The sequence below is a fragment of the Oncorhynchus gorbuscha genome, linkage group LG22 (assembly GCF_021184085.1).
Source record: "Oncorhynchus gorbuscha isolate QuinsamMale2020 ecotype Even-year linkage group LG22, OgorEven_v1.0, whole genome shotgun sequence".
NCBI classification, from domain to species: Eukaryota; Metazoa; Chordata; class Actinopteri; order Salmoniformes; family Salmonidae; genus Oncorhynchus; species Oncorhynchus gorbuscha.
The window spans coordinates 28,649,296-28,793,474 of record NC_060194.1 but is presented as its reverse complement, the minus strand read 5'-3'; the positions used below and the strand labels follow the sequence as shown (position 1 = coordinate 28,793,474).

Genomic DNA, 144,179 nt, shown 5'->3' with positions numbered 1-144,179 from the left:
TCTGGGCTATTCGGTCCCTTTTAACGGTTTAATTAATCGAACGGTTTTCTTTGTCTGCTCTGTCAAAAGCATACAATGGGCTCGGCTTCGGCAAGGCGCCCGGGTCCACTACCGACTAAATGTGTTGTTTCTGCGTTGAAATGAAATCGCGTTGATTCCTCTTTGGTCCAAGTGGTCCCTGCCCAGCGCCCACCTCCGCATTTTGTAACGTCACATATCACGTAAATGTACTTGAGGTGGGGGAGGGAGTAATTCGATTGGATGATTATGTGGAGGAAGAATAAAGCAGTGCTCATCATTTTAATGACCTAGCCTATCTGACAGTTATGCAACCAAATAATTTGGATGATAAGAGAAAATAATTACTCAGATACGTTTTATGTAGGTTACTTTATTGACGTATTCCCTTTTACCCCCTCCCCAATAGGAGACACACGGTCAGTCGCTCTGGTGTGTGTCCTCTCTTATGGTTTACCTAAAAAGCAACATTGAGGGGAGAGCTATGTGTCTCTTCAACATCCTTCATCATGTCATCATGTTCAGGGAAATCTTTTCAGCTTTATACCAAACAATCAACACTATATTGACCTATTCAATGTACAACCGAATGTGACATTTAGCCAATTTCTGCTTTCATACATTGAATTCAGACTATTCTCTGAGGGGGACCCCTTCCTCTGATTCTTATCCTCTGATTCGTTTCCTTCTATAAGTTAATGTGTGCAGTGTTTGAGTTAAAAAGCCGACAGAGCACCATTCAGCCAATTAGGTTGAAAAGTAGCCTTTTAAAATACATCATGGCCGATCTTCAAATAGACATTAATATTATGTAGAAGACATAACTTCTGAATGCATCAACCAAATGTAAATATCACTTCTCAAACAAGTAACGTAAATGTAATGCATTTCTCAACATAACCAGAGATAAGCCATCACCATGGTAGGATAGTGAGGCATTAGTTATCCTTAATTAGAAGGTACTCCAAGTGAAGAGAAGAAGCCATCTACTGGTCTGGCTGTACAACAGCCCTTCTGCAGTGGTGTGGTGTGAGAGTCTGGATACAAAATCATTCAGACTAATGTGACTAGAGGAGATTCCAGACAAACACTAAAATAACCCCTTGTGGGAAAACAGAGACATTTGTATTCAGCATCACATTGCATGTTTTGTAGAATGAGCTCTGATGAAAAAACCTTTTCTGCAAATAAAGTACATAGGCTCATCCTTCTGGGTTATACTTGGCATTAGTAACGCTGAAATTACTAGTCGCAACACAATGGTATAGAGAATGTTGCTACATTGCCATCATTGCAGTCCCAGTTTCAACATAGTTTAATTAGATGAGATTCATAAAATGTTATGTAATGAAATAATGCGTCTACCCCTCTGGTAGATGTGCAATACAGGAATGAAATAGTCTGCATGCAGTACATACGAAAGGATTCAGACCCCTTGACTTTTTCCACATTTTGTTACATGAAAGCCTCATTCTAAAACGTATTAAATCATTTTTTTACCTTCATAAATCTACAGATAAATAATAATAATAATAATAATAATTTTAAACTAGGTAAGTCATTTAAGAACACATTCTTATTTACAATGACAGCCTACCCCAGCCAAAACCGGTCTACGCTGGGCCAAATGTGCACTGCCTTATTTGACTCTCAATCACAGCCGGATGTGATGCAGCCTGGATTCAGCCTGAACCAGAGACTGCAGTGACACCTCTTGTACTGAGATAATGTAGTGCCTTAGACTGCTGCACCACTCTGGAGCCCCATAATGACAATACCCCATAATGACAAAGCAAAAACAGGTTTTCTGAAAAATTTGCACAAAAAAAACAACTGAAATATTTACATAAGTATTCAGACCTTTTACTCAGTACTTTGTTGAAAAACTTTTGGGTATGATGCTACAAACTTGGCACACCTGTATTTGGGGAGTTTCTCCCATTCTTCTCTGCAGATCCTCTCAAGCTCTGTCAGGTTGGATGGGGAGCGTTGCTTCACAGCTATTTTAAGGTCTCTCCAGAGATGTTCAATCAGGTTCAAGACCGGGCTCTGGCTGGGCCACTCAAGGGGATTCGGAGACTTGTCCCGAAGCCACTCCTGTGTTGTCTTGGCTGTGTGCTTAGGGTCATTGTCCTGTTGGAAGGTGAACCTTTGACCCAGTCTGAGGTCCTGAACATGATGCTGCCACCACCATGCTTCACCATAGGGATGGTGCCAGGTTTCCCCCAGACGTGAAGCTTGGCATTCAGCAATCAATTGAATTTACCACAGGTGGACTCCAATGAAGTTGTAGAAACATCAAGGATGGAAACAGTGGAATGGAATGGAAACAGGATGCACATGAGCTCAATTTCAAATCTTATAGTAAAGGGTCTGAATAGTTAGGTAAATAAAGTATTTCAGATTTTTATTTGAAAACATTTCTAAAAACCTGTTTTTGCTTTGTCATTATGCAGTATTTTTTTATTTTATTTAATCCATTTTAAAATAAGGCTGTAATATAACAAAATGTGGAAAAAGGGAAGGGATCTGAATACTTTCCGAATGTACTGTACATTAATAGTGAATAATGTGTACTGAAACATTGGTATTTCATCTTGGCTTGCCACTCTGAAGAATACAAATTTGAGCCGGGTGTTTTATAAATGTTGCATTGCCTCAAGAGTGAATTTCAATGGCACTGAGCATTCAGATGATCAAGGCAACTTTTTCACTTCTATCCCCAAGAGAAGTACATTCTTGCTTTAGAAACAGAATAGAAAGAGCTATTAAAAAAGGGCTGATTTGTAGTAAATGGTACCTATATCTATAGAATGTGCATATGCCCCTCTAATATATATTGGTAGGCTATCCTACACTCAGAAAAAAAATATTCTAAAAGGGTTATTTGCAAAAGTGTATGATAATTTTTTTAAAACCTTCTTGCCTTCCAAAGAATCATAAAATATATTTTAGTTTTCAAAGTAGCCACCCTTTGCCTTGATGACAGCTTAGCACAATCTTGGCAATCTCTCAACCAGCTTCATGAGAAATGCTTCTCCAACAGTCTTGAAGGAGTTCCCACATATGCTGAGCACCTGTTGGCTGCTTTTCCTTCAGTCTGCGGTCCAACTCATCCCAAACCATCTCAATTGGGTTGAGGTCGGGTGATTGTGGATGCCGGGTCATCTGATGCAACATTCCATCACGCTCCTTCTTGGTCAAATAGCCCTTACATAGCCTGGAGGTGCGTTGGGTCATTGTCCTGTTGAAAAACAAATGATAGTGGGAATAAGTGCAAACCAGATGGGATGGCATAATCGCTGCAGAATGCTGTGGTAGCCATGCCTGTTAAGTGTGCCTCGAATTCTAACAGACAGTGTCACCAACAAAGCACCCCCACAGCATCACACCTCCTCCTCCATGCTTCACGGTGGGAACCACACATGCGGAGATCATCCGTTCACCTACTCTGCGTCTCACAAAGACACGGCGGTTGGAACCAAAAATTTACAATTTGGACTCATCAGACCATAGGACAGATTTCCACCGGTCTAATGTCCATTGCTCGTTTATCTTGGCACAAGTAAGTCTCTTCTTATTATTGGTGTTCTTTAGTAGTGGTTTCTTTGCAGAAATTTGACCATGAAGGCCTGATTCACGCAGTCTCCTCTGAACAGTTGATGTCGAGATGTGTCTGTTACTTGAACTCCGTGAAGCATTTTTATGGGCTGCAATTTCTGAGGCTGGTAAACTCTAATGAACTTATCCTCTGCAGCAGAGGTAACTCTGGGTCTGTCTTTCCTGTGGCGATCCTCATAAGAGCCAGTTTCATCATAGTGCTTGATGGTTTTTGCGACTGCACTTGAAGAAACTTTCAAAGTACTTGAAATGTTCCATATTGACTGACCTTCATGTCTTAATGTAATGATAGACTGTTGTTTCTCTTTGCTTATTTGAGCTGTTCTTGCCATAATATGGACTTGGTCTTTTACCACATAGGGCTATCTTCTGTATACCACCTCTGCCTTGTCACAACACAACTGATTGGCTCATAGGCATTAAGAAGGAAAGAAATTCCACAAACTAACTTAACAAGGCACACCTGTTAATTGAAATGCATTCCAGGTAACTACCTCATGAAGCTGGTCGAGAGAATGCCAAAAGTGTGCAAAGATGTCATCAAGGCAAAGGGTGGCTACTTTGAAGAATCTCAAATATATTTTGATTTGTTTAATACTTTTTTGGTTACTATATTATTCCATATGTGGTATTTCATAGTTTATGTCTTCACTATTATTCTGCAATGTAGAAAATAGTCAAAGTAAATAAAAACCCTTGAATGAGTAGGTGTGTCCAAACTTTTGACTGGTGCAGTGGCTATCACAAAAGCACAACATTTTATTGCTAAAGTGCAGTGTATTGTACAATATATACAGTACAGTGATTTGACTACTCATCCTGGTACAACACATTTAGTTTACATCCAATAAATAGAAGAAAAACAATCAGTCTAGATGTAATTTGAGATCCTCATTTCTGCAGAGCTCAAATCCCTGAGTTCAATATTCATCCATTACAGAATAATGCTGATGATGCGGCCACTGATTACACAGAAGGACTTTCAGATTATGCAAATGAGCATAATTCTCTCATTTTATTTAAGAACATTGCACTCTTGCTTCTCAGCATTTTCCATCACCAGTTGTACTAAAATAAAAAGAGCTGTGGTTTGGAGAAATGTCTCTGAATTCCATTGTTTATAAAAAAACATTTAGATAGAGGCCCTCTGACTGGACCATAGGCTATTCAATCAAACCCAGATACCAGGTTTCCTGGAATATTAAAATGATTATGCTTACACTGAAAGCATAGTTAAAGGCCCAGTGCAGTCAAAACAAATGTGTTAGAGAATGTAAATAATATTTTCAAACAGCTCTTACAAATTAAAAAGTACCTGCCTATTTTGGTTGGATGGAGTTTTTCCCTGCCTGGTGACATCAACAGGTGGTAAATTCGTCAATAGACCAATAAGAAAGACCGTTCCAAACCGCTCTAATTTTCAGTTTTCCCCTCCCCACTCAGACCACTTCCAGACAGTCCTTGTAACATTCTTGCTTGAGAAATGTGTATTCACCTTTAAGCAATTTTTGTTTATTTTTGCAAATTTTATTTGAAAACAATCACAGTAAGGTACTTAATTTTACCCAGAAATTATTTGATAAAAATGGCTGCATTGGATCCTTAAGATTTTAGGTTAAAGTGTGTATAAATGCACATTCATTATTGATTTTTGTTCGGAGACCTGGTTTCTAAGCATGATGGTGCAAAACCCATTATAGCCGTAGGAGAGCCAAAAGAAGAGCCAAACTGTGTGGTATTCACTGCCTTCTGCCCCCATCTGGTGGCCAAATCTGGAACACTTCAACCACATTCTTATCCAAACTCATCATTATGCTCACAAGCCATGATTGGGAAACCATAGTGTTGTCAGTATTTCTGATCTGACTGGTTCTGAGGTACATTTGTTATGAGGATGGAAGAGAAGGGGATTCCTTAATTGTAGAGCATATGAGTGTATATATACAGATTTTTAAAATATAATTTTTAACCCCATATTCAAGCAAAATACTCTCAAAAGTGAAATAACACATTATGCAGTACATCTGATCTATAAACTGACATGCCTGATTAAGATTAATCCGTTAATCGGCACATCCCTAATCAGCATGTTTTTGTACATATCACACATAAACCATGCAGCCCTTTCCTCTTGTACCCATTTATAGCCTGAGGACAGATGGCTTTATTGGCACCACTATTATGGAGCGTGATCTATTCCAACAAATGAGGGATGAGTACACAGTCTGCAGGGTTTTCCTTTCTGGTGTTGGCCAACAACCATAACCAGCTTTCAGGATAACAACAGTCCAAACTTCCTTCCTTCCACCACCCGCTCTCTGATTGGGGCGTGATCTGGTAACATGGTGTCTATGAATGCTATGTATGCATATTACAATGCATCATATTCCATTATCTCCGATTTTATATTTAGGCCACGTATTAAGAGATTTTGCTGATAATTACTCTCAGAATCCTATGGTTAAGCCAGTGTTAAGCGTTTTGTGTTGGTATGTGCTTGGCATTTTCACGGCAGTAAACAAACACACATGCACACACACAGTACATTTTAATATTTATAGATGGAGTTTGTTTCCAATTTCACCTACCTTGGTCTTAATGGTCTTTATGGCCTCAGTAGATGAAGTGTCTCTCTACTCCACTGATTGCTTCTTCCTCTTCCTCCCAGTGCTGAGGGGAGCCTATGGAAGCATGCTCCAGGACACGGAGTTGACGTGAATACAGGATGATCAGCAAAGTGTGGAAAAAGTACACAATTGTCATACTTGAGTAAAAGTTAAGATACCTTAATAGAAAGTTACTCAAGTAAAAGTCACCCATTAAAATATTACTTGAGTAAAAGTCTAAAAGTATTTTGTTTTAAATATATTGAAGTATGAAAAGAAAGGGCCTCCTGAATGGCGCAGTGGTCTAAAGCACTGCATCGCAGTGCTTGAGGCGTCACTACAGACCCGAGTTCGATCCCAGGCTGTGTCACAGCTGGCTGTGACCGGGAGACCCATAAGTCTGCCATATATTGGCCCAGCGTCATCCAGGTTAGGGGAGGGTTTGGCTGGCTGGAATTTCCTTGTCCCATCGTACTCTAGTGACTCCTTGTGGTGGGCCGGGCGCCTGCAAGCTGACGACGGTCGTCAGCTGGATGGTGTTTCCTCCGACACATTGGTGCTGCTGGCTTTTGGGTTAAGCGAACAGTGTGTCAAGAAGCTCTCGAACTTCGCTTCACCAGAGTCGGGGAGTTGCAGTGAAGACTGTAACTACCAATTGGATATCACGAAAAAAAGGGTAAAAAGTCTAATCCTTTCAAATTGCTTACATGAACCATAATTAAGCTAAGCATTCTAAATGTACTGAGTTGTTTTGGGCATCAGGATAAATGTATAGAGTAAAAGGTACATTATTTTCTTTAGGAATGTAGTGAAGTAAAAGTAAAAGTTGTGAAAAAATAAATAGTAATTTTCAGATACACCAAACACTACTTAAGTAGTACTTTAAAGTATTTTTACTAAAGTACTTTACACAACTGAGCAGGGGTTCATGGGAGCAGAACAGAAAGCCTGGAGGGGCAATACATATGAAATCTCCCTGAATGATTGATCTTCATTGTTCCCCCTGTAGGAATGGAGACTAATTCTTCATCTTCAACATTTCTTTAGTCACTGTTTAAAAGATCTTCCAAACTTGGGTGTTAAATGTTTAATGTTCTCCGGTCTCCCAGCCATTAATATGGAGTATGAATTGCAACCTTTTATTGATTCAGTGGGGAACTCTAATTTCGGTCTACACCCATAAAGCCTCCAGGAGCACCATACTGTACCCCAGTTGAATGGAATAGAATGGGTGGGGAGAAGTTCCCAACTGACTTCTATGAATTTGCATGAGGCGATGGTGCAACATACATAGACCAGGGTCCAATATTTTGGTTCGAACATCTAGTAATTACATACATAGGTAAAATATAATTAACAGTATTTTTTGGTGTAAATGTTTTGACATATCTGCTGGATATTCTGAAAATTACACCAAGCTCTGAGAAGCTATTGTAGAATTAGGCTAATAAATCACATATACATACACATATATATATATATATACATATACACATACATACATACACATATACATATATATATACATATACATATATATATATACATATACATATACATATACATATACATATATATACATATACATATATATATACATATACATATACATATATATACATACATATATATATATATACATATATATATATACATATACATATACATATACATATACATATACATATACATATACATATATACATATACATATATACATATACATATATATATATACATATACATATACATATACATACATATACATACATACATACATACATACATACATACATACATACATACATACATACATACATACATACATACATACATACATACATACATACATACATACATACATACATACATACATACATACATAGTATATTCACACATACACAAATGTATGTGGACATCCCTTCAAATTAGTGGATTCTGCTATTTCGGCCACACCCGTTTCTGACAGGTGTACAGAATTGAGCACACAGCCATGTAATCTCTATAAACAAAAACATTGGTCAGTAGAATGGTCTTACTGAAGAGCTCAGTGACTTTCAATTGGGCACCGTCATAGGATGCCACCTTTCCAACAAGTCAGTACGTCCTAGTCAACTGTAAGTGCTGTTATTGTGAAGTGGAAAGTCATGAAGCAACAACGGTTCAGCCGTGAAGTGGTAGGCAACACAAGCTCACAGAACGGGACCGCCGAGTGCTGAAGCGGTGTAGCACCTAAAAATGGTCTGTCCTCGGTTGCAGTCACCACAAGAACTGTTCGTCAGGAGCTTCGTGAAATGCGTTTCCATGGCTGAGCAGCCGCAAACAGCAGCCTAAGATCACCACGCGCAATGCCAAGCGCCAGCTAGAGTAATGTAAAGCTTGGTGCCATTAGAGCATCGGAAACGCTTTCTCTAGTGATGAATCACACTTCACTATCTGGCAGTCCGACTGACAAATCTGGGTTTGGTGGATGCCAGGAGAACGCTACCTGTCTGAATACATAGTGCCACTTGTATAGTTTGGTTGAGGAGGAATAATGGAATGGGGTTGTTTTTCATGGTACGGGCTAGGCCCCTTAGTTCCAGTAAAGGGAAATCTTAACACTGCAGCATACAATGACATTCTAGATGATTCTGTGCTTCCAACTCCATATTATTACCCACGATTTTGGAATGAGATGTCCGACGAGCAGGTGTCTACATACTTTTGGTAATGTAATGTAAATCAGACAGTGATACCAGCTTTCTGATAAATAGTCTGAAATAAAGCACTGCAAAGACTTGGAAAGATTGCTTACAAGCCAGAATGTTGAATAAAGACAAAGCAGTGACAAAATATACACAGGAAATATTAGTTATCCAACTTATATTGGATATTATCCAACTTATATAATATTAGTTATCCTCAGTAAATCACCTGGCAAATGCGCAAAACCATGTAAACTCCTACAAGAATTTGGTTAGTATGCATGCATCGCGTGCATGTATACTGAACAAAAATATAAACGTAACATGTGTTGCTCCCATTTTTCAAGAGCTGAAATAAAAGATTCCAGAAATGTTCCATATGCACAAAAAGCTTATTTCTCCTTTACCAAGATAATCCATCCACCTAACAGATGTGGCATATCAAGGAGCTGATTAAACAGCATGATCATTACACAGGTGCCCCTTGTTCTGGGGACTATAAAAGGCCACTCTAAAATGTGCAGTTATGTCACACAACGCAATGCCACAGATGTCTCAAGTTGAGGGAGTGTGCATTTGGCATGCTGTCTGCAGGAATGTCCAACAGAGCTGTTGCCAAAGAATTTAATGTTAGTTTCTCTACCATAAGCCTCCTCCAATTTCATTTTAAAGAATTTGGCAGTACAGCCAATCGGCCTTACACTAGAAGACCACATGTAAACACGCCAGCCCAGGACCGCTTCTTCACCTGCAGGATCGTCTAATGAGGGGGAGGGGTGCTGAGTAGTATTTCTGTCTGTAATAAAGTCCTTTTGTGAGGAAAAACTCATTCTGATTGGCTGGGCCTGGCTTCCCAGTCAGTGGACCTGGCTCCCAAGTGGGTGGGCCTATGTCCTCCCAGGCCCACCCATGGCTACGCCCCTTCCCAGTCATGTGAAATCAACAGATTAGGGCCTAATGAATTTATTTCAATTGACTGATTTCCTTCTTTGAACTGTAACTCCGTAAAATCTTTTAATTGGTTGCATTTATATTTTTGTTCAATCTTGTGCACGTGCCTTAGGTGATGAGCAAACAAATCGTGACACACACAGAGACACACGTTTTGAAGTCGGTTTAATGAAACTTTCCTGTGAATATTTTTCAAAAATTTCCACCAGCATAAGGACGAAATCAATGGACAACAGGTAAAGTTCAAATGAAGTTTATTCAACATTCTGACCTATAAAAGGACAGTTTGGATTTTTTTAAATCTAAAAGTTAGAGAGAGATGAGTGGACCAGTCTACACCCGGATTCGTAGAAGCTATTGTAGAATAAATATTGCTTAGCCTACAATAGACTACTATTGTGTAACTGATTCAATATTGTGACATTTATTGTTACTAACCCCAGGTTCTATGCCCATTTATAGGGAAACAGTGAAGTCGATATAAAATAACAAGCAACGTTTATTAAAGGATTGGGGTTTAAGTTTGCTTGTAGTGAATAGGTAACTGTATAAACTGTGGACAAGCAGGAGTGGTGTAGGCTACTCAAGATGTTCTCAGTTCTACTTCTGCTGGAGTGTTTAATCACAGCATAGTCACAAAGTGTGGAGATGCCTTCAATCGTGTAGGCAACACCTAGCACATTTACATAGAAAAAAATGTAAATGTTGAATAAAATTATATTTTAACTTACTCTGCCGATTGTCCGTGGGGTTGGTCCTTCAGTTGGTCGAAATTTGAGACAAAATATCCACAGGAAAGTATTGTTCAACCAACTTCAAAACATGGGTCTATGCGTGTGGCAATCAAGATGTGTGTAACGTCTGCTTCCAGCTCACACTCAAACACATGGATTCCCTGAATGCAGCTCACTCTCCAGATCCCAATCACCTGAATTCTGATCACCTGTATGCCATTTACACACACTATTTAGTTCAGTTCTTTGCACCCCCATCATTGTGAGGTATTGTTTGTTTTTATACACATTTCTATTTGGCGCGCTGGGTTCCCTCCCCTCAACCTCTTGCCTGATCTCCTGGACTATGTCATTAGCCTTCTCCCTTCCTGTACTGTTGCCTTTTTGGACACCTGTGTATGAACTTCTGCCTGCCCCTGGACCAAGCTACCTGCCTCCTCCTGTGGTCCTTTATAAATAAACACCTGCTGCGCACACAAGACGGAAGTACATGCACATGATGCATGCATACTAACAGGCTAACATGTTTTTGCGCATGTGACAGGTGATAGAAATGTTAACTTCAGTACAGGCACTATAAAAAGTCAGGTTAACAATACTGTCCTGTGGCTATTTTTGTCTCATTTCGAGGAGCTGAAGGACCAACTGCAAACAACCAGTAGAGTAAATTCAAAATAAATTTTATTCAACATTCTAGCTCATAAGGAAAATGTTCACGATTTTGTAGTGCTTTGTTTGACTGTATACCAAGAAAAGTCTGACTTGTTAGGCAACTCACTAGCTATAAATTAAACAGGATATGTGATGCTCCATACCCGTTGCATATTGGCTAATGGAAAGCCTTGCAAGGAATTTCACACCTAACCTGTTCTTGGTATTACTTTGTTCTCAATTCGGTAAAGAAGTGTATCTTCTAAATGTCTGTCCAGTTGCAGGTAGATCTCCAAAAAACAGAGAATATTTACAAAGATATTAAATGCATGTTTTGTATCGACTGACCCAGTACACAAATAAACCAAACAAAATCTCAGATATTGAATTGGAATGAATTGAAATAGGTATACAAAATTAAAAACAATCACCTTAGGTCACTGGAGGACAGGTTCCTTAGGCCTTGCATAAACTGCAACAAAAAAATACATTGCAGTAGCATAACTTTCAAACAAACATCTTGAATGATTGTATAACTTAAATTAAGAAACACTAAATAAATTCGACCACACCCCAAACATTTATTAAAAAGACTGCATGGCCCTAAAAATGGTCAAAAAGACACCACCCAGTCTGGACACACCTTCAGGTACAAAAGCTCTCATCAGAACTGCTGTAATGCTGCATTCATAACCAAGTGGGAAGGTGGTATATACCACATAAGACCTGGAAAAATTAACTTGGAAACTCTGCTATCATCCCTGAGCGCTGACTTCTCTCCGATGCTGACGTCAGCTACTACAGAAACAACCTTGATAAGAGTATTTTCGGCAGTTAAATGTAACAAAACATAATTTATAAAAATGTATGAATATATTTTTGCATATAATTTGTTTACAAGTGTGATAGCTGTACTTTTAGTTCATGGTTGACGGAGCTTGTTGCCATTAGCCAATCTGTGTTTCTCAATGAGTTCAAAGCACAAGAATGCATCCAATTGGTATTTACGACATCACAACTGGTAATTTCCACCTTCTTCCTTGGTTATGAACACAGCATAAGCATTGAGCTGTAAAAGAGGCTGTAAGGGGCATGCTTTTATACTTAGCTGTTCCACGCTAATTAGTCTCATCAGAAATAGTGACAAAAACAAAGGTTCCCATCCTTTCATATTTAAGCAATTGAATGTGTCATTATATTGAATTACTACAGTACATCTCCAAATAGTATACAAAGAGATTAAAACCAGATACAAGTTAATCCACAATACATTCAATCAATCATCAACAGTTGTCAGTGTTTATACAGAAACCCAGCCTAAAACCCCACAGAACAAGCAATGTAGAAGCATGGTGGCTATGAAAAACTCCCTAGAAAGGCAGGAACCTAGGAAGAAATCCAGATCGTTCTTCAAGATGTTCAAATCTTCATAGACGCAGGGTCAAATAATAATCATGGTAGTTATAGAGGGTGCAACAGGTCAGCACCATAGCTGAGCATTCAGAGGTCGAGAGAGTGGGTTGAAACAGCAGGTCTGGGACAAGACAAGGTAGCACGACCAGTGAACAGTTTGGGGTTCCATAGCCACAGGCAGAACAGCACAAACTGGATCAGCAGTACGACCAGGTGGACTGGGAACGAGACAACTAAGAGTTGTCAGGCCAGGTATTCCTGAAGCAAGACTGGAGAATTACACCAGATCGACCAGACTGACCCTAGCCCCATGGCACATAGACTATTGTCCGGGGGTATCATCGGATGGGGCCACAGTGTCTGCTGACCCCTCCTGTCTCAGCCTCCAGTATTTATGCTGCAGTAGTTTATGTGTCGGGGGGCTAGGGTCAGTTTGTTATCTGGAGTACTTCTCCTGTCTTATCCGGTGACCTGTGTGAATTTAAGTATGCTCTCTCTAATCATCTCTTTCTCTCTCTTTCTCTCTCGGAGGACCTGAGCCCTAGGACCATGCCTCAGGACTACCTGGCATGATGACTCCTTGATGTCCCCAGTCCACCTGGCCGTGCTGCTGCTCCAGTTTCAACTGTTCTGCCAGCGGCTATGGAATCCTGACCTGTTCACCGGATGTGCTACCTGTCCCAGACCTGCTGTTTTCAACTCTATAGAGGCAGCAGGAGTGGTAGAGATACTCTTAATGATCGGCTATGAAAAGCCAACTGACATTTACTCCTGAGGTGCTGTCTTGCTGCACCCTCGACAACTACTGTGATTATTATTATTTGACCATGCTGGTCATTTATGAACATTTGAACATCTTGGCCATGTTCTGTTATAATCTCCACCTGGCACAGCCAGAAGAGGACTGGCCACCCCTCATAGCCTGGTTCCTCTCTAGGTTTCTTCCTAGGTTTTGGCCTTTCTAGGGAGTTTTTCCTAGCCACCGTGCTTCTACACCTGCATTGCTTGCTGTTTGGGGTTTTAGGCTGGGTTTCCGTACAGCACTTTGAGATATCAGCTGATGTACGAAGGGCTATATCAATACATTTGATTTGATTTTGATTTGACTATTGCAGAATAGATACTGGAGACAGACGAGGGGGGGGTTAGGGACACTGGCCCCGTCCAAAGTTATCCCCCAGACAGGGTCAACCAGGCAGGACATAACCTCACCTACTTTGCCAAAGAAAAGTCCCCCCACCACCAAAGGGATAAACAGACCACTAACTTACTTCCCTGAGACAAGGCAAAGTATAGCCCACGGAGATCTCCCCCACCGCTCAAGCAAAAGGGGGCACACTCAATCTACTCAAGCATATAGCGAAAAAAGCAAAAAAGCAATAGGGTAAGACAGAGAATCCCAGTGGAGAGAGGGGAGCCTGGCGGGCAGAGACAGCAAGGGTGGTTCATCACTCCAGTGCCTTACCGTTCATCTTCACACCCCTGGGTCAGACTACACTCAATCATAGGACTTACTGAAGACTTAAAAGTTGAGACTGAGTATGTCTCTCACATGGATCGGCAGACCATTCCATAAAAATGGGACTCTGTAGGAGAAAGCCCTGCCTCCAGCTGTTTGCTTAGAAATTCTAGGATCAATAAGGATAGCTGCATCTTGTGACCATAGAGACGTGTAGGTATGTACGGACCAAATCGGAGTGATAGATAGGAACAAGTCCGTGTAATGCATTTTAGGATAGCAGTAAAAACCTTTAAATCAACCATAGCCTTAACAGGAAGCCAGAGGCTTGCACTGGAGTAACATGCTAAAATGTTGGGGTTCTCGTCAAGATTCTAGCAGCCGAATTTAGCACTAGCTGAAGTTTTATTTAGTGCTTTATCCGGTTAACCGAAGAGTAGCCATTGCAGTAGTCTAATCTTGAAGTGACAAACGCATTCGTTTTTCTGCATAATTTTGTGATAACCATTTCAGATTTTTTTGCAATGTTACAAAGATAGAAAGAAAAGCTGCTCTTGAAATATTTTTTATATGTTTGTTAAAAGAGAGATCAGGGTCCAAAGTCCTCAACTGGCAGCTTCATTAAATAGTACCTACAAAATACCAGTTTCAACGTCAACATTGAAGAGGTGACCCATGGGATGCTGGCCTTCCAGGCAGAGTTGCAAAGAAAAAAACATATCTCAAACTGGCCAATAAAAATAAAAGATTAAGATGGGCAAAAGAACAGACACTGGACAGGGAGATGGCTTTTTCTTTGCAACTCTGCCTAGAAGGCCAGCATCCCAGAGTCGCCTCTTCACTGTTGATGTTGAGACTGGTGTTTTGCGGGTACTAATGAATTAAGCTGCCAGTTGAGGACTTGTGAGGCGTCTTTCTCAAACTAGACACTAATGTACTTGTCCTCTTACTCAGTTGTGCACTGGGGCCTCCCACTCGTCTTTCTATTCAGTTAGAGACAGTTTGCGCTGTTTTGTGAAGGGAGTAGTACACAGCGTTATACGAGATCTTCAGTTTCTTGGCAATTTCTCACATGGAATAGCCTTCATTTCTCAGAACAAAAATAGAATGATGAGTTTCAGAAGAAAGTTATTTGTTTCTGGCTAGTTTGAGCCTGTAATCGAACCCACAAATGCTCATGCTCCAAGTACTCAACTAGTCTAATGAAGGCCAGTTTTATTGCTTCTTTAATCACCACAACAGTATTCAGCTGTGCTAACATAATTGCAAAAGGGTTTTATAATGATCAATTAGCCTTTTAAAATGATAAACTTGGATTAGCTAACACAACGTGCCATTGGAACACAGGAGTGATGGTTGCTGATAATGGGCCTCTGTACACCTATGTAGATATCCCATAAAAAAATCTGCTGTTTCCAGCTACAATAGTCATTTACAACATTAACGATGTCTACACTGTATTTTTGATCAATTTGATGTTATTTTAATGGACAAAAAAATATGCTTTTCTTTCAGAAACAAGAACATTTCTAAGTGACCTCAACATTTTGAACAGTAGTGTACATACCTACTTAAAATACCTCATACCCCTGCACATTTATCTGGTACTGGTACTCCCAGTATATAGCTCCATATATAGTATTTTATTTCTCTCGTTACGATTTTTTATTTTATAACTCTGCATGATTGGGAAGGGCTCGTAAGCAAGCATTTCACGGTAAAGTCGACACCCAATTTATTCGGCGCTTGTGACAAATATTATAATTTTTAAAATTAAACCCACCCCCTCCTCCCCCACACATCTGGGGGACAAAACTATTATTATTACGTGTTTTATTTATTAGTCTTAATGTCTGTTTCCGTATTCTTTTTGTTGTTGCAAGTAGATGTCTTTTCTTTGTATTTCAGGGGGGGGGGGTTATTATCCTTGTCTTTAATCCTCCCAAAAAAATCAGTCGTAGGCAAGTAATACCATTGACAGCCATTACGAATAACCTTCACACCGTAGGGAAGTGGGAGCTAAAGTTTCATGGTCCCCCAGAATTCCCGTCACACCCCACCCAGCCCACTACCTCTACCTCGATGTGGTGGACACAAGCAATAACTTAACAAAATAAGAAAGGATATAAATAGGGATTACATACAAAAAAAATGAACAACCACAATAAATACAACTCAACAAACAAAAACAAACAATAACTAGAATTGTCGTGTTACTGGCGATCTGGAGCACCTTTCCTTTGTATATGAATGTATATATCAGTAAAAATGTTAGACCTCCCACTTTCTTTTGCAATCCATGATTTTAGTGTATAATAGTGTTGACAGTTATTTTGAAAGAATCCAATACTAGCATATTACCTTTCTGAGTTTTAAAAATGAAAACCTTTCCCAGCAGAATCAAGAGATTGTATATCGTGTTGCGTCTGTCCCTTAAAGGTCACCCATTTGAAATGTTTGTGGAGAGATAACAAAATCGGGTAAAACAGGAAGTAACCTGTACATTTGCCCAAAAGGGACAATAACTGAAAATATTTAACAAATCCTCCACTTCCACACAACAAAAATGTCACAAAGGCGATTCGTTGATGCCCTGTAGCTGTAACATATTTTTAGTTGCCAGAAATGTGTACAATATCTTCAACTGAAACATTTGGATTGTGGAGTCTATTGTTTAATAAATCAAACCAAAAACTTGTTTCCAAGGGATGGGGGAGTATTAAACTGTTCTTCCCAGTAAAAGTGGATTTTGAGTGGCATGGCAACCAATTGGTTGTTTTCCAAATGAAAATGGTACATAATTATTTATTTTATCTCTAGTTAACCATCTGTGAGATTTAATGTGAGGTCTACAAACAAACCATTTCTCCTTTCTTTCCCTTAACTTTTTCTACTATTCTGTTGGAATTTCTGCCAGTAAGTGATTGTAATTATGATTTATACATACTGTATGTTCCCATACCTTGTGCACAGTGTTTCAAACCAAATAAAATTCCCATTGCTATCAATGATATCAATCTAATTTGATTTGAAGCCACTTTATAATGACATCAAATGGCTGAAAGGCAAATGTAATACATTCAAATGTTCTCTCACAGTTTGCCAACAGTAGCAACACCTGTGCTTTTCGAGTCTCTGACATCACCATCAATCCACAGCTGTCTGCACCACAGAACTGACTACATTAGTTTTCCCCAACTGTTTACAAACTAAAACTGGCCCATGAGGCACAATGACCCAGACCTGTAACTCATTTAGCAGAAGCTGTCATGTTTTGTCATTTATTATCACGTCTTGTCCCTGTGCTTCCCATTCTATTCGTTTCCCTCTGCTGGTCTTATTAGGTTCTTTCCCTCTTTCTATCCCTCTCTCTCCCCCTCCCTCTCTCACTCTCTCGCTCTCTCTTCTCTCTATCGTTCCGTTCCTGCTCCCAGCTGTTCCTATTCCCCTAATCATCATTTAGCCTTCCCACACCTGTTCCCGATCCTTTTCCCTGATTAGAGTCCCTATTTCTCTCCTTGTTTCCCGTGCCTGCCCTGTCGGATCCTCATTTATATTCACCGTGCTGTGTCTATGTTTTGCCCTGTCGTGTCGTGTTTCCCTCAGATGCTGCGTGGTGAGCAGGTGTCTGAGTCTGCTAGGTTCAAGTGCCTTCCCGAGGCAACCTGCAGTTCTCGATCAAGTCTCCAGTCTGTTCTCGTCTTTACGTGTAGTATTATGCTTTTTGTTTTGTAATGTTTATTCTGGATTAAATACTCTGTTTTCGCCAAGTCGCTTTTGGGTCCTCATTCATCAGCATGACAGAAGGATCCGACCAAGGAATGGACCCAGCGACTACAGACGCTCGTAACACTGCCGTCGAGATCCAAGGAGCCATGCTCGGCAGACACGAGCAGGAATTGTCTGCTGCTCGCCATGCCGTGGAGAGCCTGGCCGCTCAGGTTTCCGACCTCTCTGGACAGTTCCAGAGTCTTCGTCTCGTGCCACCTGTTACTTCCTGGCCTGCCGAGCCTCCAGAACCTAGGGTTAATAACCCACCTTGCTACTCCGGGCAGCCCACTGAGTGCCGCTCCTTTCTCACCCAGTGTGAGATTGTGTTCTCTCTCCAACCCAACACATACTCTAGAGAGAGAGCTCGGGTTGCTTACGTCATTTCACTCCTTACTGGCCGGGCCCGAGAGTGGGGCACAGCTATCTGGGAGGCAAGGGCTGATTGTTCTAACAATTACCAGAACTTTAAAGAGGAGATGATTCGGGTTTTTGACCGTTCAGTTTTTGGTGGGGAGGCTTCTAGGGTCCTGGCTTCCCTATGCCAAGGTGATCGATCCATAACGGATTACTCTATAGAGTTTCGTACTCTTGCTGCCTCTAGTGACTGGAACGAGCCGGCGCTGCTCGCTCGTTTTTTGGAGGGACTCCACACAGTGGTCAAAGATGAGATTCTCTCTCGGGAGGTTCCTTCCAGTGTGGACTCTTTGATTGCTCTCGCCATCCGCATAGAACGACGGGTAGATCTTCGTCACCAGGCTCATGGAAGAGAGCTCGCATCAACGGTGTTTCCCTGCTCCGCATCGCAACCATCTCCCTCCTCTGGCTCTGAGACTGAGCCCATGCAGCTGGGAGGGATTCGCATCTCGACTAAGGAGAGGGAACGGAGGATCACCAACCGCCTGTGCCTCTATTGCGGATTTGATGGACATTTTGTTAATTCATGTCCAGTAAGAGGCCAGAGCCCATCAGTAAGCGGAGGGCTACTGGTGAGCGCTACTACTCAGGTCTCTTCATCTAGATCTTGTACTACTATGTCGGTCCATCTACGCTGGACCGGTTCGGGTGCTACATGCAGTGCCTTGATTGACTCTGGGGCTGAGGGTTGTTTCATGGACGAAGCATGGGTTCGGAAACATAACATTCCTTTCAGACAGTTAGACAAGCCTACGCCCATGTTTGCCTTAGATGGTAGTCATCTTCCCAGTATCAGATTTGAGACACTACCTTTAACTCTCACAGTATCTGGTAACCACAGTGAGACTATTTCTTTTTTGATTTTTCGTTCACCTTTCACACCTGTTGTTTTGGGTCATCCCTGGCTAGTATGTCATAATCCTTCTATTAATTGGTCTTGTAATTCTATCCTATCCTGGAACGTATCTTGTCATGTGAAGTGCTTAATGTCTGCCATCCCTCCCATTTCTTCTGTCCCCACTTCTCAGGAGGAACCTGGCGATTTGACAGGAGTGCCGGAGGAATATCATGATCTGCGCACGGTCTTCAGTCGGTCCCGAGCCAACTCCCTTCCTCCTCACCGGTCGTATGATTGTAGTATTGATCTCCTTCCGGGGACCACTCCTCCTCGGGGTAGACTATACTCTCTGTCGGCTCCCGAACGTAAGGCTCTCGAGGATTATTTATCTGTGTCTCTTGACGCCGGTACCATAGTGCCTTCTTCCTCTCCGGCCGGGGCGGGGTTCTTTTTGTTAAGAAGAAGGACGGTACTCTGCGCCCCTGCGTGGATTATCGAGGGCTGAATGACATAACGGTTAAGAATCGTTATCCGCTTCCCCTTATGTCATCAGCCTTCGAGATTCTGCAGGGAGCCAGGTGCTTTACTAAGTTGGACCTTCGTAACGCTTACCATCTCGTGCGCATCAGAGAGGGGGACGAGTGGAAAACGGCGTTTAACACTCCGTTAGGGCATTTTGAGTACCGGGTTCTGCCGTTTGGTCTCGCCAATGCGCCAGCTGTTTTTCAGGCATTAGTTAATGATGTTCTGAGAGACATGCTGAACATCTTTGTTTTTGTCTATCTTGACGATATCCTGATTTTTTCACCGTCACTCGAGATTCATGTTCAGCACGTTCGACGTGTTCTACAGCGCCTTTTAGAGAATTGTCTCTACGTAAAGGCTGAGAAGTGCTCTTTTCATGTCTCCTCCGTTACTTTTCTCGGTTCCATTATTTCCGCTGAAGGCATTCAGATGGATTCCGCTAAGGTCCAAGCTGTCAGTGATTGGCCCGTTCCAAGGTCACGTGTCGAGTTGCAGCGCTTTTAGGTTTCGCTAATTTCTATCGGCGTTTCATTCGTAATTTCGGTCAAGTTGCTGCCCCTCTCACAGCTCTTACTTCTGTTAAGACGTGTTTTAAGTGGTCCGGTTCCGCCCAGGAGCTTTTGATCTTCTAAAAGAACGTTTTACGTCCGCTCCTATCCTCGTTACTCCTGACGTCACTAGACAATTCATTGTCGAGGTTGGCGCTTCAGAGGTAGGCGTGGGAGCCATTCTATCCCAGCGCTTCCAGTCTGACGATAAGGTTCATCCTTGCGCTTATTTTTCTCATCGCCTGTCGCCATCTGAGCGCAACTATGATGTGGGTAACCGTGAACTGCTCGCCATCCGCTTAGCCCTAGGCGAATGGCGACAGTGGTTGGAGGGGGCGACCGTTCCTTTTGTCGTTTGGACAGACCATAAGAACCTTGAGTACATCCGTTCTGCCAAACGACTTAATGCCCGTCAAGCTCGTTGGGCGTTGTTTTTCGCTCGTTTCGAGTTTGTGATTTCTTACCGTCCGGGTAGCAAGAACACCAAGCCTGATGCCTTATCCCGTCTGTTTAGTTCTTCTGTGGCTTCTACTGATCCCGAGGGGATTCTTCCTTATGGGCGTGTTGTCGGGTTGACAGTCTGGGGAATTGAAAGACAGGTTAAGCAAGCACTCACGCACACTGCGTCGCGCGCGCTTGTCCTAGTAACCTCCTTTTCGTTCCTGTTTCCACTCGTCTGGCTGTTCTTCAGTGGGCTCACTCTGCCAAGTTAGCTGGTCATCCCGGTGTTCGAGGCACTCTTGCGTCTATTCGCCAGCGATTTTGGTGGCCGACTCAGGAGCGTGACACGCGCCGTTTCGTGGCTGCTTGTTCGGACTGCGCGCAGACTAAGTCGGGTAACTCTCCTCCTGCCGGTCGTCTCAGACCGCTCCCCATTCCTTCTCGACCATGGTCTCACATCGCCCTAGACTTCATTACCGGTCTGCCTTTGTCTGCGGGGAAGACTGTGATTCTTACGGTTGTCGATAGGTTCTCTAAGGCGGCACATTTCATTCCCCTCGCTAAACTTCCTTCCGCTAAGGAGACGGCACAAATCATTATCGAGAATGTGTTCAGAATTCATGGCCTCCCGTTAGACGCCGTTTCAGACAGAGGCCCGCAATTCACGTCACAGTTTTGGAGGGAGTTCTGTCGTTTGATTGGTGCGTCCATCAGTCTCTCTTCCGGGTTTCATCCCCAGTCTAACGGTCAAGCAGAGAGGGCCAATCAGACGATTGGTCGCATACTACGCAGCCTTTCTTTCAGAAACCCTGCGTCTTGGGCAGAACAGCTCCCCTGGGCAGAATACGCTCACAACTCGCTTCCTTCGTCTGCTACCGGGTTATCTCCGTTTCAGAGTAGTCTGGGTTACCAGCCTCCTCTATTCTCTTCCCAGCTTGCCGAGTCCAGCGTTCCCTCCGTTCAAGCGTTTGTCCAACGTTGTGAGCGCACCTGGAGGAGGGTGAGGTCTGCACTTTGCCGCTACAGGGCACAGACTGTGAGAGCCGCCAATAAACGCAGGATTAAGAGTCCTAGGTATTGTTGCGGCCAGAGAGTGTGGCTTTCCACTCGCAACCTTCCTCTTACGACAGCTTCTCGTAAGTTGACTCCGCGGTTCATTGGTCCGTTCCGTGTCTCCCAGGTCGTCAATCCTGTCGCTGTGCGACTGCTTCTTCCGCGACATCTTCGTCGCGTCCATCCTGTCTTCCATGTCTCCTGTGTTAAGCCCTTTCTTCGCACCCCGTTCGTCTTCCCTCCCCCTCCCGTCCTTGTCGAGAGCGCACCTATTTACAAGGTACATAAGATCATGGACATGCGTTCTCGGGGACGGGGTCACCAATACTTAGTGGATTGGGAGGGTTACGGTCCTGAGGAGAGGAGTTGGGTTCCGTCTCGGGACGTGCTGGACCGTTCACTCATTGATGATTTCCTCCGTTGCCGCCAGGATTCCTCCTCGAGTGCGCCAGGAGGCGCTCGGTGAGTGGGGGGTACTGTCATGTTTTGTCATTTATTATCACGTCTTGTCCCTGTGCTTCCCATTCTATTCGTTTCCCTCTGCTGGTCTTATTAGGTTCTTTCCCTCTTTCTATCCCTCTCTCTCCCCCTCCCTCTCTCACTCTCTCGCTCTCTCTTCTCTCTATCGTTCCGTTCCTGCTCCCAGCTGTTCCTATTCCCCTAATCATCATTTAGCCTTCCCACACCTGTTCCCGATCCTTTTCCCTGATTAGAGTCCCTATTTCTCTCCTTGTTTCCCGTACCTGCCCTGTCGGATCCTCATTTATATTCACCGTGCTGTGTCTATGTTTTGCCCTGTCGTGTCGTGTTTCCCTCAGATGCTGCGTGGTGAGCAGGTGTCTGAGTCTGCTAGGTTCAAGTGCCTTCCCGAGGCAACCTGCAGTTCTCGATCAAGTCTCCAGTCTGTTCTCGTCTTTACGTGTAGTATTATGCTTTTTGTTTTGTAATGTTTATTCTGGATTAAATACTCTGTTTTCGCCAAGTCGCTTTTGGGTCCTCATTCATCAGCATGACAGAAGCATACACTGAATCTGCAATACTACTGGCACATTTTGCTTTACACTCAGATTGAAATTCTGTAACAAACATTTGGTACAATCTTCACAACTAAAATCTCTTGTGTGCAAATGAAAAGCAACACTGTTCAACAAGCTAAGCTCAATTACCAACTGATCAAGACCAAGAACAAGGGCGATGGTGGTGGACCATGTGGTCAACCATGGTTTGACCTTGAGAGAGGCTGGACAGAGAGTGCAGCCCAATCTGAACCACTTCACTGTAGCATCCATCATCCGGACATTCCTAAATGAGAATAGGTCCTATGTCTGTAGTACATACTGTACCTATATACTACTTTTACTAGTTGACAGTAGTACAACATAAAGCACCGTACAGACTGTAGATTCCAATACATACTGTATGGGGAAACTGTTTCATGTATTACTGTTATGTATGAAATTGGGAGCTATACTACTTCGTCACATGTTTATCTTGTATACTGTATAACTGTAGTGTTTACTGTATTGTAAGCTATTTTGGTTTTATTGAACTGAAAGACAACCACAAAATGGTGGTAGAACGTGTCTATTTTCAGACGAACAGGAGACTGCCATTGTACAAATGGTAGTTGAAAATTCTGCCATAAAACTGCGGGAAATCAAAAAACAGATGATTGAAAATCCTGCCATCTTCCATAACATCAGAGTGAGCTTATCAACCTTAAGAAACACCATCACCGGATGAAGCAAATCCCATTTGAAAGGAATTCCCAAAGAGTGAAGGATAAACGGTACAAATATGTGCAAGTAAGTAAGTAAGTAATGTACTAGTATTACACTCTTGAAACATGAGAGACTCATTGATGTTGCCAGTGAACTTTACCAAACAGCAATTACAGTATTTACTGTCATTTCAGAGAATCATGGAGTTGGATGCAAGTCCCATCCCCCAGAAACTCATATTTATAGATTAGGCTGGATTCAATTTAGCAAAGATGAGGAGCAGAGGTAGGAACATAAGCGGTCAAAGCACCATCCTTGAGGTACCTGGCCAGTGTGGGGGAAATATCACCACATGAGCAGCTATGAGCCACAATGGGGTCCTCCCTTGGACCATACAACACTGCCCATCTCCTGAATTTCCTGAACACCTTACATTACAATATTTTTCAGCCAGAGCAGAGAGGGCCAGGTGAAACTTAGCAGCAAATGTATGTTCTAATTTAGGACAACGTGACTTTCCAATGGGCTGCTTAGGTCCTCAACTGGTTCCATGACCATCACAGATTTACAATTCTCTATCACCCACCATATTTCCCCATTCTCAACCCCATTGAGGAGTTGTTTTCAACATGGCGGTGGAAGGTGTATGATCACAACCCCATTGAGGAGTTGTTTTCAACATGGCGGTGGAAGGTGTATGATCACAACCCCATTGAGGAGTTGTTTTCAACATGGCGGTGGAAGGTGTATGATCTCAACCCCATTGAGGAGTTGTTTTCAACATGGCGGTGGAAGGTGTATGATCACAACCCCATTGAGGAGTTGTTTTCAACATGGCGGTGGAAGGTGTATGATCACAACCCCATTGAGGAGTTGTTTTCAACATGGCGGTGGAAGGTGTATGATCACAACCCCATTGAGGAGTTGTTTTCAACATGGCGGTGGAAGGTGTATGATCACAACCCCATTGAGGAGTTGTTTTCAACATGGCGGTGGAAGGTGTATGATCACAACCCCATTGAGGAGTTCATTTCAACATGGCGGTAGAAGGTGTATGATCACAACCCCATTGAGAAGTTCATTTCAACATGGCGGTAGAAGGTGTCATGTTTTGTCATTTATTATCTTGTCTTGTCCCTGTGCTTCCCATTCTATTCGTTTCCCTCTGCTGGTCTTATTAGGTTCTTTCCCTCTTTCTATCCCTCTCTCTCCCCCTCCCTCTCTCACTCTCTCGCTCTCTCTTCTCTCTATCGTTCCGTTCCTGCTCCCAGCTGTTCCTATTCCCCTAATCATCATTTAGTCTTCCCACACCTGTTCCCGATCCTTTTCCCTGATTAGAGTCCCTATTTCACTCCTTGTTTCCCGCACCTGCCCTGTCGGTTCCTTGTCTAGAATTCACCGTGCTGTGTTTGTGTATCGCCCTGTCGTGTCGTGTTTTCCTCAGATGCTGCGTGGTGAGCAGGTGTCTGAGTCTGTTTGGTTCAAGTGCCTTCCCGAGGCAACCTGCTGTTCACCTGCTGTTCAAGATCGAGTCTCCAGTTTGTCCTCGTCATTTCGAGTGAAAGTTGTGTTTTTTGATTGTATTTACTTTACTGGATTAAAGACTCTGTTTTCGCCAAGTCGCTTTGGGTCCTCTTTCACCTGCATGACAGAAGGAACCGACCAAGGAATGGACCCAGCGACTTCAGATGCTCGTTACACTGCCGTCGAGATCCAAGGAGCCATGCTCGGCAGACACGAGCAGGAATTGTCTGCTGCTCGCCATGCCGTGGAGAACCTGGCCGCTCAGGTTTCCGACCTCTCTGGACAGTTCCAGAGTCTACGTCTCGTGCCACCTGTTACTTCCTGGCCTGCCGAGCCTCCAGAACCTAGGGTTAATAACCCACCTTGCTACTCCGGGCAGCCCACTGAGTGCCGCTCCTTTCTCACGCAGTGTGAGATTGTGTTCTCTCTCCAACCCAACACATACTCTAGAGAGAGAGCTCGGGTTGCTTACGTCATTTCACTCCTTACTGGCCGGGCTCGAGAATGGGGCACAGCTATCTGGGAGGCAAGGGCTGATTGCTCTAACAAGTTCCAGAACTTTAAAGAGGAGATGATTCGGGTTTTTGACCGTTCAGTTTTTGGTAGGGAGGCTTCTAGGGCCCTGGCTTCCCTATGCCAAGGTGAACGGTCCATAACGGATTATTCTATTGAGTTTCGCACTCTTGCTGCCTCTAGTGAGTGGAACGAGCCGGCGCTGCTCGCTCGTTTTCTGGAGGGACTCCACGCTGTGGTTAAGGATGAGATTCTCTCCCGGGAGGTTCCTTCAGATGTGGACTCTTTGATTGCTCTCGCCATCCGCATAGAACGACGGGTAGATCTTCGTCACCGGGCTCGTGGAAGAGAGCTCGCATCAACGGTGTTTCCCTGCTCCGCATCGCAACCATCTCCCTCCTCTGGCTCAGAGACTGAGCCCATGCAGCTGGGAGGGATTCGCATCTCGACTAAGGAGAGGGAACGGAGGATCACCAACCGCCTGTGTCTCTATTGCGGAGTTGCTGGACATTTTGTTAATTCATGTCCAGTAAAAGCCAGAGCTCATCTGTAAGCGGAGGGCTACAGGTGAGCGCAACTACTCAAGTCTCTCCATCAAAATCCTGTACTACTTTGTCGGTCCATCTACGCTGGACCGGTTCGGGTGCTACATGTAGTGCCTTGATAGACTCTAGGGCTGAGGGTTGTTTCATGGACGAAGCATGGGTTCGGAAACATGACATTCCTTTCAGAGAGTTAGAGAAGCCTACGGCCATGTTCGCCTTAGATGGTAGTCATCTTCCCAGTATCAGATTTGTGACACTACCTTTAACCCTCACAGTATCTGGTAACCACAGTGAGACTATTTCTTTTTTGATTTTTCGTTCACCGTTTACACCTGTTGTTTTGGGTCATCCCTGGCTAGTATGTCATAATCCTTCTATTAATTGGTCTAGTAATTCTATCCTATCCTGGAACGTTTCTTGTCATGTGAAGTGTTTAATGTCTGCCATCCCTCCCGTTTCTTCTGTCCCTACTTCTCAGAAGGAACCTGGCGATTTGACAGGAGTGCCGGAGGAATATCATGATCTGCGCACGGTCTTCAGTCGGTCCCGAGCCAACTCCCTTCCTCCTCACCGGTCGTATGATTGTAGTATTGATCTCCTTCCGGGGACCACTCCTCCTCGGGGTAGACTATACTCTCTGTCGGCTCCCGAACGTAAGGCTCTCGAGGATTATTTGTCTGTGTCTCTTGACGCCGGTACCATAGTGCCTTCTTCCTCTCCGGCCGGGGCGGGGTTCTTTTTGTTAAGAAGAAGGACGGTACTCTGCGCCCTGCGTGGATTATCGAGGGCTGAATGACATAACGGTTAAGAATCGTTATCCGCTTCCCCTTATGTCATCAGCCTTCGAGATTCTGCAGGGAGCCAGGTGCTTTACTAAGTTGGACCTTCGTAACGCTTACCATCTCGTGCGCATCAGAGAGGGGGACGAGTGGAAAACGGCGTTTAACACTCCGTTAGGGCATTTTGAGTACCGGGTTCTGCCGTTTGGTCTCGCCAATGCGCCAGCTGTTTTTCAGGCATTAGTTAATGATGTTCTGAGAGACATGCTGAACATCTTTGTTTTTGTCTATCTTGACGATATCCTGATTTTTTCTCCGTCACTCGAGATTCATGTTCAGCACGTTCGACGTGTTCTACAGCGCCTTTTAGAGAATTGTCTCTACATAAAGGCTGAGAAGTGCTCTTTTCATGTCTCCTCCGTTACTTTTCTCGGTTCCGTTATTTCCGCTGAAGGCATTCAGATGGATTCCGCTAAGGTCCAAGCTGTCAGTGATTGGCCCGTTCCAAGGTCACGTGTCGAGTTGCAGCGCTTTTTTAGGTTTCGCTAATTTCTATCGGCGTTTCATTCGTAATTTCGGTCAAGTTGCTGCCCCTCTCACAGCTCTTACTTCTGTCAAGACGTGTTTTAAGTGGTCCGGTTCCGCCCAGGGAGCTTTTGATCTTCTAAAAGAACGTTTTACGTCCGCTCCTATCCTCGTTACTCCTGACGTCACTAGACAATTCATTGTCGAGGTTGACGCTTCAGAGGTAGGCGTGGGAGCCATTCTATCCCAGCGCTTCCAGTCTGACGATAAGGTTCATCCTTGCGCTTATTTTTCTCATCGCCTGTCGCCATCTGAGCGCAACTATGATGTGGGTAACCGTGAACTGCTCGCCATCCGCTTTGCCCTAGGCGAATGGCGACAGTGGTTGGAGGGGGCGACCGTTCCTTTTGTCGTTTGGACAGACCATAAGAACCTTGAGTACATCCGTTCTGCCAAACGACTTAATGCCCGTCAAGCTCGTTGGGCGTTGTTTTTCGCTCGTTTCGAGTTTGTGATTTCTTACCGTCCGGGTAGCAAGAACACCAAGCCTGATGCCTTATCCCGTCTGTTTAGTTCTTCTGTGGCTTCTACTGATCCCGAGGGGATTCTTCCTTATGGGCGTGTTGTCGGGTTAACAGTCTGGGGAATTGAAAGACAGGTTAAGCAAGCACTCACGCACACTGCGTCGCCGCGCGCTTGTCCTAGTAACCTCCTTTTCGTCCCTGTTTCCACTCGTCTGGCTGTTCTTCAGTGGGCTCACTCTGCCAAGTTAGCTGGTCATCCCGGTGTTCGAGGCACTCTTGCGTCTATTCGCCAGCGCTTTTGGTGGCCGACTCAGGAGCGTGACACGCGCCGTTTCGTGGCTGCTTGTTCGGACTGCGCGCAGACTAAGTCGGGTAACTCTCCTCCTGCCGGTCGTCTCAGACCGCTCCCCATTCCTTCTCGACCATGGTCTCACATCGCCCTAGACTTCATTACCGGTCTGCCTTTGTCTGCGGGGAAGACTGTGATTCTTACGGTTGTCGATAGGTTCTCTAAGGCGGCACATTTCATTCCCCTCGCTAAACTTCCTTCCGCTAAGGAGACGGCACAAATCATTATCGAGAATGTATTCCGAATTCATGGCCTCCCGTTAGACGCCGTTTCAGACAGAGGCCCGCAATTCACGTCACAGTTTTGGAGGGAGTTCTGTCGTTTGATTGGTGCGTCCGTCAGTCTCTCTTCCGGGTTTCATCCCCAGTCTAACGGTCAAGCAGAGAGGGCCAATCAGACGATTGGTCGCATACTACGCAGCCTTTCTTTCAGAAACCCTGCGTCTTGGGCAGAACAGCTCCCTGGGCAGAATACGCTCACAATCGCTTCCTTCGTCTGCTACCGGGTTATCTCCGTTTCAGAGTAGTCTGGGTTACCAGCCTCCTCTGTTCTCATCCCAGCTTGCCGAGTCCAGCGTTCCCTCCGCTCAAGCGTTTGTCCAACGTTGTGAGCGCACCTGGAGGAGGGTGAGGTCTGCACTTTGCCGTTACAGGACACAGACTGTGAGAGCCGCCAATAAACGCAGGATTAAGAGTCCAAGGTATTGTTGCGGCCAGAGAGTGTGGCTTTCCACTCGCAACCTTCCTCTTACGACAGCTTCTCGTAAGTTGACTCCGCGGTTCATTGGTCCGTTCCGTGTCTCCCAGGTCGTCAATCCTGTCGCTGTGCGACTGCTTCTTCCGCGACATCTTCGTCGCGTCCATCCTGTCTTCCATGTCTCCTGTGTCAAGCCCTTTCTTCGCACTCCCGTTCGTCTTCCCTCCCCCTCCCGTCCTTGTCGAGAGCGCACCTATTTACAAGGTACATAAGATCATGGACATGCGTTCTCGGGACGGGGTCACCAATACTTAGTGGATTGGGAGGGTTACGGTCCTGAGGAGAGGAGTTGGGTTCCGTCTCGGGACGTGCTGGACCGTTCACTCATTGATGATTTCCTCCGTTGCCGCCAGGATTCCTCCTCGAGTGCGCCAGGAGGCGCTCGGTGAGTGGGGGTACTGTCATGTTTTGTCATTTATTATCTTGTCTTGTCCCTGTGCTTCCCATTCTATTCGTTTCCCTCTGCTGGTCTTATTAGGTTCTTTCCCTCTTTCTATCCCTCTCTCTCCCCCTCCCTCTCTCACTCTCTCGCTCTCTCTTCTCTCTATCGTTCCGTTCCTGCTCCCAGCTGTTCCTATTCCCCTAATCATCATTTAGTCTTCCCACACCTGTTCCCGATCCTTTTCCCTGATTAGAGTCCCTATTTCACTCCTTGTTTCCCGCACCTGCCCTGTCGGTTCCTTGTCTAGAATTCACCGTGCTGTGTTTGTGTATCGCCCTGTCGTGTCGTGTTTTCCTCAGATGCTGCGTGGTGAGCAGGTGTCTGAGTCTGTTTGGTTCAAGTGCCTTCCCGAGGCAACCTGCTGTTCACCTGCTGTTCAAGATCGAGTCTCCAGTTTGTCCTCGTCATTTCGAGTGAAAGTTGTGTTTTTTGATTGTATTTACTTTACTGGATTAAAGACTCTGTTTTCGCCAAGTCGCTTTTGGGTCCTCTTTCACCTGCATGACAGAAGGTGTATGATCACAACCCCATGAACGTATGGCCCTTCTCCAGGCAATAGAGGAGGCCTGTGGTGACATTCTAGCAGAGTCCTGTCAGGGGTGGATGCGTCATGCCAGAAGATATTTCCCCCAATGTCTGGCAAAGGACAATATCGCCTGTGATGTTGATGAAAAGCTTTGGCCAGACCAATACAACAGACATGCATGCTTCTCCTTTTTCTATCTTTCTTTCTTGACTTATGATTTTAATTTGACTGTATTTTGACAGATTCTTTATCTATTCTGGACAATTGATCTAACATACAGTACAGTAGTACAAATAAGACTATCTTCCTTTGCATTTGCAAAAAATACATGTACTGTATGTTTGCATTTTTACTGTATTTGTGCTTACAGTATGCTGTGTGACTATGTATACAAAGTCATGTTGTAATATAAAAAAAATACATGTGTTCCTTTCTTGTTTGAGTACACACGAAACAATATACAGTTTTACAACTCCACCAACTCCACTCCACCCGGTTACGAACCCGGGTCTCCGGAGTGAGAAACAGTCACTTAACCAACTGAGCCAGGAATAGTTGGCAGAACCCAGAAGATGAGGCAGACACAGCAGTACTTGAGACGGTGTATTTAATGAAGTAAAAAGGGACATTTGAACATCTTGGCCACGTTCTGTTATAATCTCCACCCGGCACAGCCAGAAGTGGACTGGCCACCCCACATATGCTCTCTCTAATTCTCTCTTTCTTTCTCTCTCTCGGAGGACCTGAGCCCTAGGACCGTGCCCCAGGACTACCTGACATGATGGCTCCTTGCTGTCCACCTGACTGCGCTGCTGCTCCAGTTTCAACTGTTCTGCCTTATTATTATTCGACCATGCTGGTCATTTATGAACATTTGAACATCTTGGTCATGTTCTGTTATAATCTCTACCCGGCACAGCCAGAAGAGGACTGGCCACCCCACATAGCCTGGTTCCTCTCTAGGTTTCTTCCTAGGTTTTGGCCTTTCTAGGGAGTTTTTCCTAGCCACCGTGCTTTTACACCTGCATTGTTTGCTGTTTGGGGTTTTAGGCTGGGTTTCTGTACAGCACTTTGAGATATCAGCTGATGTACGAAGGGCTATATAAATAAATTTGATTTGATTTGATTTTGATTTGATTTGAAGTTCTTCAGGAAAACCTGTAACTCCACAACCTCAAAAGGAATTCCACAAGAACAAAGGTAATCCTCCAAGACAAAAAGGTAAATCCACAAGGTGGAAGGTATAGCACAAAAAGCCTCAAAAAATACTCAAAAACAAACACGAACACAAAACAGAATTCCACAAGAGAGTCCACCGGGATCAACAAGAGTTCACAGAGTACTAGGGTTCGGTGCTAACATACAAACACAGAGCAAAGGACTGAGGAAAACAATGGGTTTAAATACAATCAGGGGAAACGAGGCACAGGTGCAAATAATAATGGGGATCAAGGGAAAACAAAAGGTCAAAAGGCACAATGGGGGCATCTAGTGGCCAAAAACTGGAACAACCCTGGCCAAATCCTGACAGAATCCCCCCCCTAGGAACGGCTCCTGACGTTCCTACCAGCTCTCTCAGGGTGGAGGGCCCTGAACTGACGAATGAGTTCAGGGTCCAGTATGTCTTTGGCAGGAACCCAGGAGCGCTCCTCGGGACCGTAGCCTTCCCAGTCCACCAGATACTGCCAGGACCGCTGCACCCGACGGGAATCCAGTATCCGATGGACGGTATTAGCCGGCTGGCCTCCAATGACACGAGGCGGAGGGGGAGGTCTGTCTGCCGGGACAAGGGGAGAAAAAACAACAGGTTTTAATAAGGAAATGTGAAATGTGGGATTAATCTTAAGGGATCTGGGTAAGTGTAGGTGATAAGAAACTGGGTTAACTCTCCTGGCAACCTTAAAGGGACCGATGTATTTTTGGGACAGCTTGCGAGACTCCACCCATAGTGGTAAATCTCTTGTGGAGAGCCAGACTCTCTGGCCGGGGCGCAGGGTAGGCCCGGGAAGGCGACGTCTGTTGGCTTGTTGTTGGTACCTCTGTGAGGAACGCATAAGATTAAGTCTTGTCTTCCTCCACATAAGCCGACAGCGTCTGACGAACTTCAAGGCTGAAGGCACTCTGACTTCTGCCTCCTAGTCCGCAACAATGGAGGGGCATAGCCAAACTGACACTCGTGCGGGGACATACCAGTGGAGGAGGAGCGCAAGGTGTTGTGCGCGTATTCGGCCCAAACAATGAAGGACGACCATGTGGACTGGTTGTTACGAGTCATACATCGGAGGGTGGTTTCCAGCTCTTGATTCATCCTCTCTGTTTGGCCGTTGGACTCCGGATGGTACCCTGAAGATAGACTGGCAGAAGCCCCCATGAGTTGGCAGAAGGCCTTCCAAAACCTAGAGGCGAATTGGGGACCTCTGTCAGAAACCATATCTTGAGGAATGCCGAAGACTCGGAACACATGATTAATTACCAACTCAGCCGTTTCCTTGGCAGAAGGTAACTTAGTCAGAGGGACGAACCTGGCCGCCTTTGAAAACATGTCGATTATGACTAGGATAGTAGTATTGCCATGGGATGGAGGAAGGCCAGTAATAAAGTCCAACGAGATATGGGACCAGGGTCTGTGAGGAACAGGTAAAGGGTGAAGGAGTCCTTGCGGGCGGAGGTGAGAAGATTTGCCCTGGCAGCACACGGGGCAGGCATTGACGAAAGTGGCAACGTCTTCTCTTATGGTAGGCCACCAGAACTTACGCTGGATGAACTCCAAGGTGCGACCTACGCCCGGGTGACAGGTGAGGCGAGAGGAGTGCCCCCACAGAAGGACCTGAGTCCTCACTGCCTTGGGGACAAACAACCAATTGGCAGGACCTCCTTTCGGGTCCGGTTCAATAGCTTGAGCTCATCTCACGGTATCCTCAACTTGCCACGAGATCGGAGCCACGATCTTAGCAGCAGGAAGGACAGGCATGTCCGTGTCATCTCGAATGGCAGGAGCGTAGACTCGGGACAGGCATCCGGTTTGAGATTCTTCGACCCGGGCCGATAGGTGAGGATAAACTGGAATCGATTGAAGAAAAGAGACCATCTAGCTTGTCTAGAGTTCAACCGCTTCGCCTGCTGGATATACTCCAGATTTTTGTGGTCCGTAAGCACTTGAAACGGGTGAGAAGCCCCCTCGAGCCAGTGTCTCCATTCCTTCAATGCCATCTTAACCGCTAGGAGTTCACGATCCCCCATCGTAGTTCCTCTCAGCCGGGGTAAGCCGGTGTGAGAAGAAAGCGCATGGATGAAGCTTCTTGTCTTCACCCCTCTGAGACAGGACAGCTCCAACACCAACCTCTGAGGCATCTACCTCCACCACAAACGGTTCATCCGTAGTCGGTAGTATCAGGATGGGAGCAGAGAGGACGCGCTGCTTGAGTCCTTGGAAGGCCGTCTCAGCTTCTCTTCCCCACAAAAACCTTGCATTGCCACCCTTGGTTAAAGCTGAGAGAGGGGCTGCCACCAAGCTGAAGTTCTTGATGAACTTGCGGTAAAAGTTAGTGAAGCCCAGGAAACGCTGAACTTCCTTAACGGATTTGGGGGTGGGCCAATCCGCTACCACCCCTACCTTCCTGGGGTCCATTTGGAATCGACTGGGTTCCACTACAAATCCCAGGAATTGTACTCGCGATGAATGGAATTCATATTTTTCTGGCTTAACGTACAGATGGCTGTCTAGGAGGCGTTTGAGTACTTGTCTGACATGCTTTGTGTGTTCTTGAAGAGAGCTCGAAAAGATGAGGATGTCATCCAAGTAAACGAACACAAATATGTTAAGCATATCCCTAAGCACATCGTTTATGAGCGCTTGGAACACCGCTGGGGCGTTGGTCAGGCCGAAGGGCATCACCAAGTATTCATAGTGACCAGTAGGCGTGTTGAAAGCGGTCTTCCACTCGTCACCAGGTCTGATCCGCACAAGATGGTATGCGTTCCGCAGGTCAAGCTTAGTGAAAACAACTGCTTCCTGGAGCAGCTTGAAGGCTGTGGCCATAAGGGGTAGCGGGTAACGGTTACGGACGGTTATGGCATTGAGTCCCCGGTAGTCAATGCAAGGACGTAATCCACCGTCTTTCTTGGCCACAATGTAGTAACCCTCATAGGGTCACTTAGAGGTTCAGAGGGAACGCCATTCTCCTTCGCCCAGACACCATCCATGAAGTTACCTGCGGCTCCAGAGTCTACCAAGGTTTGAAGGTGAAGCTTGTGGTTGTCCCAGGAAAGGGTGACTGGAATGAGCAGACGGGAGTTGGACGGATGGGAGGAGGTTATGTTTCCCATTACAGTTCCCCCCGGTCTGTACGGGACAGAGCGTTTCCCTGGAGCCCGGGACACGTGGAACGGAAATGGCCCGGTTTGCCGCAATATAGACAGCGTCGCTCCCTCATCCGGCGGTCTCTCTCAGCCTGGGAGATACGTCCAATCTGCATGGATTCCGGTGGAGCCAGCGAGGATAAAGGTGGGGACAAATCTGTCGTTCTGCCCCTGAACAGACAGTTAACCCTAGGCTGTCATTGAAAATAAGAATTTGTCCTTAACTGACTTGCCTAGTTAAATAAATATACTGTATGTGGATTATGTGTAAATCATTTTCTTATATATTCTGTCTCTATATTCTGCTTGTTGTGGTCAGCACCATTTCACCAGGTCGTATTCCTGGTACATGTGTAGGCAACTTCATGGTGAATTAAGTTGATTCTGATAGCAAATACTTTATTACTTGAAGGGTTGATTGCAATTATACTTAAATGAAAATCATCAAATCAGATTTGATTTGTCACATGCTTTGTAAACAAGTGTTGACAAACGGTGAAATGCTAACTTGTGGGCCCTTCCCAACAATGCAGAGAAAAAATATATATATATACAGTGGGGAGAACAAGTATTTGATACACTGCTGATTTTGCAGGTTTTCCTACTTACAAAGCATGTAGAGGTATGTAATTTTTATCATAGGTACACTTCAACTATGAGAGACAGAATCTAAAACAAAAATCCAGAAAATCATATTGTATGATTTTTAAGAAATTAATTTGCACTTTATTGCATGACATAAGTATTTGATCACCTACCAACCAGTAAGAATTCCGGCTCTCACAGACCTATTAGTTTTTCTTTAAGAAGCCCCCCTGTTCTCCACTCATTACCTCATATACAATTTGTGGGCAGAACTGAAAAAGAGTGTGCGAGCAAGGAGACCTACAAACCTGTCAGCTCTGTCAGGAGGAATGGGCCAAAATTCACCCAATTTATTGTGGGAAGCTTGTGGATTGCTACCTGAAATGTTTGACCCAAGATAAACAATTTAAAGGCAATGCTACCAAACACTAATTGAGTATATGTAAACTTCTGACCCACTGGGAATGTGATGAAAGAAATAAAAGCTGAAATAAATCATTTTCTATTATTATTCTGACATTTCACATTCTTAAAATAACTTGGTGATCCTAACTGACCTAATACAGGACATTTTTACTAGGATTAAATGTCAGGAATTGTGAAAAACTGAGTTTATTTGGCTAAGATGTATGTAAACTTCTGACTTCAACTGTAAATAACACAAGGAATAAATACATAATGACTAATGATAACTTAGCTATATACACAGGGTACCAGTCCCGAGTCGATGTGCAGGGGTACAAGGTAATAGAGGTAGATATGTACAGTATATAAAGGTAGGGGTAAAGTGACTAGGCAGCAGGACATATAATAAACAGCAGCAGTGTATGTGATGAGTCAAAAGATTTAGTGCAAAAAGTATCAATGCAGCTAGTCAGGGTAGCTATTTGGTTAACTATATAGCAGTCTTTTGGCTTGGATGTAGAAGCTGTTCAGGGTCCTGCTGGTTCCAGACTTGGTACCTCGGCACCGCGTGCCATGCAGTAGCAGAGAGAACAGTCTATGACTCGGGTGACTGGAGTCTTTGACAATTTTTTGAGCCTCTGACACCACCTGGTATAGAGGTCCTGGATGGCAGGGAGCTTGCTTCGCCCCAGTGATGTACTAGGCTATACGCACTTGCGGTCAGTTGCCATACCAAGCAGTGATGCAGACAGTCAAGATTCTCTCAATGGTGAAGCTGTAGAACCTTTTCAGAATCTGAGGGCCCAAATCAAATATTTTCTGCCTCCTGAGGGGGAAGAGATGTTGTTGTGCCTTCTTCACAACTGTGTTGGTGTGTGTGGACCATGTTCATTCCTTAATGATGTGGATACCAAAGACCTTGAAGCTCTCAACCCACTCCACTACAGCCCTGTCGATATGGATGGGGGCGTACTCACCCCTCCGTTTCCTGTAGTCCACGATTAGCTCCTTTGTTTTGCTGATGTTGAGGGAGAGGTTGTTGTCCTGGCACCACATTGTCGGTGATCAACCATACCACCGTTGTGTTGTCAGCGAACTTAATGTTGTTGGAGTCGTGGTCGGACACACAGTCTTGTGTAAACAGGGAGTACAGGAGGCGACTAAGCACGGACCCGAGGGGCCCCCGTGTTGAGGGTCAGCATGGCAGGTGTTTTGTTTCCTACCCTCATCACCTGGAGGCGGCCCGTCAGGAAGTCCGTCAGAGTGCTACGGGGCGACAGTCATTTAGACAGGTTCTCCAGGAAAGACTGTGAACCCGAATCCAGTGACATGTCTGCCATATTTAAAGATTACTATTTTGAAATTCTGTATTTTTTTATATATGCTAATGCTGCATGGATGTCTGCCTTCAGCCGCACCCTCATACTACTCCTCCTCTGTTCCGCGGGTGATGTGGAGGTAAACCCAGGCCCTGCATGTCCCCAGGCACCCTCATTTGTTGACTTCTGTGATCGAAAAAGCCTTGGTTTCATGCATGTCAACATCAGAAGCCTCCTCCCTAAGTTTGTTTTACTCACTGCTTTAGCACACTCTGCTAACCCTGATGTCCTTGCCACCAAAAATTTGAAGATTTCCATACCCAACTATAACATCTTCCGTCAAGATAGAACTGCCAAAGGGGGAGGAGTTGCAGTCTACTGCAGAGATAGCCTGCAAAGTAATGTCATACTTTCCAGGTCCATACCCAAACAGTTCGAACTACTAATCTTGAAAATTACTCTCTCCAGAAATATATATATATAAGTCTCTCACTGTTGCCACCTACTACCAACCCCCCTCTGCACCCAGCTGTGCCCTGGACACCATTTGTGAATTGATTGCCCCCCTTCTAGCTTCAGAGTTTGTTCTGTTAGGTGACCTAAACTGGGATATGCTTAACACCCCGGCAGTCCTACAATCTAAGCTAGATGCCCTCAATCTCACACAAATCATCAAGGAACCCACCAGGTACAACCCTAAATCTGTAAACAAGGGCACCCTCATAGACGTCATCCTGACCAACTGGCCCTCCAAATACACCTCCGCTGTCTTCAACCAGGATCTCAGCGATCACTGCCTCATTGCCTGTATCCGCTACGGAGCCGCAATCAAACGACCACCCCTCATCACTGTCAAACGCTCCCTAAAACACTTCTGTGAGCAGGTCTTTCTAATCGACCTGGCCCGGGTATCCTGGAAAGACATTGACCTCATCCCGTCAGTTGAGGATGCTTGGTCATTCTTTAAAAGTAACTTCCTCACCATTTTAGATAAGCATGCTCCGTTCAAAAAATGCAGAACTAAGAACAGATATAGCCCTTGGTTCACTCCAAACCTGACTGCCCTCGACCAGCACAAAAACATCCTGTGGCGGAATGCAATAGCATCGAACAGTCGATATGCAACTGTTCGGTGAAGTCAGTAACCAATACACGCTTTCAGTCAGGAAAGCTAAGGCCAGCTTCTTCAGGCAGAAGTTTGCATCCTGTAGCTCCAACTCCAAAAAGTTCTGGGACACTGTGAAGTCCATGGAGAACAAGAGCACCTCCTCCCAGCTGCCCACTGCACTGAGGCTAGGTAACACGGTCACCACCGATAAATCCATGATTATCGAAAACTTCAACAAGCATTTCTCAACGGCTGGCCATGCCTTCCGCCTGGCTACTCCAACCTCACCCAACAGCTCCGCCCCCCCCGCAGCTACTCGCCCAAGCCTCTCCAGGTTCTCCTTTACCCAAATCCAGATAGCAGATGTTCTGAAAGAGCTGCAAAACCTGGACCCATACAAATCAGCTGGGCTTGACAATCTGGACCCTCTATTTCTGAAACTATCCGCCGCCATTGTCGCAACCCCTATTACCAGCCTGTTCAACCTCTCTTTCATATCGTCTGAGATCCCCAAGGACTGGAAAGCTGCCGCAGTCATCCCCCTCTTCAAAGGGGGAGACACCCTGGACCCAAACTGTTACATACCTATATCCATCCTGCCTATCTAAGGTCTTCGAAAGCCAAGTCAACAAACAGGTCACTGACCATCTCGAATCCCACCGTACCTTCTCCGCTGTGCAATCTGGTTTCCGAGCCGGTCACGGGTGCACCTCAGCCACGCTCATGGTACTAAACGATATCATAACCGCCATTGATAAAAGACAGTACTGTGCAGCCGTCTTCATCGACCTGGCCAAGGCTTTCGACTCTGTCAATCACCATATTCTTATCGGCAGACTCAGTAGCCTCGGTTTTTCAGATGACTGCCTTGCCTGGTTCACCAATTACTTTGCAGACAGAGTTCAGTGTGTCAAATCGGAGGGCATGCTGTCTGGTCCTCTGGAAGTCTCTATGGGGATGCCACAGGGTTCAATCCTCGGGCCGACTCTTTTTTCTGTATATATCAATGATGTTGCTCTTGCTGCGGGCGATTCCCTGATCCACCTCTACGCAGACGACACTATTCTATATACTTCCGGCCCGTCCTTGGACACTGTGCTATCTCACCTCCAAACGAGCTTCAATACAACACTCCTTCCGTGGCCTCCAACTGCTCTTAAACGCTAGTAAAACCAAATGCATGCTTTTAAACCGTTCGCTGCCTGCACCTGCACGCCTGACCAGCATCACCACCCTGGATGGTTCCAACCTTGAATATGTGGACATCTATACGTACCTAGGCTAGACTGTAAACTCTTCTAAACGTGTCTGGCTAGACTGTAAACTCTTCTTCCAGACTCATATCAAACATCTCCAATCGAAAATCAAATCAAGAGTCGGCTTTCTATTCCGCAACAAAGCCTCCTTCACTCACGCCGCCAAACTTTCCCGAGTAAAACTGACTATCCTACCGATCCTCGACTTCGGCGATGTCATCTACAAAATTGCTTCCAACACTCTACTCAGCAAACTGGATGCAGTTTATCACTGTGCCATCCGTTTTGTCACTAAAGCACCTTATACCACCCACCACTGCGACTTGTACGCTCTAGTCGGCTGGCCCTCGCTACATATTCGTCGCCAGACCCACTGGCTCCAGGTAATCTACAAGTCCATGCTAGGTAAAGCTCCACCTTATCTCAGTTCACTGGTCACGATGGAAACACCCATCCGTAGCACGCGCTCCAGCAGGTGTATCTCACTGATCATCCCTAAAGCCAACACCTTTACATTTTACACCTCATTTGGCCGCCTTTCATTCCAGTTCTCTGCTGCCTGTGACTGGAACGAATTGCAAAAATCACTGAAGTTGGAGACTTTTATCTCCCTCACCAACTTCAAACATCTGCTATCTGAGCAGCTAACCGATCGCTGCAGCTGTACATAGTCTATCGGCAAATAGCCCACCCATTTTTACCTACCTCATCCCCATACTGTTTTTATTTATTTACTTTTCTGCTCTTTTGCACACCAATATCTCTACCTGTACATGACCATCTGATCATTTATCACTCCAGTGTTAATCTGCAAAATTGTAATTATTCGCTTACCTCATGCCTTTTGCACACAATGTATATAGACTCCACTTTTTTTTCTTCCTATTGTGTTATTGACTTGTTAATTGTTTACTCCATGTGTAACTCTGTGTTGTCTGCTCACACTGCTATGCTTTATCTTGGCCAGGTCGCAGTTGCAAATGAGAACTTGTTCTCAACTAGCCTACCTGGTTAAATAAAGGTGAAATAAAAAAAATATTTAAAAAATAAAATGTAAAATATGTATTGGAGGTGGAGAGTTAGCAATCTCTACATACAATGCCATATGTGTTTGTCGTTGGATTATCAAATTGGTGGTGTAGATAATTAATTAAAGGTCCCCAGTTTATGTGGAGCCTCTCTCTACCACACCCCTTCACATGTTGCAGCAAAAACACAGCCATTACTTTTTCTTCTCCCAGAATGCACCTTGCTGTGCAGTGACGACGAAGACAACAACAAAACACAGCTGCAGAGTAGGGTGTTAGCTTGCTAGCTAACGTTACTTGAAATAAACCTTAAGTCTTGTCACATAACCCTGGTTAAAAAAGATACCCGTAACAAACCATGCAAATGTGTAGTCACATAGCAATATGAATCGATCGTAAAAACTAAGATTGAGTCAGACAAGCTAATCATTCTACACAGCTAGCTATATTGTCGGCTAGCTTTCTAAATCCAGCTAGCTTTTAACGTCAGCTAACTCGATGCCGTTAAAGCTAAACCAAGCTAGCCAGCTAAGTTAGCGTGCTACCGGTAGCTCGCCAAGGCGGAGGAGGAGATGGGATTAAACAAAAAAGGTAAGAGTTTGTCTTATTGTTAGACACATGTCAACCATGTAACATTTATATAAATAGGAGAGGGCACTTTGCGGACCCATTCACTGTCATGGTTGTAAACTTGCAGAAATATAACGCTAGTTAGTTAGCCAACGTTAGCTAAACTAGCTAACAGTAGGTAGTGGTTAGGCAACGTCTGCCAACGCTAAGTTCCTGAGAAGCATCAGAGGAAAGGGATTTAAGACATGTATTAGTTAGTTCATTAACCAAATAGCTATATCGATATAAACTTGTCTTTAGTTAGTACTTTTCTTTGCCTTTTATTTTGTCCAACCTTGACTTCAAGATAGCTGGCTAGCGTTAGCTACGAACTTTAATGGTCTATTACGCAGGCATAGCGAGTTAACGTTAAACACCGCCGACGGTGTCAAGGCTTCGTATTTGATCCGCGGAGAGCCATACGGGCATGTTTCACATGTAGACAATTTAGTTATCCCCGATGGTGCGTGCCATGTTAGCTAGTTTGCTAACGTACACAGTGTGTTCGCTAGCTCGGGGCGTATTTCAAATGTTTTTACGTGTCTGTTGTGTTTGGCTGATCAAACATCTAATTTAGTTGGCAGCTAGCCATATTGCTTGTTGTTTCTAGACCAGTTTCAATGTGAGACAGGCGTCCTCAATCTTGTTTACAATGTAGTTCGCCGACGTTAGCGTTTGCTTGCTAGCTAGTAGCCACCATGACTCAGCCTGTAGCTAACCCCCCTGACTGCCTAGTTAGTGAGTGTCTAATTGTACATTTCGCCTGATAATAATTTTGCTGGACAATGAACGTTTGCCCAACTAGGAAAGTAGCAGCGTCTATTCATTTTGGAACTAACAGATGCTGTCAAATTGAAATAAACATTCTTTAGTTGAGTTCAAGCAACTACTGAATTAGTTTATGTTAGAAGCTCCACATGTGTGGCTGCTTTTTAGTTATCTTCTCAATACGGTCCAAGGGTGTGTGGTATATGGACAATATACCAGGCTAAGGGCTGTTCTTACACACGAAACAACGCGGAGTGCCTGGACACAGGCCTTATCACAAACCCCTGGGGTGCCTTATTGTTATTATAAACTGGTTACCAACGTAATTAGACCAGTAAATATAAATGTTTTTTCATATACTACAACTGTCAGCCAATCATTCAGGTCTCGAACCATCCAGTTTGTAATGATCTTTTTGGGATTAGTTTTCTTACCTGTACAAGACCACTGTCTTTCAAAGAAAATTAGCTAGAGATTGTGGTTTATGTGTCAATAAATCTCTAAGGTAGCTTCCAGTAGTATGAATAGTAAACAGTATAGAAAATCACAACCAAAAGTAAATACCTAGCTATTAATACATCTTTTTATCTTCACAGGATGGTGTTGAATGACTAAATGATCAAGATAAAAGAGTGTGAAAATCGCTGGAGGATTCAACATGAAGTTGTATGTATTCCAGGTCAACAATGGAAGCACTCTGACATTTGACACAGAACTTGCTGTCCAAACGTAAGACCCATTTATTTAATCTTTCAGATTATCCTTATCCATTTTCTACTAGTCTCTATGGGAAAATGTAATTTGTGCAGAAATTAAAACATTCTCTGAACCTGTCTTCTTGCAGAGTGTTGGACCTCAAACATGCCATCCAGGTCAAGTACAAGATTGCAACCCAGCATCAAGTCCTGGTTGTGAATGGAGGGGAGTGTATGGTTGCAGAGAGGCGTGTCTGCAGCTACAGTGCTGGCACGGTAAATTTGCATCATTTGGAATTATTGTGTGTTTTTGGAGGTGATTGTGTGTTTTTGGTGTGGATTGTGTTGCAGAAAGGAGATGGTTTTGACTTGATTGATGGCAGTTTTCTGTGAAAGACAAAAAAAAAGGACATCATAATTCCAGATGTGCAAAGTTAACACATTGATTTTGTTTCCCAGGACACCAACCCCATATTCCTGTTCAACAAAGAGATGATTTTGTGTGACCGGGCTCCGACTATCCCGAAAACCACCTTCTCTATTGAGAATGAGATGGAGCTCAAGGTGGAGGAGTCACTAATGATGCCAGCAGTCTTTCACACCGTTGCCTCTCGAACACAACTTGCTGTGGTAAATGTTTTGTTGCTTTCTGGTCTAGTTACTACTTTCTCAAAATAAGCCATCAATGTCGCTCTACCTTGTTTTACCATACTCGATATTAAAATAAGGGTATTTTATTTTTTATTTAACCTATATTTAACTAGGCAAGTCAGTTCAGAACAAATTCTTATTTACAATGACGGCCTACCAAAAGGCAAAAGGCCTCCTGCGGGAACGGGAGCTGGGATTAAAAATAAATAAATATTTAGGACAAAACACACATCATGACAAGAGAGACAACACAATCCTACATAAAGAGAGACCTAAGACAACAACATAGCAAGGCTGCAACACAACATGGTAGCAGCACAAAACGTGGTACAAACATTATTGGGCACAGACAACAGCAAGAAGGTAGATACAACAATGCATCACGTGAAGCAGCCACAACTGTCAGTAAGCATGTCCATGATTGAGTCTTTGAATGAAGAGATTGAGATAAAACAGTCCAGTTTGAGAGTGTGTTTGCAGCTCGTTCTAGTCGCTAACATCTACGAACTGAATAGAGGAGCGATCGTGGATGTGTGTGCTTTGGGGACCTTTAACAGAATGTGACTGGCAGAACGGGTCTTGTACGTGGAGGATGAGGGCTGCAGTAGGTATCTCGGATAGGGGGGAGTGAGGCCTAAGAGGGTTTTGTAAATAAGCATCGACCAGTGATTCTTGTGACGGGCATACAGAAATGACCAGTTTACAGAGTATAGAGTGCAGTGATGTGTCCTTTAAGGAGCATTGGCTGTGTCAGAGGAAGGCCATAAAAATGGTCAAAGACCCCAGCCATCCCAGACATAGACTGTTCTCTCTACTACCGCATGGCAAGCGGTACCGGAGTGCCAAGTCTAGGACAAAAAGGCTTCTCAACAGTTTTTACCCCCGAGCCATAAGACTCCTGAACAGGTAATCAAATGACTACCTGAACTATTTGCATTGTGTGCCCCCCCAACTCCTCTTTTTACTCTGCTGCTACTCTCTGTTTATCATATATGCATAGTCACTTTAACTATACATTCATGTACATACTACCTCAATTGGGCCGACCAACCAGTGCTCCCACACATTGGCTAACCTGGCTATCTGCATTGTGTCCCACCCATCACCCGCCAATCCCCTCTTTTACACTACTGCTACTCTGTTCATCATATATGCATAGTCACTTTAACCATATCTACATGTACATACTACCTCAATCAGCCTGACTAACCGGTGTCTGTATGTAGCCTCGCTACTTTTATAGCCTCACTACTGTATATAGCCTGTCTTTTACTGTTGTTTTATTTCTTTACCTACCTGTTGTTCACCTAATACCTTTGTTGCACTATTGGTTAGAGCCTGTAAGTAAGCACGTGACCAATAAACTTTGATTTGGTGGATATCTGATGGCTGTATGGTGAAGAACATGTATCCGCTCGAGAGCAACCTTTCCTGCGATCTGTAAATTATGTCTCCGTAATCTAGCATGGATAGGATGGTCATCTGAATCATTGTTAGTTTGGCAGCTGGGGTGAAAGAGGAGCGATTACAATAGAGCAAACCAAGTCTAGATTTAACTTGAGCCTGCAGCTTTGAAATGTGCTGAGAGAAGGGCAGTGTAGCTAATCAAATTTTTAGTGTGTGATCAAACTTCTGACTACCTTTTTATTATGCTTCTCTAGGAAATGTTTGAAGTTGCCAAGAAACTTTGCTCTTTCTGCGAACGCCTGGTTCATGATGAACACCTCCAACACCAAGGCTGGGCTGCCATCATGGCCAACCTGGATGACTGCACGCTGTCCTATCAGAAGCTACTGTGGAAATTTGACACGGCATACATGAATTATCAACAAGACTTTGAGGATATCAAATTGAAACTGACAAAGTAAGTGACTCGCTGCATACATTTTAAGTTCAATGCGATTGGAAAGGGGGCGGGGGGTGAATAATGCTGGCCTGCTGTGATACTTCAGTCAATAGGTTCAATTTCAATGAATTATTCAGGTTAAATGAATGCATCTCACAGTTAAAGGGCTGTATCAGGTTATAGTTCTCTGTGTGTGGCACATCAACTAATTATGTTCATTACATTTTAGTCATTTAGCAGACACTCTTATCCAGACTGACTTACAGTACTAAGTGCATACTTTTTCATATTATCATTTTTTTCTTTTATACTGGTCCTCGTGGGAATCAAACCCACAACTCTGGTGTTGCAAGGGCCTTGCCACTACCAACTAAGACACACTCTTTCTCTGTCGGTCTGTCTGTCTCTCGTCTGTCTGTCTCTCGTTCTGTCTGTCTCTCGTTCTGTCTGTCTCTCGTTCTGTCTGTCTCTCGTTCTGTCTGTCTCTCGTTCTGTCTGTCTCTCGTTCTGTCTGTCTCTCGTTCTGTCTGTCTCTCGTTCTGTCTGTCTCTCGTTCTGTCTGTCTGTCTCTCGTTCTGTCTGTCTCTCGTTCTGTCTGTCTCTCGTTCTGTCTGTCTCTCGTTCTGTCTGTCTCTCGTTCTGTCTGTCTCTCGGTCTGTCTGTCTCTCGGTCTGTCTGTCTCTCGTCTGTCTGTCTCTCGTTCTGTCTGTCTCTCGGTCGGTCTGTCTGTCTCTCGGTCGGTCTGTCTGTCTCTCGTCGGTCTGTCTGTCTCTCGGTCGGTCTGTCTGTCTCTCGGTCGGTCTGTCTGTCTGTCTCTGTCTCTCGGTCGGTCTGTCTGTCTCTCGGTCGGTCTGTCTGTCTCTCGGTCGGTCTGTCTCTCTCGGTCGTCTGTCTGTCTCTCTCGGTCGGTCTGTCTGTCTCTCGTCGGTCTGTCTGTCTCTCGGTCGGTCTGTCTGTCTCTCTCGGTCTGTCTGTCTGTCTCTCTCGGTCGGTCTGTCTGTCTCTCGGTCGGTCTGTCTCTCTCGGTCTGTCTGTCTCTCGGTCGGTCTGTCTGTCTCTCGTCGGTCTGTCTGTCTCTCGGTCGGTCTGTCTGTCTCTCGGTCTGTCTGTCTCGGTCTGTCTGTCTCTCGGTCGGTCTGTCTGTCTCTCGGTCGGTCTGTCTGTCTGTCGGTCTGTCTGTCTCTCGGTCTGTCTGTCTCTCGTCTGTCTCTCGGTCGGTCTGTCTGTCTCGTCGGTCTGTCTGTCTCTCGGTCGGTCTGTCTGTCTCTCGGTCGGTCTGTCTGTCTCTCGGTCGGTCTGTCTGTCTCTCGGTCGGTCTGTCTGTCTCTCGGTCGGTCTGTCTGTCTCTCGGTCGGTCTGTCTGTCTCTCGGTCGGTCTGTCTGTCTCTCGGTCGGTCTGTCTGTCTCTCGGTCGGTCTGTCTGTCTCTCGGTCGGTCTGTCTGTCTCTCGGTCGGTCTGTCTGTCTCTCGTCGGTCTGTCTGTCTCTCGGTCGGTCTGTCTGTCTCTCGGTCGGTCTGTCTGTCTCTCGGTCGGTCTGTCTGTCTCTCGGTCGGTCTGTCTGTCTCTCGGTCGGTCTGTCTGTCTCTCGGTCGGTCTGTCTGTCTCTCGGTCGGTCTGTCTGTCTCTCGGTCGGTCTGTCTGTCTCTCGGTCGGTCTGTCTGTCTCTCGGTCGGTCTGTCTGTCTCTCGGTCGGTCTGTCTGTCTGTCTCGGTCGGTCTGTCTGTCTCTCGGTCGGTCTGTCTGTCTGTCTCTCGGTCGGTGTCTGTCTGTCTCTCGGTCGGTCTGTCTGTCTGTCTCTCGGTCGTCTCTGTCTCTCGGTCGGTCTGTCTGTCTGTCTGTCTCTCGGTCGGTCTGTCTGTCTGTCTGTCTCTCGGTCGGTCTGTCTGTCTGTCTGTCTCTCGGTCGGTCTGTCTGTCTGTCTGTCTCTCGGTCGGTCTGTCTGTCTGTCTGTCTCTCGGTCGGTCTGTCTGTCTGTCTGTCTCTCGGTCGGTCTGTCTGTCTGTCTGTCTCTCGGTCGGTCTGTCTGTCTGTCTGTCTCTCGGTCGGTCTGTCTGTCTGTCTGTCTCTCGGTCGGTCTGTCTGTCTGTCTGTCTCTCGGTCGGTCTGTCTGTCTGTCTGTCTCTCGGTCGGTCTGTCTGTCTGTCTGTCTCTCGGTCGGTCTGTCTGTCTGTCTGTCTCTCGGTCGGTCTCTGTCTGTCTGTCTCTCGGTCGGTCTGTCTGTCTGTCTCTCGGTCGGTCTGTCTGTCTGTCTCTCGGTCGGTCTGTCTGTCTGTCTCTCGGTCGGTCTGTCTGTCTGTCTCTCGGTCGGTCTGTCTGTCTGTCTCTCGGTCGGTCTGTCTGTCTGTCTCTCGGTCGGTCTGTCTGTCTCTCTCGGTCGGTCGGTCTGTCTCTCTCGGTCGGTCTGTCTGTCTCTCTCGGTCGGTCGGTCTGTCTGTCTGTCTGTCGGTCGGTCTGTCTGTCTCTGGGTCAGTCTCTCGGTCTGTCTCTGGGTCAGTCTCTCGGTCTGTCTGTCTGTCTGTCTCTGGGTCAGTCTGTCTGTCTGTCTCTCGGTCTGTCTGTCTGTCTGTCTCTGGGTCTGTCTGTCTGTCTGTCTCTCGGTCTGTCTCTCGGTCTGTCTGTCTGTCTGTCTCTCGGTCTGTCTGTCTCTCGGTCGGTCTGTCTGTCTGTCTCTCGGTCGGTCTGTCTCTCGGTCGGTCTGTCTGTCTGTCTCTCGGTCGGTCTGTCTGTCTGTCGGTCTGTCTGTCTGTCTCTCGGTCGGTCTGTCTGTCTCTCGGTCGGTCTGTCTGTCTCTCGGTCGGTCTGTCTGTCTCTCGGTCGGTCTGTCTGTCTCTCGGTCGGTCTGTCTGTCTCTCGGTCGGTCTGTCTGTCTCTCGGTCGGTCTGTCTGTCTCTCGGTCGGTCTGTCTGTCTGTCTCTCGGTCGGTCTGTCTGTCTGTCTCTCGGTCGGTCTGTCTGTCTGTCTCTCGGTCGGTCTGTCTGTCTGTCTCTCGGTCGGTCTGTCTGTCTCTCGGTCGGTCTGTCTGTCTCTCGGTCGGTCTGTCTGTCTGGTCTGTCTGTCTCTCGGTCTGTCTGTCTCTCGGTCTCTGTCTGTCTCTCGGTCGGTCTGTCTGTCTCTCGGTCGGTCTGTCTGTCTCTCGGTCGGTCTGTCTGTCTCTCGGTCGGTCTGTCTGTCTCTCGTCTGTCTCTCGGTCTGTCTGTCTGTCTCTCGGTCGGTCTGTCTGTCTCTCGGTCGGTCTGTCTGTCTCTCGGTCTGTCTGTCTGTCTCTCGGTCGGTCTGTCTGTCTCTCGGTCGGTCTGTCTGTCTCTCGGTCGGTCTGTCTGTCTCTGTCTGTCTCTCGGTCGGTCTGTCTCTCGGTCGGTCTGTCTGTCTCTCGGTCGGTCTGTCTGTCTCTCGGTCGTCGGTCTGTCTCTCGGTCGGTCTGTCTGTCTCTCGGTCGGTCTGTCTGTCTCTCGGTCGGTCTGTCTGGTCTGTCTGTCTCTCGGTCTGTCTGTCTGTCTCTCGGTCGGTCTGTCTCTCGGTCGGTCTGTCTCTCGGTCGGTCTGTCTGTCTGTCTCTCGGTCGGTCTGTCTCTCTCGGTCGGTCTGTCTCTCGGTCGGTCTGTCTCTCGGTCGGTCTGTCTCTCGGTCTGTCTGTCTCTCGGTCTGTCTGTCTCTCGGTCTGTCTGTCTCTCGGTCTGTCTGTCTGTCTCTCGGTCTGTCTGTCTGTCTCTCGGTCTGTCTGTCTGTCTCTCGGTCGGTCTGTCTGTCTCTCGGTCGGTCGCTCTCGGCCTGTCTGTCGGTCGCTCTCGGCCTGTCTGTCGGTCGCTCTCGGCCTGTCTGTCGGTCGCTCTCGGCCTGTCTGTCGGTCGCTCTCGGCCTGTCTGTCTGTCGCTCTCGGCCTGTCTGTCTGTCGCTCTCGGCCTGTCTGTCGCTCTCGGCCTGTCTGTCTGTCTGGCGCTCGCGCTCTCGGCCTGTCTGTCTGGCGCTCGCGCTCTCGGCCTGTCTGTGTGTGTCCGTCCTCCCCCTGCCACACTTGCATTAATGAATCTGTATCCAAAGATGTAAATCTAAATTCTATGGTTGTGAACTGAGATTTGGCATGTCCTTTTCTAGACTGGGGACAGCAGTCTCAGTCATGGCCAAGATCCCCCTACTGGAGTGTCTGACCCGCCACAGCTACAGAGAATGTCTAGAGAAGTCCTGCTCCACTCCTGCCAAGGACTCCGAGGAGGAGAAGTCTACTGACTCTGTGCTCTGCCCCACCCCCCCCGAAACACAAAGGAGCTCCACCAAGTTACCTACGTCAGTCTGTGCTCCGGAGGCGGGGGGCTCACCCGACACCGCCCAAGCCCAGGAAGGCAGTGAGATGACTGACAGTAGTGGGCTGAGGGCAGCTCTTCAGGAGGCAGACTCTCCGGAGAGGGCCAACCCCCCGTCCTTCAACGTCACACTGCTGGACTGGATCAACGTTCAAGACCGGCCCAATGACGTGGAATCAGTTGTGAGGAAATGCTTTGACTCCATCAATAGGGTGAGTCATTGTTGTTGTTTGTGTCCGTATGTTGTCTTTTCTTTGCCTGTCTGTATTTGTGTATGTGTGACTGAATAGGCCTCTCAGTGGCCTTGCCATGACTCCAGTGTAATTCTGTATCAACATGAGTCCACAGTCTGTAATGAGAGTTTATTCAGAAACAGTTCGAATGGAGCCTTCTATTCTAGGAGCTTTCTATTTCAGCTCGACCCACGGATCATTCAACCATTCTTGTCGGAATGTCGAGACACGATAGCCAAACTGGATAATCAGAACATGAAAGCCATCAAAGGGCTTGAAGACCGGTTATACGCTCTAGACCAAATGATAGCAAGCTGTAACAAGTTGGTCAATGAACAGAAGGAACTTGCTCAGGTAAGCAAAATAAATCTTATCTAAATTATGTTATTGCACCAAATGCCAATAGTGAATAAAACACAGTATAGAAATGTGCCTAATCATTCAAATGACGACTTGATAAAATGATTTATGGTATATACAACCAAGCTTTTAGTTGAAAATGTGTACATGAAATCTAACTAAACTCCCCTATTAATCAATCTATTGGCTGTTAGGGATTTCTGGCCAATCAGAAGCGTGCTGAGAACCTGAAGGATACGTCCGTGCTGCCTGACCTGTGTCTTAGTCACGCCAACCAGCTGATGATCATGCTGACCAACCACCGGAAGCTGCTGGACATCAAACAGAAGTGTACCACTGCCAAACAGGAACTGGCGAACAACCTACAAGTTCGACTCAAGTAAGACATCTGTTCATCTGTGTCATGTTTTATTAGGATGTTCTCCGTGCATCTTCTTGAAATGAACCAAATTGCTCTACTGAATCCAGAGGTGTAACTGGTCAAATACAGTCACTGAAAGCACGAAACGAACTAAGCTAACACTGTAGAAATAATGCTAACTCAGCCAAGCTAACGCATCCTGACCACTGTGAATGTAGATGGTGCTGCTATGTGATGCTGCACGCGGATCAGGACGGAGAGAAGCTGCAGGCCTTGCTGAGGCTGCTGACAGAGCTGATGGAGAGGGTCCGGGTGGTGGACGCCCTCAGCACCGTGCCTCAGATGTACTGCCTGGCCGTGGTGGAGGTGGTCCGCAGGAAGATCTTCATAGGCCACTACAGAGAGGTCAGAGCACAGGACCATCGTGTGACCACTTCTCAAAACCCAATCCCAACCCACATCTCCCCTCAGTTCCAACTTGCAGACCTGAAACAACCCTCAGCCTCCAGCTGGGCCTACAGATATGCGGTGAAACTGAAATGTTGTAAATTGTGCTCTCCTGTTCTTCTCTCTCTCCTCAGTGGGCCTGTGCTCTCGTGAAGGATGGAAAACGTCTCTATGAGACTGAGAAGTATAAAAGGGAAACGTTTGGCAAGTTGTTCAGTAAGTTCCTTTATAAAAATATATATATTTGATGATATTTAACGAGTGTCCCCTCTGAAATTTAACATACGTTCATTCCTACCAACAGCTGAGCTGACATAAAGCTCTGTGATCCTCTTTGCAGGGAAATCTTTTCTCAGAAATCGCTTGTTTAGAGGACTTGACTCATGGCCCCCCACTTCATTTTGCGTAAGTAGTCAGTCAATTGCGTTTTTTTTAAACATCCATTTAATTCCCCAAATATTGTAAGCTAATACATTTCTCTTGTTTTTGTTGTTTATCCCACTTTTATCGTGTAGACACGAAAGCCCAGAAAGTTTGACTTTGAGCTTCCAGATATTTCCCTTGGTGACCTACAGTACTTAAAGACCTGTTGTCCTACAGAGGTGCAGCCTTTCCTCAGGTAGGCTGTGGTTTCTCTCGTGCATTGTGAAGCAATAACCAGGCATGCCTGCCTTAACTAAAATGTAACTTGTGAACACTTGGCTGTATTATCTGTTGCAATATGCAGTGCAATAACCCAATATGCAGTGCAATAACCCAATATGCAGTGCAATAACCCAATATGCAGTGCAATAACCCAATATGCAGTGCAATAAACCTGGTACTTTTCCCCAGGCTTCCAACACTGTGTGACTTTGAGCCTTTGCACCAGCACGTGGAGATGCTTCAACAGTTGGTGCTAGCTACTCAAGCTGCCAGTGTAGACGAGATGTCTCGAACTATCACTGACTTACTGAGCGAACAAAGGGTAATCACAATCTACAATGGAATATGCACTGGAAATAATCCCAAAGCACAGAGATCACTGTCCCTTAATTGCATATTCTTCACTCACTCCCCTTCTCATTTCTGTTCCTCTAGGTGTCGTGCAGCCAGAGTGCTCAGAGATCCACGGCAGTGGTGGCCCCGTTAACCACGCGGTCCAACAGCACCCCGGGGACCATCTTTACCTCCTCCATGACCCCATCCTCTCTCAGTCTCCTGGGCCCACTCTGCCAGCCCCTCCCTGGCCACGGCCCCACAACGCTGGAGGACCTGTCCCCAGACAGCATCGACGCCCAAACCTTCCACTTTGAGACCATTGGCCACCCCAACATGGACCCTGTCCTGCAACAGGCCGGTTCTCTGGACCTGGACTCCCTGGCTGAGAGCCCCGAGTCAGACTTCATGTCGGCGGTCAACGAGTTTGTGATCGAAAACTCGCCCACCCCCATCAGCGACCCCACCAGCCCAGGGATGATGGTGGAGTCGCTGTACTCTTCGGTCATCAACGCCATCGACAGCAAGCGCATGCATGACACCACCACTTTAGAGAGGGAGAACTCCAAGATGGCCGCTCTAAAGCTGAGCATGGAGAAGTACCGCACTGCTGCAGAGGAGTCCCAGACCAACCTGCGGAGCGTCAAGGATGACCTGTACCACCACAGAGACCTGCTGCTGAAAGAGCAGCGAGACTTTGGCTTCGCCCTGAAGACCATGACCATTGAGGTGCGCAACATGGTGGACACCATCCGTAAGAGAGAGGAGGAGGAGCACCAGGCCGAGCTACTCTCCCTGCAGCAGGACCACGAGAATCAGCTTCAGGCCCTGATGGAAGAGAACCAGGTCAACAAGAACATTGTAAAAGACATGCAGCGGGCCATGCTGGAACTGGAGGGGCTGCTGGAGCACAAGAAGAAGGAGCTCACCCAGCTGGAGGTTGAGAGAGAGGACTGGGCCGAGGCAGAGAACGGACACACTCAAACGGCCAGGGTCCTGGAGCAGAAGATCAGCGATCAGGCCCAAGAGGTGCAAACCCTGGCTGCCTCCAGAGACTCCCTGGCCAGCCAGCTGGAGACGCTGCACATTGAGATCGAGCGCGGCCAGCAGAAGATCCGCCAGGAGCTGGAGGGGGCCCAGCAGTCCCACCTGCAGGAGCTGGAGGAGAGGATGAGGCATCAGCACCAGGTCCAGCTAGATACCCTGGCCCGGGAGAATCAGGAGGCCCTGGAGCATCTGGCCACAGAGAACAGAGCCAAGCTGAGTGAGGTCACTGACCTGCACACCGCCACCCTGACAGAGAGGGACTGCCAGCTGAGGGACCTGGAAGCCCGGGTCATCGAGCTGGCTGACCTGCGCTGCAAGCTGGAGGTGGAGCTGGCCCTGAAGGAGTCTGAGACAGAGGAGGTGAGGCTGCTGTACGAGGAGGCAAAGCAGGGGCAGCAGGAGGCCAATGTGGGGAAGGCCACCGTGGAGGCTGAGACCCAGTCCCTCAGTGAACAGCTAGCCCAGGTTAACAGGCAGCTGCAGGCCAGGAACGAGGAGTACGAGACCGACCTGGCTGAGCTGAGGAGGCTGATGGAGAAGGACCAGTGCATCTCTGAGTTGGTGGACAGGCACGAAGAGGAGAGGAACCAACTCCACAGAGAGCTGACCGCCCTGCAGCAGCAGACCCTGGACACCGAGAGGAGCCGCGTTGAGCAGCTGCAGAACCTCCAGCGAGACCTGGACTTGCAGACAGTGGCACTGTGCGAAGATAAGGAAAAGCAGAGGGGGAGTTCTGAGGAGCAGGAACAACACTTAAGGACTGTTATCTGCCATTTGCAGGTGGAGAACGACCTGCTCGCCAAAAGAATAGAGCAGGACACACAAACAGCCCAGGAACGTTTGGAGAAAGAGAAGGCCTTGAAGGCTGCTGTACCAGATGACTTTAAAGACTTAAAGCAACAGAAGGAGGAGATGGAGAAAAGACTGTCAGACAAAATTAGGCAACTTGAATGTGACCTTCAGGAAAGACAATCCTCTGAAAGGTAAGAGCTGATAAATGCCCCACTGCTCTCTACTTGCATTAAACAGTGATTTGCTGTAAACATGTCATTTGCCTTGTAATGAACAAGGTAACTATTTATACAGATCATTATTAGCTGTGACATTAGCTTCTCCATGTGATATACTGTATCTAATATAGCAAACATTTGAGTGAATCCCAGCCAGACTTCAGTGTGTGTTGACTTCAGTGAGCTGTAGTATATGCTGAAAATAGCACTTTTGTAATGTGGCATAGCTGCATTTTTGGTTGGGGTACTGCTAAGTGTTAAATGCTAGGGGAAACCAGTATACTGTGTCAAGCGTGCATGTGGTTGGATGTTTTTGACATACCTGTTGCCAAAGGGATTAACGTGAGTTTAAGTTGTGAGGAGTTAGTATATATTTTGACCTGGTGTGTGTGTGTCTCTGCCTGTGTCTCTGTCTGCCTGCCTGTGTGTCTGCCTGCCTGTGTGTCTGCCTGCTGTCTGTCTGTCTGTCTGTCTGTCTGTCTGTCTGTCTGTCTGTCTGTCTGTCTGTCTGTCTGTCTGTCTGTCTGTCTGTCTGTCTGTCTGTCTGTCTGTCTGTCTGTCTGTCTGTCTGTCTGCCTGCCTGCCTGCCTGCCTGCCTGCCTGCCTGTCTGCCTGTGTCTCTGTCTGCCTGCCTGCCTGTGTGTCTGCCTGCCTGTCTGCCCGTCTCTCTCTGTCTGCCCGTCTCTCTCTGTCTGCCCGTCTCTCTCTGTCTGCCCGTCTCTCTCTGTCTGCCCGTCTCTCTCTGTTTGCCCGTCTCTCTCTGTCTGCCCGCCTGCCCGTGTCTCTTTCTGCCCGCCTGCTTCTTGTGTCTGTCTGCCTGCTTCTTGTGTCTGCCTGCCTGTCTGCTTCTTGTGTCTGCCTGCCTCTGCTTCTTGTGTCTGCCTGCCTGTCTGCTTCTTGTGTCTGCCTGCCCGTCTGCTTCTTGTGTCTGCCTGCCTTGTGTCTGCCTGCCTGTCTGCTTCTTGTGTCTGCCTGCCCGTCTGCTTCTTGTGTCTGCCTGCCCGTCTGCTTCTTGTGTCTGCCTGCCCGTCTGCTTCTTGTGTCTGCCTGCCTGTCTGCTTCTTGTGTCTGCCTGCCTGTCTGCTTCTTGTGTCTGCCTGCCTGTCTGCTTCTTGTGTCTGCCTGCCTGTCTGCTTCTTGTGTCTGCCTGCCTGTCTGCTTCGTGTGTCTGCCTGCCTGTCTGCTTCGTGTGTCTGCCTGCCTGTCTGCTTCGTGTGTCTGCCTGCCTGTCTGCTTCGTGTGTCTGCCTGTCTGCTTCGTGTGTCTGCCTGCCTGTCTGCTTCGTGTGTCTGCCTGCCTGTCTGCTTCGTGTGTCTGCCTGCCTGTCTGCTTCGTGTGTCTGCCTGCCTGCCTGCTTCGTGTGTCTGCCTGCCTGCCTGCCTGCTTCGTGTGGCTGCCTGCCTGCTTCGTGTGGCTGTCTGCCTGCTTCGTGTGTCTGTGTGTGTCCCTCAGAGAGGCAGGGTTGTCGGAGGTACAGACAGAGGGTCGGGGGTCTGATGCAGGGGCTCCTCTCTCCCTGGACTCTGCATTGCAGGAGCATCTGCAGCAGGAGACAGCCTCGCTGCACACCCAGCTGGAGCTCCTGGAGAGGAGGAAGAACGAGGAGATGCAGAACCTCAAGACCTCCCTCATTGCAGAACAACAGGTCAGTGTTAGGCTAGTCCTCCCCAGATCATCAGAAGCTTCCTCTGTCAATATTGACCAGCACCAAATCTAGGAGCAGCACCTATCTAGGAGCAGCACCTATCTAGATACAGTACAATTTAAATCATATACTCTGTAGTTTGTCTGCCTAAAATGTTTAGCTTTTATCTAATTGTTAGCCAAATGTTTCAGTTTTTTAGCATTTGTCTCCAATTAGCTTTCCTTTAAGTAGGTCTAATTGTGATCCACTGGCAACTGCAAACAAACTGACCATTAGTGACCAATATCTAAAATTCTTCAAATACTCCATTACATCACTACTACTAAGTCTTAGTCACCCCTTAATGAAGCAGGTCTGTGGGGCAGTATGTGACTGGCCACTGTGTGTGACCCTCTTGGTGTAAAGTGGTTAGGCCTTAACCATATTGTTGGGAGTAAAAAGCTGTTAGAAACATTGGTGAGAACACATTCTGCCAATATTTATTTTTGTACTATTTCTATAAATTATTATAATAATTATCGGCTTGGTAGCAAAATCCAAGGTCCTCCTAGCTAGCCTAAGGTCCTCCTAGCTAGCCTAAGGTCCTCCTAGCTAGCCTAAGGTCCTCCTAGCTAGCCTAAGGTCCTCCTAGCTAGCCTAAGGTCCTCCTAGCTAGCCTAAGGTCCTCCTAGCTAGCCTAAGGTCCTCCTAGGTCCTCCTAGCTAGCTAAGGTCCTCCTAGCTAGCCTAAGGTCCTCCTAGCTAGCCTAAGGTCCTCCTAGCTAGCCTAAGGTCCTCCTAGCTAGCCTAAGGTCCTCCTAGCTAGCCTAAGGTCCTCCTAGCTAGCCTAAGGTCCTCCTAGCTAGCCTAAGGTCCTCCTAGCTAGCCTAAGGTCCTCCTAGCTAGCCTAAGGTCCTCCTAGCTAGCCTAAGGTCCTCCTAGCTAGCCTAAGGTCCTCCTAGCTAGCCTAAGGTCTTATGCTAAAGGGAGCAGGCTTGATTGTGGTCTATTGTTCTGAGCCATGACTCAACCCTCAGTTGACTCACTGAGCCTGTCACCTGTCTGGTAGTTCTTTGTCCCCTGTGACTGCCTCACTGTGTGTTAATTTACCTCCCAGACAATGCAGTAGCAGTATCTGAAAGCCTTAATCCCCCCCCCCCCCTCCTCCCCAGACTAACTTCAACACTGTGCTGACGAGAGAGAAGCTGAAAAAGGAACAGATCATCAATGATCTGACAGAGAAGCTGCGGAAAGTTACCCAGCAACAGGAGAAGGACAAAGGTACAGGACAGACACGTACAGCTATGACACTATGAGAGAACAGAATGATTTCTGCCTTCTGAAAACTTAATGTGCTGGATATACTGAAACTAGATTGCATTTTCTATTCTCTTATTATAATAATAATAATAATATATGCCATTTAGCAGACGCTTTTATCCAAAGCGACTTACAGTCATGTGTGCATACATTCTACGTATGGGTGGTCCCGGGGATCGAACCCACTACCCTGGCGTTACAAGCGCCATGCTCTACCAACTGTTTGTGGTTCGTTCAATCCTTGAATATGTTGGTTGATTGTATTGAAAGTCAGTCTGGCTGCAGTCCATTCATCCTGATATGTTCACTGTGTGTCTCCAGGTCTAATAGAGACACTATCTGAAGACCGGGCCATCGTCATGCAGGAGAAGAAGCAGTTGGAGGAGGACCTGAACCGGCTGCGCAGCACCGCCCTGGTGTCCTCGACCTACTACAGCCCTAACCTCTTAGCTCTGGAGCCCACTGGAACCGGGCCTGGACCTGGGCATTGTCCTGGTCCTGGGACTGAAGTTGAGTTTGGGGCTGGAGCCTGCTACTCGGAGCCCTTCCTTGACACAGACAGACCGGCCTCTGTGGCCGCCATCAGAGAGGACGACAAGGTGGACTCAGCTGTGGAGGCCAGTATGGTGACCGTACAGTAAGCATCTCCCAAACATAAATAGTCCAATAAACAGTGACTCATAACAACCCCCTAACATCGCAATGAATCTGTCATTTTATAGAAATAAGTTAAGCTTTGACAGATCTACTTGTCAAAATATTTGTCTAATGGTATTTGGTTGAACTGAGGACAGCGGTGGCCTTTGAAAGGCATTAGACCAATTTATGAATAGAAGTAGTAAGCTGTCAAATAATAATGTTGAAGATAATAGTAGCATGTCAGTTTTAATGTGTAAAAGATTAAGAAGGATGTTGAAAGTACTTGTTAGAGATGGCCAGACAAGGATGGACAATGTGAGGACAAATAAGACAGAACAAGGGAGGCTAGGATTGGAAAATGTAAGTTATTTATTTTTATTTTTTACTTTTAACTACAATCAAGCAGGCTTGGTAATCATTATTACCCCAGAGAAGGTCCCTCTAAATTCATATTTATGCTTGTTGAATCTTCATATTTCAGAGTAAGAATTTGTTTGAATGATTCTCAAATGTGTTAAAAGCTGTCACCACAGTGATCTGATTATTTGTCCGTTGTTTCCTTATCAGCGATAACATCCTGATGATGTCCGAGGAGAAACAGCGGATACTGTTACTTGAGAGGGTGAGTAGACACCTCTATGACATAAATCTTCTAAAAGGAACTGGAGGAAGTTGGGCTCATTGAATGAGGCATTACAATACTAACAGGATCTAAACTCCGCAACAAAAATAAATGTTCTCTCACTGTCAACTGCGTTTATTTTCAGAAAACTTAACGTGTGTAAATATTTGTATGAACATAAGATTCAACAAGTGAGACATAAACTGAACAAGTTCCACAGACATGTGACTAACAGAAATGGAATAATGTGTCCCTGAACAAGGAGGGGGGGTCAAAATGGTGTGGCCACCAGATGCATAAAGTACGGCAGTGCATCTCCTCCTCATGGACTGCACCAGATTTGCCAGTTCTTGCTGTGAGATGTTACCCCACTCTTCCACCAAGGCACCTGCAAGTTCCCGGACATTTCTGGGGCGAAAGGCCCCATCCCTCACCCTCTGATCCAACAGGTCCCAGACGTGCTCAATGGGATTGAGATCTGGGCTCTTGGCTGGCCATGGCAGAACACTGACATTCCTGTCTTGCAGGAAATCACGCACAGAACGAGCAATATGGCTGGTGGCATTGTCATGCTGGAGAGTCATGTCAGGATGAGCCTGCAGGAAAGGTACCACATGAGGGAGGAGGATGTCTTCCCTGTAACACACAGCATTGAGATTGCCTGCAATGACAACAAGCTCAGTCTGATGATGCTGTGACACACTGCTCCAGACCATGACGGACCCTCCACCTCCAAATCGATCCCACTCCAGAGGACAGGCCTCGGTGTAACTCTCATTCCTGTGACGATAAACACAAATTCGATCATCACCCCTGGTGAGACAAAACCGCAACTCGTCAGTGAAGAGCACTTTTTGCCAGTCCTGTCTTGTCCAGCGACTGTGTGTTTGTGCCCATAGGCAACGTTGTTGCCGGTGATGTCTGGGGAGGACCTGCCTTACAACAGGCCTACAAGCCCTCAGTCCAGCCTCTCTTAGCCTATTGTGGACAGTCGGAGCACTGATAGAGGGATTGTGCGTTCCTGGTGTAAATCGGGCAGTTGTTGTTGCCATCCTGTACCTGTCCCGCAGGTGTGATGTTCGGATGTACCGATCCTGTGCAGGTGGTGTTACACGTGCTCTGCCACTGTGAGGACGATCAGCTGTCCGTCCTGTCTCCCTGTAGTGCTGTCTTTGGCGTCTCACAGTACAGACATTGCAATTTATTGCCCTGGCCACATCTGCAGTCCTCATGCCTCCTTGCTGTATTCCTCGGGCACGTTCACACAGATGAGCAGGGACCCTGGGCATATTTCTTTTGGTGTTTTTCAGAGTCAGTAGAAAGTCCTTTTTAGTGTCCTAAGTTTTCATAACTGTGACCTTAATTGCCTACCGTCTGTAAGCTGTTAGTGTCCTAACGACCGTTCCACAGGTGCATGATCATTAATTGTTTATGGTTCATTGAACAAGCATGGGAAACGGTGTTTAACAATGACGATCTGTGAAGTTATTTGGATTTTTACAAATGATCTTTGAAAGACAGGGTCCTGAAAAAGGCGTTTCTTTTTTTGCTGATTTTATATGGGTTGTTCTTGAGTTGTCTCGAGTTGTTTGTCCTAATGTGTGGTGTCATATTTCAGACTTTACATATGAAGGAAGAGGAAAACAAGCGCCTCAGTCAAAGACTGGTAGGTTTGATTCAATTTGATGACTGATTAGAAAATGTGGAAATGTTGCTTTTAATATAATGTGATTGTTTAACTGTTCTAAGGCAAAAAAACAACCAGATATTGCCATTTTCTTGATACATACATTTTTCACATGGTTTCCATGTGTGTAGTTGTCCCCCACGATGAAATCGGGGAGGGGACTGTGCATCTGTCTAGTTAGTCACAAGCGATATGTCAGACAACACCGGCCCGATTTTCATTAAACTTGGGTGAATGATGCGTTTTGCCGTAGACATACGTCATTTACAAAGTTACACTGATAGACCCAATGGGGGTCCTATAGGAATCAACTGAAATTTAAAAAATTCAGCATCCGTATCTCCTGTACCGTTTGAGCTTGAATTGTCACTAATTTTCACTGCATCATTTGTGGGGGACAGCATGTTTACTATCGCCTTGTTACTTATGGATATATACTCATTGGCCAGTTTGTTGGGTACACCCATATTGTACTGGGTTGGACCCCCCTTTGCCTCCAGAACAGCCTGAATTCTTCAGGGCATGGAAACATTGCTCAATTGATATCAAGGGACCTAACGTGTGCCAGGAAAGTATTCCCCACATCATTACACTACTGCCACCAGCCTGTATCATTAACACCAGGATGGACGGGGCCATGGACTCATGCTGCTTAGGCCAAATCCTGACTCTGCCATCAGCATCACGCAACAGGAACTGGGATTCTGTTTTTATTTTCTTCAATTGTCCAGTGTTAGTGTTAGTGTGCCACTGCAGTTGCTGCTTTTTGTTTTTAGCTGATAGGAGTGGAACCCGGTATTGGTTGTCTGCTGGAATTGCCCGTCCTTGAAAAGGACTGACGAGTTGTGCGTTCCAAGATGCTGTTCTGCACACCACTGTTGTGCTGCGCCGTTATTTGCCCATTTGTGACCCGCCTATTAGCTTACACGATTTTTGCCAGCAGTAACTGAATGCCTCTCCGCCTGTCTGCCTGTGTTATATAGCAAGCCACGTGACTCACTGTCTGTTGGAGCTAACCATTTTTATGAATGGGGTGGAGTACCTAATAAACTGTATTAGTGTATATCCCATTTTAATTAATTTAGCTTAGACGCAGGTATTGTCAGTGTACCCCAGTCTATTTTACCCCAGCACCACTAGATGGCAGTAGCATCAAAGCTTATGTCCCTGTCCAGCAGACCTAGGAGATTTCTGAGCCCGAACAGTAACTTCCTTCATCAAAAGGAAAATCAATACAGTCCTTCAGGCAGTTAAACATATTGCACCACTATTGCACACATACCTAAAAAAAATAGCATAAAAATAAGTGCCAAAATGTATATGTTCCAACAAATACATTTCACGCCATACGGTGGTGGTATTGACAGCTGCCATGCAAAGATCAGTCAGACTAGGAAAGCATCCATGACCAGCAGTGTCAAGAAGATCATACTCACTCATAACAACCATTACCTTTCTCTCTTTATAGATGTCTCAAAGCATGTCCTCGGTGTCGTCACGGCATTCAGAGAAAATCGCCATCAGAGAGTAAGCTTATAAGATTGCCACATAAGTGCTGATGTGTAGAGTGTGTAGATACAGTGCTTGTACATTTTCTCCTTTGTAAAAAATGTATCCAGCAAATGTCTGTTTTTCAGCAGTATGAACATCAAAGTTTTTTTATTTGTGTTTTTTATTTCATTTTTGTCTCATATCTGGTTCATCCTTTTGTTGTATCTAGTATCTAGCACCATTTTGTGTCAAGGTTGACCTCTGTCCTTTTCAGTTTCCAGGTTGGTGACTTGGTTCTGATCATCCTAGATGAAAGGCATGACAACTATGTACTGTTCACCGTGGGTCCCACCCTGTACTTCCTCCACTCAGAGTCCCTCACTGCCCTGGACCTCAAACCAGGTCAGACAATCATCATAGCCTATACTTAAAAAACAATATGTAGCTAAGTTATTATAGAATATTTACTTACTAAGTTATAATATACAAAGTTATATACAATTTTAACTTTTGTTGCGTAGAGACAAAGTTGCATACAATATAAAATATACAATTATACAAAGTTATTGTATAAAAGAAGATATGTTTTGTAGAATAAGTTGTGCAAAAACAAGCATTTATCTCTTTACAAATTCTAACTATTGGTGAATTGATTAACTTGGACAACTGAATTGGAGTAACCTATGTCAAAATGTTTGTGTATTGATTGTATTGGTTTTATTCTGTCAATCACTGACAGATCCTATGTTTACTTCAGCATCAGGAGCCTCAAGACGGCCGTGGGTTCTTGGAAAAGTGATGGAGAAGGAATATTGCCAGGCGAAAAAGGTAATTAGTATATAGGTAATGAATTGTAATAGTAATTTTATAGTCCAGTAGTATAGCACAGTAGCTTTTCTTAATATAGATTGTAAATTAATATAGATTGTAAATTAATAACCAACTAAAATAATCAACAATCAAATGGTGACGTTTTAAGAATATCTATGTGGTGACTGTTTCCTTTAGGCTCAAAACCGGTTCAAAGTTCCTTTGGGCACCAAGTTCTACAGGGTGAAAGCTGTTTCATGGAACAAGAAAGTATAATATAGCCAAGTTATGAGCTAAAATGTATGTTTATATTGAATAAAGTTTTAAATAGACTCTCACGTCATACATAATTCATAAATACATCTCTTATCAACTTGAAAATGGAAGAAAAAATATATAATAATCATGCTATTATTTGGGCTTTCAGTTCAACATCCCATCAACCCTCTCTCTTTTTAATCCAGAAGATTTGTTATTGTGGACCAAACACTATTTCTTTATTAGGGCATGGCCCTAAACACTGGCAGAAAGCCTTTAAAACCTGTGTGTAAATTGAACAAAGTATTTGGATGTTTATATATTTAGTTATCATTCATTATCAGCATTTGTCCTCTTTGTGGAAAATACTGTATCATTACCAACCACAAATGAAAATATACATTTATTATAAATGTTTATGAAGGAATGTTCATGGCATGCATATTGATATATTTTCTTTGATTTCACTTATCCAGTTAAATGTCGTAGTTGGAAGTGTAGTCAATGCTGTTTGTTACTCACAGCGCAGTATGGCCCTGTGTTAATACTGACATGTACATTTTAGCCGACTGGTGAAAGCAGTCGTCATTACAATCCTTGAAAACGCACTTTCAAAAAAACAACGCTTTTTGTTGATTCAAAGGGAAGGAATTGTGCTGTCAAATAAAATAAATACATAAAAATGAACTACAACAGCTCAACTTCCCGCTATCATAGAATATTGATATGTAGAATGGAATACTTTGCTTGTGACCGTGTTTCATTACTGGATGACATTGTACATTACCCATCATTCAAATTACACAAGTAACAATAAATGACTGTATTGTAAAAGAGTTTAGAGTTTTGAAACAATAAAAGATTGACCCCAAAAAACTTTACTGCACTGTTTTTTCTATACATAACTGAAATACTCACCCGTAAGAGCATTGGTGGTTTACAAAATATTTACACACAAAATATAGACATAAAGACATGACAGATAGACAATGTTTTAAAAAGATGCAATACATAACATCTCCATGATGAGCAACAAAAGTGCAACATTAGAGAGAATATCATATATTGAATATACCTCTAATGACCTGCACATGAGGATTGCAGTGGAAACTCATTTATAGAAATCATGTCACTGAGCTGATCCTGCCTTTGGAATGCTCATAAGGACATAGGAAGGAAAATGATACTTCTGTCATGAAAGAATGAGCAACGCATTCATTACACTCAGTGACAACCTGCCTGTTTTAAAACCTGGTTTGTTGGCTCTTCAGGAAATATAGTAGGCCAATATTAATGCTCACTATCTAAGGACATTTAATTTGAATATTTTCATTGTACAACAACAAAATCATTGATAAGAGACCAAAGGAAAAGGCTTTTTATTGCTATGGATTTATTTGAATGGCATGGTGTTTTCCCCCACCAGTATGACCAATTGAAAAATGACAAATAGACAAAGAAAATGTGTAACGTTTTGATAATAGCAGTTGTTTCAGAAATCATTGGTTTGGAAATCCGTGTAAGTTCCCACAAGCTATAAAGAAAATACATTCTTATTTGATTTAGAATTTCTGCTTTTGTGGAAGGCATTAGCTAACGTGGCAGTAGTGTTGGCATGCTATGGCAGGAAACAGACTTCAAAAAGGCTTCAAATCAGGACCCAAGAACGGTGCGGCCCTCATGGAGGAGGAAGCGCACCAACATCACTTTCCCAGATCACAGCAGGGAGCATCGCAGCTCTCTGCAGAGCAAGCGCTCAATAACCGTGTGGGTCTAGGGGTGTTTTAACAATGTTTAGCTCTATTTTCTCCATTTAGCATAAGCCTGTTGTCACATTTGGACAGCTTCTTCATAAATGAATGGTGTGATTCCTACAATTTTTTTCGGGACGGGCCTGAATGAGAAAATATGCGACACAACACAGTATTCGATGATACCGAGGTGGCCTGGCACCCACCAACCATGTGCACTGGACAGGCTCTTAGTGTAAATGTTTACGACCCCCCTCTGAGCTTGGAGCTGCTTGGAGTCACTTATCAGGCTAAATGGGATTTTAGCATTGCCATGTTAACAGTCAATGGCTTAGGATTGTGCTCAAACTACTTCCATTGATTCCACCAGTATTAGTTTAAGACTGCTAGCTCCCTCAAGCGTCTCTCAACACTAGCTATATTTACTATCACACCACATAGACTTGTCTATTCAAGTCAATTCGATGGGCAAGTGACGATGTCATGCTTATGGGTCCTGTCCCCTAACCCTTTGAATGGGCTTGATTATATCATCAAATTCATGAAGAGGCGTTTTTTATTTTATTCCTGGAAAACCATGTAGACCTTGTGCTACTCCAAATGCATCAGATTAGAGCTATACCATACAAAATATTCAACATCTCAAGTAGTTGTGCAAGGTGAATAAGGACCTAAAAATGGCTAGCAGGGAAGAAAGTGTTGTCTGTCTAAATAGACAGGTTGTTCTCTGTGTGTGGAGGAGCATCTGAAGACAGTGGCTGTCTAATACAGTATTTGTCGGCCGCAGGAGTAGGAATGAAAAGGAAAAGAAAATGACTGCAATGCAGGAACTTTAAGTTATTTATAGAACCATACAAGGAACTATACAATAAGTGTTGTGTTATTTGTAAAACCATACATCTGCAGTAATGTGCAACCTGTTTTTCCAGAAACATCCAAGAAAACATTTTAAAACGTGATATTAGAGATTGGAAAGCTACATGCATAATAACCAGAATGTTAGCTATGCAAAAAATAGTAATAGCTTGTCATATTGAATTGATCTCATGAATACCATCAGTGCAACAAGAACGATCTTGACTCTCAGCTCATGTATGAAACAACAATAATCATCAAAGATACTCCAAACTGTAAGAGGCAAGGGATAACCAACCACCCCTGCCTTGAAATGGCATAGTCAAAGGATTCTTTCCTCCAGGCATTTATTCACCTGTCATCATGCTATAGAAACACTTAATGTTGTAGAGAGTTATAGTGACATATCAAAAAGATTAAGTGTAGACAGGACACACAAAGAATGTCATATTTAGTGTTAGATTCTATCCTTTGTTACTCATCTCATTCAAGATCATACATACGTTGCGTTAGATTTTTCCGCATCTTTGACACTATACATTAGATAGCGGGGCAGCAAATAAACAAGTATTGTTCACGGAGTAAATATGCACTTAAAATGGTGGATAAATTAATGGGAATGCATTATAACAATCTTATTTTTGGGAAATCCAAATGAAAAGAGTCTGTTGAAGAACACCCAGTGGCATCAAGAATGCTGAAATATCAAACCAAGGAGTGAATTGACTTAATGCCATCACATTTCCCCCTATTCATGCTATAAGAATGGGGTTTGGGAAAGAGATTAGGTTATACATCTGCTGTCAGAGACTGTAGAGACCAAGCAGAGAACTTCACCGAAACAGAATGATGATCAAACAGACATGCCTCCTATCTTCTCCTTTATTGTCCCTTCTTCCCTTCTTTCATTCGACTACAGGCACAAACCCAGATTTAATTCCTGATGAAACAAGTGAGAAATATGAGGGAGTAAGCAGCAATATCTGGATCTGATATGTTCTACCCACCACATGAACCCCCCCTATACACACACACACACACACACACACACACACACACACACACACACACACACACACACACACACACACACACACACACACACACACACACACACACACACACACACACACAATGTCACTATTAGTAACACATTCACATAAATATGGATATTTTTTTATTCAAACATTTTCTGTGTTGTTAGTGTAAATCTACATCTGATGACATAGCTTTGTAGGTAATTACTACCGTAGAGATAATTCACCATAGAAAGCCTGAGGCTTTGGGGCTCCTGCACTCACTACCAAGAGAGAGTGCGTAGGTTTGTAGTTGAGTAGCTATGCTGTGCCCTAAAGGCACATATGAGGCAAAGTTTGGTAAGTAACATTCTAACGTGTGGTTAACAAGATTTTTTTCTTATCTTAAGTGCAACAGAAAGTATTCAAAATTATAACTAAATGCATTTGAAGTGCTTCTCAAGTAATTTTCACATTCAGTTCAGAATTGTATGTAATCCTCTCAAATATAGAGTGAACTATTCCATTTGCAAATGAGAATAATTATTTGAATACCACAACACTGTAAATCCTATTGATTAGTGTGCATGACACTTTTTTTCCATTTCCTCCTCCAAAACAAAACCGCAAAGAAGCCAGTAAACATTACAAATCTGTTGTGTTATTGGGGTAATCTGGCTGCTTAGTAACTGACAAGTAAATTAAATCAATACAAATAGTTTTGGAGTGTCTGAAAATAGACAGTGATTTAAACTGTAACTAACAGCCATGCATTTTCCAGCTGCAGTGGCAGTGTTGAGGAAATGACACCAGCTTTGATGGGTTGTATAGCTTTTGAGACGAGTCTCTTCATGTTGCTTGCAGTCCCATCATGGCATTGTTCGGAAGCTTGTTTACCTGCTGATAACATACACTGGTGGATTCAGGAGCACCGATCCAAAATCGGCTGCCAAAGTCACTCAAGTTTCATTGTACCGCAGGAGGAGAAGAATGAACTGTTTACGCAGAGGGGAATGCAAAATGCTAAATGTGAAATCAAACTATGGGACCAATAAGGAATCATAATAACTTTGCCAAGGTTTTATTTTTAGCCCCAGTTGCAATGCTAGCGTTCTGGAAAACTGTAAAAAAAAAAAGGAAAACTGCCTGTGTGCTCTGTAAGGCTAGGTTTGGGGGGGAGGGGGGGTTATATCATTTGTACAAAATGGACAATGAAATAGCAACATTTAAGTTACTTGTGGATTCAGTTTTTGAGGTGAAATTAAATTAAATCAAAGATTAAACCGAAAATCATTTATAAATCATGCATCTCATTGGGTCTGTAGATGTTTCGTTTTAGAGAAGAAGCTATGTTTGCAGGTCAGAGGCATCTTTTTGCTTTGTATATATAATAACGTGGTCCTCCTTGAGCCATGGCCCCAGCATTGGGCCCCACACCCATCCACAGGCAGGTATCCAGGGGGGCCAGCAGGGCCCCAGACGGCCATCTATGGGGCCCAGGTGACCCTGTCTCTGGGGTTAGCAGGATTACCACTAAAGAGGGATGGGCAGAGAGGCTGAGGAGCCACTGAGTGCGAGTGTGCGAGGCTGGTGATGGCAGCTGTCAGTGGTTTGGAAGGAGAAGCCAGACAGATTGTGCGTTCTGTTGGTGCAGCCAGTTCGCCACCTGGCAGGCTTTTCCTTGTTAGAACTTCTTGCTGTTTCTGTTCTCGTCGTCAGAGAGATGGAGAGATGTTTCTTTCCCTCCTCTCTCCTCATTTGCGTTTTCATCTAGGGGGAGATTTGGGATTTGTCAAATGGTTTAGAATGCTTTTGTATGAAATTATGGAAGATATGCACTCTACGTTCTAGATTAAGTAAGTAGGTTAATCAAGGGCACTATGTCACGTCACATCTACAGCTATAGAAGTATCCCATTGATTCCCACAATGACATTAGTGATTAGCTTTCCCATGCCCATAAAACACATTACCCATTATAGCTCATTATGACAGTAATTAATCAGACATGTAGCAAGCCAGACAGACAAAACATCAGTTTGATCATTTGAATATTGCCCTCGTCATGATATGTTATTAAGAGGCATTAATTACCATTAATTAATTAACATGTGCAATAATGTTTAATGATTAATTCAAGTTATCAGTCACCTCTCCCTCCAGGCATCTGATTGACAAGATAAAGTATAACACATAGATGTTTTTTTTTAAAGGCTAACAGCCTGATGCATCCCTTATTAGTTAGTCATTCCAACATGTACTGTATCACACCCAGAATCTAGCTGTCACTTCACCATTTCCTTCTATAATGCATATGTGCCTCACACCACACTCACGTCACAACAGCCACTGCCATCTCACAAGTTGATACAGAGGGATGTGATTCAGTTCCAGCTTTTTCTAGGGTTCAGAATCAAGATGTAGCCCACCAGTCATCCACTGTGAGATGTCTACAGAAGATGTATTGTAGACTCTAAATATGTCTACAGAAGATGTATTGTAGACTCTAAATATGTCTACAGACGATGTATTGTAGACTCTAAATATGTCTACAGAAGATGTATTGTAGACTCTAAATATGTCTACAGAAGATGTATTGTAGACTCTAAATATGATGTCAATAGAAGATGTATTGTAGACTCTAAATATGTCTGCAGAATATGTATTGTAGACTCTAAATATGATGTCAGTAGAAGATGTATTGTAGACTCTAAATATGTCTGCAGAAGATGTATTGTAGACTCTAAATATGATGTCAATAGAGATGTATTGTAGACTCTAAATATGTCTACAGAAGATGTATTGTAGACTCTAAATATGTCTACAGAAGATGTATTGTAGACTCTAAATATGTCTGCAGAAGATGTATTGTAGACTCTAAATATGATGTCAATAGAAGATGTATTGTAGACTCTAAATATCTCTACAGAAGATGTATTGTAGACTCTAAATATAATGTCAATAGAAGATGTATTGTAGACTCTAAATATGATGTCAATAGAAGATGTATTGTAGACTCTAAATATGTCTACAGAAGATGTATTGTAGACTCTAAATATGATGTCAATAGAAGATGTATTGTAGACTCTAAAAATGTCAACAGAAGTTCTAGGCTTTTTAGTTCAGTTTTAACACTGACTATCAAGTAACACGTGTCTTCCAGTGGCTGAAGACCTCTACATCCACATTCAGTTATGCCTCTTAAATTCCATAACCTCATACTTTAACAGTATGAGCTATAAGCATTGTGGGGTGTTTTAGGAGGTGGCACAGGTCAGAGGAAGTTTCCTCCAAACAGTCACAGTAGGCGGAGACCATCAGAAATCGACTAGGCATTTGTAAAGAAAAAAGTTAACTAGGCAAGTCAGTTAAGAACAAATGCTTATTTACAATGATGTCCTACAGGGGCCGGGACAGAATGACAGTTTATTTTTTTAATTTTTTTATCTTGTCAGCTTGGGGAATCGATCCAGCAACCCGCTGGCCCAACGGTCTAACCACTAAGCTACCTGCCGTCCCAAAGTTTAACTGGTTACAACCTTTCCCAACCGTTCCAGGGACCACCAAATCTCCGCCAAAAGAACCACCATTTGCGGAGTCCTGGATCTGGATATATATTTTTTTACATAAAATATCGTGGACGTCAATTTTAGCAGTGAACGTATTATTGTTATTATTCTAAACAATTTGCATTGTGAAAACTATTTTCAAATAGCTTATACTACGATTAATAGTCGCAGCTGTCATTATTTAAAAAATAATAATAATGTTTTATCAACACTTTTTTGCGGACCTGCTGCAGTACCCACAAGGACCACAGGTTGGTAACCACTGAACTAGAGATCCACCATCTTTGACACAGCATACCTTCGCAACACATAGGGGAGTGACATCAAAGGTAATGTATTGATCAGAAGTTAAAGATTTCATGAACAACTTACAATAAGCATGTTGGTTGGTGTGCTAGCTTAGAAAATATGCTATGAAAAGGGCACTTCACACCAGTTTGCAAGCGAGTTAATAGCTATATAACGTTAAGGAAATACGTTAAAAATGACAAACGTGTGTGGTTGAAGTCCACAATTTGTGAAGCTTAACTATAAGATGTGAAAATATAACTTGTTAATTTGTAGTCTTCAATGTTTTTTTGTGACATGAGCTACAACTTTACAAAGCTAACTATACTACTTCTGAACACCACCAGAGGTAGCTACTGAAATCAAACTGTTGATACAATTTATCCATCCTGTTTCTTTATTTGTTACAGCTATTTTCCAAGTGACCACCACAACTCATAGAGAGACTACAGGACAAACATGGCTGTGTCCCCAAAAAGAAGAATGAGGAGCAGAGGTAAAGTGTTAAAGCCAGCTGCTAAACTGAAAAGCTCACTGTCTGTTCAAATTGGGAGGGAGGGAAGATTTTTTGCAACAGAAGTTGCACTGTTGGCCTGTTGAGTGTGGTGTCAGCCGGTCCCAGACCCAGTGGCCCTCACCGGGCTATGCTCTGCTGAAGGGAGGGAGAGTGGCTAATGGCTGGCCACAGCTCAGGACATGGCCTTGTTTGTTCATGGTCCCCCTTCTCTGAAAAGAGTTATGCTGTCTGCTTTGAATGGACAGCGTTTTTCTTTGTGTGCTCGATCAAAACAGAGGGGCAAAGTTAGTCAGCAAGTTGCATAGCTATCTGCATTCTAATTCTTCCAGCCTCAGTATCAAGTTTGGAAACAATGTTTGACACTGTGTTTGACTGGACTGGGATGCTGGAGGTAGGAGAGATTTGTTTACCTCCCCAATACTAGATGGAACTAGATTCTAATTCCGTAGTCAGCCACTTCTCAAATATATCTACTACAGTAGTGTACAGTAGCCTACAATCATCATATAACCCTCATAATATATTGCATACAAATGATGGTACAGTGAGTATAAGCTAAGTAGTTAAATATTTATATGCTTTTAATTTTTTTTTATCTGATCTATTTTCTAACAAGGTATTTGCCTCTGAATCCCTGGCACTTTTGATATTACCTGAAGGCAAATGGTACAGATTTCTACAAGTTATTTACAACAACAGCCAAGCCATTCCTCTGGAAACTAGGCTGCAGATCAAAGGATTGGTTTGATCTCTACTTAGCATATTTGTTTAACCTAGCCAGTGATTCTGAAAAGTGCACAAGCTTTTGCCGTGATATGCAGAGCACCCTTTATCTGTCTTTTTCTTGTGTTCGCTCTGGATTTAAGTACTTTCTGTATTTAAGAGACAACTGGATTTGCCAGCTTTTGAAATGTAGTTGCCCACTGCTAGCAGTCTTGGCACCCAGGGATAGATAACTAGGTACGTTCCACCGCTAATCCTGATCGGCCTTGTAATAGTATTTGTGGACTGTACAGCACTCAATTAGGGCATAATGTGCTTTTTAAAATTTCCTCTAAGTTGGATTAAATTTGAAATCATGTGCAGTTTTTGCATATCTACTGTTTACTTTTTGAAGTATTGTTTTATAGCAGTTTTATTCAGGCAATGATGCTCTGCTCTGCACACATAGATGCAAAATGTCAAGCAAAGAAACAATGTTCAAGTGCTCTAAAACAAAATATGCCACGGCAATCAGGCCATTTTCTGGAAGGCTTAAGAGAATGCATATGCACACAATGCCCTAATTCTCTCTTACTTTGGGCATGGGGAAAGATGAGCACAGGTTTATTGAGAGCCAGAAAAGGGGGCACATAACTCACAAGAGGGATAAACCTGGGAAGTCATGCTGTAAATGTGTTTTACAGGAAACAATGAAAGGAGCAGACAAAGCGATTGTGGCAAAGTCCTTTGGAATATGGAAAAGCAGCTCTCAAAGGTCCAGGACCATGGAGAAGCCGGATGAGTCGTCCGAGGAGAGCAAGGAGAACCTTTCCAGCTGCACCTGTGAGTCCCTGCGAAAAGGTACGGAACCAACAACCGATGGAGGAAAAGTGCCTCTACCTTATTTCAAATAGTCATAGGCCTATGTCTCTCGGCTCATTTTTCTTGTAGCCATTTTAATTATTACTAGCAACATTGTTTTTCATTTGACTCTCCAGCTAGCCTGCTCTTTCCAGCCAGTGAACAAACAAACAAACAAACAAACCACATTGTTGGGCAGGAGAATTCCTTTTGAGGGAAGGTGTGTCTCCAATGATACCACGCTGCCAGGAAAAAGACAAAGCAAAAAATAGCTAACACAAAAACAGTCACAGGTGCATGGGACTGAGAGAGAACCCAGTGAATGGTCACCGCAGTCCCCAGGAGGTCTTTCAGTGTAAGCCAGTGCAGTGGGTGGACTTCTGACAAGGACATTGGTGAGCAGCCAGGTGGAGTGTGTAACTGTGAATGCTCCTGTTTATTCTTTTCACATGCTAATGTACCTCCAATCTGACTTCTCTATGTGGCAAAAACTTTACTTTTAGTTTACGTTCATCCCCACTAAATATTGTACTACACTTACAAATATAAACTCAACATGCAATGATTTCAAAGATTTTTCAAAGAGTTGCAGTTCATATAAGGAAATCAGTCAATTGAAATGTATTCATTAGACCCTAATGTATGTATTTCATATGACTGGAAATAGAGATATGTATCTGTTGGTCACAGATACCTTAAAAAGAAGTGGCGCTGTGGATCAGAAAACCAGTCAGTATCTGGTGTGACCTCCATTTGCCTCATGCAGTGCGACACATCTCCTTCGCGTAGAGTTGATCAAGATGTTGATTGTGGCTTGTGGAATGTTATCTCACTCCTCTTCAATGGCTGTGTTACGTTTCTGGATATTGGCGGGAACCGGAACGCTGTCGTACACGTCGATCCAGAGCATCCCAAACATGCTCAATCGGTGACATGTCTGGTGAATATGCAGGCCATGGAAGAACTTGGACATTTTCAGCTTCCAGTAATTGTGTACAGATCCTTGTGACATGGGGCCGTGCATTATCATGCTAAAACACGAGGTGATGGCAGCAGATGAATGGCACAACAATGGGCCTCTGGATCTCGTCACGGTATCTCTTTGTATTCAAATTACCATTGATAAAATGCAATTGTGTTTGTTGTCTGTGGCTTATGCCTGCCCATACCATAACCCTACCATGTGGCTCTCTGTTCACAACGTTGACATCAGCAAACTGCTTGCCCACACAATGCCATACACGCTGTCTGCCATTTGCCCGGAACAGTTGAAACTGGGATTCATCCATGAAGAGCACACTTCTCCAGCGTGCCAGTGGCCATCGAAGGTAGGCATTTGCCAACTGAAGTCGGTTAAGACTGTGAACTGCAGTCAGGTCAGTACCCGGATGAGTACGACGAGCACCCTGAGACAGTTTCTGACAGTTTGTTCAGACATTTTTCGGTCATGCAAACCCACAGTTTCATCAGCTGTCCGGATGGCTCGTCTCAGACCATCCCGCAGGTGAAGAAGCCGGATGTGGAGGACTTGGGTTGGCGTGGTTACGTGTGCGTCTGCAGTTTTGAGGCCCGTTGGACGTACCGCTAAATTCTCTAAAACAATGGTGTAAGCGGCTTATGGTAGAGAAATAAATAAACAAATAAACAAGTCTCTGGCAACAGCTTTGGTGGACATTCCTGCAGTCAGCATGGCAATTGCTCGCTCCCTCAAAACCTGAGACATCTGTGGCATTGTTGTATGACAAAACTGCACATTTTAGAGTAGCCTTTTATTGCCACCAGCACAAGGTGCACCTGTGTAATGATCATGCTGTTTAATCAGCTTCTATATGCTCCACCTGTCAGGTGGATGGATTATGTTGGCATAGGAGCAATGGTCACTAACAGGAATGTAAACAAACATTTGAAAGAAATAACATTTTTGTGCATATGGAACATTTCTGGGATCTTTTAGTTCAGCTCATGAAACATGGGACCAACACTTTACATGTTGCATTTCTATTTTTGTTTATTATATAAATTGTGCCTTCCTGTATTATACTTACGCATAAATGCATATTCTATTCTTCTTAGCCATTTACTTTATGTTCGTATTTGATATTTTATTATGACTTACTGCAAGTAAGCTTTTTGTTGGATAGTGTATACCATGTCTATCCTGCACATACGACTAATAAAGAATGCATCTTGAAACTTGAAAAATGTAAAACATACAGAAGCATTTTGATAACTCGTTTACATTCAATGTAATAATTCATGATATGCATTGAAATTGAATTAGTGTGCAGGATGGCAATCCAGTGTTACATAAAGATTAACAGGCCTTTTTATTGGTACTGTAGGGTCTGACTTTCCATCCTTAATTGATGTAACTCTATTTTGTCCACAATTACAGTAACATGTATTTGGCTTATCAGCATACACTGTTGGCACCAAATATTTGCAAAGGGCAGATCAAATCAAATTGTATTAGTCACATGCACAGGTGTAGACCTTACAGTGAAATGCTTACTTACGAGCCCCTAACCAACAGTGCAGGTAAAAAAAATATGGATAAGAGATAAAAGTAACAAGTAATTAAAGAGCAGCAGTAAAAAATAAAATAACAATATATACAGGGGGGTGCCGGTACAGAGTCAATGTACGGGGGTACCGGTTAGTTGAGGTAGTATGTATGTGGAGGTAGAGTTAAAGTGACTATGCATAGATGATAACAACAGCGATGCGGGTAGAAGTTGTTTTAGAAGCCTTTTAGACCTACATTTGGCGCTCCGCTACTGTTTGCCATGCAGAAGCAGAGAGAACAGTCTATGACTAGGGTGGATGGAGTCTGACAATTTTTAGGGCCTTCCTCTGACACTGCCTGGTATAGAGGTCCTGGATGGCAGGAAGCTTTGCCCCAGTGATGTGCTGGGCCGATCACACTACCCTCTGTAGTGCCTTGCGGTCGGAGGCCGAGCAGTTGCCATACCAGGCAGTGATGCAACCAGTCAGGATCCTCTCGATGGTGCAGCTGTAGAACCTTTTGAGGATCTGAGGACCCATGCCAAATCTTTTCAGTCTCCTAAGAAGGAATAGGTTTTGTCGTGCCCTCTTCATGACTGTCTTGGTGTGCTTGGACCATGTTAGTTTGTTGGTGATGTAGACACCAAGAAAATTGACGCCCACACGAATGGGGGACGTGCTCGGTCCTCTTTTTCCTGTAGTTCACAATCATCTCCTTTGTCTTGATCACGTTGAGGGAGATAGGCTCGACATTCTGTTCACACGCACCACTATGTGGACAGTATGAACAGAGAAGTATGTGAATTATACAAATAAGATCATTCATTCCATCTAGGTCGATGGACCCACAATTCTGTCCACTTTACCAATACTCCACCTTGTTACTCTCACATAATTCCAACCTTACAGTAAATAGCTAACTTTAAAAGATATCATAATCTTTCATCATAGTAAAAACATGTATCTATCTGTGCATATGTCTCTTTCAAACTCAGTTTCTGGAAAGGGATATATGGTTCCTCTGTACTAGAAACATTTCCATACCTTCTAGTGTGAACTCTATTAATAGCATCAAAGGCAGCATTAACATCTGCACCTCTAGCATATTTTCTGTATAACCAACCACCACAAATGACATGATGTGTTCCTAACCCAGCTCCAACCCTGAATTACTGTGTGCTCAGTGTAATTATAAAGGAGGATTGTTGTCAGGCTATAATGCAGAATGCCAGGTACACACTGGCAGTGTCTCCCATTCCCACAAACTCACAGAGCCGTAACTATGTAGCCTACAATATGTACCCTAATCTCTAAGGTCAGCAGTAATTAGTTTAGATTTCTCCCTCTTTCTTGTTGAAACCTGAAATCAGCCATTTGTCTGCTGATACAAATAAAACATGAGGGAAATGGAGAAAGCGCAATACTTTGGTGCCTGTTTAGGTCAGGGAGATCATTCAAGATTAAGTCGAAATTGGACGTCTATCCATTTCCTTATGATGTCGGGAAATGCCTTCAAAACTGTCAGTAGGGGAAACGGTGAGAGCTATTACGGTCAAGTAGGCTTGGGTGGTGTAGATGGCTGGAGGATGGGTGTAATCCCATGACTCTGGGTCAGAATGCTGCGTGTTCAATCCCAGTGGGTTGAAGGCAAAATACCTAAAGTGTTGCTTGTTCACCCTCAATCATCTCCTTGTATTGGTGGCGGAGAGCAGGTTTATACTGAAAGAAAGACAAATTCCAGAAAAATAGGTTAAAACATTAATGAATGAATCTCCTATAGCCTGTTGACTGCTACAGCTATACTAAAATGCCCACTACATGCTCAACCTGCTTCCAGCCAAACAGTGGCGATGCAGACACTACATGATAACAAGCTAGATTTAGCAAACATTTATAAATATAAAATGGTCATCTATTTATTTTATTTTATGCAGACTAGCTATACAATTTGAAAATCTTAACAAATTATCTAAAGGATTATGATTATTTGCTGGTTAAAAATGGGGAGCTGCAAGAACATTCGATTGCACCCTCAATCTTAATGGAAAGGCAGGGTTGGGTCGTCACTGTGTAGGGTCGTCACTAGTTAACACAGCCACAAAGTCCCAAACCCCATCTATTTATACTTTTTCTCTTCTTAAAATTGCATTTTAAATCTCTTACATGTACCCTAACTTTAACCACACTGCTAACCTTAGCCTAACATTAAATTAAGAAGTAAAAGCTCATTTTAGTTCTCATAAATTTGTACGCTATAGCCAATTTCGACTTTGACTGTTTTGTTGAATGGAAACCCAAGTGTAGGCTACAGAGAAAAGCTATTTGGCTCTCAGACGACTCATGATTAGGAAGTACTTTGCAGCAGGTGTTTCTGATTTAATTAACATGCCATGCTGGTGGTTGTAACATTTTAAATAAATCCAGCCCTGAAATGAAACGTAGGCTGAAAAGGAAGTGCACATCTCATAGGAAAATACACGTAACATGCTGACAACACCACTCGCGCATGTTGATTTTTGTCAACCCACACCAGATGCGATCAGGACATGCAGCTTTCTCGTAATCTCTCCTCCTTCAGGCCTCTTCTTCTTTGGACTTTATATGGCGGTTTGCAACCAACTTTTTAAGGTGCATTGCCACCACCAACTGGACTGGAGTGTCGACCTCAGTCCATCTTTCAATCAACCACGTGGGTATATGCTCCTACAAACCAACGAGGAGATGGGAGAGGCGGGACTTGCAGCACGTCAAGCTTAAAAAATAAACTCAGCAAAAAAAGTAACGTCCTCTCACTGTCAACTGCGGTTCTTTTCAGAAAACTTGACGTGTAAATATTTGTATGAACATAAGATTCAACAAGTGAGACAAACTTTACAAGTTCCACAGACATGTGACTAACAGAAATGTAATAATGTGTCCCTGAACAGGGGGGGGGGTCAAAATCAAAAGTAACAGTCGGTATCTGGCCACCAGCTGCTTTAAGTACTGCAGTGCATCTCATCATGGACTGCACCAGATTTGCCAGTTCTTGCTTTGAGATGTTACACCGCTCTTCCTCCAAGGTGCCTGCAAGTTCCCAGACATTTCTGGGAGGAATGGTCCTAGCCCTCGCCCTCCGGTCCAACAGGTCCCAGACGTGCTCAATGGGATTGAGTTCCGGGCTCTTGGCTGGCCATGGCAGAACACTGACATTCCTGTCTTGCAGGAAATCACTCACAGAACGAGCAGTATGGCTGGTGGCATTGTCATGCTGGAGGGCCATGACAGGATGAGCCTGCAGGAAGGGTACCACTTGAGGGAGGATGACAACAAGCTCAGTCAAATTATGTGACACACCGCCCCAGACCATGACGGACCCTCCACCTCCAATCCCGCTCCAGATTACAGGCCTCGGTGTAACGCTCATTCCTTCGGCGAGAAACCCGAATCTGACCATCACCCCTGGTGAGACAAAACCGCGACTCGTCAGTGATGAGCACTTTTTGCCAGTCCTGTCTGGTCCAGCAACGGTGAGTTTGTGCCCATAGGCAAATTTGTTGCCGGTGATGTCTGGTGAGGACCTGCCTTACAACAGGCCTACAAGCCCTCAGTCCAGCCTCTCTCAGCCTATTGCGGACAGTCTGAGCACTGATGGAGGGATTGTGCGTTCCTGGTGTAACTCAGGCAGTTGTTGTTGCCATCCTGTACCTGTCCCGCAGGTGTGATGTTCAGATGTACCGATCCTGTGCAGGTGTTGTTACACGTGCTCTGCCACTGCGAGGACGATCAGCTGTCCATCCTGTCTCCCTGTAGCGCTGTCTTAGGCGTCTCACGGTACGGACATTGCAATGTATTGCCCTGGCCACCTCTGCAATCCTCATGCGTCCTTGCAGCATGCCTAAGGCACGTTCACACAGATGAGCAAGGACCCTGTGCATCTTTCTTTTGGTGTTTTTCACAGTCAGTAGAAAGGTCTCTTTAGTGTCCTAAGTTTTCATAACTGTGACCTTAATTGCCTACCGCCTGTAAGCTGTTAGTTTCATAACGACCGTTCCAACGGTGCATGTTCATTAATTGTTTATGGTTCATTGAACAAGCATGGAAAACAGTGTTTAAACCCTTTACAATGAAGATCTGTGAAGTTATTTGGATTTGTACAAATTCTTTGAAAGACAGGGTCCTGAAAAAGGGCTGTTTCTTTTTTTGCTGAGTTTAGAACCAAGTTCTATTTTATTGCCTGGCTGCACAGACGTGTGGGTGCAATTTACATTTTACATTTACATTTAAGTCATTTAGCAGACGCTCTTATCCAGAGCGACTTACAATGATTGAATAACATGTGTGTGTACATTTATTTTGCAAAGCTTGCGCACGCAACACGGGCGTTGTGGTCAGCATGTAAGAGTCACGAAAACATTCGAAGTCACACATTCGAATTTGGCACTTCAAATACAGTGAGCTCCAAAAGTATTGGGACAGTGACACATGTCTTGCTGTTTTGGCTCCAGCACTTTGGATATCAAATGGTACTATGGGTAAGCTCTGGCCATGGTCTTTCAGCTCAAAAATGTGCATTTCTATTCGTGTGGGCGTTTTTAAATTCAAAACTTTTGGAGAAATTGAACAATACTGAGCAGCAGCTTCAAAATTTGACGTCTGGCAAAATGGAACGATACAGAGTAAGGTGTCCAAAACACTTCCAAATGTTCTATTTGGAGCAACTTTGAAATTTGGTCTTTGGAGAAATGTGGATGAACATCTAATTCTGCAGTGAGACTGTGAGAGCTTGTTGGCTTAGGTTATGTGACTGAGCCATGGTTGCTGTGTGAAATTGTATCCCGATACTGGCACTGTGTCCTTGTGAGGGAGTCTTGTAAAATGGGTTTAGTTAGCGCCTTTGCTGGCATTTTCCGAAGATAGCAAATGCACAAACACTGCCCCCTGATCGTATTAACTGTAAAACAAAGTGATGTAAGTCTTTGTCTGCTTGTGTGGCATAGGTTTCCTCTGTATGAGTTTAGTGGTCAGCTCAAAATGTATGTTGCCAGGGATGTTACAGAACCAACATGCAGTTCAGCCATAAGACAAGTATCACTATATAATATACATGACTGATTGTCTCTTCTGTGGTTTATCATTGGACATGAATTGACTGTAAACGTCTGTCCCCAAAATGCACCATGTTAAACTAGAGACCTGCTGAGTGAGATACCCTTGCCCTTGGGCAACCATCCATGGAAGCAATCTCTTATAGTAACACATACAGTACTTTACATTAAAGGAACGAGTATGAGACAAGTTATTAATACTGTTGCCCTCTTTTGCAAACACATGTCTTGCTGATATGGTGTTCTCCTTTAAGCCCTTCCTATGGACACATTGTTTTTTGCAATCATGCATAAAAACAATATACTGTATAGTATACTGTACAATGCATACAGTACATTGCCCACATGTGTACTGTACACCTAGTATTTTACAGAGACTAGAATACCAAGGTGTGGCGAGATCTTTCTTTAATCACTCAATTTACAGTACAAATCAGTTGAAATATCTCCACGCATCCCACTTATTTACATTTGAATTACTACTATTACTTATTTTTGGGATGTGACTATAGCAAGGCCTTGCACTAGAACGAAGCAAAAATACTTTTCCACTGGAGGTTTAGGTGCTTGTTTCTTTTAAATGCCATCATCTTTGCTGAAATCCCCTCTCAAAAGAACCTTTCACTTGCTGGAATAAATTCAAATTAAAATTTAAATCCCTCTTTGCATTTCTTCAGCCTCTTTTAAAATAGCTGCCTCCTTTTAGAAAGCTGTTTATGTAGTGATCTGTTCATAATCCAGTTTGTTTCTCAACAGCGAAAAACACAGAAATCGTATTATCACTATCTTGGAGAGATGATGCGAGAAATCAGGAACTATAAATGTCTGGATCTGTAGAAGTTTTCTAAGTGCAAAAGACCATTTATGAAGAACAGTAACATTTGACTTGTAAATATCGATAGTACATTGTATGGAGAGATCTCAGAAATTTATCAAATACCTTCTGTGATATTATTCAGAAAACTAGACAATGGCTGTACAGAAGTCTCAAATATGTGCTAGGTAGATACAGTGCCTTGCGAAAGTCTTCGATGTGCAAAACTGATAGAGACATAACCCAAGCGACTTACAGCTGTAATCGCAGCAAAAGGTGGCGCTACAAAGTATTAACTTAAGGGGGCTGAATAATTTTGCCCACCCAATTTTTCAGTTTTTGATTTGTTAAAAAAGTTTGAAATATCCAATAAATGTCGTTCCACTTCATGATTGTGTCCCACTTGTTGTCGATTCTTCACGAAAAAATACAGTTTTATATATTTATGTTTGAAGCCTGAAATGTGGCAAAAGGTCGCAAAGTTCAAGGGGGCCAAATACTTTCGCAAGGCACTGTACTGTAACTTATCAAAAATGTTCTCCCATGTGATATACAGCTTTTGTACTGAGCATATGAAGATTTAACTATTGGCACAATGGGTGAACCTTACATGTCATTGACAATCTTCCAGACTTCTATAAACAAAAACCCTTCCCAATCTCAAAGTCCTTCTAATATTTTGTAGAAAACAAGATTTAATCAAGAATGAAATTAATAAAAACATAAAACAGCAACACATTTATATGGAAGTGCCTTGTAATATCTATCAAGTTGAAAATATGTAAAATAACTGGGAAGAGCCTGTTGGGAGGTTTAATTTGCTCCAGCTGGATTGCGTTCATTGTTTGGAAACAAATGATAATTCTGTCTCCAGAAAGTTAACAAAGATCTAAACAAAAGGAAATCAATGGCCGAGTCCATTAATCACTCAAACCAAGCTACTTGTGCTGAAGAAACTTACTTCATAATCAATTTCTTTGTTTTGCTCAAAAGGGCATTTGCATTCTGATTCATGTCAGCAAGCTTATTTTATTGGGCGCAATCAAAATATTGTAAACCACATTAATGAAAGTGTTTTTGTATTTTCAAGTGTCTTTGAATAGTCATCTTACAAACTGCTGTAAAAAGCTGTTTTTAACATGGACCACTGCGCTACTGATAAGGGTCATGTGTTGATTTGTCAACAACAAAAGGTATTGAGGTGGAACATTGTGCCAGACTCTTATGTCTAGTGATTTAAGACTTATGATTCTGGCATTGATAATACTGACCTTTAAGCACAAGTACAAGCAATCCAACTCGGCAGAGTTTCTGCTAAAGATCATTGGTTATAAAATCGAGACAAATCTGTGAGCTACAGAATGTGTTGCTGAATGCTACTTATTATTCATTATTATTATTATCAAGACAATCTACTGCTCATCAGCATGATCATTACAGAAGCCACAGACTCACCTGTTGCCATTGTTTGTGGTCATTATTTTGCCTGGCCATCCCAGGGGAGCCACTTTGTGGATGGGTCGGGGGTTATGTCGGTCTGTTGCAACGAGTCAATATCTGAGACTGCTAGAGTAGACCCAGTTGAAAACCAGTCACCAAGACCCAACACTTAGACCCAGAACTAGACCTAGTGTTTCAAAACTGTAACAAGGTCAAGACCAGTTTAAATGTTGAAAATGAGATCCAGGCCAAGACAATTGTAAGAAGTCAGGCATCTTATTCCTAAACATAAGCCATTGCTTTGCCTACCAGCTCATACATAAGGGAAGCAAGGCACCCTGGCACTTGTGCGTTAAATCATTCCTTCTTGGCCACATAACTCTGGCAAGAGGAGGTATTGAGCGTTATGTCTTGACCACAAGTTGAGTGACTACGAAGACCATGTTGTCCAAACATTAGCCCAGACCAGAAGTATTGGATCCAAAGACACCGATCCATACACCTTTGGCACTGAAACCCTGGTCCATGCAGTCTTGGTGTTGACCTAGACCATGAGAACAAGTCTCCATCTTTGCTACATTTCACCAAAAGATGAACAACTAGTCCCTTTTAATATCACCTAGCATACTACGATATTCAGAACTGTTGAGCATACAACTTTTCCCAGAGATTGTGTATGCCATGGTAAAGCACGAAAGAACAGTCAGAAACTTTTGTCTGCAATCAGACTTCGTCACTACTACAGCAGCAGATCACCCAACGGTGTTATGTAGCTTTTTAATCACTGCAGTACCTCAAGTCCTAGAGTCGCGAGGTTGTCATTAAGCATTGGGGGTGTGTCTTTAAAGGTCGCCCACCGTTATACCCTAGTTATCCCCAAGGGGAATCTAGGGTAGTACTAATTGTTTCTTTAACTGTGATTTAGTTACATGCAGTGAAGATAATGATCCCCATGGAAAATGTGCTGTCTTTTCAAAGACACTTTCCCTGCCTGTTGACATCAACATAAGGATAGTTACACATCATGGAGCTATATCATCAACATAAGGATAGTTACACATCCTGGAGCTACAGTATATCATCAACATAAGGATAGTTACACATCCTGGAGCTATATCATCAACATAAGGATAGTTACACATCCTGGAACTATATCATCAACATAAGGATAGTTACACATCCTGGAGCTATATCATCAACATAAGGATAGTTACACATCCTGGTGCTATATCATCAACATAAGGATAGTTACACATCCTGGAGCTATATCATCAACATAAGGATAGTTACACATCCTGGAGCTACAGTATATCATCAACATAGGGATAGTTACACATCCTGGAGCTACAGTATATCATCAACATAAGGATAGTTACACATCCTGGAGCTACAGTATATCATCAACATAAGGATAGTTACACATCCTGGAGCTATATCATCAACATAAGGATAGTTACACATCCTGGAGCTATATCATCAACATAAGGATAGTTACACATCCTGGAGCTATATCATCAACATAAGGATAGTTACACATTGAAGACGGAAGGGACGTAGCCAGCGGTCAGGGATGAGTTGATGAGCGAGGTGAGGTAAGGGAGAAGGTCTTCGGAAATGGTCTGGAGAAGAGAGGAGGGGATGGGGTCAAGCGGGCAGGTTGTTGGGCAGCCGGCCGTCACAAGACGCGAGATTTCATCTGGAGAGAGAGGGGAGAAAGAGGTCAGAGCACAGGGTAGGGCAGTGTGAGCAGAACCAGCGGTGTCGTTTGACTTAGCAAACGAGGATCGGATGTCGTCGACCTTCTCTTCAAAATGGTTGACGAAGTCATCTGCAGAGAGGGAGAGGGGGGGGGGGGATTCAGGAGGGAGGAGGATTCAGGAGGGAGGAGAAGGTGGCAAAGAGCTTCCTAGGGTTAGAGGCAGATGCTCGGAATTTAGAGTGGTAGAAAGTGGCTTTAGCAGCAGAGACAGAGGAGGAAAATGTAGAGAGGAGGGAGTGAAAGGATGCCAGGAGGCGAGTTTTCCTCCATTTCCGCTCGGCTGCCCGGAGCCCTGTTCTGTGAGCTCGCAATGAGTCGTCGAGCCACGGAGCGGGAGGGGAGGACCGAGCCGGCCTGGAGGATAGGGGGCATAGAGAGTCAAAGGATGCAGAAAGGGAGGAGAGGAGGGTTGAGGAGGCAGAATCAGGAGATAGGATGATCACCTACCAACCAGTAAAAATTCCGGCTCTCACAGACCAGTTTTTCTTTAAGAAGCCCCCCTGTTCACCACTCATTACCTGTATTAACTGCACCTGTTTGAACTCGTTACCGTATAAAAGACACCTGTCCACACACTCAATCAAACAGACTCCAACCTCTCCACAATGGCCAAGACCAGTGAGCTGTGTAAGGACATCAGGGATAAAATTGTAGACCTGCACAAGGCTGGGATGGGCTACAGGACAATAGGCAAGCAGCTTGGTGAGAAGGCAACAACTGTTGGCGCAATAATTAGAAAATGGAAGAAGTTCAAGATGACGGTTAATCACCTCGGTCTGGGGCTCCATGCAAGATCTCACCTCGTGGGGCATCAATGATCATGAGGAAGGTGAGGGATCAGGCCAGAACTACACGGCAGGACCTGGTCAATGACCTGAAGAGAGCTGGGACCACAGTCTCAAAGAAAACCATTAGTAACACACTACGCCGTCATGGATTAAAATCCTGCAGCGCACGCAAGGTCCCCCTGCTCAAGCCAGCGCATGACCAGGCCCGTCTGAAGTTGGCCAATGACCATCTGGATGATCCAGAGGAGGAATGGGAGAAGGTCCTGTGGTCTGATGAGACAAAAATAGAGCTTTTTGGTCTAAACTCCACTCGCCGTGTTTGGAGGAATAAGAAGGATGAGTACAACCCCAAGAACACCAACCCAACCATGAAGCATGGAGGTGGAAACATCATTCTTTGGGGATGCTTTTCTGCAAAGGGGACAGGACGACTGTACCGTATTGAGGGGAGGATGGATGGAGCCATGTATCGCGAGATCTTGGCCAACAACCTCCTTCCCTCAGTAAGATCATTGAAGATGGGTCGTGGCTGGGTCTTCCAGCATGACAACCACCCGAAACACACAGCCAGGGCAACTAAGGAGTGGCTCCATAAGAAGCATCTCAAGGTCCTGGAGTGGCCTAGCCAGTTTCCAGACCTGAAACCAATAGAAAATCTTTGGAGGGAGCTGAAAGTCCGTATTGCCCAGCGACAGCCCTGAAACCTGGAGGATATGGAGAAGTTCTGTATGGAGGAGTGGGCCAAAATCCCTGCAGCAGTGTGTGCAAAACTGGTCAAAAACTACAGGAAACGTATGATCTCTGTAATTGCAAACAAAGGTTTCTGTACCAAATATTAAGTTCTGCTTTTCTGATGTATCAAATACTTATGTCTAGCAATAAAATGCAAATGAATTACTTAAAAATCATACAATGTGATTTTCTGGATTTTTGTTTTAGATTCCGTCTCTCACAGTTGAAGTGTACCTATGATAAAAAATTACAGACCTCTACATGCTTTTTAAGTAGGAATACCTGCAAAATCGGCAGTGTATCAAATACTTGTTCTCCCCACTGTACATATCCTGGAGCTATATCATCAACATAAGGATAGTTACATATCCTGGAGCTATATCATCAACATAAGGATAGTTACATATCCTGGAGCTATATCATCAACGTAAGGATAGTTACACATCCTGGTGCTATATCATCAACATAAGGATAGTTACACTTCCTGGAGCTTCATCAACATAAGGAGCTATATCATCATCAACGTAAGGATAGTTACACATCCTGGTGCTATATCATCAACATAAGGATAGTTACACTTCCTGGAGCTATATCATCAACGTAAGGATAGTTACACATCCTGGTGCTATATCATCAACATAAGGATAGTTACACATCCTGGTGCTATATCATCAACATAAGGATAGTTACACATCCTGGAGCTACAGTATATCATCAACATAAGGATAGTTACATATCCTGGTGCTATATCATCAACATAAGGATAGTTACACATCCTGGTGCTATATCATCAACATAAGGATAGTTACACATCCTGGAGCTATATCATCAACATAAGGATAGTTACACATCCTGGAGCTACAGTATATCATCAACATAAGGATAGTTACATCTCCTGGAGCTATATCATCAACATAAGGATAGTTACATATCCTGGAGCTATATCATCAACGTAAGGATAGTTACACATCCTGGTGCTATATCATCAACATAAGGATAGTTACACTTCCTGGAGCTATATCATCAACATAAGGATAGTTACATCTCCTGGAGCTATATCATCAACGTAAGGATAGTTACACATCCTGGTGCTATATCATCAACATAAGGATAGTTACACATCCTGGAGCTATATCATCAACATAAGGATAGTTACATTTCCTGGAGCTATATCATCAACATGCACACAGTGCCTTCAGAAGTATTCATACCCCTTGATTTATTCCACGTTTTGTTGATTTCCTTTCACTCCCATTGACAAACAATAACCATAATGACAAAGTGAAAACATGTTTTTAGCAAATTTATTGAAAATTAAATGCAGAAATATCTCATTTACATAAGTATTCACACTTTTGAGTCGATACATGTTAGCATCACCTTTGGCAGCGATTACTGCTGTTAGTCTTTCTGGGTAAGTCTTCTAGGAGCTTTGCACACCTGGATTGTACAAAAAAAGTATTCTTTAAGCTCTGTCAAGTTGGTTGTTTATCAATGCTAGATAGCCATTTTCAAGTCTTGCCATAGATTTTCAATTTAAGTCCAAATTGTAACTAAGCCATCTAGGAAAGTGGACAGAACCAAGTTTTCCTCTAGGATTTTGCTTAGCTCTATTCCATTTCTTTTTAGCCTAAAAAAACTCCCTAGTCTTTGCCGATGACAAACATTTCCATAAAATGATGCAGCCACCACCATGCTTGAAATATGAGGAGTCATACTCAGTGATGTGTTGTTGGATTTGCCACACACATAACGCTTTGTGTTCAGGACGTAAACGTCCTTTCGTTGCCACATTGTTTTCCAGTTTTACTTTAGTGCCTTATTGCAAACAGCATGGATGTTTTGGAATATTTATATTCTGTACAGGCTTCCTTCTTTTCAATCTGTCATTTAGGTTAGTGTTGTTGATCAAATTAAATCAAATCAAATTGATTTATATAGCCCTTCGTACATCAGCTGATATCTCAAAGTGCTGTACAGAAACCCAGCCTAAAACCCCAAACAGCAAGCAATGCAGGTGTAGAAGCACGGTGGCTAGGAAAAACTCCCTAGAAAGGCCAAAACCTAGGAAGAAACCTAGAGAGGAACCAGGCTATGTGGGGTGGCCAGTCCTCTTCTGGCTGTGCCGGGTGGAGATTATAACAGAACATGGCCAAGATGTTCAAATGTTCATAAATGACCAGCATGGTCGAATAATAACAAGGTAGAACAGTTGAAACTGGAGCAGCAGCACAGTCAGGTGGACCGGGGACAGCAAGGAGTCATCATGTCAGGTAGTCCTGGGGCACGGTCCTAGGGCTCAGGTCCTCCGAGAGAGAGAAAGAAAGAGAGAATTAGAGAGAGCATATGTGGGGTGGCCCGTCCTCTTCTGGCTGTGCCGGGTGGAGATTATAACAGAACATGGCCAAGATGTTCAAATGTTCATAAATGACCAGCATGGTCGAATAATAGTGAGGCAGAACAGTTGAAACTGGAGCAGCAGCATGGCCAGGTGGACTGGGGACAGCAAGGAGTCATCATGTCAGGTAGTCCTGGGGCATGGTCCTAGGGCTCAGGTCAGTTGAAACTGGAGCACCAGCATGGCCAGGTGGACTGGGGACAGCAAGGAGTCATCATGTCAGGTAGTCCTGGGGCATGGTCCTAGGGCTCAGGTCCTCCGAGAGAGAGAAAGAAAGAAGGAGAGAATTAGAGAACGCACACTTAGATTCACACAGGACACCGAATAGGACAGGAGAAGTACTCCAGATATAACAAACTGACCCTAGCCCCCTGACACAAACTACTGCAGCATAAATACTGGAGGCTGAGACAGGAGGGGACAGGAGACACTGTGGCCCCATCCGAGGACACCCCCGGACGGGGCCAAACAGGAAGGATATAACCCCACCCACTTTGCCAAAGCACAGCCCCCACACCACTAGAGGGATATCTTCAACCACCAACTTACCATCCTGAGACAAGGCTGAGTATAGCCCACAAAGATCTCCGCCACGGCACAGCCCAAGGGGGGGGGGGGGGGAGACCACAACAGTGAATCAACCCACTCAGGTGACGCACCCCCTGCAGGGACGGCATGAGAGAGCCCCAGTAAGCCAGTGACTCAGCCCCTGTAATAGGGTTAGAGGCAGAGAATCCCAGTGGAAAGAGGGGAACCGGCCAGGCAGAGACAGCAAGGGCGGTTCGTTGCTCCAGAGCCTTTCCGTTCACCTTCCCACTCCTGGGCCAGACTACACTCAATCATATGACCCACTGAAGAGATGAGTCTTCAGTAAAGACTTAAAGGTTGAGACCGAGTTTGCTTCTCTGACATGGGTAGGCAGACCGTTCCATAAAAATGGAGCTCTATAGGAGAAAGCCCTGCCTCCAGCTGTTTGCTTAGAAATTCTAGGGACAATTAGGAGGCCTGCGTCTTGTGACCGTAGCGTACGTGTAGGTATGTACGGCAGGACCAAATCAGAGAGGTAGTTAGGAGCAAGCACATGTAATGCTTTGTAGGTTAGCAGTAAAACCTTAAAATCAGCCCTTGCTTTGACAGGAAGCCAGTGTAGAGAGGCTAGCACTGGAGTAATATGATAATTTTTTTTGGTTCTAGTCAGGATTCTAGCAGCCGTATTTAGCACTAACTGAAGTTTATTTAGTGCTTTATCCGGGTAGCCGGAAAGTAGAGCATTTCAGTAGTCTAACCTAGAAGTGACAAAAGCATGGATTAATTTTTCTGCATCATTTTTGGACAGAAAGTTTCTGATTTTTGCAATATTACGTAGATGGAAAAAAGCTGTCCTCGAAATGGTCTTGATCCGTTCTCAGTTTTCTCCTATCACAGCCATTAAACTCTGTAACTGTTTTAAAGTCACCATTGGCCCCATGGTGAAATCCCTGAACTGTTTCCTTCTTCTCCGGCAACTAAGTTAGGAAGGACGCCTGTGTCTTTGTAGTGACTGGGTGTATTGATACACCATCCAAAGTGTAATTAATAACTTCACCATGCTCAAAAGAATATTCAATGTCTGCTTTATTTTTTAAATGTTTTCATCTACCAATTGGTACCTTTCTTTGTGAGGCTTTGGAAAACCTCCTTGTCTTTGTGGTTGAATCTGTGTTTTTTAAAATATATTTTGAACCTTTTATTTAACTAAGCAAGTTTGAAATTCACAGCTTGACTGAGGGACCTTTATATAATTATCTGTATGTGTGGGGTACTGAGATGAGGTAGTCATTCATTGGTCCATGCAATTTATGACTTGTTCAGATTATTTTCACTCCTGAACTTGTTTAGGCTTGCCATAACAAAGTGGGTGAAAACTTATTGACTGAATACATTTCAGCTTTCATTTTTTATTAAGTTGTACAAATTTAAAAAAAATACAATTCCACTTTGACATTATGGGGTATTGTATGTAGGCCAGTGACACAACATCTAAATTGAACCCATTTTAAATTCAGGCTGTAACACAAAATATGGAAAAAGTCAAGGGGTGTGAATACTTTCAGAAGGCACTGTATGCTCTGTTGCTCTTTATTTGCATATGCAAATTGATAAATAATTTTTTAATTCCAATAATTTCATGTGACTATTTCTGAGATGAACAAGGCATCAAGTGGTTGCACAATGGCAGACAGATGAGTAAATGGGGTTTCACACTATAAACCAGGAGGTGGTGATTGGCTATTCCTATTATTTGAGCTCAATTCTGAAGCATTTTATCTTAAATTAACCTCACTTTATTTTAGTATATAATGATTTCAACATTTTAGATTAATGACTGAATTAATATTCATACCTACTCTGTTGTACTACATGGAAACCTAGAACCAGCTTTGGGTTGCCAGTTGCCTAGATTTGAATTGAGATTGTTTTAAAGCATCGTTGGTTGACTTCATAAAGATAATTTATTGTTCTTACAGTACATTAGAAGAATTCCGGAAAACATGATATTTGTGTAGGCTTTACACACAGCCGGTATCGTGCTCAAAAACAATGGGGTGCTTTGACATTTCACTTCTTTGCTTACATAATTTGCAGCAGAATGCAAAAAGCTTTTAGACACAGATGTGACCCGTTGTAATACTTTTCTAAATGCAATCAAACACTTTCTACAAACATGAGCAGGACTTTTTAAATGTGAACCCTTGTCTGACATGTAATTTCATCCAACCCACTCCTCTTTTCATTCCCCTGCTATCTCCCCTCAGTTTTCCTGTTGATGAAATAGTTTTGAAAAACACTATATGCTGGTTCATGGGTCATGTTGTAGGCTTTGGAATAAACCTTTTTGTAGATTAATCAGGGACAACGCATATTTTTGCGTTTTACTTTCACTGAATTTGTGAATAACTGAGCTGCTGGGCTTACTACACTGTCCTCTGTAATGTTTTTCATTTAGTTAGGATTGCTGTCTTACAATAGTTCAGGACATGACGTAATCAGTACTTTCTTGGACAAGCGCTTAAGATGTTCTTTCACTATGATTGTCTGCATCAGCTAAGAAAGAAAACATGTTTTTATTATTATATGATGTTGAAAGTGATGGCTCTATGCTTTCATATTTTCTAAACCACCAACACGCACGAATGGTGCATAAGAAAGATCAAGCAGAACAAGAATGTACTCTTGACGTCCCGCTTTTCAGTATGTACCATGAAATGGCTCTTGAAAGACAGTTACAAAATTAAATGTTAAATTAGGCATTAAACAAGGTGATGATCAACTGCCAAACCTTTAGTAATGATATGCCTCAGCCATCCTCAAGTCCCCAGCCTTGCTTATCCAAATTGCGCAGATATCAAAAAGCATTATTATTATTATTATTATTATTATTACACACTGTGTTCACATGTCTCACCCCAGAGACTGGGATGACACAACCTAGAGATAAGCGTGTTTTGGGTGGCCTCTGTCATCAGCTGGGGAAGGAGATGCTTGCATCTCTAAGAGGCCCCCTTATGGGTATCACTTATTTTAAATGCTAAACCGCGGCCCCCTACCCCCATACACCCACTCTGCACTCCCCCGCCCCTCACCTCTCCTCCCGCCCCAGGCTCCACCCAGAAGTGTGGCTTGCCTTTGTCATTGTAATCTGGCCCTGTTTGCTAAACGCTTCCAATGTTTACTCTCTGCTACGGGGGCTTGTATTAACAGGAGTCAGCAGGATGCACATGACATCACTAGCGCTGGGGCTGGGGGGCTTTTGTAGGAGCTGCGTTTGTGATGTCTCGAGGCCCCTGTCTTCTCTCCCTTTATTCCCCATTTTTCTCTATCCAGGCTTGTCTAATGCCTGAGCTAACTCAGGAGGCTAACATGGCCTACAGGGAGGAATTACACCTAATTACTTAAATAACTGCTGTGCAGCAGCTAGCCTTCCTTCCTTAGTCACCAAAAATCATTTCCAGGTCCCTGGCTTTTAATGATAGCTAGTCCTCTCTGGTAACAGAAAAGATCTAGGACAAAATGGGTTTTCATTCATTCAAATAGGAGAGAGGGTAATAAAATAAGACAGACAGGTACTAAGATACAGAAGGGGAAAAAAATTCCAATTAACCGACAAGGCTTTCATGACATATACTTTGGTTGTTGTTGCCGTAGCGATAAAGTCGCAGACATTGAAACTCGTCTGTTGAGCCATTGTTATCATCCCTGGCCATCTGCTGCCGAGGACTGACATTCCTGCTCATTTGCATGATGAGTGATATGGGAAGCTTGGGAGGGCGTATGCCCCAGTCAGTCCTATGACAAAGCAAGTGAAAGTTTTTGAATCAGAATGTAATGGGTAAGAAAAACAATATATATATATATATATATATATATATATATATATATATATATATATATATATATATATATACCTATATCAAGCATGTGTGTGTGTGTAGAGGGCTAACGCATGCATCTGCCTCCCTGTTTGTGTGTTTTGCGGATGTGGGAGTAGAATGAGGAGGGGGTAGTCTGCTGTTGATGTGCAAATGTGCATCATATTGAAGGACTGTGAATGGGGAGGTGTGACGTAAAAAGGGACCCGAACGCAGGTGCTTATCTCCAGGCTGTCAAAGGCATAGTATGTCATATTCCTGGGGACTACCTTTCAAAGACACTGCACCAGCTCGGCCATCAAGCGACTGGGGGGAAATCAAACTTTCTGGATCATAGAAGTAGGTTTGTGTCAAAAGTAATTTCATAATAATAATAATAATGTATAGTGGTTATGGTGTTTTTTTGTTGTTTTGTCATTGACATCAAGCGCTGAGTGTGAGTGCATGTGAAAGACAAGCATTTTATCCTCTTGATGTTTGATGCTGTCATATGACTTCATAAAAAGGTCATATAAATATATATATATATATATATATATATATGTTTAAAAGTGAATGCACATTTTTATTGCTATAGGACAGTAACTACTAATGTGTTAAAACGTTTGCTATAATTGTACAATATGAATACAGAAATAATATAAATTGTTATATTTATAAATGTCATACTTCAAGAAAGTATCTGTCTGCTAAATACAGGATTGTTGCCATGATGTGAATCAGTGCTCATAGTAAAAGTGCAGCTTCTACAAGGGTCTCAGATCGCTAGAGAGGACATTGTATTGCTCAAATGGGGTTTTAAGAAGCACAACCTATATTTGGATCATCCAGATAGTGTTAAATGCTGTCGACACAAATGCTGTATGTTTAATTCAGGTAGAGTATAAGCCTAAGGTCTTAGAAGAACACGTTAGTATTGTGTTGAAGGCAATGCTTTGTCAGGTTGTGCTGGGTGAAGGTTGCATTAATGCTTATTGAAATCCTGTTTTATTCTAAATGCTGTATTATGGTCGATAATAAGTGATCATTGAGACTTCTGTGGCAGACATGGTCCAGACCTTACACTTGAACAAACTCTGAAGAGACAGTACAAGGTCTCCAGGGAAACTGTTGATTTAGTGGGAAGGATGGATGTTTCAAAGGTTTATCATCAGGACCGTCAATAGACTTAGGCCTATGCCTCGGAAGGGCAAAGATAGAAGAATATGTTAAGGGCTAATTTGGAAGAAAATGTATACATTTTTTCATAACATACTGCAGCTAGGGATTTTGTCAAGACAACTGGTGGGTTGATAAGTGAGTTGTGTATTGAGAAAAACAACTTGTTTTTTGAGGCCTTTGCATAGGCCACATGCTTAAATGAATATATCTTCAAGCGTAACATATTGTGTGGGTAAGAATACTTTCATTCTAGTCAGTTCCAGCGTAAACTTATTTTCAAGATGTCATTTAAAAAATGAGTTGTTTGTGTAGTTCTGTCTTTGCAACCTACTATGTTATTTTAAGCTTGAGTAAGTGTGCAGAGCAAAATGAACATCCCAACTTGTAACTTAAATAGTCTGTTCCTGTTGGAACTGTTTAGAACATACATTTGAATAGATGTTAGAGATTTTCAGAAATTTCTCAAATATTACATTTTGTGTCATGTTTATGAAAAACCATACTGAAACAAACCCAAAAAAAAGACTTGTTAATCAACTCCCAAATCGCTGATTCCCATTTGAGCTGTGATATACGTGATATACAGACCAATATGCAATGTGTAATATATAATATGCCAAATATAATATATTTAATCTTCCATGTATAACATATAATATGCCTTGTATAATAATTATTGCTGCAAGGTGAAATCTTTTCAAAGTTAGGTATGCCCAATATAAAGAGATGGAAATGTGATAATACTGAGACAAACCACTGAAATCATGAGCATATGGTCAATCTTTGGAGGTTATTTTAATACCACAGTTACAACAACACAAAGATGACAAATGATATGGTATTGAAGTGAATTCATCTACCCTCTTGCTGTACTGTATGCAGCCCCCTTCCTGCTCCAAGCAGGATACTAATACAGTTGCTACACAACAGAGTAATGTTAGCTCTCTTTGCCTGCACTCCAGTACGACAACAGGAGCTGTCCATGGTACCTAGAGAATAAAGACTGACAACAGGAGCTGTCCATGGTACCTAGAGAATAAAGACTGTGTCGTCCAGAGGGGGAGGTGAAATTACAAACTCCAGTTTATTTGTGTAAAACTTGATTATTTAGTTATACGATGATAAAATGATTGTTCTATAGGATATCAAGTGCCCTGCTGTGACTTGTTAACTTTGTCACTTTTCACTTGACAAATCTTTCCATAACTCAACAAATAGATTCAAACAGAGTTATTCAAGAAAAGAGCACTCTTTACTTTTCAATTTCCAGATTGAGTCAAATATAGAGAAAATAGCTGCCATGCATTGTGAAACACTGCAAGCAGCAAAGAGTTACAGTAGCAACCATGGTGGTAAATATCCATCCAACATGTACTGTGTTACCTGTTTTTCCCCACTCAAACTTCACTTAGTTCATCTAGGAAAATGAATTATGTGGATTTAATTCAGCAAGGTTTCAGAAATGTTCCATCTGCTCTTGAGCAGCTGGGGAAAGGATACATGTAATTAATTACTTCACTTTTGAACAGTATTCCAGAGAAACTGTGATGTTTGTATGATTGGGAATACATTTGCAATCCTAAATGTACAACATAAATATGTATTTGTTATGACAATGCTGAATGATCCTTTTTGCTGCGTGTGATTTGTTTGGGACAAATTAATGTCACTTGAATTGACAGAAAACAAGTGTTTTTAATGTCTAAAACAGGCCATCTAATAGATCTATATGCAGAGGACTTCAGAAAGGAGGCATAAAAATACTATCTGTTTAGTAACCCATGTTTGTCCTTTGGCTATATCAACTTAATTTGAAACCCACATAAATATATGCAATGGATTGTATATAATGATAAAGCAGTACTCCTCTGAAGATAAGTTTACTTAAGGTTATATCTGTTTTAAAATGAGTCTGACTGGGATAGACTATACTTTCCTGGTTGCCATGTTGCAGTTCGAGTTTTCCTGATGCACAGACTATGAAGTATTTAGTAACAAATAGGAAATATTGAAATATTATATAAAACATGTATAGTAACCTAACCAAGATCATCTGAATATAATTGATCTATAAATACATTACAGGTAGTATTCTTTTTAAAGAGAATACATGTCAAATGTAATGTTTTTTTAGTGAGGGGTTTTATATGCTTGACATGGTGGCGCTATAAGCGATGTCCCTAATTAAAATTACATGGGATTTTTTTCCGCTCTTTTTTTATTCAAAATATATTTTAGAATTTACCTTTATTGTAATGTTACCTCATTGGCTGTGGTTTTGTTTGTTGGCCTAACTATAAAGGATCTGCTTGTACCCTTGTGGGTTGAGAAGAATTAGGATTTATGAATTTATTTCCTCTGTTGTATTGTTTAAACAGCTTTGGTTTAGTTTTGATCCCTTCCTCTTGCCTTTGAGGCTGTTCCACGGTGTCAGCTGTTGACTGATAGTAAGAGAACTGCCTCACAGTGTGAATGAAAGAAAACTAGCGGTTGGTAAACACTGATAAGGGATAAATAGAAAGCGGTCAGGCAGAGATAGTTCTGTGGGAGCCCAGATTGTGTGCGGTCTGTTAAAATGAGATTCTGAGCCTGTCCTTTTTATTCCCCACCCCCCCTCCCCTCTGCTGCGTTTGTCTGGAAAATCTCCAGTGACCCTGCACAACAGTCCCAGGCTGCACTATTCTCTTTTTGTGTTTTGTTTTCTAACAAGGGTCAAGTTGGCCGATAGACATGTCCCTGATGCTTATAGACAGCTGTCATGACTGCAAGTACTTACAATAACTAATGTTACATGGAATTATAGTTCTGCTGCACCAGAAACACAGCATCAGGGAAATAGTGAAAAGATAAGTAAAATGTCTAGAACATTCTCTGAAAATGTCCAGCCTTTGTCTGTTTGACATTTTATTGTCGAATGGTTTCACTTCATGTTTCTTCACAATTTCTTGCAATCTTTAAAAAAAAATCTACTTGTGTATGAAAGTTTTGGAATTAATTTAAATTAAATCTTGTAAGAGTTAATACTTTAATGATAAAAAAGTGCAACGATTGAACAATTTTGAACAAACTAATGCACATGCTTACTTACATTACAAGTCAAAAGTTTGGACACAACTGCTCATTCCAGGGTTTTTCTTCATTTTTACTATTTTCTACATTGTAGAATAATAGTGAAGACATCAAAACTATTAAATAACACATATGGAATCATATAGTAACCAAAAAAGCGTTAAACAAATCCAAATATATTTTAAGAGATTATTCAAAGTAGCCACCCTTTGGCTTTTGGTATTCTCTCGACCAGCTTCATGAGGTTGTCACCTGGAATGCATTTCAATTAACAGCTGTGCCTTTTTAAAAGTTCGTTTTTGGAATGTGTTTAAGCCAATCAGTTGTGTTGTGACAAGGTAAGGGTGGTATACAGAAGTTACGCTTGGTAAAAGACCAAGTCCATATTATGGCAAGAACAGCTCAAATTAGCAAAGAGAAATGACAGCCCACCATTACTTTAAGACATGAAGATCAGTCAATCCAGAATATTTCATTAACAGTCTCAAAAACCATCAAGTGCTATGATGAAACTGGCTCTCATGAGGACCGCCACAGGAAAGGAAGACCCAGAATTACCTCTGCTGCAGAGGATAAGTTCATTAGAGTTACCAGCCTCAGATTGCAGTCCAAATAAATGATTCACAGAGTTCAAGTAACAGGCACATCTCAACATCAACTGTTCAGAGCAGACTGCGTGAGTCAGGCCTTCATGGTCGAATTGCTGCAAAGAAACCACTACTAAAGGACACCAATAAGAAGAAGAGACTTGCTTGGGCCAAGAAACACGAGCAATGGACATTAGACCGGTGGAAATCTGTCCTTTGGTCTGATGAGTCCAAATTTGAGATTTTTGGTTCCAACTGCCGTTTCTTTGTGAGACGCAGAGTAGGTGAACGGATGATCTCTGCATGTGTGGTTCAAAGGTTTGGACACCTACACGTTCAAGTTTTTTTTCTATATTATCACTATTTTGTACATTGTAGAATAATAGTGAAGACATCAAAACTATGAAATAACACAATCATGTTGTAACCAAAAAAGTTTTGAACAAATCGAAATATGTTATTTTAAATTAGTCAAAGTAGCCACCCTTTGCCTTTATGATGGCAGGGTAGCTCACACCCTCAAACAGGGTAGCCTAGTTGTTAGAGCGTTGAACTAGTAACTGAAAGGTTGCAAGATCAAATCCCCGAGCTGACAAGGTACAAATATGTCGTTCTGCCCCTGAACGGGCAGTTAACCCACTGTTCCTAGGTCGTCATTGAAAATAAGAATTTGTTTTGCCTAGTTAAATAAAGGTTAAAAAAAATGACAGCTTTGCACACTCTTGGCATTCTCTCAAACAGCTTAATCTGGGATGGTTTTCCAACAGTCTTGAAGGAGTTCCCACATATGAGCAGTTGTTGAATGCGTTTCCTTCACTCTGCAGTCCAACTCATCCCAAACCATCTCAATTGGTTTGAGGTCGGGTGATTGTGGAGGCTAGGTTCTCTGATGTAGCACTCCATCACTCTTCTTTTTGGTCAAATAGCCCTTACACAGCCTGGAGGTGTGTTGGGTCATTATTCTATTGAAAAACAAATGATAGTCCCACTAAGTGCAAACCAGGAGAATGCTGTGGTAGCCATGCTGGTTAAGTGTGCCTTGACTTCTAAATAAATAACAGACAGTGTCACCAGCAAAGCACCCCCACACCATCACACCACCTCCTCCATGCTTCACGGTGGGAACCACACGTACAGAGATTATCCATTCGTCTTCCCTACATCTCACAAAGACACTGCGGTTGTAACCAAAAATCTCATCAGTCCAAAGGATAGATTTCCACTGGTCTAATGTCCATTGCTTGTGTTTCTTAGCCCAAGCAAATCTCTTCTTCTTATTGGTGTCCTTGTAGTATTGATTTCTTTGCAGTTGATGAACCGTTGATGTTGAAATGTGTCTGTTACTTGAACTCTGTGAAGCATTTATTTGTGCTGCAATCTGAGGCGCAGTTAACTGTAATGAACTTAGCTCTGCTGCAGAGGTTAACTGTGGGTCTTCTTTTCCTGTGGCTGTCCTCATGAGCCAGTTTCATCATAGCGCTTCATGGTTTTAGCAACAGGACTTTGGGTATTGACATTTTTGGGTATTGACTGACCCTCATGTCTTAAAGTAATGATGGGCTGTCTTTGCTTATTTGAGCTGTTTTTGCCATAATATGGACTTAGCCTTATTTGGTAAAATACCATCTTCTGTATATTACCCCTATCTGGTCACAACACAACTGAATGGCTCAAACACATTAAGAAGGAAATCAATTCCACAAACTAACTTTTAACAAGGCACACCTTTTAATTGAAATGCATTCCAGTTGACTACCTTATGAAGCTGGTTGAGAGAATGCCAAGAGTGTGCAAAGCTGTCATCAAGACAAAGGTGGCTACTTTGAAGAATCTCAGATATATTTGGATTTAACACTTTTGATTCCACACATGTTATTTCATAGTAGAATGTAGAAAATAGTACTAATAAAGAAAAACCCTTGCATGAGTAGGTGTCCAAACTTTTGACTGGTACCTGAGATGCATACATAGATACTGTATGTACATACATACATACATACATACATGCATACTGTAAATACATACAGTGGGGCAAAAAAAAGTATTTAGTCAGCCACCAATTGTGCAAGTTCTCCCACTTAAAAATGAGAGAGGTCTGTAATTTTCATCATAGGTACACTTCAACTATGACAGACAAAATGAGAAGAAAACAAATCCAGAAAATCACATTGTAGGATTTGTAATGAATTTATTTGCAAATTATGATGGAAAATAAGTATTTGGTCACCTACAAGCAAGCAAGATTTCTGGCTCTCACAGACCTGTAATTTCTTCTTTAAGAGGCTCCTCTGTCCTCCACTCGTTACCTGTATTAATGGCACCTGTTTGAACTTGATATCAGTATAAAATACACCTGTCCACAACCTCAAACAGTCACACTCCAAACTCCACTATGGCCAAGACCAAAGAGCTGTCAAAGGACACCAGAAACAAAATTGTAGACCTGCACCAGGCTGGGAAGACTGAATCTGCAATAGGTAAGCAGCTTGGTTTGAAGAAATCAACTGTGGGAGCAATTATTAGGAAATGGAAGACAAACAAGACCACTGATAATCTCCCTCGATCTGGGGCTCCACGCAAGATCTCACCCCGTGGGGTCAAAATGATCACAAGAACGGTGAGCAAAAATCCCAGAACCACACGGGGGGACCTAGTGAATGACCTGCAGAGAGCTGGGACCAAAGTAACAAAGCCTACCATCAGTAACACACTACGCCACCAGGGACTCAAATCCTGCAGTGCCAGACGTGTCCCCCCCCCTGCTTAAGCCAGTATATGTCCAGACCCATCTGAAGTTTGCTAGAGAGCATTTGGATGATCCAGAAGAAGATTGGGAGAATGTCATATGGTCAGATGAAACCAAAATATAACTTTTTGGTAAAAACTCAACTCGTCGTGTTTGGAGGACAAAGAATGGTGAGTTGCATCCAAAGAACACCATACCTACTGTGAAGCATGGGGGTGGAAACATCATGCTTTGGGGCTGTTTTTCTGCAAAGGGACCAGGACAACTGATCCGTGTAAAGGAAAAAATAAATGGGGCCATGTATCGTGAGATTTTGAGTGAAAACCTCCTTCCATCAGCAAGGGCATTGAAGATGAAATGTGGCTGGGTCTTTCAGCATGACAATGATCCCAAACACACCGCCCGGGCAACGAAGGAGTGGCTTCGTAAGAAGCATTTCAAGGTCCTGGAGTGGCCTAGCCAGTCTCCAGATCTCAACCCCATAGAAAATCTTTGGAGGGAGTTGAAAGTCAGTGTTGCCCAGCAACAGCCCCAAAACATCACTGCTCTAGAGGATATCTGCCTGGAGGAATGGTCCAAAATACCAGCAACAGTGTGTGAAAACCTTGTGAAAACGTTTGACCTCTGACATTGCCAACAAAGGGTATATAACAAAGTATTGAGATAAACTTTTGTTATTGACCAAATACTTATTTTCCAATTTTCAAATAAATTCATTAAAAATCCTACAATGTGCTTTTCTGGATTTTTTTTCTCTCATTTTGCCTGTCATAGTTGAAGTGTACCTGATGAAAATTACAGGCCCCTCTCATATTTTTAAGTGGGAGAACTTGCACAATTGGTGGCTGACTAAATACTTTTTTGCCCCACTGTACATACTGTAAATACATAGCTACGTATGTGGCAGGTAGCGTAGCGGTTCGAGCGTTGGGCCAGTACCAAAATGTCTCTAGTCCGAATCCCAGAGCTGACAGGGTGGAATAAATCAGCCCTTGAGCAAGGCACTTAACCGTATTTGCTCCAGGGTCGGTATTGTTAATGGCTGACCCTGGCCATGACCCCAATCTCCGAGGGTGTCTCAGAGGGAGTTGCAAAAAACACATTTAAATTTCACACGTGTATAATGCGCTCTTGCAATATAAGCATCCCCAAAATTATTATTACGTAGATACATACACAGATCTATCGTAACATACATACATACATACATACATACATACATACATACATACATACATACATACATACATACATACATACATACATACATACATACATACATACATACATACATACATACATACATACATACATACATACATACATACATACATACATACACTAACTTATAAATGTATAAATATAATCACGTGTTCTAAATATATAAAGCCATCATGAACTGTCAATACCAAACATCATACTGAATATCTACCATTTTCCAAGCCTTTTTAGGGGCAATCTGTTCATTATTTTGGTATAGATTTTTGAGGGGGATTCCATCTTTTATGTGATTTAAAATGACCTTCAGAGTTCTTACCTTGAGGGTCACCATGTGGTGTATTTACACCGAAAATAATTCAGCCCATTGTAGCCTGCTAGCTAATGAGATTGGTCGTTAAGTGAATGACACAAAGGCTACAAAAAGAGCTTAGTGGCTCCGTTGAATATTACAGTGTCCTCGCACACACACACAAACACACACACACACACACACACACACACTCAAACACACACACACACAAACACAAACCTCGCGGCAGTGACACACTGGACTAGCCTGGCTACCCACCCCACCTCGATTTCCTTCTACACCATCACCTCTATGAAAGGCAAAACAAAGGCTAACAGGGGCATGGTAAGTCAGGCTAACAATTCTGCCCTGTCGGAAATGTTAATGTCTCTGTGTCTCCGTGTCTACGTATGAGAGTGCGAGTGAGTGAGTGAGTGAGTGAGTGAGTGAGTGAGTGAGTGAGTGAGTGAGTGAGTGAGTGAGTGAGTGAGTGAGTGAGTGAGTGAGTGAGTGTATCTGTGCCTGTTTAGTGAATGCAGAGCTTTCAGTCTCAGAGTAAATAGTGCTCTCGACAGATAAATAGATTCATGAAAGGTTAGCGCAGTGCCTAAGGAGACTGTCACTTCCAGACATGTTGGCTAATGTGACAGAGGACAAGACCCAGCTGTTTCCTCTTGCTTGCTTCCTAACTGTAACTTTACTCGCTAGCAACCCTCTCTATATTCTTTTCCCCCTGAACTTACGTCCGATGTCTTCTTTATGGAAGTACTGTAGTTTTGTCTTTTTCCAGCTCTACTTACAGCTCTATTCAGAAAATATTATCAATGCATGTTTTTTAAGTTACTTTTTACTACAAGTTGTGCCTTAGCTTCTATTTTCCATCACAGGATGGTAGTTTCATATTGACATCTCTCTGGTTCGTGCATTCAATTCGTGTCCATAATAGTTTTTTTTCTGACTTAAATTCATTTCTGGCTTAGACATTTTGTTATTGCGCGTGACAATTCAATATATAGACGTTTTTTTGTATGTATAACCATACTCCTGAATTTGACATTTAGACCTGTCACTGCCTTGTACTTGTCCTTTGCTTGCAGGTACTCTCAACTGGTTTAAGCTGGTTGTTTTACATATAAGTATATTATGTATCCTACATCATTTATATTGTATCAAAATATCATGCACGACCGGCAGACTGCAGCGTGGGTTAAAGTCCATATTTTTTATTAAACCCTAGAGTTAATTCAAATTTACATTTTATTGATGCATATAATTATAATCACAGACCATCTGCTGATCTGGCAAGCTCGGTTCAAACTCACAAAACAGTCCTGCTAACCTTTAAGTACAAAATACTATAGTCAGGGTTTAACTCGGCTATCCCAGAAGAGTGTGTGTGTTAGAGGAGATTGTATAGATTTTGCATAATACTTAATTCAGATCCTCTAGGGCTGCTCTTGCCATGTGTGTTAAATATATCACGGTCACTTCGATAACCACCATGATATTAAGCATGATCAATGTTAGCAACAGCCTGGCTAAGAGTACACATTACTAACTTTTTGACACATGTAGGACTACAACCTACATTGCCATGGTTTCAGGCATTTAACTGCACAGAGGTTTGTATTATTTCACTCTTTTTCCTGGTTTGGAATAATGTTCATAACATGGTCAATGAAAACTATTTTATTTACTTTCCCCATTTAGAATAAGTAAATTACAACACTTTTAGAACCATTTCCTTGCCTTTTTTCAACAAAATAAGAAATTCACCATCAGGCATCTCTATAAGGCATAAAATACTTATGTACAACTCATTCCAAACAAAGCTTACGCAGACTGAGAATTCATATGCCAGAGGTAAATCCCAGTTAACACAGATTTATACTGGCATGAGTTAAAGGACTACAGTTTGTAATCCAGGTGGCCAGGGGATTTTGCCACACAGTGAAATCACTTAAAACTCCCCCAACGTCCTGAGCCATGGAGCTCAGAGAGCTGGGAGATTTTTCAGAATTTATGACAGCACAGCTGAACTCTTTCTGTGTGCGTGTGCACACTCGTGTGCAAGCGCCTGTCCACCTGTGTGTGTGTGTGTGTGTTTATTTGGATAATTTACTTCCTTTTATATACTCAATTAGTATGATTGGGAGCCAGATAACGACATGAGACCTTGACAGATTGGTATTATCCTCCTTTGACAGGGCGAGTGGATAGTATTGGGAATTCAGCGTCCCATCTGCATAAGCAGAAATAAATGTTTGTAGCTGAAAGTAAAGGATAATGGCCTCTATTTTAACAGCCGTTGACTCCACCTCTTAATTAGTAAAGTGACCAAGTGGTTATTGGATACATTTCCCCTTTTCCCAGTTTGCTCTCTATGAGCTCCATGTACTGTAAATGTTTGGATGTGTGTGGCTGTGGAGGATGAGAAGACGGGAATAGTTTGTGTGTTTGCATGTGCGTGCACGTGTTTGCGTGCACGTGCACACTTAAAGTGTGTGTGTTTGGAGGACAGGACAGAGGAGCAGAGATGGAGTGGAGTTGTTTAATGACAGGAACAGCTGACTTGTTTAGAGAGCAGTGAAAGGTAATTAACCCTGGGAAAACTACAGCTGCCATGCGAGCTGTTCACTTCAGTGCAATCTGATTAGGAATCAATGCTTCAGCGCTGCCTAGCTCCTTTCAGACACACTGTGTGTGTGTACTGTGTGTGTTTTTTCTAGGTAAACTTTTCCCACCCGGAGGCCTCTGGGCATGGGAGACCTGCCTTTTGTGGCACGGGATTAGCTCGAACGGTTACTACGTTTCTCCAAATTGCCGACCACCTGGTAGCATTCAGGCAACCCTCCTCCTGCATGAAAAGGGTCTCCTTGGAAAGAAACAATGGCCAGGATTACTCTGTAGTGATGACAGACACCCGGGCTGGAACTTCTTTTCTCCCAAACACCTGTCAATGAATTAGTCCTTGTTAGTGTTTTGAAAAACTTATGTTCAATAACGATTTGAAAGATGCAAACTAACGTAGCAGTACAGTATTCACACCCCTTGACTTTTTTCCCATAACTTCAAAGTGAACTCTGTTTTTAAAAACAAGTATTCAACCACCTTGTTGTAGCTAGCCTAAATAAGTTTAGGTGTAAACATGTGCTTAACAAGTCACATAAGTTATAATGACTAGCTCATCTCTGTACCCCACAATTATCTGTAAGGTCCCTCAGTTGAGCAGTCAATTTCAAACACAGATTCATCCACAAAGACCAGGGAGGTTTTCCAAAGCCTCGTGAAGAAGGGCACCGATTGGTAGATGGGTACAAATTAAAAAGCAGACATTTAATATCCCTTTGAGCATGGTGAGGTTATTAATTACACCTTAGATGGTGTATCAATACACTCAGTTATTACAAACCTACAGGCGTCGTTCCTAACTCAGTTGCTGGAGAGGAAGGAAACTGCTCAGGGATTTCACCATGAGGCCAATGGTGACTTTAAAACAGTTACAGAGTTTAAGGGCTGTGATAGGAGAAAACTGAGGATGGACCAACCTTGTAGTTACTCCACAATACTAACCTAAATTACAGAGTGAAAAGAAGGAAGCCTGATCAGAAGAAAGAATATTCTGGGACGGCAGGTAGCCTAGTGGTTAGAGCATTGGGCCAGTAACCAAAAGGTTGCTGGATTGAATCCCCGAGCTGACAAGGTAAAAATCTGTCGTTCTTTATTTAAAACAAGGCAAGTCAGTTAAGAACAAATTCTTATTTTTGGCCTAGGAACAGTTGGTTAACCTTGTCAATTTGTACCTTGTCAGCTCGGGGATTTGAACTTGCAGCCTTTTGATTACTAGTCCAACGCTCTAACCACAAGGCTATCCTGCCGCCCCATTGTAAATAATAATTTGTTCTTAACTGACTTGCCTAGTTAAATAAAGGTTAAATTTTAAAATAAATACATTCCAAAGCATGCATCCTGCTTGCAATAAGGCACTAAAGTAAAACTGCAAAAAATGTGGCAAATAAATTTACTTTATGTCCTGAGTACAAAGCTTTATGTTTGGGGCAACACATTTTCAAGCATTGTGGTGGCTGCATCATGTTATGGGTATGCCTGTCATCGGCAAGGACTAGAATTTTTTATTTTATTTTAAAAAACGGAATAGAGCTAAGCACAGGCAAAATCCTAGAGGAAAACCTGGTTCAGTCTTGGGAGACAAATTTACCTTTCAGCAAAACTATAACCTAAAACATAAGGCCAAATGTCTTACCAAGACGACATTGAATGCTCATGAGTTGCCTCGTTACAGTTTTGACTTAAATCAGCTTGAAACTCTGACAGAGCTTGAAGAATTTAAAACAAAATAAAATGCAAATATTGTACAATCCTGGTGTTCAAAGACTCTTACAGACTTAACAAGAAAGACTCACATCTGTAATCGCTGTCAAAGGTGATTCTAACATGTTTTGACTCAGGGGTGTGAATACTTATGTAAATGCAATATTTCTGTGTTTCATTTTCAATAAATTAGCAAACATTTCAGTTAACATGTTTTCACTTTTTCATTATGGGGTATTGTTTGAATCTGGATGAGAGAGAAACAAATGTAATCAATTTTGAATTCAGGAGGTAACGCAACAAAATGTGTAATAGGTTAAGGGGTATGAATACTTTCTGAAGGCACTGTAGGTGTTAATTGATTGTGTAGAAGCTGCAATCCTGTGATACAAGTTTAATTTCCTTTGGGTTATTATTAGTCTTGGTAGTTATAGATAGCATGGTAGGAAACCATTCCATAAAACAAAGCAATATGCTGTTTTTTAATATTCAACATTTCTGTTCTGATTGAGATTGATATTTGATAATTAATTGCAATTCATCTAAAAAGCCATCTTTCATAGAATAATATTACTATAAAAGTGCCCCAAATTTAGTGAAAAAAAATATCTCTGATGGCTGAACAAGAAGAACCAATCTGGACTTTGTGCCACTGTGACTGTGTGGACCTGGTCCAGATTAACTCAATTTAGAAGGGAAGGCTTTGGGATGACTTTGGAAAGCGATTACACAATTTTTAAATCACCTCAGCGCAGGTGTCACCGTCTGACTCTTTTATGGGGTGCTTTGCTAACTGGCTCCAATAACAAGTTTCCCCTGTAGTTATGCCATCATAACAAATCATTGAAGCGATAGTGGCTGGCCAGCCAGGCTCCTAATTGTCTGTTAAGAATTCTGTGGAGCATCGTTCTCTTTATTGAAGCTTCTCAGTCTTGGGGAAGTGATAAGACAGAAGCCAGTTTGTAGAGCCCCGTATAAAAGTACTCATTTGGCATGAGACAAACACTTTGCTTGGCGGACAGGATGGCTGCATTGGAGATGGTTATGTCTGAAATCACAGTTGTTTCTGGAAGTCCGGAAGCGCCCCTCTATGAGGATTTTGGTGTGTAAAAAGTGCCCACTGATCAGAAGATATTCTGTTTCCCTTTTACTGTATTTATGTGAATGGATTGGTGTTCTACACTTTGGCGATTGTTCATACGTTTTCTCTCCTTCTCACTCTGTCTTTGAACTTATATTATCAGTACAGAAATAGCGTGGAATTGGGCAAGTCCGGTATGGTTACCTCCATACCTTACCTGGCTTAGCTTGTGTTAGTCTCTTTAGCCTATTTGCTGTCACTGTCCACAGTTGGTTCTACTGTATTTAGCACCATTCCATCATCTTCTCATGTTACTGAATATTCAATCTTTCATTGGAAGAGGTATACTGTGACATTTTTGATGGGATGAGTTTGGAGTGTTACAAAGAGCAAACTACTCTGTATGACACTTTAAACTTGTATAACCCTTAAGACTATGTTCAGTACAATTGGAGCTCACAGAGGTGTTGCTTGAGAGGTCAAACTATTAGTTCAATCATATCTATTAATTCTGCATCATAAGAATGACACCAATAACTGAAAATCTTTGGACCCATTTGTTTATATTTAAGGAATAATAAATATATTACTTTTATAGGAACATTACCCTATTATTATTTTCAAGAGTTTATAAAATGCACTTGTATAAAAAAAGAATCACCATCATTTTAAGCGCCGGCTTTGATATGAATTGGAAAATCAGAGCCCCCCTTCCTCGCTTTCACCCTCCCCTTCCTAAAACGTTTCTTAGCTATTATTCTAATGTCCAGCTGCTAGCTTTTTACACAGAGGGCATCTGATGGCTGCTTGGTCGCAGCACCGCAAATGAAAATAATTATTTCAAAAACTTGTTTATCAAAATAGTCTCTTACACTATGAATGAATTAGCATTTCAATGAAAGGTGGTGAAATCAGTTGTGTTCCTTATCATCATATACCATCTCATTTTGGCCCACCACTGACATGGAATCGCTGTCTGCACACAAGCAACCAGCGTTATTGTAAAGCACACTTTTTTTCTTTTTTTTTACACTACATATTGCTGATTCTAAGCACGATTTACATATAAAAATATGATCAGTTTACCGTATAGACTTAGACATTCATTACAAGGAAATATGAAAGTAAATTGTACTATCTATCGTTTGCTGTTTGCACTTTATTATGCAGAAACAGAAAACACTTAGCATGTCAAATGAATCTGGAAATTATTCCCGGGGTAAACTATAAACACAGAAGTTACCCCGCACATTTACCCTCCTTTTTTCTCCTTCCTCTAGATCAGAGTGTAATTGCCAGTAATCAGGTCTGTTTGCTGCTGATAAAACCTCTCTGAATGCGAGGAACCCTCTTTGTGTGATGACTCAATTATGCCAGAAGTGGCTCATCAAACCTGGCCCATCAGCTGCTTTAATAAATAAGGAGGAAAACTTGCTGCGGGCGCATTATAATTCCATTCATTCCATAATTAAATTCATTCCAGTTTTAACCCTTCATTCGTATAGTCTGCCTCTGGAAGAGGAAACAAAAACAAGGGAGGAGGGGAGGGGAGGGAGCGGGTACCGAACAGACAGTGACCTTGCATAGAGCATCTACCCATCCCCATAATTCAAAATGATACTGCTGAAGAAAGGTTAAGAGAAAAGGCTCAATGAGAAGAGAATGGATGGTATCAGTTCAGATAGAGCCCTTCTGTCTACATGCATTGTTTCCACACAGCTTTAGACAGTAATTATGTTAAAAGTGTAATCTAATCATAGCAGTTGGTTGGGGGAGTATGCGGGAGCTGACATTTTAAAACCTTATTTGGTGTTATTCTCATTTGCCTAGCTATCATCTTACATCTGCCCCAATCTAAAGGAAATGTAAGCAAAGTCATTCATGTTTATGGTCTTCGCACTTTTACTTACCCAACTGTAAGGTTTTATTGTTTTCTAAATTAAGTACCACTAGTACCATTGACTCGGTTTTACTTTATCACTATAGTGTCTGTTAATTACACAAGGGTGTCCCAAGTGCAGGGATAAGCTGGGAACAAGTGGACATTTGAATGACAAGGTTAATTATGATTATTATTATACTAATGAATATCACTATTAGTTGGAGCAGTAGCTTTACAGTAGTTGGGTGGGTAAAAATTGTAACAGCACCACTTGTATTGACGGTGACATACAAGTACCGTTTGGCTTAGGAATCAGCAACAGTATTAGTTGTCATAGTTGCACAGATGTAGGATCTTAATTTGACCAGTTTCTCACAGCAGGAAAATAATCCTGCAGCAACAGGAAATGTGATTTTTTGTGTGGATTATAATTAATGGACATTTTTGTAGGGGTTGGTCCATTTTTTGTTAGGGCAAATCAAGTCTTTAGAAGCCTTTTTAAATCGTGAATACACTACACTCCTACACCTGTAGTAGTAGTTGTTTTTAACTGTAGAATGTAGCTTCAGTATCAGCAATATACAAAACTGCATGACCTTGTCAATGGCTAAACTTTTTGAAGTTGATTTCCAATAACACAAATAACCTCATACTTGTATATTTAGCCACTTGTAGTTTGTATGGCTATGAGGAACAATAATTATGAACAATAATATGCTTGATTGCATTTATATTTTGTATTGGAGCAGGGAAAACCACAGTTGGATCCAAAGTAACAGACCCAATGTATAAGCAGTCCCCATTCAACCCCTCTCCAAACGGTGTGTGAGGCCATGGTTATTCATGACTGTTGGACTGGGAAGCCCTCTCCTCTCCCAGTCTCAGTCCGTCACAGCCCATTCTCTCCTATCCTCTGTGGTGGGAAAGGTAGCAGATGGAATAGGGTGGGGAATGGGCTGGTCCCAAGGACAGCATGCAAAGCAGCCAGATTAGCACATAGAGAATCACATAGAAACCCTGCACATCAGGCATTAGGCAACTCTGCTCAGTATCCCCAGAGAAATCTGCCCCATACATGAGCAAATAGTCCTCAGAGAGCAAGACGTTATTTGTCTATTTGTGTTGGGGGGCAGGAAAATGATTCAGCAGATGACAAACCCTCCGGCCTTCCTTAAATAGTAGTGAGTCTCTTTTTTCTTTTTCTTATGCTAATGATTCCGAGTCCCCCCCTTTTGGTTTGCAGAGGGGAAATGCTCTGAGTGCTGTAATTAAGATGTTTTTTTCTTTTTCCTTTTTTTTCCAAAGCTAACAGAAATAAATAATTCCTGTAATAAGATCTGTGAAGTGAAGAGGCTTAATGTACTCATTGTGTTTGTCCTTGTTTTCCCTCTTGGATGTTTTGTGTTAATGAGACTGTGAGCAATTTGATCTCTGTCAAGCAATCAATTTGCATCTTGGTCCTTATTCAACCATGTGAGGTATTATCTTGTTTCCTGCCCGTCACTATCTCTGACTGACTGCACGTTCACCAACAATGTCTATCACCACCAGCACCGTTAGCATTGAGAACAATATTATCAATATGATTAATTAGTTAACCAACCTACAGTATACTACAATTTAGATTGAAAACTTGGAAATTGAGAATCAGTAAAAAGTTTGTTTCTTTCCACTCCACCTTTGATTTGTAGGCCTATAACTATTTTTATTAAAGGTATATTTATTTTGTTAATTTTTTGTTACAGAGAATGAATTTCATGCTCACATCCTGAAAAAAGTCAAGAATTGTACACAAATCGACCAAGGTGGACTGCGTGGACCTTGCAGCACGTCGTATATATTTCCAAAAAAACTGCAAATAAAGGTAGGCTTAATGTAATTTGATGATATATTTTCCAGTGATGGGTTTGGATACTATACTTTTGGATGAAAGAGCATGGAGCTAGTTGATGCCCTCTACAATAAGGGGGGGGGTATCTTTTACCAATTCACTTTATCTGTGAATGGATATAGTCATGTATTTGTATGGCTAATGGAAGTGGTAGCCATGATGTTCTGGATAAGCAGCATGTTTAGCAGTGTCGTGTCAATGCTCTTTTGACCCCCGCAAAATATGTGACACAGATATTGTTTTACATATGCAGTATGTTGAGTCTGCTGCTTTATTTTTATACCACAGCACTTGTATTGTAGCCTACTGTACGTTGAATGTGACCGTGCCTCCCAGGCTGCCCAAATCTGATCTTTTTTTCACTAATTGGTCTTTTAACCAATTAGATCAGCTATGAAAAAGACTTGATGTGATTGGTCAAATGACCAATTAGTGGGGGGAAAAATCAGAATTGGCCTGCCCGTGTAATCGTAGCCACAGTGTTCTACTTTTGAAAGCTGTTCCTAAGTCCAAAATGGCTGGCTGAAACCATGACAATGTCCAGACAGCCTTGGATAAAATAGTATGACCATAATGTCAACCATAAAGAAATGGGAAAACATTTTGTACCAATGACCACCAAAGATCTATCATGTGTATGTGTTATAGTTTTGTGCATTGTCAGGAATATATAACACAAACAAATCCCCACCTGAGAGTGTAGTAAATATTTAATACAAACAAAGCCTTATTTGAATAGCATGTACTGTATCTACAGTATTTGTTCTGCCTGTGTAAATATATTCATTGAACATCATGTGTTCTCTCCATGTCTACTTCTCTTACTCGGAAACGTCCATAGGAGATTTCCACGTTGCTCCATTACTTCTGATTCATCCTCTGCAGAATTAGGTACAGCTTTGAGTTTGTGAAGGACCAACAATAGCTTTTGTCGAATGGGTGTCAAAAGCACATGCTCTATACCCTCTCAGAACCTCTGTGCTGCTCACAAAGCAGAACATATAATACCTGAACACAAAAAGTTTGAGCTGTTTCTCCATCTCCCCTCAGATGACAATCAATCACATTTATTTATATTTCCCTTCTTACATCAGCTGATGTCACAAAGTGCTGTACAGAAACCAAGCCTAAAACCCCAAACAGCAAGCAATGCAGATGTAGAAGCACGGTGGCTAGGAAAAACTCCCTAGAAAGACTAGATACAGGCCTTTGAAGGAATACAGTATGTAATTGAACGTTCTAACTAACATATTGAGCGCAGTTGAAAAATCATGAACTAACAAAATATCAGTCAAGTGTATACTCCTCAGGGTCAAAACCAAGTTCATCAGGTATCTTACGAAGATAGAAGCATTATTATATTCAATATAGTATTTTCAATATATTCAAATAAGTATTTTCAAAATACATGATATTCTGGCTTTACTTGTAAGATAGAGGCATTTAAATGGTTCGTGTACAGAGCATTAATAAGGCATTAAATCAGAGGTTATGTTATGAAATATTTAAAAAGTGTTTAAAACAAGTAGATTTGCATAATGTGAGTGTTGCCTCTCAGTAACACAGAAGTGCCTAATGTGAAAATATTAGTCAATCTGTGAAATTACACTATCTGAATTTGAAATTGAAATTAATTTTATATTATAGTAGACATTGTAACACATACACTATCTATACAAATCTTGTTTAATAAAAAAATATATACAAAATGAGTGAGTATCTCTTGTCTGTTTGTTTGTCTGTTCATACGATGATGGAAAAACTGTAATGAACTAATGAGGTAAATGAGTTTTTACAGAATGTAATCTTTAGTGTTTGGGTAGTTGTTTGTCTCAATAGGGCCCTAGTAATCAAAAGTAATGAACCTATTATGAGCAGGTCCTCCGAGGGCCCGGCGTGGCATTGAAGAGTGTGGCACATAAAAGGTTTATTAAAGTAAATTAAGGTCCATCACTGCCACACCTGCTCCCCCATTATAAATGTATGACAGGTCAGTGCCTTCAATCACAACAGCAAACCAGAGAGAGAAGTCATGTTTCCCATTACCAGGAAAAGTAACAGCGTATCTATCCTGTGACTCACAAATTTCACTGGCCTGTGACCACTATACACTGCCATCAGCCCAGAATAATTACCTTTAATAGCTTTTATTTGGGATCCACATGAGATGGTGACGAGGGAGAGTGGATGGATTTGAACAACTATTTTGGTCAGACACTGCTGTCTGTCTGTACCACCATCTGCACTTTAATGTCATTATTTTGCATTATGACGTTTTTTCCACCTCAAAGTTTATTTTGTTTTATTAACTTCACCTTCGGTTGGTGTTTTGCTTTTACATGTGTTTTCATGACTACACCCATGAAATGCCGCAGATAATCAACGCGTAAATATATAAATGTTCCCGGGAAATATAGGGTAATGTTGATAGGAAGGTTCAAAGTTACTTCAAATAAACTTCAAGAACCCTCAAATTGGATGGATACAGCATCTGCTAAGCAAATGTTAACATCATTATTCCAGTCCCAGTTGTCAACAGAATCTGTATTTTGTTAGAAATGAGTGTTACATGCTAAAGAATACATTGTGTGTTCTTTATCAACAGATGGATTCAGAAGGAGAGGAAAACACACTCCAAACATGCAACGGTGGTAAAGGTCAGCAGCGTTGACAACTCTTACCATGTTCAAGCAAGCACATCAATAGCCGTAACTAAGCACTTCAGCAATTCACGCACATTCCACTTATACATCTATGGGGTCTAGGGAGGAATCAGTTCAACAATCCAACTTTACAACTGTCAGTTTTACAAATTATCTTACCAATTTGAAGAGCACTGCATTGCCATTATTTTATTCAGATGGGGAATTACTTCATCAAATTGGAACTGTGGCTCAAATTCGTTAAGGAGTGAATATATATAGTGTGATTGAAAACCCCTAGACAGGGGGATGCCATTATGCTAGTGTTCCAAGCCTCTAAGGTCTGGCTGGTGGCACCAGAGCCATTACTATGTCTGGGAAATTCATGGAAGCTTTATTATGGGGTTGTGCTTCATGGGAATACGGTGGACTTGAATGAGAATGAGATTTGCATCTGTGGTGCATGGCCCTCAGGGAAAATCGATTTGCCTTTTCAGATGATGTTGTCAAAGCTGTCAGGAGGATGAGCTACAGCAGATCTCAAAAAGAGGAGAGCAGATTGGGGTTGTGGATATAAAAAATAAAATCTATATAAAGGGTACCTTGCCGATGATTTTAATCATATCAGAAGGCTTTTGTTGAAGTAAAATAGTTCATTATAAAAGGTTGCAAAAAATCTATTTTGATAAGTAGCTGTAAAAGTAATCTTTTCATAGAACATTTGATAGAGTACAATCCAAAATCATACTAGGGGAACACCCCACTACCATGAGTGTAGTCGGCCACAACTGCTTATCAAAAACATGGAGCTAGTACAGTAGATCGGTAGCTTTGATTGGGATTGTGTTTCTCCAGTAGCCAGATGCGTAGTCACTCCACAGTGGAAATGTAAACATTACTATTTACTTGACGTACTTCTGTTTCTGTTTACAGTTCCAGCTGACTGCATCACCCAGGCTCCAAGGTAAGGGTTCATGACCTCTTTGTGAAAATAAACACTTACAGGTATCCTCTAATTCACCCCAGGTTTCTATGCCCTTGCATACAGAATGAAATAGGCATCCTTTGTTAGTAGATGTGGTATGCTGGCCATTCTCTTATTTTGATAATACCGGTTATAATTGAATTTGGCCCTGTAGCTTTTCACTGCGCTTCTAGGTACTTCATTTGTATGAATCATCTCGACCATATACAGTTTCTTCAACCTTATGTTTACCTTTTCAATCAAGTTACAAAAAAACACTTGATTTTACTTTCTGAATCCTGAAATACAGTTTGGGAATAAACTGACAATGTTACATTTTACGTTCACTTTCAGTTCAAAGTAACGGCTATGGCCTTTTGTTGACCCCGTTGCTCTTTTTATTCATTCTTCCCCCCCACAACAGCACATATGGGTCTGTGGCTGCTAGGAAGAGGCTCGCCCAGGAAGGGGTGCAGGGCGCCCCCGTCAACAAGAGAAAGTCTCTCCTGATGAGGCCCCGCCACTACAGCCCCAGTGAGGCGTGCTGTGAGGAGGAGAACGAGGACCTGGCACCGCCACAGGACAAAGAAGAGCTGAGGAACATTGACACTCCAGCAGGTAGACAGATGTCCTGTTGTTTGTCTGTTTTGATGAACAATTGACGCTGAATTTTAAAATCCCATCTGTTGCATTCATATTTCCCTCCCGCTCTATTGCATGTCTGCTCGCCATCAGCCAGACCCCATAGTCATTGTGTATTGGAAGTGAAAGACGAGACTGCTGGGTTCACATTAGTTGTGTCTGTCTCACGTCCTCAGTCCTACTTTTGACAGCTTATCTGCCATGATATTTTTGGCATGGCTTTTTCCCCTATTTTTGATGAGGCCAGATTTCAGACTCCTCCTTTTCTTTCTGTCTGTGTTTGGTTTTTCTGAAAAGCTATTCAAAAATGGGTTGAAAACACAGAGAATTGAATAATGATCATGTTTGCTTTCGGCCATTCTGGTTAGAATGTCCTCTGTTGATGTTTGTTTAGTAAAGTGAGTTGAGTTTAGAATATGCACACGATTTATTGATTATTAACACAAGCTAATGTTGCATCTTAAACAGAACCAGGTTCTCTTCTGAAGTATGCTATTGCTTAACCATCTTCTTATAAAACCAATGTCACTGATACAATAGAATACATTTGTGTTTATTTGTCGAAAGATACTAAGACCAAGGTGTGTACTCAACAATGACCTAAGGAAATGTTTGTTTATTTCATTGAGCCCCTCCCCCCAAGCAAAACATTTCTATTTCCAAATGAATTGAATTTTGAGCATTTTGGCAACAATACCCATGGTTTACATGTGCATTCTCACCCACTATAATCTGCACTTATTTGGTATAGTTTTAACGATGTAACTAAGCAACAAACGTAATTGTCCCCTTCGAAAGCTTTTGTTAGGCCCTCTTAACACAGTCCAAATATACATAATTAGGCATAATGTCTACAGCTCATTATAGTACACATGTGGGTAGTTAAATGGACCAAGAGAGTAGCTCAATGAATTGTGCGGATTAATTGGAAATGGAATGTATTTGTTTCTGGGGTTCATATAACATTACAATTATCAAAACCCTTTCTGCACTAGCTTCGCTATCTGTTTTTTCCCCTTTGATATCTTCCTTTGTTCATATACCTCCCTCTCATGGTCTGTTTGTGTTTCAAGCAGAGCTTTTATGTGTCTGTATTCAGTCACCATTACCTACTTGTTCTGTATTATAACCTTTTAATCCAGAAAAGTTTCTCTTTTTTATCAAAAGTAGGCACCTGCAAACAGCAAGCCCTATACAATACAGTGAACATGTGTCAAAAGGCAGGCAACACAAAGCAATGACTGAACATTGTGTGATTAACATAAGCCTACATACATCTGTAAATATATTTTTGTCACAATCAGGTCTGGGGATATTTTATGTGAAATGTCTATGACAGTTAAAGTGGATAGAAAAAGCAATAAGAATGTACTGTTCATATCTGCATTTTAAAACAAGAGGGAAAAATAAGCCGCTAATTTGGTCGAGCCGCACTGCGTTCAACTCCAGCCAAGCTCCAACCACACTGCGGAGCGCCTGTAATGGCTATTCTGGAGTACAAACTGTTCACCTGTTCCAATACACAAACCACAGGAGGGATCCATGTTTTTCTCTCCCATGCAGTCTCTTTTCCACTGCACTTCTCACTGTGTGTACAGTTGAAGTCGGAAGTTTACATACACTTAGGTTGGAGTCATTAAAACTCGTTTTTCAACCACTCCACAAATGTATTTTTAACAAACTATAGTTTTTGCAGGTCGGTTAGGACATCGACTTTGTGCATGACACAAGTAATTTTTCCAACAATTGTTTACATACAGATTATATCACGTATAATTCACTGTATCACAATTCCAGTGGGTCAGAAGTTTACATACACTAAGTTGACTGTGCCTTTAAACAGTCTTTAAAAAGACATGATATCAGAAAATGATGTCATGGCTTTAGAAGCTTCTGATAGGCTAATTTACATAATTTGAGTCAATTGGAGGTGTACCTGTGGATGTATTTCAAGGCCTACCTTCAAACTCAGTGCCTCTTTACTTGACATCATGGGAAAATCAAAAGAAATCAGCCAAGACCTCAGAAAACAAATTGTAGACCTCCACAAGTCTGGTTCATCCTTGGGAGCAATTTCCAAACGCCTGAAGGTACCACATTCATCTGTACAGACAATAGTACGCAAGTATAAACACCAATGGACCACACAGCCTTCATTCTGCTCAGGAAAGAGATGCGTTCTGTCTCCTAGAGATGAACGTGCTTTGGTGTGAAAAGTGCAAATCCTTCTCAGAACAACAGCAAAGGACAAAATTACAAAAGTATCTATATCCACAGTAAAAACGAGTCTTATATCGACATAACCTGAAAGGCCGCTCAGCAAGGAAGAAGCCACTGCTCCAAAACCACCATAACACCACCAGACTATGGTTTGCAACTGCACATGGGGACAAAGATCATACTTTCTGGAGAAATGTCCTCTGGTCTGATGAAAGAAAAATAGAACTGTTTGGCCATAACCATTGTTATGCTTGGAGGAAAAAGGGGGAAGCCGAAGAACACCATCCCAACCGTGAAGCATGGGGGTGGCAGCATCATGTTGTGGGGGTGCTTTGCTTCAGGAGGGACTGGTGCACTTTACAAAATAGATGGCATCATGAGGTAGGAAAATTATGTGGATATATTGAAGCAACATCTCAAGACATCAGTCAGGAAGTTAAAGCTTGGTCGCAAATGGGTCTTCCAAATGGACAATGGCCCCAAGAATACTTCCAGAGTTGTGGAAAAATGTCTTAAGGACAACAAAGTCAAGGTATTGGAGTTGCCATCACAAAGCCCTGACCTCAATCCTATTGAACGTTTGTGGGCAGAACTGATAAAGCGTGTGCAAGCAAGGAGGCCTACAAACCGGACTCAGTTACACCAGCTCTGTCAGGAGGAATGGGCCAAAATTCACCTACCTAACTTATTGTGGGAACCTTGTGGAAGGCTACCCGATACGTTTGACCCAAGTTCAACAATTTAAAGGCAATGCTGCCAAATACTAATTGAGTATATGTACACTTCTGACCCACTGGGAATGTGATGAAAGAAATAAAAGCTGAAATAGAAAGATTTATCTACTATTATTCTGACATTTCACATTCTTAAAATAAAGTGGTGATCCTAACTGAACTAAGACAGGGAATATCTACTGATTAAATGTCAGGAATTATGAAAAATTGTGTTTAAATGTATTTGGCTAAGGTGCATGTAAACTTCTGACTTCAACTGTATGTGTGTGTCATCCATCTGTACAAAAATAAGTTATTTTCTGTCTGCTCTGCTAATTGTAACTAAACATAACTGACTTTTAATCTTTGTTGAACAGGCTGATATTCATATTCCTTTGTTTAGAATGAAATGTCACTAATAACAAAAATATTATCAGCCACGTCATTGCATGTCTCAAAAAAAATCCAGCTTCATATTTTGCATCAAAAAAGGAGTTTAACCATGTCTATTTCATTCACCTACTTCCTCTGTTGCTGGTCTGTCTTCGCCTGCCTTGTATTGTGGTAGTGAATATACATCACATCCTTACATTTACACAATCCAAAATCATATGCTTCAAAACAGGTTCGCCAGATAAGTCAGAGCGATACACTTCCTGCATTTAGCAGCTTTTATTTTGGGGGATTAAGTTGTATACTATGGCCTGATAATGACTAGTAGTATCGGTTTGGTAATGCCTTTATCATCCTCAGTGGAATCCACTTACTAGATTATATAGCCTACATAATTGCATCCTAAATTATCTCCAGATCTATCAACCTATTGGACCCCCCCCTCCCCCCTCTTACTTTTAATTTGCTCTGTGACGCACTGTACAGCCTACTTATGATTTATAGAGTAACAACTCTTATGGCCTCACTAAAGAGCTTTCACACTGAAAATAAGTTTCAATGATTTGGGGAATCAAAATATATTTTAGTGAATCAATCCAGATGATAGTGCTCCATTGTTAATCATTGACCATGACTTGATATTAATATAATCAGGGGTGTCACTATATTAAGAGTCATTTAACATACATTTTGGAGATCTAAGAGCCTAGCTTTTCTGTTTGTTTCACTTAAACTGAACAATTCTTGAAACCAGAAATTCAAATGTCATGTCAAATATATTTGACTATTACACGCAGTCCTCGGATATAGTTAACATTTTGATATGTCCATAAAAATGTCCACTGATAAAAAGCGGAAAAGCTTTATTTTAAAAGCTTTTAGTAAAGAATCAATGTAAAAAATCAATTCTCAGGTGCACTCAGTATAATGACCTATTGAAAAAAGATAAATAAAAAAAGAAAGAATCAAGGGAAATCAGGATTTTTGTAAAAAATGTAATACTGAAATGTTTTCCTCTTTCTTGGTTCTTGTGCTTACGTATGAATATGGGTTCTTAAATGAGTTGTGTGTGATTGACAAGTTAATATCTTTATAATCACAAAGCCCTGCTTGACGTACACCTCAACTACCTAAAACTGATGTTCAGTGCCACAACCCATGTAAATCTCTGTCATTGTCTGGTCCGTCTAAATCCACATCAAGTTGTTGTTGTATTCTGATTAGAGATTTCAAAGAAGAGGAAGACAATCTTGTTCCTCATCTTTAGGTTTCATGTCCAACTAGCCAAAACAAGTGTCTCGTGCATTATCTCTGATGTACTTGAGGAATTGCCAGGAAATCTTCCAGTTGCTGTCCTGTCCATACTATTACTATTTTCATTACATATTGTATTTGCCAATCCTCTTAACAGTCATTTCAAACAACAAGACATGCATTTTCTAGATAGGAAAAAGTGTCTCTACAAAACATTATGACTAAGCTGAAGTGAGGACATACAAGATTGTTACTCTCTCTGCCTAACCAAATGTTCTCTGAAAAGAATGGCCTTAATATGAACAATTGACTCAAGCTTGAAAAAAAACATAACAACATAGTTTTTGTTCTCATTTGCTTTTACTTTGTTTCTAAGATGGATACTCAGAAACACTTAACGAGCCCAAGAGAAATGGCTGCCAGGACGCAATAACAAAACCCCATGATTCCTTTGGATGGTCTGAAGTGGTGACTGACTTTCCCCATCAGGAGGCTGCAGCCTCGGAAACTCTGGAGGACGAAGAAGTGGCGGAACGAAACCAAGAAGAAGAGGAAGAAGACCAAAGTCAGGACAGGATGAGTATGACTTGCAGATCGTCGCCACGTAAAAGCCCATACAGAGACTGCTGGGAAGCCGAGTGGGAGCCTCTGTCCCTGTCTCATTCTGCAAGGGTGAATGGCTCCAATGGCTCTATCAGCAGCCCCTCCAAAGCCACCACCGGAGAAAGATACCTATTGGGGAGAAACGACTACCTACACATGAGAGACCATGATCCTGACTCTGTCCTTAGTGGGTACAACATGGGCAGAGCAGGTCCCTTCCAGACAGGGACCCTGCGGCTCTACCGATCAACCCCCAGTGAGGAGGACAGTGAGGGGGAGCCAGAGGTGGAGAGGCCTCCTCGGCTGGAGGCCTGGGCCCTGGGCCTGCAGGAGATGGAGAGACCCCTGAGCCTGGAGATGGACAGAGGAGAAAGAGACAGAGGAGACAGAGACTGGGACAGAGGGAGGGTGAACCTGAGTCTCCTGGAACAGGCCATGGCATTGCAGTCAGAGCAGAGGCAGGTCCTCCACAATGCCTACAGGGAGATGGATAGGTTCCTACTGGAGCAGATGACCAATGAGAGGAGGCACCAACGGCTACTGGATGTGGACACCAGGGTGGGCTATCATGGATGCAAAGGTACAAATACTTCATTTGAAAATATCTTATTTCTTTGTCAATTCAAGACTCTATATGTTTTATTTTATAACAGCTTTTTATCAACGTAATGACAGTGAGGACCCTTTTAAGTCCATCCTTTGGTTTTGTATGTGTACTATTAAAGCCACTTGAGAACAATAGAACTACATACAGTGGATATTGCACTTATTCTAATGAAGAGTAGTGGGCATCAAATAAGTATGCAGCAGACATGATTATGCATGTTTATCTAGTATGAATTAGACCACTTGTGATTTCAATGATGAGATGCTTCGAAACGTCAAAATAATAAAGAATCATATTCAGCGGGGGAAATCCTCTTAAGTACGAAACACATTTTGGCAACAATTGAAGTAATAAATAACCAGACTAAAATAAAAAATAAATAAAAAATCTTCTGATGGAATTGCTACTTCCCAGAATATTGGATTTTGATAGGAATCAACTGGATATTTAACCATGACCATAAGTCTTAAATCCGCCCAAAGTACCCCTCATGTTTTCCACTGATTCTTCAAATGACTGCAGCCTAATGTGTAATCCCAAATGTAATCTTCCGATGGATGGGCATTAAGAAGTCAATGCCATGTGTTGAACTGGAAGCCTTAACTAAAAGGACAGATTAATATAGAAGCATTTTGCGAAAAGTGTCTTGGCTCTTTGCATGATACTGTACTTTAATCTATTTGTTTCTATGTACATACAGCTTCATTCTAGCATTTCTCAGAATCTCACTTAAAATAGTTTCGAGGAACATTCATGCAAGCAACTCTTTACAAGTTTAATGAAAAATCAAACTCAAGTTCATTAGAATTTTACCAAAAGCTATTACCTTTGTTGCACTCTTTGCTTGTGTGGGTAATGAAGGTTACAAAGCATGTTAAAGAATGATACTGCAACACTCTTGAAGTTGTCCTAAGATTGTTATGGAATGCATATGTGATTGTCGATGTATTAATCTAAGTGCTCCTATTATTTTCCTCCTCCCAGACTCTCCACGACCAGATAAGAAGGATATAAGGTGTCCTACCCCTGGTTGTGACGGCACTGGCCATGTCACTGGTCTGTACCCCCACCACAGGAGTCTGTCTGGCTGTCCCCACAAAGTCAGAGTCCCCCCAGAGAGTAAGTCACTCAGACATACACATACATGTACGTACATCAGGTATTCTTGAAAGTCAGGACAACACCAATGTATCTTCACTTACATCTACATGTACATACAGGTGTAGGATCTTAATTTGATCACTATGTTGTTGCTGAGAACTTTCCTGCACAGCTGTAAATGGAGATGAGCTTCGTGATGTACACACATTATAGATGAACAGAATTGTACTTTCCCTGTAGCCTACTTTAGGCCAGCTAATGCCCTAACCACCGATCAAGCAACATTATGGACTAAATGTTCACATCATGTTGCTGCAGGATTATTTTTCTCTGACAATATAGGTGAAATTAAGATCCTACATATGTATAGAATAGCAAGTGATGCTTTTTTATTGATGTTTAAATAAAACCTTCAAAGTTATCAAGTGGTTCCAGAAACTGATTGAGGGCCATTCATTCTACATTTATAGAATAATGAAGTGAGACTTGTTGTCACCTACAGTTTTCTTGTAATTTCTGAATATTGTAAAGGTTTTTTATTGGCTGTGGTTTAGTCATTTCAATGTAACATAACAAGCATCCAACATTAAACAGTAATGTTACAAAAGGAACAGAAAAAGTAATTAACTTTTTTCAATATGAAAGCATGTGCTCTTACACCAGAAGCAATGTTTGCAAATCAAAGTGGTTGCTAATGCCGTATTCAAAAATAAATAGACAACTCCTGCAAACTAATTGGAAAATATGTACAGAAGAGAAAAGTTCCCAAGGACACAGAGTAGGACTCCAACTCTAGCTAGGTTTCCATCCAATTGGCCACAGATTTTCATGTGAATATTTACACATCTGCATGAAATCATATGAGCTTTTCCCCACCAGAGATGTTTCCATCAACTGGTGGATAAAAGGCTGTGCGTGATGACGTAGTGCTTTTTGTTCTATTTTTATTGCTACTAAGGTATTTATATTATGCGACCAACACACAGTGCACTGACAATGGGAACAGTGTTAGTTAGATATGCTTGTGTCCATAATTGTATGACTTTTCTAAGGATCTGTGCTCTTGGTTTTTCTTTGATGTCAGTACAAAGAACGTGTGAATAGAATTGATGTATCTATAAATGAACAAGCAGACTGTATGCCTTTAGGTTACCTTGATCACTCTGGATACATTATTATTTTCCAGTATTATCATTTTGTGCTCTGTTATTGTGTTAACTCTTGATCCCCACCCCATGAACTCGGTCACCACTGATGCAGTATATTCGTCACCGCTGATATAGTATATTCCTCACTACTGACGCAGTATATTCGTCACCACTGACGCAGTATATTCGTCACCACTGATTGTATAGTAAATCTCTCCTTCTACTGAGCCTACTGTTTCACCTAATGTCCCTCTCCTGTCTGTCTCCAGTCCTGGCCATGCATGAAAACGTCCTCAAGTGTCCTACTCCCGGGTGCACAGGAAGGGGCCATGTAAACAGCAACCGTAGCACCCACCGGAGGTACATCCTGCAGGACTAACCCATTAAACATGACATACTGTACATAGGCAGGTTCAATGGGTTTGATCTCCTCCTACTCCTCCCCCCCCAGTCTCTCAGGCTGCCCCATTGCTGCTGCAGTGAAAGTCTCCAAACCTCAAGAGGAGAGCCCCAAATGCAGACAAGCACCTGAACGATTGTCCAGGTAAAATCACGAGGGGAGAATGTATGTTATAATATGTGTTATATACTGTAATTTTGCAATATTGTCATTTTGACTGTTGACAATTATTGACGTGTATGTGCGAATACATTATGATGACAGTAAACCATTGAGACATTGAAAGCTATACTATGAAACTAATTGATTGAAGTTCGGAGAGAGCATAGTCCCTTTGATACAAAACAAAGTGTGTCAATTGCAATATCATATCAAATCAGGAGGTATGTTGGTTAACATTTACAGTATCGTATCCAGTTTATTTATGCAGTGTATTGTAAAAGGAATTACAATATATAGCCTATCAAAACTTCACAGACACGGTTTCTCACTATCACTTGTTCTTAAGCAATGGTTTAAGGTCCCATGAGATTCTCCCTATTAGGGACACAGAGCATCACAACTCTTTGTTCCCTGTAGAAAAATCACAGGCAGACTGCCAACCCATACAAAATGAATTAGTTGGGTAACATGCCTGTGTGTGTGTCTACAATACAGATCAGATCCCACATCCAGGAGGAGGACATTGATATTATTCAAACAACACTGTGTCCATTACTTCACAGCCACCTCATATGGATATTATTCACACTATAATGTAGATTACTTCCAAAATCATCACCACCTCTTCCACAGCCCATGCATAATGTGCATTCATGTGTCAATATCATATCCTATGCATTTTATTTGACACTGTAGCCACTTCCTGCCCACTTGTGTGCATGTGTCAATTTCCTGGATCCTTACATGCGTTTTATTTGACACATACAGTAGCCACTTTCCTCATCAAATCCAACAACACCTCGTCTTCTTGGATTCTTCTCCAACCAGGCCTCTCGGCCCCCTCATGAAGAAGTTGGAGTTGAATCAGTACAACTACAGGTTCGCCCATCACCATCCTGTCACCGCCGCCTTGCAAGCCAACCTCACCAAGGACATGGACAAGTACAGCAAGATCCGCTTTGATTACGCCAGCTTTGATGCACAGGTCTTCGGCAAGCAACCTCTGATGGCACCCAACCAGGACCAAGAAATCTCTTCTTCACACTTCCCTGACTGTGAGTTTCGCACATTTGATTTGATTCAAAGGGGGGCGGAGGGAGATTGGCTGTACCATAACAGCGTGTCAAGCCACATTAAAGGGATTTAATGTGCAAGCGTTGCTCATCTTCTGCCACAAATGTGCAGCTCAGTAGGACACTATGTAAATACATGATCAGACAACAACCCAACTAAGAATATGCAACACACTTACAAGGTTCCTGTAAACAAGATATTCATGCTTGTTTAATATATATATATTTTTAATCAACACAGACCTTTTCTATTCAAGCACAGACTGATCCCACTGCAACCACAGTGTAAAAATGAACGTGCTGATGACATGTACCATACTGTATGTTATAATGTAGGGGGTATAATCACGTGTTCCCACATCTTTGTGAAAGTTTCTGTATCTGAGTTCTGTTATCCAACAGCTCTAAAGTACACTGGCTTTCTGGGCGCCCCCGGCAACCGCCTGCCCACGCCAGGCCCTGAACGCCACAGCCCACCCAGCCATTACAAACCTGGAGGTGAGGGGCTCGAAGCCACCACTGCCACCACTGCCATCCTCAACCTTTCCACCCGCTCCCGAAGCAACATGGAGTCCATCTCGGGTCGGCCCCTTGCGTCCTCCACAAAGGTAGTCAAATTAGACCAATTATTTAATGTGGTCATTTTAAAGCAACTCTGATTTGTTTATAAAAAGGGTGAAACATCAAAAGGACAGATTTTGGCAAAGGAAACGTTGTCTCTGGTGGCGGTGAAACAAGAAGGTCCCCCTCCGTAAAGCATTAATGTACACAAAATAACATTTGTGTAATCACATCATAAGAAGAAATGACAATTACAGTAAGAGTCTGTAGTTCCTGTAAAACATGTGGTCATGCATTTACTTTCTACTTTCATGGTAATAGACAAAGAGAGAGAGGGGGAAAAAAGAATAACTGTATGAAAGTGTGTCTTGCATGCTGCAGATGGCGTAAGACATTTAGCTTAGTAATATATTATCCAGGATAAGCTCTGCCTCTATCAGGTGGCCTATACAACAGCTGAAGAACTCATTAGCTGAAATATTTTATTTTAAAAATCTCCCCGATTTTATTAAATGTGCACCAGTTTAGTTTACAATTTGACCCCTTTGTGCACATCCTATATAATCTCTAGTGGGAAAACCCCCACTGCCCTGTCCACTAGGCAGAAAACGGTGATCCTCTCAACTGAACTGAAACATGGCCTTCCTATGCATTAAGTTTAACTGCATGACAATGAATGTCTCAAAACCCAAACAAGGCCTCTCTACAGTATGTAATTAATGTCAGAATAATGATAGATAGATGATTCAAGGTTTCCAACACCTACACAGTACAGGACCCAGCTTGGTGAGCTGATAATGTGGCCTCGTACCAGGTACCAACCCACTGAATGAATAAAACAGTGTTAACAAGTTAATCATCTGTCCTCTTTTGCAGAAGACTTATGTAGCATACTCCGTATGGGGGCCATGCAACTCCGATGTGTCTGTACCTCTGTAGGCTACCAGTAATGCAAAGGCAAGAAAAGCATCACAACTCAATGTCGAATGCTCATCTATCTCTACTGCGATTGAGATGTTACCGCACACGTCTACACACGTCACCGTCACACGCATCATTCAAATGGATAGCCACACATGCAATGTCCATGAAAACTATACCCATTCATTCATTTGAAAGGCTGTCTTATGTAGAAAATACAAATGTAAAAAAATAATTGAACATAGGTATAATGGGACATATGCCAGATTTAGGCCACATTTCAGCATTTAATGAGGTAAAACTTCTAATACTATAAAACCTAATAAGCCACAAGTGCACATAGCGTTTGACTTAGCACAGAATGAGTAACACATCTGTCAATGAGAGAACTTATGCTACATTAAGCTTTTCATTTTTGTTTTAATGGTGATGACCTAAAACCAGCACCCACAGCTGCCATCTTGGTATTGTGTCCTAGAAAATAGACCGATGACACAGCTGTCACTGACAAACTATACACCAAGGAGCGATTATTATTTTGTTCAACAGAATTAATGCTGGCTTAACACCATACTTTACCCTGGTGTTAGATAATCACGACATGTCTTATTTTCATGTAAATGTATATTTGAGAGGCAATTGAAGTTATTTCTCACAGGAATTATACACATTGTTATTTTTAGAAAGGTATACCGTTAAAGTATTGTGTTAGGTTAAAAGGGCTTATCATAGTGGTGTATTCATTTCAGTACAGTAACTCTCATTTCTCATTCCAATACAGACTGACATCAGTCTCTCCTTTTTTGTGAACTGTTGACTATTTAATAAAAGTGACTTCATTGTAACCTTATGACTATAACTGAGTCTACCTTGTGAATTTATTCTCCTTTAGGACATGCCCATAGAAGTGGATGAGAACGGCACTCTGGACCTGAGTATGAAGAAGGGTCGGGAGGTGAAAGCCCCACCCCAGGTGCCTTTGGGAGACGCTACCCAGTCCCCTCCTGAGTCCACTCTGTCCAAGCAGGCCGGAAGTGTGCACATCAGCCCTGCTTTCTACCAGGCCCTGTGCGAGAGAGACACCTGGGACACCCCTCTCAACTTCAGCAAAGCACAGCAACAAATAATGCACGACAGAGAGGTAAAAAATAACAACTTTGCTGTTCCTCCTTTTAAATACACAGGAAATACTGTATAAGGTACCTATGAAACAGAAGAAGAAAGCTTGTTTTGTTAAATTTGTTGAAGAAGAGAAATTATAGCTAATTGATAAACATATGAACATTAACATAACAACAGGTCCCTGATCTATAAGGGTGATATGGGCATACAATATAATATATAATGATAGATAATTGTGAACACAGTGTATGTTCCTAATAAATCTCATGTTAAAGAGCATGTACTTCATAGCTGGTATTCCTGGTTGTTGTTGACATTTGTCCTGTAAATAATTCACTGACGACAACATCTGGTGCTGAACACAGAATCTTTGAGAAAGTATATCCAAATGTTTTACATTACATATCCATATAAATACCGTCCATGTGGATTATCCGACTTTAAATGGATGTATGGTTTACTGTAAGTATTCTTAAGCGTAATCACTCAGACTTACCCCCCCCCCCCCCCCCAACTCCTAGGCTTGTGTTTTAAGAGTTTTTTTAAGTGGGGTGTTTTCATTGATAATTCACTTTTAGATCATGTTCAAGACTTAAGACTGACACAAGAAGTAATGGGGTTAAGGAGATTTTTAAGGACACTATTATTATTTTTAAGGATACTATTATTAAGACTGCATCAGTAATGGCACCCTATTCCCTATGTAATGCACTACTTTTAACCAGGGCCCATAGGGTTCTGTTAAAAAGTAGTTCACTATATAGTGAGAAGGGTCCATTTCAAACGTACCTATGTCTCAGCAGGAAGATTTTGATGACGCTTCTCTGGAGGACCAGGGCTACTCTGGAGACGCAAGCATGTTCGGCCCCAAGACTGATATGCTCTTAAGAGACTCTAAGAAAGAGCTGATGAGGTATATCATGTTTAATGTTGGGTCTGCTCATTCTGGAGGTCCAGGGACGGGAGAAATTGACATCTTGCTGCTTCTTTGCTCAGTCTTCTGTGTATCATGTGCATTTCCCTCTAAAAAGGTCAGCTGACAGATGGTCAGTATTAATAACAAAAGTGTAATTCCCAAACCAGACCTGTTGATATATGGCATTATAATTGTGGTGAATTAATACACGCCCAGTGAAATGCGCCGGACACAATCTTTCCTGTTATTAGTTCTTATATTGTTACCTATTATATATTACCTTTTGTTGTGACTGGTATGTCTGCAGGTTCATGTGAAGAATGTATCTTGTTAAAAGTGAGTTTTTACATGTCCGTATGTCCTCAAAATGAGCTTACCACTCTTGACTTTGTAGTTAGACTGCATGTTCTATGGAATTAGTATCCACTCTATGGTAAGGTATGATTGAGTAGTTTACAGAAAACAATTAGATCTGCCAAGGGATTTACGAACAACTTTTGCCACACCAATTAAACATTGAAAATAAACATCGAAATGACTAAATTTCCTGCTGTACTAACTTCCGCTTCCACTAATGCAATTCAACGTCATGTTAAAAAGGTTCATACACTGTATCAGAAGTCCATGTATTGTAGAGTATAGTCTAACTAAGTGTTGTGTTCTCTGCAGCTGTCCTACCCCTGGCTGTGACGGTAGTGGCCATGTTACAGGAAATTATGCATCACATCGAAGGTAATTAGACACTTAACACCAGCTAGTAAATACTGTACGGCCTGGTTCAGAGGAACTATGTTGACTGTTTCATATTGATCGGTATTATATGCTGCTGAAAATTAAAGGGATTTTTTTTTTTCAAATGGCATTGTGATAACTCTGGTGTGGATCCTCTGTCTGTAGTGTATCTGGGTGTCCCCTGGCTGACAAGACTCTCAAATCACTGATGGCAGCCAACTCTCAGGAACTAAAGTATGTGTTGTCCTGTCAGTCATCATCTTACCACTGTTTATAGACATGTCATTCACCTGTGTGGGTTCACTGATTCAACTTTGTGCTGTTTTATTTGTTTGCATTATACATTCCACCTGGTCTCATGTCGTTTTAGTCATATATTGAATATGGACTTTTCTCCAATTCATGTGATCAGGCTGCATACATATACATTATGCGATATACTGGGTATCTACTGACCTCATACGTTTATTTTATTTTTATTCATGCATTTATATATGATATCATTGTCCCAGACAACGTGGCACTGAGCTTTGCCTGTTCTGTCGGTCTCTCCGCCTGCAGGTGCCCAACACCTAGTTGTGATGGATCTGGACATGTGACAGGGAATTATTCTTCACACAGAAGGTAGTCTAGACTGGATCACACAAATTACTGAGTAGATGAATAGGGATGTGTTTGAATCTCATTGTCTAGGTATTTATTTTTGATTAGTTTATACATTTTAGACAATTAATAAACTGTGATTTAACTGATTGATTCTTGTTGTTGCTTCATGTTGTTTCCAATGACAGGCGATGTGAGAACATCATCTTATCACTGATGAAAGAGTTTGCTTTATTTTAGCCCTAAAGTAGTGTTCATTATTGTTAAACCATATTGTCTCTAAACATTTGTAGTTTGTCAGGATGTCCACGTGCCAGAAAGGGAGGCTTGAAGCTTACACCAAACAGAGATGAAAAAGACGACCAAGAAATAAAGTAAGATATGATTTCTGTTTCATATTTGTTGTTTTAGTTTTTTCATTTTCTTGTTAACTATTCTAGTGCTGGCATGCATGCCTATGTGAATGAAAGTACTTGTATCATGTTGTAAAGTGGTCATTATACCAGAAAGACAAAAAGGAAATAGTTTTCCTGTTCATAATTTACTAAATTCATCTTTCAAGGATTAACACCGTTAACATGTTTCAAACGTTGTAATATTTTTTGTTGTCTTAATAGAACATCTGGCTTATCATGCTCTTGTGTGCATTGTGTTCTTGTATTGTTTATTTAAGGTCCACCATACTATGGGATGTGATCAAAGCTGAATTATTCTAGATGCAGTTGTCTCTGTAAAAAGCAGTATGTAAAGTACTTAAGTAAAACTATTAAAGTACTACCTAAGTAGTTTTTGGGGTATCTGTACTTTACTATTTATATTTTTGACTACTTTAACTTTTCCCTGACGAAAGAAAATCATGTACTTTTTACTCCATACATTTTCTCCGACAACCAAAAGTACCCGTTACATTTTGAATGTTTAGCAAGACAGGAAAACTGTCAAATTCAAGCACTTGTCAAGAGAACACGTGGTTATCCCTACTGCCTCTGGACTGGCGGACTCAATAAACACATGCATCTTTTGTAAATAATGTTGGAGTGTACCCCTGGCTATCCATACATCTTAAAAACAAGAAAATGGTGCCGTCTGCTTTGCTTTTTTTATTTTTTTTATTACTTTTGAGACTTAAGTATATTTAAAACCAAATACTTTTACTTTTACTCAAGTAGTATTTTAATGTCTGACTTTCACTTTTACTTGAGTAACTTTCTATTAAGGTATCTATACTTTTACTCAAGTATGACATTTGGTACTTTTTCCACCACTGGTAAAAAAAAGTATTATTGGGGGGGAAATGATGTACTTGATTACATCTTAAATCCAAGCTCAGATGTATGAGACCTTGTTTACTTCTACATCTGGACAGATTTACCCTTCTTTTGAGATACTAATGCAGGGCCAAAACGTTAGGAGTTAGACTGGAATATATCTCATGCACAAGAGGGTGGGTGAGAGAACCTACATGTAGTGCATCTGTAAGGCTATTAGATTATTGTAAAGTGTAGGCCATATGGCATTATTCCATTGTCCCGATGCCTTATACTCTTAGAAAAAAGGGTTCCAAAAGGGTTCTTCAGCTGTCCCCAAAGGATAAACCTTTGTGGTTCCAGGTGTAACTTTGGGTTCCATGTTGAACCATCTGTGGAATGGGTTCTACATGAAACTCAAAAGGGTTCTTCTTGGAACCAAAGGGGCTCTTCCTGGAACGAAAAAGGGTTCTTCAAAGGGTCCTCCTATGGGGACAGCCAAAGAACCCTTTTAGGTTCTAGATAGCATTTTTCCCTAGGAGTCTACATATACCTGTAGTGTATGGATGAATGTAAGTAATGTGGTTGGGGTTGTTTTGTCCTATAAGTGCTACTGGTGCTCTACTGAACAACAGAGTGCAACAATCTTTGTTACAGTAGCACTCTGTTCTGTTTGTACACTAGTTCTATGTACCATCTCAGCCTGCCTTTCACCTTTACCAATAAGGGAAGGGGTCGGAAACCCTACATGAAAATTATGTGTAATTCATGTCACTCCATTACTGACCTGAGAAATGTAATTACCCTTATAACTCTTAATAATATTCAACAAAATGTTTTGTTTATGTAGGTTATATCAATCTGAATGTGTAAATTATTCCAAGGTTTTTGTGGATTAACAACTTGGTTGCTACGATTATTTGAGCCTGTTGTCAGTTTTGTTGACTACATTTTTAATCAACATTTTACTGGATTAATCAACATAATGGTTTGACAAATCTTCCGGTCTAGTTAGTGAGGGATGTTTATGAACTGTGAAAATTATTTGTTTGAGTATATATGCATTTATTATGTGTGGTTTAAGAGGTTAAGTAAAGTCGTCTCAACTCAGTTCGACAGCATTTTGATCTACTTACATTTCCATTGTACCGAAACTGTGAACAGCGATATGTTGACATATCTCAGATCATACGGTATTTACTACCTCTGTCATATCAAATGGTTTCAACTGCAAAACCATTCTGAGGAAAAAACAGCTTACTGGTGACAATCTTTCTCCTCTGCCTCATCTGAATGAGAATAGGCATCTCTCACAGGGGCACTCAGAACATTGTCAACAGTCTGTGTAACAACATGACTCCCTCCACTACAGTAGCAGTACAAGGGGAGGACACCAGGTAGTAATAAACCTGACTCCTGGGGTGTATTCAGTAATGTTAAATGTTCTGAATGTTGCTGAAATAGAATGAATAGACCTGATATAAGCATATCTGTTCTATACGATACATTACAGAACGTTCAGATAGAAATGTATCACCCTCCTTAACGAACCCCTTGTTTGTCTCCCTGCTAGGTGTCCAGTGATGGGTTGTGATGGCCAGGGCCACACATCAGGGAAGTACACATCTCACCGCAGTGCAGGGAGCTGCCCCCTTGCTGCCAAGAGGCATAAAGAGTCATCCATCAATGGCCTCCCCTTCCCCTGGAATAAGGCCTGCAAACAGGAACTGCCCCACTGTCCCCTGCCCGGTTGCAATGGCCTTGGACACGCCAATAACGTGTTTGTCACCCATAGAAGGTTGGCCTGCATTCACTCCATTCATTGTGTCCCATACAATACTAATGAAACAAGTTTATTTTAAAATTTGTAAGTGAAGTTTCTCATTATTTTTCATTTTATTTGTAAATAGTTTGTCTGGATGCCCTCTTAATGCTCAGAGTATTAAGAAGAAGATGACAGGAGAGGAGATGATGACTATTAAACTTCAAGCCAGCAGTGGTAAGGCATTAATATATGGTTTACAAACATGTTCTGTTTGTGCTGGTGGACTGTACATGTATGCTTTGGCAGGATAATGTATGTTATGGAAATTTCATCTCAGTACCATCAAAGTATGTTTAGTCCTCCTGCTAGTTGATTCACTGAAGCAGCAGGTTTAGCTTGATTTTCATGGGAGTATTTCCTATTTTCAAACAGGAGTCGACAACAACAATGACGTGCAACACTTGGATCATGAAATAAACGAACTGAATGAATCCAACCTGAAAATAGAAGCTGACATGATGCAACTGCAGACCCAAGTAACTATCCACAACTGTGATAGATTTTTTTAAGGATTCATGCCCGGTTCAGGTTGACAAGTTTTCCTCTCCCCTGAAAGCAGATTTCATCGATGGAATGTAACCTGAAGACAATTGAGGAGGAGAACAAGATGATTGAACAGCACAACGACAGCCTTCTGAAGGAGTTAGGTCACCTCAGCCAAGCTCTCATCAACAGTCTCACAGATATCCAACTGCCTCAAATGGTACAGTGGGCCTCATACGAACCTCCTCACTTGCACATGCAGCTTTTATCAAATAAATACAAATACTGAGCTATATTGTATGCTAATAAAATTATTTCATTTAACAGGTAATAATTTATTTTCTCAGAAAGATAGGGGTCAAAATGATTGGCACTCCTGTTTTCAATACCTTTTAATGCCTCACCGTGTGAGGATAATGGGACTTTTTCTCAAATGTTTTGAGATTGGAGAACAGATTTGGAGAGAGTTTAGACCATTCATCCACATCTTTCCAGATCCTTGATATAATTCGCCTGCTCTTATAGACTGCCCTCAAATTCAAACCACAGGTTTTTAATGGGGTTCAAGTCCGGACACTGAGATGGCCATTTTAAAATGTTGATTTTGTGGTCAAGTAACAATTTCTTTGTGGATTTTGATGTGTGCTTGTAGTTATTGTCTTGCTGGATGATCCACTTGCAGCCAAGATTCAGCCTCCTGGCAGAGGCAACCTGGTTCTTGGCTAAAATTTCCTGGGCTGTGTCTGAAATCTGGCTTGCCTACTAGTTACATAAACGACATACTGTGTACTAATCGTACTACATACTATTTAGAACGTACTGCCTAGTAAAAAGGTATGCTGTAAGCAACAAATATCAACATAATACTCATTCATATTGATAAGGCGTCATCTAATGCCCATTCGCCCTTGTTCCCTACCATTCCATCATTTTTGTAAAGTGTGTCCCCCTATTCTGATTATCAGCTGTTTTCAGCTGTGAAAAGACGATTGTCTTCCTCAATAGTGTGCAGTGAATTCTAGATGAGAAACCCAAATGAGTATGACATCCTGGCATTTAAAGCATACAACATCAAAATGTCACATACTATAAAACTGCCTATTTTCGCATAGCCAAAATGGCTACTATTTAGGACGTAAGTATAGGTATTCGGACACAGCCCTGGAACTGGGTAAAGTTGATTATGCTGTTGACCTTAACAAGGGCCCCAGGACCAGTGGAAAGCCCCATAACATCAAAGATTCAGCACCATATTTTACAATATGTTTGGGGTATTTTCTGCTAATGTATATCTATTTCTCTGCCAAACCCACCACTGGTGTGCTGGGCCAAAGAGCTCTATTTTCATGTCATCCTACAATTTAAATGCCTGGAGTTTGGAGGATTGGTCTAAGATCCTTCCAAATGTGTCCTTCAATTTCTTAAAACATTTTAGGAAAAGGCTCAGTGCCATTCGGCCCGCAAGGTGAGGTATTGATAACAGGGATGCCAGTCATGTTGACCCCTATCTTTTTAAGAAAAACAAATGACAACATCTCTTTATCTGAGCAATTATGTAAGTCTAAAATAATATCATTTTTGAATGTTTTTGAGAATATAGCTCGGTATTGTATTATTTTACACAGTATTTTTCGCTCATCTTTATCAAGAGTGGCAATAATTCTAGATCGGACTGTCTATATCTATAGTGACATTAAATGATTATTGTCACTATAAGCTTCAGTTTGTGAACTAATATTAGAACATGTTTGTGTTCCAGGGGCCCATCAGCGAGCATAATTTCGAAGCCTATGTGAACACATTAACAGATATGTACAACAGCTCTGAGCACGACTACTCTCCCGAGTGTAAGGCTCTTTTGGATAATATCAAACAGGCTATGAAGGGAATCCACGTTTAAGCTGTCGAGCCATCAAGAGGAGGTATCTTTGAGTTGGGATAATGGCACTGGATGGCTGTGTGCAGTGCTGGCTTAGTTGCATGTATAAGACAAGGCTTTGGGAAATGTGTTGACATTTCACCGTTGAATACATTGTACTGAGACAATTACCAGCCCAAAATCATTTGTATTGTTTTTTTAACGCTTCTGTATTCACTTGACATGTTTCTTCTGGTGAGATTTCTACCCCCCTTGCACTTAATTCTTTCGAACGGTTTGCTTGATTTAAATCTATTTATTTTTTGTCTTTTTTATATTATTCTTATTTATAATCCTTATTCATCAATGTATTTATTTCCACACATTTGTATTTATTTCTATCATTGTAAAATGCTAAATATTTAATCTTTTGACTAATTCTGCACATTGTAAATGACATTGAAGCACGTTCCAGTTTCAACCATAGCTCTCTTTCGTCATCTAGTGGTGGTTTATTTATATATCAGATCAAGTCATAATAGAATCATTTGTATCTCCCATGAAGGTGGAGAACTCTACCAGAATAATCCAGAATCAACATGTTTTTTAATTGTTGCTTTTGCTTTCTATTTAATATTCAACACTGAATGTATGGTAAGATCTAAAAATGCAATGTTAGTGTACATCTCTTAATTCAACAATATGTTAAGTTGACTGCAATTAGGGGAATTGCTTTCAGCTGTTCGCAAAATGCAACATTATTTTATTTCATTCAATGAACTTGAGTGTGTCGCTCGAATAGAGCAACTGACGGCACGAAGAAAATGGAAAAATCTTGTTTCTTTTTTTCTTTTTTCTTAAACGATATAGATATTAAACTGCCTTCTCTGCACATGCTGTGTGTGCATATATGTGCCTACATGTAAATGAATACATAAAATATACGGTACTCTGTTTTGTGGTAGGACAGTTATGTGGCTGATGTCTAATTTATTGTACAGTACACTTTTCAAAGGAGAAAATGTTCTTAATGTTTATATGCCATTTCAAATCTTTAAGCATCGTCTCGGTACTGTAGCTGTAATCTCAAAGTCAGGTCTTGAAGTTTCACAGGGTAGGAAGTGTTAGTGCTTTTCTACTTGTTACATCTCTTCAGCGTGGGAAAGCAGAAGTTGCTCCAAGAAATGTAACACCACCATACAAACATTTACTCTGGTTTAAGCTATTCTGACATCCTTACATTCATAAAATGTTAGCTAATATATACTTAATGGTGGTCAGTGGCATTTCAGTTTCTGGATGTCACATCAATTTTAAATTATCCCCCCAAAGCACTTGGTGGCTTAAATATCACTGCAGGTTCTTTAGGGCCAGATTCAATAAGCGTTTGCACCTTGGTAAATCAAGGCCATATTGTCAATATAAATGTTCAGTTCATCACTATTATGAAGCAAAAAGAGACAAACAAACAATGATATTGTTAGTTCTTCACTGTTTATTTTCAATTGTTTATTATTTATTTTTAAATTGAGTTGTGAATCAGTTGCACTTTTTTATTTTGTATTTCAGATTAGTTCTATTGCCCTGGGGTTCCAGAAAAAGATGAAGCTTTCTTTGTTTGTAAGCATTGCTCTTGATGTCACAGGAAAATGTTATTATTTTGACGTTTGCATGGGTTGATAGTCTTATCAAGTTACAATAAATTGAGTTTGACTTGGCCTGCTACACATCTGCAAAACAAAGCCAAATTTAGGACACTTGTTGAGGAAAATACTTTATTTTATCCAAATACTCAACTCATTCTAAAGAATTGTAATCTTTAAAAATGTAATCATTGACGGTTTGTTTAACTTAATAATTGTGTTAATTTATCATTCATAATATTTAATTAACATACCACACATTGTTTGCTCAGGAAGTTTTGTGAAGAATATTTATTTTTCTCTGTTTAGTATTTGATGTTTTGTAATGTGAACTGGATTTTTGTGGAATGATATTAGTATGATGAAACTGTATTGCACATTTTCTTTCAAATGTTGTTTTTTCAGTTCAAGTAGTTTGTAAATCGAAAGTTCCTATTACTTTTACTATTTCATAAGCAGATATGCGCTGTGCTGTACAGTTTGTGTATGGTAGAAATAAAACTTTTTAAATGGTTGTGTGATTCTCAGATGTAAAGTAGTATGTTGGCAATGCCTTACAGCACAAATAATCTTCTTTGATTGAAATCTACTTCACACTGTATTATATAATCTCTCAAAATATATTTGAATGAGATTTAACAACTGCTCCTTGGGCAGTAATTATCTACTGGAAATGGAAAAGAAAATATTAGATGGCTCAATATTGGTTAACCCAGAATTTCCATATTGGTGCCTCCTTTTCATCCCCATACTCTCATTGTTGCTTCATGAGATTGATACGAGTATAACAAGTCTGCCACCTGGTGGCGGATATCAATAAGACAAATACATCTCAGATGAGAAAGTAGACCATCTGTGTAATACAGTTAAATAGGCCTATTCTTTGTGCATTGTTAACCATTTTGTTGCGGACAAAGGAGTATACTCATTGAAATTCAATCAATTGACAATCCTCATAGAATTGTTTGTGTATAATACGGTATGTTATGTTTATTCACAATGAAGTTAGATTCGAGTGAGCAGCAGGCCTTGCCAAGCAGCAAGACTACAACATTTACATTACATTTAAGTCATTTAGCAGACGCTCTTATCCGTTCTCAAAGAGAGTACAAAAGCAGAGAGCAGTAAGAATCAACCCATTTGAACTTGTCTCCTGATGTTGAGATTTCTTGCTAGCTAAGCTTACATGACATTCAGATTCAGTTAGCAACTTAGCGGTATACATTTCAGCACACCTCATAACCAAGTATAGGCCAGCTATAGGTAACTGCTAAAATAATGGAAACACGAGTAAATGAGGGATACGAAGTATATTGAAGGCAGGTGCTTTCACACAGTTGTGGTTCCTAAGTTAATTAAGCAGTTAACATCCCATCATGCTTAGGGTCATGTATAAAAATGCTGGGCAGGCCATTATTTTTACTACCATGACTATGCCCCCATAGAATATGTATTAGTTCTGAATACTTTGGCACCAAAACAAATACTCCATGTTGATCTATACAAATAGCCTACGAGTGACACGCTTCCATCACTGCACTAGCCGTTTGGTGGTGGAAGCAGTGTGGATTCCTAAGACTGTGTCGGTCAAGGAGACCAGAGGCTGGCTGTCAGGGTAGGCCGAGAGAATCAGAGGCTGGCTGATCAGAGCTGGGCTGTGAGTGTGGGCTGAGGAGATCAGAGGCTGGCTGACCAGAGCTGGGCTGTGAGTGTGGGCTGAGGAGATCAGAGGCTGGCTGATCAGAGCTGGGCTGTGAGGGTGGGCTGAGGAGATCAGAGGCTGGCTGATCAGAGCTGGGCTGTGAGGGTGGGCTGAGGAGATCAGAGGGGTGTTTCAGAGGGGCGGGGCTGCCTCCTGGATGGGCTTCCAGGTTGGCTGGCTGGTTGCTGAGGGCGAGGGCGGCGTAGCATGATTGGACCTCCAGAAACGTCCTCCTTACACGCATCTCCTGCTGGTGTCTCTTCCAGGTCAGGGTCACCGGGGTCGGGGGCATGTGGAGGGGGGACTGGTCCAGAGAGGAGCTGGTCTGGGTGGGTTTGGTACCGTGGGACTCGACTGGCTGGGGAATAGTGCTAGTGTTGCTGCTGGTGGGAGTCTTCTCCACAGGCCTATTGTCAGGGGAGCTGTCCTTGGGTTTGACTGGTCTGTGTCTGCAAGGCGCATGGCCTGAGTCTTCTCTCTCTCCTCCACTGGTCTTGTCTTGTCACTCAGCCTGAAACACAACTCTGTGTTTTGCTGTCCTCGTCCAACATAGTCGCTCATGTTCTTGCCTGTTTTTTTCCCCATCTTGCCGTAGCCGGAGGCGGGGGTGCCTCTGCCCATCAGTCTCGCTGGCAGCAGCATCCTGATGATGGAGATCATCAACACGGCAATCCTCCAGCGTTTAAGGGGGACCTTAGTTTAGAATACACTACTTTATATTAGATTACCACCAAACCCCACAAATCATGACAAGGTGTACGTCCAAAATGGCACACTAATTCGCTACATAGTGCACTACTTTTGACCATAGCCATTCTTTATGGGCCTGGTAATTTGTACAGACCTTCTGTTACACATTGCCCTCCAGGTGTCGTTGCTGCCAGCGGTGCAGGACGGGAGGGTCACCTTTCCCCGGCACGACCTCAAACAGCTCTCTCACCATAGTAATCTTTATCACTGTCATCAGTGTTGGAATGGTCTACGCGGTCTGAAATTGGAGTCTTGGAGTGGAAAGTGGAGTTGGAGCTGTTGATGCCGTGTTTGCAGTCAGGTGAAGATGTGACAGTCGAAGCAGCCATGGAAACAGCCACAGACTCCACTTTGTCCTCCATCTTGCCTGTTTTGTAATGACCAATAGCAGGCAGACGAGGGCAGTGCTGGTATTCCAGAGGCAGAAAGAGTCTTGAACCTCAAGGAGATGGGGGAGGCGTTTGGGGAGGAGTAGCAGGAGACGTACGTGGAGCTATGGTGTCTGCCGTCACCCTTATCACCTCCTGGTAGCTGGTGGGCTAGGACTAGCTGGTTGTCTGGAGCTACCAGGTGGACTATCCAATGGTGTAGGGACTATCCAGACTACCGCCCAGGATCTTTAACCTGTCAGGCTGCAGCGGTCGTTTCTGTCGTTTGTTACAGTGTCTGTCACTAGATCTGGAGGACCTAGAAGATATACACTGCTCAAAAAAATAAAGGGAACACTTAAACAACACAATGTAACTCCAAGTCAATCACACTTCTGTGAAATCAAACTGTCCACTTAGGAAGCAACACTGATTGACAATACATTTCACATGCTGTTGTGCAAATGGAATAGACAACAGGTGGAAATTATAGGAAATTAGCAAGACACCCCCAATAAAGGAGTGGGTCTGCAGGTGGTGACCACAGACCACTTCTCAGTTCCTATGCTTCCTGACTGATGTTTTGGTCACTTTTGAATGCTGGCGGTGCTTTCACTCTAGTGGTAGCATGAGATGGAGTCTACAACCCACACAAGTGGCTCAGGTAGTGCAGCTCATCCAGGATGGCGCATCAATGCGAGCTGTGGCAAGAAGGTTTGCTGTGTTTGTCAGTGTAACAGTATAACTTTAGACCGTCTTATACTGTTACATCAACGTAGTGTCCAGAGCATGGAGGCGCTACCAGGAGACAGGCCAGTACATCAGGAGACGTGGAGGAGGCCGTAGGAGGGCAACAACCCAGCAGCAGGACCGCTACCTCTGCCTTTGTGCAAGGAGGAGCACTGCCAGAGCCCTGCAAAATGACCTCCAGCAGGCCACAAATGTGCATGTGTCTGCTCAAACGGTCAGAAACAGACTCCATGAGGGTGGTATGAGGGCCCGAAATCCACAGCTGGGGGTTGTGCTTACAGCCCAACACCGTGCATTTGCCAGAGAACACCAAGAATGGCAAATTCGCCACTGGCGCCCTGTGCTCTTCACAGATGAAAGCAGGTGACAGACGTGACAGAGTCTGGAGACGCCGTGGAGAACGTTCTGCTGCCTGCAACATCCTCCAGCATGACCGGTTTGGCGGTGGGTCAGTCATGGTGTTGGGTGGCATTTCTTTGGGGGGGCCGCACAGCCCTCCATGTGCTCGCCAGAGGTAGCCTGACTGCCATTAGGTACAGAGATGAGATCCTCAGACCCCTTGTGAGACCATATGCTGGTGCGGTTGGCCCTGGGTTCCTCCTAATGCAAGACAATGCTGGACATCATGTGGCTTGAGTGTGTCAGCAGTTCCTGCAAGAGGAAGGCATTGATGCTATGGACTGGCCCGCCCGTTCCCCAGACCTGAATCCAATTGAGCACATCTGGGACATCATGTCTCGCTCCATCCACCAACGCCACGTTGCACCACAGAAATCCAGGAGTTGGCGGATGCTTTAGTCCAGGTCTGGGAGGAGATCCCTCAGGAGACCATCCGCCACCTCATCAGGAGCATGCCCAGGCGTTGTAGGGAGGTCATACAGGCATGTGGAGGCCACACACACTATTGAACCTCATTTTGAGTTGTTTTAAGGACATTACGTCAAAGTTGGATCAGCCTGCAGTGTGGTTTTCCACTTTAATTTTGAGTGTGACTCCAAATCCAGACCTCCATGGGTTGATAAATTTGATTTCCATTGATAATTTTTGTGTGATTTTGTTGTCAGCACATTCAACTATGTAAAGAAAAAAAGTATTTAATAAGAATATTTCATTCATTCAGATCTAGGATGTGTTATTTTAGTGTTTCCTTTATTTTTTTGAGCAGTGTATAATGTCTAGAAGTTCTAGAATGTGTCCTAGAAAGTGTTTTAGTTCTAGATGTTCCGGGGGAAGTCAGAGATGTAGCTACAGGAGGACCTCCCAGAGCAGGAGTCAGTAGAACCAGAGCTGCAGGCGAGGTTCCCCTCAGTGGTCAGGATGTCTAACTGTAGCTTCTTCATGCCCAACCGCCTCTCCAGCGCTGGAGGTATTTGTAGTTGAGGCTGACACCCTCTGTGAACTTGTTTACCAGGTCTCTGCAAGATACAATTTCTTACAACAAATGCTGTTCAACGTGCTTAACAAATTAAACCAATTACAATTGAGTAGCCTAAGAAGATAAGACTGGTGAACTGTCCCAAATGGCACCCTCATCAGAATTGGTGCACTGTGGGTGGAATAGGGTGCTATTTGGGTTTAAATTCGGAATTATTCAATGGTTATCAATGTTGTTTTTTTATGCACGTGAAACATCACTTTGAATTCACAATGAATTATGACAGAGGAAATTTACAAGCCAATCTCGTGCACAATTGTCTGTAAGGATGTTGAAATACACATTTAAAGACTAAATTCTGCCTGTCTGGCTGGTTGGCCCGCTTCGAATACCGGTACATAAAAGTAGTCGTCGTCGCACTGCAGGCTACTTACATCGTCTTTCTGCAGATGGATGGCCCAGAAGATGAGGATGGCGAGGAGAAGCACCAGTAGTTTGAAGGACCCGGTGGTCCCGTCTGAGACTAACTCATCTGACGCTGGGAGGAGCTGGGACAAAGATGCACACGTAGATTTAGCTTCGATCCAGTGGTGTTCTGGTGGTTGTGCGTTCTTTACCAAGAGGGACTTCGGGTTGAAGTGATAAGCAAAGTTACTGTTACGGCGCTGTCTGATGGATGTAGTGAATCTGGACCATGGTGGGGTATGGTTGAACACATGAATAGCGGGTGCGAGCCAAGCTATTACGGCGCTATAATGGGTGTTGTGCGTAATATGCAATGAAAGGAAACAGTTCTGGTCACCCAAAACCTAAGTTTAGACCCACCTGTGGTTTCGACCTAGCCCCCCAAATTCTATAATCTTGTCTATGGCCAAAATACATTGAGCCAATGCTGGTCATAGACTAAGGCCTATTCTACTGCAATTCACAATGTTCTACTCTAATTAATCGTGTATTATACCCGAAGAGTAAAAACCATAGGCATTTTGTTTATTTATTTTTTAACGACATCAGACAAGAAGTTCCCTCACGGAAAATAAAGTTAAAATAATTCAAAATATCGTTTGGGGTGAGAATTCCACAAAGCAGATACAACATCACCAAGCACCTTATTGGTCGTTTGCCCACAGTGTTAGGTTATTCTGACAAACTGATGTGACAAAATACAATTTAAAAAAAGAGAGTTTATTGCAAGAGCAGTACAGGTTTGAATAAATAATTATAGCAAATAGTTAATAATGTAGGCTAACAGGATTTATAACAGAAGTTATAATTGAACAAACACAATACACAGATCAAAACCAACTGTTCCATCAACATTTTAAACTAAGATCACTAGCACTTGAAGTTGATTTACAGTGTTCCACAGCATGTGCTGTTAAGATTCAACAATAGCTGGAAGCAAAGCCACATGGCAGCATGTTATAAGCTTGAGAGCCATACTGTATTCAGCGGAGCCTGCAGGCTAGAACCAGAGCTATAGTGGTCACCATGAGGATGAGAAATATAGCCTTCAACAGTAGGTACCACACCATCACAACATCTAGAACACCTGAGAGAGAGATAGAGGGAGAGCAAGAGCGAAAGAGAGAGAAAGAGATAATGTAGAAAAGAGAAAGAAAGAAAAGAAAGAAATGTCGAAAGGAGAGACAGACAGGAAAGAGAGAGAAAGAGAGAAATTAAAATCATTGAAAAGACGAGGACATTGTTCTCAATATCATTGATGCTGGGTGGTGAACTACAGATGCTTGGTGGTGAAATCTAGGGCTGCTAAACCATGTGGATGGGAAAGAACATCTCACCTTGTGTGGAAACCCGAACCCCATGCACCTCACACATACCCTGCTTTGACTCTATTGTGGGCTCAAGGGTATTGCCAGAGGGCCCAGAGGTAGGGAGGTCTGGGGGAGAAAAAAACAAAGAGATCAAAACATTTTAAACTCAGCAACAAAAGAAACGTCCTCTCACTGTCAACTGCGTTTCTTTTCAGCAAACTTAACATGTAAATACTTGTATGAACATAACAAGATTCAACAAGTGAGACATAAACTGAACAAGTTCCACAGACGTGTGACTAACAGAAATTGAATAATGTGTCCCTGAACAAAGGAGGGTCAAAATCAAAAGTAACAGTCAATATCTGGTACTTAATGCACTGCATTAAGTACTGCAGAGCATCTCCTCCTCATGGACTGCACCAGATTTGCCAGTTCTGTGGGATGTTACCCCACTCTTCCACCAAGGCACCTGCAAGTTCCTGGACATTTATGGGGGAAATGGCCCTAGTCCTCACTCTCCGATCCAACAGGTCCCAGACGTGCTCAATGGGATTGAGATCCGGGCTCTTGGCTGGCCATGGCAGAACACAACATACCTGTCTTGCAGGAAATCACGCACAGAACGAGCAGTACGGCTGGTGGCATTGTCATGCTGGAGGGTCATTTCAGGATGAGCCTGCAGGAAGGGTACCACATGAGAGAAGATGTCTTCCCTGTAACGCACAGCGTTGAGATTGCCTGCAATGACAACAAGCTCAGTCTGATGATGCTGTGACACACCGCTCCAGACCATGACAGACCCTCCACTTCCAAATCGATCCCACTCCAGAGTGCAGGCCTTGGTGTAACGCTCATTCCTTCGACGAGAAACGCGAATCCGACCATCACCCTTGGTGAGACAAAACCACAGCTTGTCAGTGAGGAGCACTTTTTGCCAGTCCAGCGACGGTGGGTTTGTGCCCAAAGGCGACATTGTTGCCGGTGATGTCTGGTAAGGACCTGCTTTACAACAGGCCTACAGCCCTCAGTCTCAGCCTATTGTGGACAGTCTGTGCACTGATAGAGGGATTGTGCGTTCCTGGTGTAACTCGGGCAGTTGTTGTTGCCATCCTGTACCTGTCCCGCAGGTGTGATGTTCGGATGTCCCAATCCTGTGCAGGTGTTGTTACATGTGGTCTGCCACTGCGAGGACGATCAGCTGTCCGTCCTGTCTCCCTAATATATAATAATAATATATGCCATTTAGCAGACGCTTTTATCCAAAGAGACTTACAGTCATGTGTGCATAGTGCATACATTCTACGTATGGGTGGTCCCGGGGATCGAACCCACTACCCTGGCGTTACAAGCGCCATGCTCTACCAACTGAGCTACAGAAGGACCGTCTCCCTGTAGCGCTGTCTTTGTAGGCGTCTCACAGTACAGACATTGCAATTTATTGCCCTGGCAACATCTGCAGTCCTCATGCCTCCTTTCAGCATGCCTAAGGCACGTTCACGCAGATGAGCAGGGACCCTGGGTATCTTTCTTTTGGTGTTTTTCAAAGTCAGTAGAAAGGCCTCTTTAGTGTCCTAAGCTTTCATAACTGTGACTGTAATTGCCTACCATCTGTAAGCTGTTCATGTCTTAACGACCATTCCACAGGTGCATGCTCATTAATTGTTTATGGTTCATTGAACAAGCATGGGAAACAGTGTTTAAACCCTTTACAATGAAGATCTGTGGAGTTATTTGGATTTGTATGAATTATCTTTGAAAGACATGGTCCTGAAAAAGTGACGTTTCTTTTTTTTCTGAGTTTATATAGATACATACAGATGTGCAACCAACGGGGTGTAACCTGGGTAATCTGTGTGCTACACGGCTGCATTAACACACTGAGCTGAAGCCTAGGTATTAGCTCAGGGTGATACATAAATATTCAGGTCTATGACAATTGTACACATCACACATGCCTAAATGTGGTATGTTTTTATTTGACTCTTATTATTGATATTGAATATTGTACTGCAGTGTTGAGGGAGATAGCACACAAGCATTTCACTGCCCCTTTTACACCTGCTGTAAACTGTGTACGTGACAAATAAAATTGGATTCGATCTTGATTTGATCTTACCTCCCACTGTA

General features: G+C 42.6%; 3 protein-coding genes across 10 annotated transcripts in view; 2 read left to right on the top strand and 1 right to left on the bottom strand.

Annotated features, from left to right (window-relative positions):
- Positions 1 to 188, bottom strand: part of LOC124009166 (arf-GAP with GTPase, ANK repeat and PH domain-containing protein 3-like) — a 286,671-nt gene extending 286,483 nt beyond the window's left edge. The window contains exon 1 of the mRNA XM_046320712.1: positions 1 to 188. This exon is cut by the window's left edge and continues 678 nt beyond it. The gene's annotated coding sequence lies outside the window, so the exon portion shown is untranslated.
- Positions 189 to 40,203: 40,015 nt separating this feature from the next.
- Positions 40,204 to 62,130, top strand: LOC124009369 (RB1-inducible coiled-coil protein 1-like). Of its 3 annotated transcripts, XM_046321135.1 has the most exons (24): positions 40,204 to 40,585; positions 41,968 to 42,100; positions 42,216 to 42,342; positions 42,526 to 42,696; positions 44,379 to 44,581; positions 48,656 to 49,073; positions 49,278 to 49,448; positions 49,649 to 49,833; positions 50,034 to 50,220; positions 50,397 to 50,478; positions 50,603 to 50,667; positions 50,778 to 50,881; positions 51,097 to 51,229; positions 51,343 to 53,270; positions 54,750 to 54,942; positions 56,093 to 56,201; positions 56,562 to 56,877; positions 57,447 to 57,501; positions 59,120 to 59,167; positions 60,657 to 60,715; positions 60,954 to 61,081; positions 61,419 to 61,507; positions 61,688 to 61,789; positions 61,917 to 62,130. In XM_046321135.1, exons 2-23 carry the CDS (start codon positions 42,030 to 42,032, stop codon positions 61,763 to 61,765), a joined length of 4,920 nt encoding a protein of 1,639 aa, XP_046177091.1. In that variant the 5' UTR covers positions 40,204 to 40,585; positions 41,968 to 42,029; the 3' UTR covers positions 61,766 to 61,789; positions 61,917 to 62,130. The 3 variants fall into 3 exon arrangements, with proteins under 3 accessions (XP_046177091.1, XP_046177092.1, XP_046177090.1); XM_046321136.1 differs by having other exon boundaries at positions 61,437 to 61,507; positions 61,688 to 62,130; XM_046321134.1 differs by having other exon boundaries at positions 61,688 to 62,130.
- A 6,652-nt stretch (positions 62,131 to 68,782) lies between these two features.
- Positions 68,783 to 135,843, top strand: LOC124010048 (suppression of tumorigenicity 18 protein-like). 6 transcript variants are annotated; one of them, XM_046322376.1, is made up of 24 exons: positions 68,783 to 69,266; positions 69,636 to 69,721; positions 71,149 to 71,305; positions 109,351 to 109,469; positions 112,102 to 112,153; positions 113,072 to 113,102; positions 113,527 to 113,720; positions 118,701 to 119,507; positions 120,519 to 120,653; positions 122,053 to 122,143; positions 122,235 to 122,327; positions 123,114 to 123,400; positions 123,821 to 124,026; positions 125,793 to 126,041; positions 126,823 to 126,935; positions 127,608 to 127,670; positions 127,836 to 127,904; positions 128,232 to 128,294; positions 128,567 to 128,647; positions 131,094 to 131,318; positions 131,431 to 131,519; positions 131,718 to 131,821; positions 131,902 to 132,048; positions 133,588 to 135,843. In XM_046322376.1, exons 3-24 carry the CDS (start codon positions 71,155 to 71,157, stop codon positions 133,726 to 133,728), a joined length of 3,510 nt encoding a protein of 1,169 aa, XP_046178332.1. In that variant the 5' UTR covers positions 68,783 to 69,266; positions 69,636 to 69,721; positions 71,149 to 71,154; the 3' UTR covers positions 133,729 to 135,843. The 6 variants fall into 6 exon arrangements, with proteins under 6 accessions (XP_046178332.1, XP_046178334.1, XP_046178331.1 ...); XM_046322378.1 differs by lacking the exons at positions 68,783 to 69,266; positions 69,636 to 69,721; positions 71,149 to 71,305 and adding an exon at positions 91,381 to 91,576 and having other exon boundaries at positions 123,174 to 123,400; XM_046322375.1 differs by lacking the exons at positions 68,783 to 69,266; positions 69,636 to 69,721; positions 71,149 to 71,305 and adding an exon at positions 91,381 to 91,576 and having other exon boundaries at positions 126,826 to 126,935.
- Positions 135,844 to 144,179: the final 8,336 nt, after the last annotated feature.

Excerpts from the sequence above, each read along its gene's own strand:
- LOC124010048 (XM_046322373.1), top strand. The coding sequence starts at position 91,417 with ATGGGGAGGTGTGACGTAAAAAGGGACCCGAACGCAGGTGCTTATCTC. Across the intron at positions 91,577-109,350 it reads AAACTTTCTGGATCATAGAA|AGAATGAATTTCATGCTCAC; the intron begins GTAGGTTTGTGT and ends TTTTTGTTACAG. Across the intron at positions 126,936-127,607 it reads TCTAAGAAAGAGCTGATGAG|CTGTCCTACCCCTGGCTGTG; the intron begins GTATATCATGTT and ends TGTTCTCTGCAG.
- LOC124009369 (XM_046321135.1), top strand. The coding sequence starts at position 42,030 with ATGAAGTTGTATGTATTCCAGGTCAACAATGGAAGCACTCTGACATTT. Across the intron at positions 50,479-50,602 it reads AACGTTTGGCAAGTTGTTCA|GGAAATCTTTTCTCAGAAAT; the intron begins GTAAGTTCCTTT and ends TCCTCTTTGCAG. Across the intron at positions 54,943-56,092 it reads CCCTCATTGCAGAACAACAG|ACTAACTTCAACACTGTGCT; the intron begins GTCAGTGTTAGG and ends CCTCCTCCCCAG.